At 45.0% G+C, this 144,179-nt stretch overlaps 2 protein-coding genes across 3 annotated transcripts; both read right to left on the bottom strand.

Moving 5' to 3' along the window:
- Nucleotides 1–41,121: 41,121 nt before the first annotated feature.
- LOC144688809 (cyclin-dependent kinase-like 2) lies at nucleotides 41,122–95,971 on the bottom strand. The gene is made up of 13 exons (XM_078555775.1): nucleotides 95,416–95,971; nucleotides 89,367–89,550; nucleotides 74,351–74,545; nucleotides 73,431–73,609; nucleotides 65,978–66,090; nucleotides 62,960–63,099; nucleotides 62,096–62,184; nucleotides 60,272–60,407; nucleotides 54,656–54,954; nucleotides 54,057–54,150; nucleotides 47,682–47,835; nucleotides 43,940–44,043; nucleotides 41,122–41,193 (listed from the first exon to the last, which is right to left on the bottom strand). Exons 2-13 carry the CDS (start codon nucleotides 89,544–89,546, stop codon nucleotides 41,122–41,124), a joined length of 1,755 nt encoding a protein of 584 aa, XP_078411901.1. The 5' UTR covers nucleotides 89,547–89,550; nucleotides 95,416–95,971.
- Nucleotides 95,972–120,758: 24,787 nt separating this feature from the next.
- g3bp2a (G3BP stress granule assembly factor 2a) lies at nucleotides 120,759–142,134 on the bottom strand. 2 transcript variants are annotated; one of them, XM_078566383.1, is made up of 12 exons: nucleotides 142,001–142,134; nucleotides 138,929–139,047; nucleotides 134,330–134,411; nucleotides 132,684–132,857; nucleotides 131,227–131,314; nucleotides 129,549–129,651; nucleotides 127,346–127,526; nucleotides 126,837–126,938; nucleotides 126,383–126,485; nucleotides 124,233–124,361; nucleotides 122,894–123,012; nucleotides 120,759–122,063 (listed from the first exon to the last, which is right to left on the bottom strand). In XM_078566383.1, the coding sequence occupies exons 2-12, from the start codon at nucleotides 139,021–139,023 to the stop codon at nucleotides 121,791–121,793; spliced, it is 1,449 nt and encodes a 482-aa protein (XP_078422509.1). In that variant the 5' UTR covers nucleotides 139,024–139,047; nucleotides 142,001–142,134; the 3' UTR covers nucleotides 120,759–121,790. The 2 variants fall into 2 exon arrangements, with proteins under 2 accessions (XP_078422509.1, XP_078422580.1); XM_078566454.1 differs by lacking the exon at nucleotides 126,837–126,938.
- Between the last annotated feature and the right edge of the window lie 2,045 nt (nucleotides 142,135–144,179).

Genomic DNA, 144,179 nt, shown 5'->3' with positions numbered 1-144,179 from the left:
GGTTCTACGATGAGAGAGTCATATTTAAAGATTGATTAGACTGGGCACTGAAGCAATTGCCTTGTTTATTTTGATATAGAAATACTAATGTAACCCTTGTAACATTATGGTTTTTGTTTCTCTAATACTATACAGTAAATTACAAGGAATTTACAGCATGGAATCAGGCCATTTGGCTCAGCTGCTCCATGTTGGTGTTTCTGTTCCACAAGAACCTCCTTCCACCCTACTTCACCGACCGCTATCAGCATAGCCTCCAATCCTTTCACCCTCATCTATTTATGTAGCTTCCCTTTAAACGCAGAGAGCATTGGGTCACAGCTTAGAACTTGCTGTTGGTTAAGGGGTGAATATTCCCTGGTGATGCTCCTGAATGCAAGGAATACAAATCACACAACTGTACATTCCTAGTCTGCGTATCTATTAAGGATAACAGGTGGAAAATGGTGGGTGAGTAGAATTGTGCTAATTTGCAACTGGTTCAAGTGACAGAAGTGGTGACCTGAATTATTACCCCAATATTGGCAGAAAAATGGTTTCTTGATCTGTCTCTATCTGCTAATTTAATGGAGACACTAACAATGACAAATTGCATTTATATAATACCTATAACCTGGTTAAAATATCCCAAGGTGCTTCACAGGTGTGTTATCAGATAGAATTTGACAATCAGCTGCTTACAGGTGACATTAGGACAGGTAATCAAAAGCTTGGTCAAAGAGGTAGTTTTTAAGGAGCAACTTAAAGGAGGAGAGAGAGGTAGAGAGGTGGAGAGGTTTAGGAAGGGAATTCCAGAGCTCATAGCCTATGCAGCTGAAGGCACGGCCATCAATGGTGGAGCGCTGAAAACTGGGGATGCACAAGAGGCAAAAGATATTTCAAAGAGTCGATGGCCTGGAGGAAGTTACAATGATAGGGCTGGGGGACAAAGCTAAGAGGGGATTTGTAAACCAGAATGAGAATTTAGACATTGAGGTATTATTCAACCCGGGGCCAAAGTAGATCAGTGAGCACGGGGTGATGATGAATGGGGCTTGCTACAAAATGGGATAGGGACAGCAGAGTTTTGGATGAGCTAAAGTTTACGAAGGGTGCCAGGTGCAAGACTGACACACTTATACGTTAAACTAGTTAACACTGCAAGTGAAAATGCAAATAGAGGAGGGAACAATAAATGTTTGTTTGCTAATAATACCATCACTAGTTTCTAGGGTCTTACTCTTGTTTGATGAATGTAACAGGAAAGATGTTCTACTTTGCAGACGTCTCTGTAAATCCCTCAACAGCAATCGTTAATCTTCTCCTATATTGTTGATCTGTTAGGCTTAGGTAGGACGTTCAAAGCCTGTAGATCCCATTGCAAAGATGTCGTCTTCTCCTAATAGCCCTTTACTCGTTCTCTTTTTTGTGCACCGTTCACCCACAAGCCACACTCCCGTTCACCCCATCATTGGAAGTCATGCCTTACCTAAACTTCTAGGTCTGCTTCTCTCCTAAGTCCTTCCTTAAAGCCTACCTCTTTGAACAAGGTTTTGATCACCTGAATACCTCTTTTATTGGCTTGGAGTCCCGTGAAACTGCTCTCACTAAATAAAAGTGTTTTTTTTTTCAGCTGTTAATCATGAAGTCACAGCCCACCCTGGGGATAAGATCTGCTTGACCAATCCCAATCATCCAGATTGTCAGCAGGCTCGAACCAACGCACTAATGGAACAAAGTACGTAAAACTGAACAAAAGTATTGTCTGTATCCTGCTAATTGCTGAAAAATTCTGAGGTACACCAATTCAGTTTCTCCTCATCTCAGGCGAGTAACCCTCCTGACATTGCAACCCTTTAATTTTTGTAATGGAGCTTGGAAGTGGTGCAGACTGGATCGATAATTACCTGGTCATTTTATTAGTCCAAATTTGGTGTTGCCACCAAATATTCAGCTTTAGGTTATTCAGATATGTTTTATTTGACAGAATCCCGCCTCTTCTTAGCTCACTTGGGGTAAGTGTTCATCCTTTGCCTCCCTGACACTGATCTCAGTGCAAATTTCAGGAATTAAACCACTTCTGAAGTGTCCTTTGCTAAAGACTTTGCATAACATCATTCAGTCCCATAACAATGCTTTTTTCTGCAAATTAGTCCTCTTCAAGTGCTTGCCCAACTGCTTGTTGAAAGTTTCTATGGAGTCTTATTTCACCGCCCTTTCAGGCAGCGCATCCAAGATTTTAACAAACCTTCTTGTGAAGAAATTTCTCCTCATTTCCCCTTTAGTTCTTTTGCCAATCATTTTAAACCTATGACCTCTGCATACTGGCCCATTTGGCAGAAGAAACAGTTTCTCCCAATCTCCTCTGTCAACGCGCCCTCACTATTTTGAACATCCCATTTAGTGTCTTCTTAACCTTCTCTTCTCGAAGGAAAATAATTCCAGCTTCTTTCACCTTCATACTTATCCACATTCGATTGCATCTGCCACGTGTCTGCCTGTTTCACCCATCTGTCTATATCCTCCTGAATACTGTTACTATCCTATTCTCTAGTTACTACATTGCCAAGTTGAATGTTGCTGAAAAAAAGAGGCATTTTTTTTGTTGAAGCTTTCTGTCTTGCACTCATCAAGGACAATTCGCAAGAATACCAATGTCAGGGGAAACAACAAATTTATACTGTATGAGAAGAGAGTGCTGATTGGTTGGCAAGTGGACTCTGATTGGTAGAGGCATTGCCATTGAGAATGCACTAGTTGATGATGACTGACGGTTAACTGCCTAGCATTGTTTGAAATTTAAACCAGGCAGCTTGACTCTGGTTGTTCAAGGCATTGCCCTAGGGAATGAACCAATGAATGCCTATCACTTATTTTGTTTAGCTGAAACAGGCACAATGTGTGTACATGTTATTTCTGTCTGCAAAGAACAGTTCCCTGTGTATTAATGCTGGAAGCTACATGTATTAACACACAGGACCCTGTTCTTTGCAGACAGAAAGAACACGTACACACATTGCGCCTGTTTCAGCTAAACAAAATAAGTGACGACCATTCGCTGGTTCATTCCTCAGGGCAATGCCTTGACCAATCTGAGTCAAGCTGCCTGGTTTAAATTTCAAACAATGCTTGGCAGTTAATTGTCTGTCACTATCAACAGGTGCGTTCTCCATGGCAAAGCTTTTACCAGTCAGAGTCTACTTGCCAACCCATCGGCACTGTCTTCTCATACAGTATAAATGAGTTGTTTCCCCTGACATTGGTATACTTGAGAATTGTCCTGATGGGTGCAAGGTGAAAGGTTTTGACAAAAAATGTCTTTTTTTTCAGCAATATTCATGTTCTGTACTACCAAACGACATCGCCAAGTGTTGTATAATTTTCAAATATCAAAATTGCAACCCTATGCCCAAGTCCAGGTCACTTATATATAACAAGAAAAGCAATGGTCCCACTGTTAATCCCTGGGGGACCCCACTACATTCTCCTCCGCAGTCAGAAAGACATCCATTCACCACCATTCTCTAGCTCCTATCCTTCAGCCAATTTCATACCCTAGTTACCATTGTTGTCTTAATAATATTGTACTCTATTTTCTGAATAATCTGTTATGAGTTACTTTTCAGATGCCTTTTGAAAGTCCAGATATATAATATCTACTGTTCAACCTTCATCAACCCTCTCTGTTACTTATTGCACGGTTGATGTAACCCACTGATGACAGCTGACAACAGATAGGTTAAAATGTGAGAGAGTGAATAATTAATTGTCTACGTTGGTCTCATTCTCATTCTAACTTTTTTATTCCTCAGGGCTAGGAAAAGAAATCGGCTTTTACAATTCAATGCGATCAAGGCCCCATCGCTGTCCATTCGGCAGGTCGATTTACACAAGCCAAAAACAAGGAATGAACCAAGGATCTCATAATAGCAAAGGACTATCAAATTTCTATGATTCTATAATCAGACCCGAAGGTTGGGAATGGCTATTTGGCAGTGGGTATGATGTTTATAGCAATGGTCAAGGAACAAAAGGCAATGGATATGGTCAAAATAGTAACAGCCAGGGAGAAAATAGCAATGGAAATGGCCAAAATGGGAATGGTCAAGGGTCAGGTAGCAATGGAAATGGTCAAAATGGGAATGGTCAAGGGTCAAATAGCAATGGGTATAGCCAAAATAGTCAGGGGCCAAACAACAATGAGAATGAAGAAGATGAGTCCGATCAGGAATCAAACAGAAATATGAATGACGAAGATGAGGATAGTGAGGAATCAAACAACAATGGAAATGAAGAAGATGAAAATAGTCAAGGATCAAACAGCAATGGGAATAACCAAAATGGTCAGGGGTCAAACAGCAATGGGAATAACCAAAATGGTCAGGGGTCAAACAGCAATGGGAATAACCAAAATGGTCAGGGGTCAAACAGCAATGGAAATAGCCAAAATGGAAATGGCCAAGGATCAAACAACAATGGATATGATGAAGATGAGTATGGTCAAGGATCAAATGGCAATGGGAATGGCCAAAATGGTCAGGGGTCAATCAGCAATGGTAATAGCCAAAATGGTCAGGGGTCAAACAGCAATGGGAATGGCCAAAATGGTCAGGGGTCAAACAACAATGGGTATAGCCAAAATGGTCAAGGTTCAAACAGCAATGGGAATGGCCAAAATGGAAATGGTCAAGGGTCAAACAGCAATGGGAATGGTCAAAATGGTCAAGGGTCAAATGGCAATTGGTATGATCAATATGGGAATGGTCAAGGGTCAAATGGGAATGGCCAAAATGGTCAAGGGTCAAATGGAAACTGGTATGATCAATATGGGAATGGTCAAGGGTCAAATGGGAATGGCCAAAGTGGTCAAGGGTCAAATGGAAACTGGTATGATCAATATGGGAATGGTCAAGGGTCAAATGGGAATGGCCAAAATGGTCAAGGGTCAAATGGCAATGGATATGGACAAAATGGTCAAGGGTCACATGGAAACTGGTATGATCAATATTGGAATGGTCAAGGGCCAAATGGGAATGGCCAAAATGGTCAAGGGTCAAATGGGAATGGCCAAAATGGTCAAGGGTCAAATGGCAATGGATATGGACAAAATGGTCAAGGATCAAATAGCAATGGGTATGATCAATATGGAAATGGTCAATTTTCAAACAGCAATGGATATGGTCAAAATGGTCAGGGGTCAAATGGCAATGGATATGACCAAAATGGTCAAGGATCAAACAGCAATGGGTACAATCAATATGGGAATGGTCAAGATTTAAATAACAATGGGCATGGCCAAAATGGTCAAGGGTCAAATGGCAATGGGTATGGCCAAAATGGTCAAGGGTCAAACAGTAATGGATATGATCAATATGGGAATGGTCAAGGGTCAAATAGCAATGGATATGGCCAAAATGGGAATGGTCAAGGTTCAAATAGCAATGGGTATAGTCAAAATGGTCAAGAATCAAGCAACAATGGGTATGATCAGTATGGGAATGGTCAAGGTTCAAACAACAATGTGATGGATCCATATGGGCATGGCCAAAATGGTCAAGGATCAAACAGCAATAGGTATGGCCAAAATGGCCAAGGGTCAAACGGCAATGGGTACAATCAATATGGGAATGGTCAAGATTTAAATAACAATGGGCATGGCCATAATGGTCAAGATTTAAATAACAATGGGCATGGCCAAAATGGTCAAGGGTCAAATGGCAATGGGTATGGCCAAAATGGTCAAGGGTCAAACAGTAATGGATATGATCAACATGGGAATGCTCAAGGTTCAAATAGCAATGGGTATGGCCAAGATGGTCAAGAATCAAGCAACAATGGGCATGATCAGTATGGGAATGGTCAAGGTTCAAACAACAATGCGATGGATCCAAATGGCAATAACAAACTAGGTAGCCCCATGCCTGCTACAGATTCACAGAAAAGTCACAATATGAAAAGAGAAATCACTTCTGATCGAGACTATACCTCTGCCATTAAAAAGCTGTATTATCACAGGCTACATCCACACTACAGATACAGCCTTATTGGACAAAGAACTAAAAAACCATGAAATAAAATCTTATTCACCCGTTCAACCATCCCCTTCAATTAGGTTCCAGTTGTTGCATGAATATCCAGTCTGTAAATGTAAGCTCTTGGTTTCTTATTTTGCTGTCTTCAGTGCTAATTAGATTCTGAAAAGAAAAAGCCAATGCTCGAAGGCTTCTTAAGAGGATTAGAAAGTGTATGCATGTCAAAGTGGAAACAGTACTTTGGGTGAAAGCATAATTCTGTATCATTACCTTATATTGTCATTATGTAATTTTGTTTGTAAACTGTCTCTCACTCACAGGAATACCCTCTGGGCAGGTATCGGAATTCTTATTCATTGGAACAGTTAGAACTGTTTACGCAAACCTCAATACTTTTATATTTATGGGCATGCCCAAATTTGAACCAGGATTCAATCAGGGGGTTAACAGGATTAGTTTTAGTTTGATATAGCAGGGTGGGTAACCAGCCTGTCCATACTTGGATAAGTTATGCTATGCCAGTTAATTTTCACAAGCTATGGTATAGCATTCTGCAGATTGGGTCACCTGAACTAGTGTTAAACTAAATGGATCTCAGTTAACCCCAGGCAGCAGTGGAAGTCACACCGTCAACGATGAGCTTGTATTATACCTAGCTTACTTGAGGTAGCAACCAAACTAACCAAATGAGCTTGCTCTGCCTGAATGGGATATGTTTCTACCAGGTCACAGTTAGTTCAGTTCAGATAATGTGGGCACATAGCTTATATTCTGTTATCTGGCACAGGTTCCTTGGGCAAGTATATTATAAAATGTGGTACATTGGTAAAAACAAATTTAAACATTGTCCGCAATACAGTTGCATCCATTCAGTTGGCAAAGGATTGTACACATGAAGTGATATCACATGCAAATATAGATTTGCAAGTCATTCATTCTGCCAGAATGTGCAATCATCACACATTTGGTCTTAGGGTAGAAGTGTATTAGGTTTTACAAGTGGGAAAGCAAATTTTTCTGTGGTACATCTTCAATGAAAAAATGTTCAGTTTGTAAAAACACATCCAAATTATAGTTTTCAGTGTAGATGTCTCAACAATGACCAGCATTTGCTACTGAGAACTGTGCATTTAAGACACACCTTGTTACTTGTTGTCATCCTGTGGGGTTAGTTTCATTTCTGAATTTAGCTCCAAATGTTGATATGATGTGGAAAGAAAGGAAATTTAATAATGACCTCTTAAAAGTGAATTGATATATACTTGGAAAGGAAGAACAAATTACAGAGCTTGGGGAAAGAGAAGGGTGGTGAGTGTAATTTGATAGCTCTTTCAAAGAGATGGCAGGGATGAAGGGCTGAATGATGTCTTTCTTTGCTGTATGATTCTATGTTAAAATGAAAATAGGGTAGAATCTACTGCCAGGGCACATGGGTTAGAGGATGTTAAATTCTACTCAAGCAGGGATCAACTGATAAGATTTGGTTGGGGATTCTGATGCACTGTTTAATAGATATGGCATTGAGTAGCCTGATGGTCTTTCCTTACTTTTCTTTTCATGTCTTAATGTGTAATGTTATTTAATGTAAAGAGAAAATGGCTGGAAGTGTCTATTGGTTCCCTCCATGTTGTTATCTCTGACTATTCTGGATACTTTCACATTTGTTTCAATGTAATGCCAATAAAGCCTTTTGTAATCACACTTATATTTCTCTTCCAGTTTGCTATGTTATGTGAGTGATCTTTTTGAAGAATTTACATAGAATGTGCAGCTCATTCAGCCCAACTGGTAGATGCCGGTGTTTATGCTCCACTCGAGCCTCCTCCCACTCCTCTCCAACACACCCTACCAGCATATCCCTCTATTCCTTTCACTCTCTTGTGTTTATCTAGCCTCTCCTTAAATGCATCTATACTATTTCTCTCAACCATTCCGTTTTCTTGTTTCTCTCACCTCTCTCTCTGGTTAAAGACGTTTCTCCTGAATTCCCTAAGATGGGATGTGGGCATCACTGGCAAGGCCAGCATTTGTTGCCCGTCCCTAATTGCCCTTGAACTGAGTGCCTTGATAGGGCATTTCAGCGGGCAGTTAAGAGTCAACCACATTACTGTGGGTCTGGAGTCACATGTAGGCCAGACCAGGTAAGGACAGCAGATTTCCTTCCCTTTAATGAACCAGATGGGTTTTTATGATAGTTCCATGGTCACCATTTCCAAGACTAGTTTTCAATTCCAGATTTATTAATCGAATTTAAATTCCACCAGCTGCTGTGGTGGGATCTGAACCCATGTCCCCAGAGCATTAGCCTGGGTCTCTGGATTACTAGTTGATGGAATATTACCACTGCACCACCATCTTTACCCCATTATATTTGACTATCATATTTATGATCCCTTAGTTTTGGACTCCAGGCAAGTGGAAACATCTTTTGTAAATCAACCCCCTATTAAACACCTTTAAACTATAAAACTAAGTTTAAAACTTGTATAACTTGTATCTGCGTATGAAAATAGACAACTTCATCTTCTTTCTACCAGAAAACATAGGAGTCATGAGAACACTGAGAGTCCTGCTGTCCTGCTGAGATTGATCTCCGGTGGGTGGGTTCTCCATTATATTGACAGAGGCACTGGGCAATCCCAAAGTAACATCATTGCTGGTGTTCAGGCCATTAACCTGGGATTTCTCCATCTTTTCAAAATGGCAAAGTTTATGGAAGAATTCAGGACATACCTCACAGAAACTCAGCTCCAAGTGCCTACTGCTCATTTTCAAGCATCATTAGAGCTGCCAGTCAAATAAAAACCCAACTCACTCTCAGCTCTGCCTGTCACCCACCCACAAGAGCACAGTTGCAGCATTGGCCCATTAGATCAGCAGTAGAAATTCTGGCCAATTCTGCTGATCTGAAGCAGAGATGCAGAGGGAGATTATGCCATCCTGCCTGGGATTGACTAACTAGACGTTCTTTCTGTGTTTCAGATACTCAATCAATAAACTCACTGAGTCATCAGAATGAAAATTCATTCATTTTAAACTGTTTTCATTTTAAATAAACTGAAATAAACACAGATGACCTGTGATATTCTAATTGCTGAAACGTTCTGAAACAAGTCCTTCAGAACCATACTTCCTATTCATGGTCTTTACCTGGAGTGAATCCAATATTAAGTTCAGGATATCATCAACCAACTGCACATCGCTATTTCCTCCCCAGTGTCAGCAGTGACTCACCAGCATCAATCACACGACCGAATTCAATGGTCGTGGGTTCAAATTCCACTCCAAGGGCCTGTGCACACAATCCTGGCTGGCACTCCCACTGCAGTACTGAGGGAGTGCTGCATTGTCGGAGGGTCAGTACTGAGAGAGCACTACACTGTTGGAGGGTCAGTACAGAGGGTGCACTGCATTGTCTGATAGTCAGCCCCAAGATAGTGCTGAACTGTCGAAGGGTCAGTACTGAGAGAGTGCTGCACTGTCAGAGAGTCTATACTGAGGGAGCACCACGTTGTCGGACGGTCAGTACTGAGGGAGTGCTGCACTGTCAGAGAGTCTATACTGAGGGAGCACCACGCTGTCGGACGGTCAGTACTGAGGGAGTGCTGCACTGTTGGAGGAGTAGTACTGGGGGACAGCTGCACTTGGAGGAGCAGTACTGGGGTAGTGCTGCACTGTTACAGAGTCAGTGCTCAGGGAGTGCTGCACTGTCACAGGGTCAGTACTGAGGGAGTGCTGCACTGTCAGAGGGTCAGTACTGAGGGAGTGCTGCACTGTCAGATGGTCAGTACTGAGGGAGTGCTGCACTGTCAGAGGGTCAGTGCTGAGGGAGTGCTGCACTGTCAGAGGGTCAGTACTGAGGGAGTGCTGCACTGTCAGAGGGTCAGTACTGAGGGAGTGCCGCACTGTCAGAGGGTCAGTACTGAGGGAGTGCTGCACTGTCAGAGGGTCAGTACTGAGGGAGTGCTGCACCGTCAGAGGATCAGTACTGAGGGAGTGCTGCACTGTCCAAGGGTCAGTACTGAGGGAGTGCTGCACTGTCAGAGGGTCAGTACTGAGGGAGTGCTGCACTGTCAGAGGGTCAGTACTGAGGGAGTGCTGCACTGTCAGAGGGTCAGTACTGAGGGAGTGCCGCACTGTCGGAGGGTCAGCGCTGAGGGAGCGCCGCACTGTCAGAGGGTCAGTGCTGAGGGAGTGCTGCACTGTCAGAGGGTCAGTGCTGAGGGAGTGCTACACTGTCAGAGGGTCAGTACTGAGGGATGCTGCACGGTCGAAGGGTCAGTACTGAGGGAGTGCTGCACTGTCAGAGGGTCAGTACTGAGGGAGTGCCGCACTGTCGGAGGGTCAGTACTGAGGGAGTGCTGCACTGTCAGAGGGTCAGTACTGAGGGAGTGCTGCACTGTCAGAGGGTCAGTGCTGAGGGAGTGCTGCACTGTCAGAGGGTTAGTGCTGAGGGAGTGCTGCATTGTTAGAGGGTCGTGCTGAGGGAGCACTGCACTGTCAGGGGGTCAGTACTGAGGGAGTGCTGCACTGTCAGAGGGTCAGTACTGAGGGAGTGCTGCACTGTCAGAGGGTCAGTACTGAGGGAGTGCTGCACTGTCAGAGGGTCAGTACTGAGGGAGTGCTGCACTGTCAGAGGGTCAGGGCTGAGGGAGCGCTGCACTGTCAGAGGGTCAGTACTGGCCTCCTCCAATCATTGCCTCTTCCAGCATATTCTTCAATTCCCTTCTTCCTCATATGTTTATCTAGCTTTCCCTTAAACGCATTGATACTATTCACTTAAACTTCTGGGATTAACACCCGTTCAATAAATCTTCAACATTTTAATTCACTGGATTGCTGTATACCTCAGAACAATGCAGAGATGACTGTAGTACTAAATCGAAACAGTTATTTACTGGGCTTTAAAATATCTCAGAACATACCGGAGTTTCAACAAACATGGCCTTTGCAAAGAGCTCCAGATCCTTTCTGGAGCTTTCACAGATTTCTTAATTCTCTAGCTCCACCTACAGGCTTAAGCAGTCAAGCAAGTGTAACTCTTTCAAGTTATCAACAGACCTCATGTAACTCTTTCGAGTACATTCACAGTTCTTGGTTTCCGGGAGTGGGACATGAACCCACAACCTTCTGATTCAAAGGCGAGGGTGCTATGAACTGAGCCACAGCTGACACCTCTCAAGCAAGTGTACAAGGATCAGTTGCCAGATGAGCATAATGAAACACAGATGAAACAAACCATTGAACGTTAATCGTAGATGTTAACTGCAATTAGTTGACAGCTCTAAAAAAATGTAAAGTTTCTTAAAAGAAATAAGATTACAGAAGATTAAACTATTCAGTCTAGAAACACAACAGTTACGAGAATGCTTGAATATGAAAAACTCCTGAAGCACTGCTGTTAGGTAGGTTCGAGCAGAGTGGGTGTTCTGTGTAGGTTAAGTACATTCAGCTGACATTATCACTTGTTACCCAGAGGTCTTGGGCTGAATTCTGGTCCCACAGATGAAAGGAGAAAGTGTCAACATGTTCTGCTGTACTCACGGTAACGTGAGACCTACAGGGCTTGCGCTGGCGCCATTGTTACCACAAGTCACTGTGCGTGTGTCTAATGGGCTGCACTCCACAGATGAATGGAGCATTCTTAGTTTGTACTTGTTAATCTGGCAGGAAATAAAATGGGATCCTCCAGATCAGACCATGGGGCCACTTCAGAGATGAGGTGCTGGGTAATGGACTCAAGTCTGTCCTCCCAGTCAGGGAAATGAGGTGAGTGCACAAAATGACGAACCCTTTAAAGGGTTTAGAAGATGAGAGAAAGACAATGGGCCCAGATACCTACACCACATGGGCTGCAGCGGTTCAACAAGGCAACTGGCACCACCTTCTCAAGGGCAATTGGGGATGGACAATAACTGTTGGCCTTGCCTGTGGTACCCACACCCCAAAAAAGAATTAAAAAAAAACACAAATCTAGAAAAGTAGATTGAAATGAGTACAACAACAACTTGCATTTATATAGCACCTATAGTGTTGTAAATACATTCTAATCCCCTTCGTAGGAGTGTTAGGGGACAAAGGAGTGACTGAAAAGAGGAGAGAGAGAGGCAGAGAGGCAGGAGAGTTTAGGGAGGAAATTCCAAGAGTTTAGGGCCCAAGCAACTGAAGGGCATGACCGCGCCATGGCTGAGCGGCGCAGATCAGAGATTGGCAAAAGGCCAGAAGTGGAGTGGTGCAGAGGTCACAGGAAGGTTATAGAGCTGTAGGAAATTTCAGAGATAGGGAGGGACAAAGCATCAGAGGGATTTGAAAACAAGGATGAGAATTTTAAACTCGAGGCGTTTCTGCAGCCGGAGCCAGTGTAAATCAGCCAGCACGGGGATGATGATGGGCGAGTGGGGATTAGTGCGAATGGGGGTACAAACAGCAGAGTTTTGAATGAACTGAAGTTCAAGGAGAGTGGAAGGCCAATAGCTGGCCTCTTCCAGGAAAACATTGGGAGAGCGAGAAAGGCTGGAAAAAGAGTATTTGCGAAATCAGGTTTTATAAACAGAACATAGAGAACAAAAGCAAAGATAATACTAAACAAGTCATTGCTCAGGCTGGAGTTAAAATTTGCATCCAATTTTGAGCACGTGAAAGATGTTAAATCTTTATGAGCGAGGTGAGAGAGATTTGCTATGACGATACCAGGTGAACAGCTTTAGTTATCAGGAAGGATTATTGAAACCAGGGTCTCTTTTTACAGAATAGAGGTCATGAGGAGATCTGCTAGAAATGGTCTAAACTATAATGGGTTTTGATAAGTGGTACATTTGATAAGAACTCAGTGAGGTTATAATGCAAGATCAGCTCCAATAGATTAGGATAATTATTTTACACAGTGAAATGTTAGGACATTGAATACGTTACCAAACAGAATTGCGCAGACAGAATTCTGTCTGTCAGTGTCAGTGTTCAAAACGAAATGGATAAATATTCAAAAAAAAAGAACGGAAATGGGTAGGTGACTGGCACAGGCTGGGTAAGGAGCTAGCACAGACATGATGGGTTCAATAGCCTCCTTCCAGCTGTAAAGTCCCATAGTCCTTCCGGGATGACAGTCTATCCCAGGGAGGTGGCCACAGAGAGTGTTTGTCAGGAAATCGCATGTCTCAAACCCATCGTTTTCAATCTTTTCAAATTAATGGATGGAAAATCATGGGTTCATTGTGTGTCACACCTTACTATGTTCACCTGCTCGGAGAAGACTTGCTATTTCTTTTTTGACTAATACTGAGAAAGTAACATTTATTACACATCCCTAAGTTTCCGTGAGCGAATTAAAAGTCACATTCTCCTGGGCCAATATTTATCTCTCAACCAGCGTAGCCAATACAGATCGTCTGGTCATTTATCTCTCCGGGGTTTGTGGGATCTTGCTGTGTGCAGATTGGCTGCCATTACAACAGTGACTGCACTTCAAAAAGTGCTTCATTGGCTATGAAGCGCTTCTGGGACATTCTGAGGTTGTGAAGGGTGTTACGGAAAACGCAAGCGCAAAATGCAAGATAGGGGGTTGATGACTAGCACGGACATGATGGACCGAAGGGCCTCTTTCTGTGCCTCAAAAATTGATGACTCAATGACTCTAAGTCTTGCTTTTCACGTGCAAATCAGACCAGGTTCATGTCCCGGAAGAAAATGAGCAAACAAATTGAGTTAAATGAAAATCCATCTACTTTTATAATGTTACATACGAACTAGGGACAGGAGTAGGTCTTTCACCCTCTTGAGCCTGATCCACCATTCAGTGAGACCATGGCTGACCTTCCACCTCAACTCCACCTTCACACCATATCCCCATATGTCATAATTTTCTGAGACCAAAAGTCTATCGGTTTCAGTCTTGAATATACTCAACAACTGAGCATGCACGGCTCTCTGGGGTAGAGAATTCCAAAGATTCGTAATCCCCTGAATGGAGAAATTTCTCTTCATATCAGTCCTTCAAGTCATTATTTTCTTGTGGCATATTACAAATAAACAGGTTTATTTAATTCAATTTCACAAATTGCTGTAATGGTAAAATGAACTCAGCCTCTGGGCTATTGGCTTAGACCCATAACATGGCCACTGTCTCCACAATCTTCTAGAAGCAGCGCTAATGATTAAACTTGAATCAAGCCAACTTCATGGGTTGTAGACATGGAACGACGCAGTACCTTCCAGCACCAGTAAGCTGTGCCAAAGAGCCACGGGACATTCATTTGCCTGTTCAGCCCTGCACACTGTGTCAGGTTTAACTTACAGATGCAGCAGGTCCAGAAGTGATTGGTGACCAGGCGAGGGAGTAAACACACGATGGAAAACTCTCCTGAGATGCAACCAAATGTCAGTAAACTGCCCACCTGTCCACACAGCTAGGTGTCAATTGATGTGATCTCTTTATTTGAAACAGATATAGGATATATTGAGCAAACATCTGTCAAACTCCAGCAGCCAACCCACCCCGGGAAGTGACTTGACTTGACAAGCCACTTAGCTCATCTTTCTTTGACTCCATGAATTGTTATTCTTACTAACAGCCCAGTGTGAAGAATTTTTTTTTTATCAAGTATATTCTTAAAATCCATGACAATAATGCCGTCCAAACGTCAGATCTTTTTTTTTCAGGTATCTCCTCAAAGAAACACAGGAGCGGTGACCATTATTGTTGTAGCCATGGTGAAGCTGTGGTACAGTATGATCATTAGGGAGCCCTTGATCCAGTGTTTGGGAGCCGCCTTGTTGCTCGGGACGATATTGGAACAGATTGCAGCCTTGTTGAATGTCATTGCACTGACTGTTCAGCCACACTGTGAATGTTGACAGGTTGATGATTAACACAAACGGTTCTCCAACTTTCTTGTTGGCGTTATTGGTTGCCAACATGTTTCAGGATGGCTCCTTACACTGTGCTAGAAGCCCCAGGTGATTAGTTTGTTTGGATTGTGTGAGGTTTCGTTAACACAATCCTGGAGTTGGTGAAAGAACATGAAATCCTTGCAGGAGTTTATTCCCGTTAATGGAAACAACAGCAAACAGCGAGGGCCTGAATTTTAACCTTACTGAACAGATAGCTGAGCAGTTAAATTCTTTACAACCTTCCTGCTCCCACCAGGAACCTACCAATCACCATTTTAACTACAGCTCAAAAACGGGCAGGTACCAAATTAATATGAGCAAGTCACTGTCCACTGATGTGACCCCAAAGTGATACAGAATATGGAATTGGTCTCAGGAAACTGACTGGCTAGGACCTCTACAAGGATGTACATCAAAGCAAAAGATTATAGAGATGTTTGTGCTGCAGAATTTATTGAATTTTCAAGGCTACCACATTAAAATTCTTATTTCCTAGCTTCACTAACCCTGACTAAACACCCTTTATTCGAGTATTGATGAAAAAAAGACACATGTCGAAACTTTTTGTCTTGCACTCATCAAGACAATTCGCAAGATTACCTTATGTAAAGGGAACAACAATTTATACTGCATGAGAAGAGAGTGCTGATTGATTGGCAATTGGACTCTGATTAATTAGCAATACACAAGTTCTGTGCTACCAAATGACTATTTGTACGTCCTTTATTTGTTGTGGGGCTCCGTGTGGTTACACACTCTGGTTGGAGGGACAACTGCAGGAAAGCAGCAGCAACAGGTGTTGTTAGTCTACAGTAGGGAGGCATGGATTCATAGATTGCTTACAGCACAGAAGAAGGCCATTCAGCCCATTGTGACCATGCTGGCTTTCTACCAGAGCATCAATTGTGCCAATAATGGCCCCCCTGAATCCATTTCAGAAATCCCTGAGTTTGGAGAGTAGAGCTCTCGTCGGTATTCAAACTTGAACCAGGTTCTGTCCGTCCTTTAAAAAAAACCAATTATTTCTACCCCAGCTCCCCCACTCCCAACCCCATCCCACCACCCCCTTCACCCACTCTGAACCAAAAATTCTTGGGGGTTAAGATTCTCCTCAATGCGTGGCAGGGCCAGGAGGCAGTCAGTGCGAGAGTGATTCAGCGTCTACCTGGACCTGCTTTTAACTTGCCATACTTTGAAGGGTCAGCAGTGGCTGAACTTCAGAATAGGCCAGGAACCAGTTGATATAAAATTCCTCTCGTTAACTTTCTTAATCTATTCTGAAAAGCGAACGAAAAGCTCTCTAAGCATTAACAGTCCTTGTTACTGCCCTTCATTATACAGAAACAGAGGAGAACAGGATGAGGCCATTCAGCCCCTCGAGCCTGTTCCGCTGCCATTCAATGATGTCATGGCTGATCTGTGACCTAACTCCATAAACCTGCCTTTTCCCCATAATCCTTTACTACTCTTGGTTAACAAAAACCAATCAATCTTAGATTTAAAATCTCCAATTCATTCAGCACCAATTGCTATTTACGGAAGAGAGTTCCAAACTGCTACCAGCCTTTGTGTATTTGGGTGTTTCCTGGGGCTTGATTTTCCCTCTGTCGGGCAGGCATGGTGGGTGGGCCCAGGAGTGGCCGTGAATCGGACCACCCCCTACGATTGGAGCCCAACCACGAATTCACGCTGTCCGGCCAGTTAACGGGCAGCCGGCATGAAAGGGGCGGTGAAACGCTCAGCGCTGCCGGGGTTGGGGTGGGGGTGGGAGGAGCGGGAGCGTGGAAGTCCGTGCGTGCGTGGGGGGAGCGGGCGATGACAGCTCCCTGAGGGCACAGAGCTGCCTTAGGGAGCTGAAGAGTTGGACACTGACCAATAAAGATTTTAAAGATGAAATAAACACGTCCCCACCTGTGACTCAGTCACATGAAGAGGGACGTGTTTGAAATGATGGCAACATTTTTTTTACTGGTTTTATATTTGCCGTTGGAAACCTCACCCTCCCCCTCCCCCCCTCCCTCCCCCCAGCTCAAACCAAACGGCTGAGCCGCCAGCGAAAGATACAATTTCATTACTTGCTGAAGGGCCTTAACAGGCCTCTTCATCGTGTGTGGGTGCGCCACCAACTCTCACATTCCCCCCGCCGACCGAAATATCGCGGGAGTGCGCGATGACGTCAGGACGCTCGCCCGACATCAACTTGTGAGATTTTACGCCCGATCGGGTCGGGCGCCCACCCGCCCAACGAACATAAAACCCTGCCCCTAATTTCACTCCTGAAAAGTCTGACTCTAATTTTTTTAGACTGTTTCCCTGGTTCTAGACTCCCCAACCAGTGGAAATAGTTTCCCACTATCAATGAAGAGTGCAGGAGGGCATTCCAGGAGCAGCATCAGGCATATCTAAAAATTAGATGTCAACCTGGTGAAGCTATAACACAGGACTACTTGCGTGCCAAACAACATCAGCAGCAAGTGATAGACAGGGCTAAGCGATCCCACAACCAACGGATCCGATCTAAGCCCTGCAGTCCTGCCACATCCATCGTGAATGGTGGTGGATAATTAAACAACTCACTGGAGGAGGAGGGTCCACAAATATCCTCATCCTCAATGATGGGGGAGCCCAGCACATCAGTGCAAAAGATAAGGCTGAAGCATTTGCTATAATCTTCAGCTAGAAGTGCCAAGTGGATGATCCATCTCGGGCTCCTCCGGAGGTCCCCAGCATCACAGATGCCAGTCTTCAGACAATTCAATTCACTCCACGTGATATCAAGAAATGGCTGAAGGCACTGGACACTGCAAAGTCTATGGGCCCTGACAATATTCCGGCAATAGTACTGAAGACTTGTGCTCCAGAACTTGTCGCATCCCTAGCCAAGCTGTTCCAGTACAGCTACAGCACTGGCATCTACCCGGCTATGTGGAAAATTGCCCAGGTATGTCCTGTACAATAAAAACAGGACAAATCCAACCTGGCCAATTACTGCCCCATCAGTCTACTCCCGATCATCAAAGTGATGGAAGGGGTCATCAACAGTGCTATCAAGTGGCACTTGCTTAGCAATAACCTGCTCACTGACGCCCACTATGGGTTCCACCAAGGCCACTCAGCTCCTGACCTCATTACAGCCTTGGTTCAAACATGGACAAAAGAGCTGAACTCCCGAGGTGAGGTGAGAGTGACTGCCCTTGACATCAAGGCAGCATTTGACCGAGTGAGGCATCAAGGAGCCCTAGCAAAACTGGAGTCAATGGAAATCAGGAGGAAAACTCTCTGATGGTTGGAGTCATACCTAGCACAAAGGAAGATGGTTGTGGTTGTTGGAGGTCAGTCATCTCAGCTCCAGGACATCACTGCAGGAGTTCCTCAGGGTAGTGTCCTAGGCCCAACTATCATCAGCTGCTTCATCAATGACCTTCCTTCCATCATAAGGTCAGAAGTGGGGTTGTTCGCTGATGATTGCACAATGCTCAGCACCATTCGCAACTCCTCAGATACTGAAGCAGTCCATGTCCAAATGCAGCAAGACCTGGACAATATCCAGGTTTGGGCTGACAAGTGGCAAGTAACATTCGCACCACCCAAGTGTCAGGCAATGACCATCTCCAACAAGAGAGAATCTAACCATCGCTCCTTGACGTTCAATGGCATAACCATCATTGAATCCCCCACTATCAACATTCTGGGGTTACCATTGGCCAGAAACTGAACTGGACTAGCCATATAAATACTGTGGCTACAAGAGCAGGTCAGAGGCTGGGAATTGTGTGACGAGTAACTCACCTCCTGACTCCCCAAAGCCTGTCCACCATCTACAAGGCACAAGTCAGCAATGTAATGGAATACTCCCACTTGTCTGGATGAGCGCAGCTCCCACAACACTCAAGAAGCTTGACACCATCCAGGACAAAGCAGCCCACTTGATTGGCACCACATCCACAAACATTCACTCCCTCTACCACTAACACACAGTAGCAGCAGTATGTACCATCTACAAGATGCACTGCAGAAATTCACCAAGGCCCCCTAGACAGCACCTTCCAAACCCACGACCTCTACCACCTAGAAGGACAAGGGCAGCAGATAGATGGGAACACCACCACTTGGAAGTTCCCCTCCAAGCCACTCACCATCCTGACTTAGAAATATATCGCCGTTCCTTCACTGTCGCTGGGTCAAAATCATGGAACTCCCTTCCTAACAGCACTGTGGGTGTACCTACAGCACATGGACTGCAGCAGTCCAGGAAGGCAGCTCACCACCACCTTTTCAAGGGCAACTAGGAATGGGCAATAAATGCTGGCCCAGCCAGTGAAGCCCACATCCATGAATGAATTTTTAAAAAAATCTACCCTCTCAGTTCCCAATTATTCACTAAAGGACAGTCAAACCATTCTGCAAATCTCCAGATCATTCTAACTGTGCAGATTAACCAGTGCATCTCTCACTCCCTTTCCCACACCATTGGTGGACATGTCTTCAGCTACCTGGGTTCTAAGCTCTGGAATTCTCTCTCTAAACTTCTTTGCCTCTCTACCTCTTCCTACTCTTTTAAGATCCTTCATAAAATCCACCTCTCTGACCCAAGCTCTTGGTCACCCAACATCTCCACCATTAGCTTGGTGCCCAATTTTTGTCTGATTTTACTTCTTTGAAGGCCATGAGGGTGTTTTTCACCATTAAAGGCGTGATTTTCAATGCAATTTGTTGCTCCAGGCAAATGCTGAGCTAAAGACCCAGTCAAAACACACCCAGAATAATACTGCTGCCGAGACACTTTTAACTTACTAACCACATGCTTAATGAGATCTAACGTGCACCCGTTGGGTAATTCTCCCTGATGACTCATATATTCCTACTGCTTCAGGATGTGATTGGCAGACGCTTTACTAACATACTGTCGCTGAGTACGTAATCAACGTTAACATCTTAATTTCAATTTGTGATAATATTCCCCAGCTTATCCTTCTCAATGTGTAATTATGCAGCATTGGGGCAATATAACTAACTGACAGAGACACATGACTTTTGGTCTTAGCTACCAACAGTGTATCCAAATCTCTTCCTGTCCTTATATCTGTTGAGGTCACTGCTGAATCACTATTGCCTCTTTTACACTTTGACTGCAAACACCCTCTCCACTCAAAGCACCAAATGTTTTCCTGAATTTGGAACTCTTTATTATTGCATAGAGTTACCTTGAATTTACAGCACAAAGAGGCCATTCAATCCAACTGGTCTGTGCTGGTGTTTCTACTCCACACAGATCTCCTCACACACCCTCTTCATCTCACCTTATCAGTATACCATTATATCCCTTTCTCTCATGTTCATCTGTCTTTCCCTTAAATGTATCTATATTCTTCACTTCAACTACTCCTCATGGTAGCGAGTTCCACATTCTCAGCACTCTCTGGGGGACGAAGACTCTCCTGAATTCCCTATTAGATTTATTAGTGACTCTATATATTAAATGACTCCAAGTTCTGGACCCCCTACAAATTTTTTAAAATTCTTTTTTGGGATGTGAGTGTTACTGGCTGGGTCAGCATTTATTGCCATCCCTAGTAGCCCTTGAGAAGGTGGTGGTGAGCTGCCTTCTTGAACCGCTGCAGTCCCTGTGGTGTAGGTACACCCACAGTGCTGTTAGGGAGGGAGTTCCAGGATTTTGGCCAAGCGACAGTGAAGGAACAGCCGATATATTTCCAAGTCAGGATGGTGAGTGGCTTGGAGGGGAACTTCCAGGTGGTGGTGTTCCCATGAGTCTAGAACAGAGATGAGGAGAAACTTCTTTAGCCAGAGAGTGGTGAATCTATGGAATTCATTGCCACAGAAGGCTGTGGAGGCCAGATCATTGAGTGTATTTAAGACCGAGATAGATAGGTTCTTGATTGGTAAGGGGATCAAAGGTTACAGGGAGAAGGCGGGAGAATGTGGTTGAGAAACTTATCAGTCATGATTGAATGGCGGAGCAGACTCGATGGTCCGAATGGCCTAATTTCTGCTCCTATGTCTTATGGTCTTATTCCAAGCAGAAACATTTTGCCACATTTACTCTATTGAACCTATTGATAATGTTCCTCTAACAAAAGACCTCCATCAGGCCAACCCTTATATTTTCTGGAGTATGGAGCTTTAGCCTATCTAGATTTCCTGATAGTTATAACCTCTCAGTTCTGGAATCATCAGAAAAGACAAGGCTTTTCTGAATCTCTATGCTTTTTATTGGTAACTTCTCCCATGGAGTGAGTGCACATGTCTATGGAGTTTTAGCTCCTGATTGGCAACAATTTTAGTAGGTTCCTGTGTACCTAATCATTTACAACGTCTCTCCAGTGTCAGGCATACTAGTTTAGTCTGTGTTCGCTGACCTACACTGGTTCCCAGTCCACCAATGTCTCAATTTTAACATTCTCATCCTTGTTTTCAAATCCATCCCTGGCTTCACCCCTCCCTATCTCTGTAACCTCCTCCAGCCCCACAACCCTCCAAGATCTCTGTGTCTTCAAAATCTGGCCTCTTGCATATCCCCGATTTTAATCGCTCCACCAATGGCAGCCGTGCCTTCAGTTGCCTGGGCCCCAAGCTTTGGAATTCGCTGCCTAAACCTCTCCGCTTCTCTACCTCTCTCTCCCCCTATAAGTCATTCATTAAAACCTACCTCTCTGATCAAAAATGTAATGTGAGATAGAACCAATTTGTACCCCTAAGGGCAAGAGCTCTACTTGCTAGAAAAAAAATCAAAAATAGTACATCCTGTATGGAAAATGGGAGTGATACAAAGAACAGAAAAGGATGATGGGCAGGACAGAAAATTCGGAGAAACAGCCACACGTCCATTAACTCTGGGCGTGAATTTCCAGTCACCGGAAAATCCTAGCCAATGTCTGACAGGTTGTGGCCGTAACCATTCACCGTATTTATTAATGACTTAGGTGATAGTATAAAAAGCCATCCTTTCTAAGTTTCCCAATGGCATTAAGATAGAGAGCATTGTAAGCGGTGTAGATAGAAGCATAATGTTATATAAAGACATTAATAGATTAAGTAAATGGACAAAACTGGAGCAAATGGATTTCAACTTTGGCTAATGTGAAGGCATCTACTTTGGACCTTCACAGGATAGAACAGGGCACTTTGTAAATAGTGAAAAGCTAGAAACGGTGAAGGTGCAAAGAGACTTGGGGGTCTAGGTACTTTTTTAAAATTGTAGGAGACCATTGACTATGGGACAAACTGCAGAAGGAACTTTGACCCCAGAACAAAAAGGCATTGCTAAACCATTTAACATTATCAAATTCTGATATTTGTACTTTATCAGCCATTATTGTGGCCCTATTATAATAAAGAATCGATTCTATCTAAATACCATGGCCAGGGCATAAGTTGTTGAATTACTGAACTAATTAGATCACAGGGACTTGTAGCCACAATGGGACAAGGTCACCTACCAACTGATTAGATCAGCTCGGTCACTCGAAACCCTGCCTGCATGAAGAAAGGAACCCTGCAGCAAAGAAAGGTATAAAAACCAGTCAGCTTTAAGCCAAAGGTGGAGAAAGACAGGAAAGAGAGAGAATGGGAGAAGAAAGGAAGGAGAAAGAAGACAGCTGTTCTGCAGACAGAGGCAGGAAGAGGAGTTTGGCTAGCCAATGGCTCCACAGAACCCACTTCACTAACGGAAGGCCGACCAGACGGGTGATAGTGAGCACACCTGAACACTATAAAAAAAAATGTCTACTGTAGTTTTACTCAATAAAGGACACTGAGAACGGGGTTTACAACCCAATTCTGGCATTGGCGTCTCATCTTGTAATTCTAGTGTTCAGGAACTAAAAAGGGGGGAATTGAACAGTCACACACCAGGTCCGTGTTACACAGGGAGGGGGCGGGAATTCTCCTCTCAGAATTCTCCTCTCTGATGTTCCTCTTCCCTGGATCGCCACACGTATTCATGCTTTCTTCCACACACTCTCTCTTAAATGCTCAGCTGTGCCAACAGGACACCACTACTTCACATGCCCCTAATAGAGAGCTACAGACCTTTGGCTGTCTCCCTGAATCTCCTGACTTCTCACAAGTCTATTTTGCTTTAAGTCTGCTTCCTGCAGCATTCTCCCTGCAAGTTTGGAGCCTTCCTCTCTTCTCCTCACTTTCACTTCCACTGAACAGGACCTTTTCCAGATTCCTGTCTTTGCCCTTTGACTTAACTTAAAAGGGTTTCTTGTGCCTTTCTCTTTTTGCTTTGGTACCTGCTCCCTGCAGTTCCCTCTCCCAGTAGACTGCTGACAACTTGGTATCTCCCTTGAGATCCAGAACTCACTTGACATTCACTGTTACTTTAACTTTAGAGCAACTCATCTAAGATTTCTAGACTTATTCTCCTCAGCAGTCTGCTGGTATGTCAGTTAGAGAGACTTAAACTTCTCCATTCACTTTAGAGCAGAATGACCAACTGAACTCAAACTGTTTTCGGTTCCTTTGTATAGATGGGGGCTTCTCGCTCTCTGGACCCCTGTTGCTAGGCAACAGCACAGCTTTTTTCTACCTTGTCTTAACTGTCTTCCAAGTCGTAAACATCATTAAAATGCAGGCATCTTTTTAAAGTGAAACTGAAACTCAAGTTCTCTCTTTCTTAACACACAAATACAGAGGCCTGAATTGGTGGGCAGACTTGATCAGCAGACCTGCGACCAGCTGGGAAACAGGCCACTGCCCGCAATCGGCCCCCCAGCCGCGATTTCACGTTGGCCGATTAAGGGCCGCCCAGTGTGAAATGCGTCTTCCCGATGGTCGGGATGGGGGTGGCTGGGGCGGGGTCCTGTCAGCCTCCAGGTCCAATGGCGACCCGGGGGCCAGTTTAAAAATGGCACAGGCAACTTCAGAGAAGATCATACCTTCTGCGCTATGATCGCTGAAGTTACGGCATCAAGTGCGGCTGGAGACACCAGGCAGGAGGGCACTCAGCACACCCCCTCCCCCAGTTTTCAGATGAGTGCCTCGCGGTCCCCCTGGAGGGGGTGGCTGTCAGGAGGGACACCCTTGTCCCCAGGGATGGAAGGAGGAGGTCCCCACACCTGAGAAAAAGAGTTTGGGAGGAGGTGGTAGCCGAGGTCAGCAGCCGCGACGTTGTGCAGCTCACACGGCTGCAGTGCCTCAAAAAGTTTAATGACCCTGCTGCACTCGGCAAGGGGGAGAATGGTGTTAGAATGGATCAGTGTGGAGAGTGTTAAGGTCTGGCCCTCCCCCTGTGGGGCTCAGGGGTGTTAGAGTCTGAGTGCCAACTGTCAATGACACCGGAGCTGGCCAAGGGGGTGAGCCCTGGCTACTTGGACTGAGTGCCATGCGGCTCAAGGGCCATGACTCAGACGTGCCCTGGGAGGTGTTCCTCAGGTGGGGTTGGCCAGGCTGCAATGGTGCTGCAAGTAGAGAGCGGATCAATCAATGCTCCTGTGTCCTCTCAGGAGAAGACGGTCCATAACAACACTGAAAGGTCGGGGACAGGTGGAGGCCCCGAAACATCCTAATCCTATCCAGATTTGAGCGGGCAGCCTCGGAGCTGGAGAGGCACCACGCACCTCGGACAACCGGCCGGGGAGAGGCTGGGGTGTCAGGTGAAGGGACGAGTGCAGTGCACAGAGCTGAGAGTTTTCAATGGTGCAAACATTCTCGTGTAGTCTCATCATTGATGGGAGCCTCAAACCTGGAGTCCCCATTGATCATTGAAAGACGAGGGCACCATGATGCAGGTCTCCACGGTCTCAGCAGGGTGCCTGACATGCACAGCGACAGTGTGACGACTTAAACTAATGACATGTTGTTGTCTCCCTTAAACTCGCCAGCTCACACCCAATCGCAGGACCCCGAAGACCCACCCCTGACGCCAGAGGAACACCTGGTTCCAGATGCACCTGCGTCATACCCGCTGTCTGAACCAGGCACCAGCGCAGGTACCAGCATCTCGGTGGGCATTAGATCCTCGGCTAGAATGTCAGAGCACAGCGGTGAGGGCACTTCACACTCGCTTGAGGTGCAGGCAGAGACAGAGAGTGCCCAGGTCACTGGCAGTCGGAGGGCTGCTGGAGACCAGGACGATGCTGATTCGAAGGCAGATGATGAGCCTCTGGAGTCGTCCATTATGCAGCAGATGCTGGATGTCCAGCGGGATGTGTGGGAGGGTCTGGTGGAGATCCATGAGGGTATGTGTGCCATGGTCTCTGTTGTGGAGGAGTCCATGTGGAGTGTGACACTACGTTGACCCTCATGGCCGAGCGCACTGTCTCCTCCATTGAGAGAGCGGCGACTCTCATGGAGAGGCAGCTCCAGGGTCAGAATCAGGGGTTCCTGGGGTTGCGCTCGGACCTGCAGCCCTCACACAGGCCAGTGTGGGAGATGGACGAGGAATCCAGTATCCCAGCTCGGTGCCCGTCCATCAATGGTGAGCAGGGAGGTCCAGTGTGACCTCACGCTGGCACACGAGCTGCCTATTGTCTCTGCGGGCTCCTCTCAGGGCGCTCTGGAGGACAGCAGCAGCTCCTCTGCCCCTCTGCAAGTGATCGTGGCATCTGATGAGGCTGTGGTGACTGGGGAGATGCCAGGCGTGGCACTGACCACTCCCTCCCAGGCGGGGCCAGCGCAGGCTCCACTGGCCAGAGGACGATCGCCAAGGTCATAGCGGCCAACAGGACAGCAGAGTCAGCAGCTGCCTCCAATGCCGCTGCCAGTGAGGGTGGGCACCAAGACATGGCACTCCAACCATAGGTTTAAGGCACCACAAGCACAAGAGGGACTGGTCACGGGCGATCTTCTGTTGTGCAATGTTTTGTTTATGTTTTCTGGTCTGGGAATGAAGACCAGAGAAGGTGATGTTAATTTGTTTGGATTGTCAAAGTGAGATCAATTTTGTTTTGTTGTAATGGCCTGAGTATGCTTGTATTTTATTGGTGCAGGGTACGCCAGTGTGTAATGCTGGGCGTGGGTGGCTCTAAACTTTATTGCACAGGCACTGAGTGGACTTTGGGGTCAAAGGAAAGGGTCATTTCAGACATCCCGGGATGGAGGCAGCAGCCCCGGCCTGAGGTGGAAGGGGATCTTTAGCAGCCCAGCTGAAGGAGCTTTAGATTAACGTGTCCCTGGTGTCCCTGCCTCCCTGCAGGTTACTGAGGTCTCCCTCCATGCCCTCAGCATTCTCCTCACCGTGCTCCTCTCCTGACTCACTACTGGATTCATCCTCTGTGGCCTGTGGAGCTGCCTCAAGATCGTCTTCCTCCAGTGGGTGCCCCCTTCGCCAGTGCCAGATTGTGGAGAATGCAGCATGTAAACCACTATCAGTAACACCCGCTCTGGGGGGTATTGTAGTGCTCCCCCTGAACGGTCCAGGCATCGGAAGGGCATCTTCAGGAGACCCATGGTCCTCTCTATCACTGCCCTTGTGGAGCCATGGCTCCTATTATAACGCTGCTCTGCCTCTGTTTTTGGATGGCGGAGAAGCGTCATAAGCCACCTCTTCAACTGATAGCCCTGGTCACCCAGCAGCCACCCATCCAGCCGGGCTGGAGCACTGAAGAGCCCCGGCACCTGGGAGTGTCTGAGGATGTAGGCGTTGTGGGAGCTGCCTGGGTACCTTGCACAGACTTGTAGAATCAGCATCCTGTGATCACACACTATCTGCACGTTCATGGAGTGGAAGCCCTTCCTGTTGACGAAGGCACCGGGCTCACCAGCTGGCACCTTGATGGCCACATGTGTACAGTCTATAGCACCCTGGATACAGGGGAACCCAGCAATCACTGGCTCGCTCAGTCTGGCTGGCCTTGTCCGTATGGAAATGAATAGAAGTCAATATCCGTCTAAACAGAGCTTCTGTCACCAGCCTGACCCGACTGTGGACAGCTGATTGGGAGACTCCAAACAGATTCCCCACTAACCCCTGGAAAGAGCCGGAAGCAGAGAAGTTGAGGGTCACTGTGACCTTCAGAGTCACTGTCATGGGGTGTCCACCCACACAGTCAGAGCTGATCTCAGGGCCAATCATCTGACAAATGGAGGTCACAGTCTCCCTGGAGAGGCGGAGCCTCCTTCGGCATTGCACCTCAGACATGCTGAGGCAGCTGCATCGCCGCCTGTAAACCCTGGCAGCAGGATAGTGGCATCTTCCACCTTGGACTACCTGCTGACCCTGTGCCCCTTGTGCCTGCGCTTCTCCCCCCACAGGTCCCTCCCCTGGAAGCTGCACAGGGACACCCGGCCTCCTCTCCCTTCTGCCCCTCTCTTCCCCCTCAGAGGAGGTACCTCCAGTGGAGACCACAATCCTCATTCCCAGGGTAAGGGAAGGTTGTCTGATACCTGGAAGGGTCCACACGGTCAAAATCCTCCGGGGTCCTTGGAGACACAATGGGTCCTGAAATGAAGCTGGGAGACGCTGAGAATGAAGCCCAGAACAGAGATGAAGCTGTAAAGTTCAAATAAGCAACCAGCAGCAAACTATCTCCTAAACTCCTCACACTGGCAATGCTGCTGATCTTTTTTATCCTGCCCTTGGATGAGGTTTTGTAGAATGTGGGCTGCCCGCCTGCCCGTTTTGCCCGTGCGACGAGTGCAAAATTGTACGGGCAACGTAAAAATCGGCTTCAATTGGGTTTTTAATGGTGTTAAGTGGCCTCTTAATTGATGGTGGGCGCGGCTCCGACTCCTGAGCGCGTCCACCGGCCTGAAGATTGCGCGCGTGCGGGATGATGTCGGGACGCTCACCCGACATCTTCTCGCGTTACTTTACGCCCGATCGGGTCGGGTACGCGCCCACTGGCGAGGTGTAAAATTCTGCCCAGAAATACAAATTAAACTTAAACTTAAAGCTACATCTCATCCCGAACACCCATAAATACAAATATAACTTTCCTAACAAATGATATATAGGTCTTAGAGGAAGTACAGAATAGATTTACCAGGATGATACCTGGACTCCTATAGTTAGATTACAAGAAGAGATTACACAAATCAGGGCTGTAATCCCTGGAATTAAGAGGAACAGATAAGGTAGATGTGGGTTTACCTGCACCAGATGGACTGCAGCAGCTCACCACCACCTTCTCAAGGGATGGGCAATAAATGCTGGTCCAGCCAGCGACACCCACATCCCATGAATGAATGAAAAAAAGAAACTATCTCCATTGGCTGGGGAATCTCAGATGAGGGACAATGGTTTAAAAGTTAGAGCCAGAGTGAAATTAGAAAACATTTCTACACACAAAGGGTGGTAAAAGTTTGGAACTCTGTCCCGCTGGGTCAATTGCTAATTTTAAATCTGAGATTGATAGGTTATTATTATACAGTTATTAAGGCACGTGGGTTGAAAGCAGTTATATGGAGTTAGGTCACAGAGCAGCCACAGTCTCGTTGGATAGCAGGACAGACCGAAGGGCTGAACGACCTCCTCTTTTTCTTACATTCTGATGTTTGTAAGCTTTTGATCACCCGCACTGATGCCTTTACATGGCTCGGTGTCAAATTCTGTTTGATAAAGCTCATGTGAGGCACCTCAGGACATTTTACTGCATTAAAGGCACTATATAAATACAAGTTGTTGTTGTTACATCTCACCGTCTGTTTCTCTGCCTAAGTCTGGTCTAGTACCAGCTCTGAAAATACATTATACACTGTTCCATTAACAGTCTAATGTGGAATTTAGCATAACTCCAACTATTCCTTAAACAAGTCATTAACAGACTAAAGAATACCAGGCCTGGCCTGGTATGTTATTATATTAACACGCCATTAGCTATTTCAGTGATTTCCCAAGAGGGAGCTGACCTGAGGGAGTTCCTAATCAGAATGAAAATTTCCCGGGGTCCATTTGAACCTTCTCTGGTGGTGTATGTGCTGAACGAGATGTATAATAGGTGGCCAATTCAATACAGAGTCAGAGAGCTGTCATGGCGCAGAAGGAGGCCATTCAGCCCATCGAATTCATGCCAGCAGAGCAATCCAGTCAGTCCCATTCTGCGGCTCTCTCCCTGTAGCCCTGCGAGTGTAATTCCCCTCAGTGTCTATTCAATATTAGCCGCTTTACACCAACAATTATGTCAACATTAACTCCATTTTGTGTTAAAATGTTAATCTATATTTAAAACATGTCGACATCTAATAACCAGAACCATCCCTCCCCCCCTCCCCATTCTCCTTTAATTATCCATTAAAGTGGGAAAAATCGGCAGAAACAGAGCATTCACTAAAATTGTATGGGGCACTGTTAAGCTTGTTATTTTCACAAACTAAGTTTTGCACAACAATATTCTTCTGCTTTGAACGTCAAAAGAAACCTTCACCCAAGGGCAAAATACCCGGAGTATACCACAAAAATCCAAAATATTCGGTGCACTATTGTTAACCTCCATCACCAGATTTGACTCCAATATTGAATGTCTATTGTGCCTTTCTCTGACATCTAATGGTGTGGCAACTGAGTCTAGACTGTTATAGGAGGTAATTGTTAAGCTTAACTTAAACCTGCAGTGGTTCATACATCACAGCAGTTTTGCAATCATTCTTACACATGTCGACATGGATTGTATTTATCCAAACTTAAGTGACACGGTTCAATACATGTGCCAGATCTTCGGAAGAATTATGTATAAATATGTGAAAAACTGTAGATTTTGTGAGTTGGGCGGTTGGTCACCTTACAACAACGTGCATTTATATAGCACCTTTCATGTAGTAAAGAATCCCAAAGTGCTTCACGGGACAAAACTTGACACTGTCCAGATAAAGAGACTTAAACATCCAAAAGCTGGGTCAAAGATGTAGGGTTCAAGGAGAGTCCTAAATGAGGAGAGAGATGTTGAGAGGTTCAGGGAGGAAATTTGAGAGTGATGTTGGGGTGAAGGAATAAGAGATGGCCAAGAGAATTAGAGGAGAACAGAGACCTCAAAGGGTTGTGGGGCTGGAGGAGATTACAGAGATAGGGATCGGGCAAGACTATGGAGGGTTTTGAAAACAAGGATGAGAGTTTAAAATTGAGATGTTGTTGGATCCAGTACTTACATCATTTCTCCAAAAATTCTAGTGCATTCCTCCACTCTACCATCAGGAAAATTCATCAAAAATCTTAGCAAAAAAGGCAATTTGAAATCTTATCAACAAAACTCAGCAGTCCAACTCAAACTCCAAATAAAAATAAAGAAACAATCAGGTGTCATTGGAGACTCAGGAGTGGCAACTCTTGCCTCTGAATCTTGACGATTGTGGGTTCAACTCCCACACCAGAGAACTGAGCACAAAATCTCGGCACTACTGAGGGAGTGCTGCACTGACTAAGGCTCCATCTTTCATACGGATGTTAAGCCAAGGCCCTGGCATTATTTTAAAGAACAGCAGTGGAGTTCTCCTCAGTGTCCTAGGGTCAATATTTTTCCCTCCTATATTCCTATGTTCCTGGTCATTATCACATTGCTGGCTGTGGGAGTTTACTGTGAGCAAATTGACTCCCATGTTTTCTCCATTACAACAGTGGCTGTACTTTTTAAAAGTATTTCACTGCCTGTAAAGTGCTTTGAGATATCCTGCAGTTGTTAGACGTGCTATAGAAATACAATTACAGAGAAATCATAAGGGAAGTTAAAATATTTTTCCACAGTGAGTTGTTGTGATCTGGAAGGCGCTGCCTTGAAAGGGCAGTGGAAGCAGATTCAACAGGAACTTTCAAAAGGGGAATTGGATAAATGCTTGAAGGGGAAATATTAACATGGCTATGGGGAAAGAGGAAGGGGGGGAATGGGACTAATTGGATTTTTCTTCCAAAGAACCGGCACAGGTATGAATGATGGGCTGAATGGCCTCCTTCTGCACTGTATGATGATTCTAGGAGTTGTAGCGGCCGTGTCTAAGTAGAAGAGAGCAGTGTTATTAAGATGAATGACAAAGACAAGAATAATGGACTGGTCGTTATTGCAGAAAGTGTCAGGGAGGTCAACGCACCAGGGGTACAGTCCCAAAGGATGTTACCAGTGACTTTGATTAGGCAGTTTGGATACCATGAGAAGACTGGAAACAAAATTCAATGGACTTGACAAAGTAGATTCCAGGTGAGGTAGATGCAGTGTCAATTATATGTTCCACAGGCCTCAGAAGGAAAAGGTTAGAGAAAGCATGTCAGATAGAGAAATTCGATGGGTCAAAGCTGGAGATGAGGACATACCTGAGAATAAAGGGGGGTTGACAACATTGATAAACATGGTGAACAGGAAGGTTAATCTGGAGTTGGGTAAGAAAGGGATCACTGGGAGAAGTGGTTGTCTCCAGAGAGGAAATGAATCTGATGAAGAAAGTATAAAGTGAAGGGGAGGAGAGTGTAATGAAGGATGGTAATGAGCAAATGGAAGCCTTTGAATTCGGGAAGAAGAAGAGGAGGGGCGATTGTGATTTTGTGTCAGAATTGAGGCTGGAGATTACGAGGAAGGGAGATGGGAGGAGGAGATTAATGGTGGGGGGCAGCTAAACTTCCCAGGGTAAACAAGAGGACAAACTGACTATAGACACGGAAAAGTTAAATAGTCTGAAGATAGTCCATCCCTTCAACGCAAATACTGGGAGAAAAATTCTGAAGGCAAATGGATTGGACATTTTTTTTTTAATTTCTTCACGGGATATGGGCTTCGCTGGCTGGGCCAGCATTTATTGCCCATCCCTAACTGCCCTTGAGGAGGTGGAGGTGAGCTGCCTTCTTGAACTGCTGCAGTCCATGTGGTGTAGGTATACCCACAGTGCTGTTAGGGAGGGAGTTCCAGGATTTTGACCCAGCGACAATGAAGGACCGGTGATATATTTCCAAGTCAGGATGGTGAGTGACTTGGAGGGGAACTTCAAGATGGTGGTATTCCCATCCACCTGCTGCCCTTGTTCTTCTAGATAGTAGTGGTTGTGGGTTTGGAAAGTGCTGTCTAAGGAGCCTGGGTGAGTTCCTGCAGTGCATCTTGTAGATGGTACACACTGCTGCTACTGTGCATTGGTGGTGGAGGGAGTGAATGTTTGTGGATGGGGTGCCAATCAAGCGGGCTGCTTTTTCCTGGATGGTGTCAAGCTTCTTGAGTGTTGTTGGGGCTGCACTCATCCAGGCAAGCGGAGAGTATTCCATCACACTCCTGACTTGTGCCTTGTAGATAATGGACAGGCTTTGGAGAGTAAGGAGGTGAGTTACTCACCACAGAATTCCCAGCCTCTGACCTGCTCTTGTAGCCACAATATTCATATGGTTAGTTCAGTTCAGTTTCTGGTCAATGGTAACCCCCAGGATATTAATAGTGGGAGATTCAGTGATGGTAATGCTATTGAACATCAAGGGGTGATGGTTGGATTCTCTCTTGTTGGAGATGGTCTTTGCCTTGCACTTGTGTGGCACGAATGTTGCTTGCCACTTGTCAGCCCAAGCCTGGATATTGTCCAGATCTTGCTGCATTTGGACATGGACTGCTTCAGTACCTGAGGAGTTGTGAATGGTGCTGAACATTGTGCAATCATCAGCGAACATCCCCACTTCTGACCTTATGATGGAAGGAAGGTCATTGATGAAGCAGCTGAAGATGGTTGGGCCTAGGACACTACCCTGAGGAACTCCTGCGGTGATGTCCTAGAGCTGAAATGACTGACCTCCAACAACCACAACCATCTTCCTTTGTGCTAGGTATGACTCCAACCAGCGGAGAGTTTTCCCCCTGACTCCCATTGACTCCAGTATTGCTAGGGCTCCTTGATGCCGCACTCGGTCAAATGCTGTTTTGATGTCAAGGGCAGTCACTCTCACCCCACCTCTCGAGTCTTTTGTCCATGTTTGGACCCTAGTTGAGGTGGAGAGTTGCAGTTTATTTAATAGCAATCTTCAACGTTAGAACCATCCGAATGTTCACCTCTGGTAAGCCTTCACTTGCTGACTAATCCAGTGTATCCTTTCTTAATTATCCGGAACATTTTTCAATTCATTTCCAAGGCCTCTCCAGCCGAGTTCTTTTCCCAGCTATCCAGTACATGCATGTCCAAGTCTGCTATGCTTCAGGGCCATTCAGCCCGACAAGCCTGTTCCAACATTCAGTTAGATCATGGCTGATCTGTAACTTAACTCCATTGACCCATTTTGGTCCCCTAACCCTTAAAACCCTTAACCAACAAGAATCTGTCAATCTTCGTTTTAACATTTTCAATTGATCCCCAGCCTTTTTGTGGGAGAGAGTTTGAGATTTCCAATCCTCCTTGTGTAAGGAAGCGTTTCCTGAAATCACCTGTGAACAGCCCGGCTCTAATTTTAATGCTATTTTCCCTTAATCCAGACTCCTCGCTCTGCGTTTCGTGGGATCTTGCTGTGCGCAATTTGGCAACTGTGTTTCCCACCCTTGCAAAACGCCCTTCATTGGTGAAAAGCATTAGGATGTGCTGAGGTGGTGAAAGGCGCTATAGAAATGCAAAGTCTTTCTTCAATGCACCATCTCTTCCACCACAATCAAAACATTCAAATTCAGTTTCAATGTTGGGTGGAGTTTTGGGAAACTGAGACCATTTTAAAGCCCGGCACAAAGCCTTGTTGTTAACCTCCAGATATGTTAGCTTTGAACTGAATTCCACTCTCAGTTTCATTTGTCTTCTCTTTAACATGAAACGTGCTTTACTGTAGTCAAAAGGGAATTGGATCGCTACCGGAAAAGAGAGAGTGTGTAAGGTTACGGGGATAAGGCAGGAGAGTGGGGCTAGGGAGAATGCTCTTACAGAGAGACAGTGCAGACCGGATGGGCTGCATTCCCTCCTCCTGCACTGTCGAGATTCTGTGATTCTGTTTTGCTGACAATCACCAACCCTAGCGACACAACTGAAAAACAAAGACCAGTGAGTTATATCGATGCAGTTCTCCGTCTCTGATGTTATGACAGCTCCATTCAGTTTTCAACCGTCTGTTTCAAAACTGACTCGACAGTGATCATTGTGAAATTATAGAAAGTTGTTTGACATCAGGAAATTTTGCTCCTGCAGACAGGAATGATTTTATGTGCATACAATAATGAAAAATACTATTCTTACTCTAGGTGCTCTTTAACTAGCCACCCACTCATCACTTACTCACACATGTACTCATTATCTTTTTGCTTAGGTGCTTTGATTGCAAGATGCTGCAGCAATCTAAGTTTAACAAGCTGATCCACCAGGCTGGTAGCTTTTTGTGCTGCTCCCTTGTAACCTTAATATACACTCTTATTAAAAGATAAAATTGGAGAGCATTGAAGGTTTAGCACAAGATAACTTCCCAAATATAACACAAAGAGTCTCTAGGCTATGGGTTCAGGACAAAATCTAGCAAAGGCTGACGCCGTCGGTGGCAATAATGAGGGAGTGCTGTACTGTCATATTCGAGATGTCAAACCAAGGCCCCATCTGCCCTGTGCAAGTGAAGATTAAAGGTTCCAGGTCACTATTTGAAGAAGATCATTCTGCTCTCAGTCAACATCTTCAAGGACAGATTGAACTGATCATTCCTCTCAGTGTGGGATCGTGCTGCTTATAAATTAACCCACCCACCCACTACACTTATTGGCCGTGATGTTATTTGGGGTACTTTAGGACACAATATGGTCCAATCATTACAGTTGCTTTGGGTGCTCACTTGACGTGTGGGAAAATGATAACTTTAGGATTATTTCTGCCCTCACCTTATCAATTGCTTTCTTGATCCACCATTGGTGAAAGTGACAAGTTAAACATTAAGGGGCTCCTTTTGTTCTAGCCCAGGAACAAGGCTTTGCAGAGTTAGATATTGAGAACAAAGTGGACACATCCCTCATTTTGCTAAAGGATATTTCTGAGAGGAAACAGACTTAAGAAGAAATAAAAACAAAAAATGTTGGGAATATTCCACAGATCTGACAGCATCGGCAGAGAGAGAGAGAGAAGCAAAGTAAATAGTTCAAATCGATGACCTTTCAACAGAACCGGGAGATGATAAATGATAGGATCACGGGCTGGGATTTTCTGGCCCTGGTTTGGTGGGACCCATCGTGGGGGGTGTGACGGCCCAGCTGAAGGGGGACCAGGTGATCCTGGCAGTGGGCGGGGCCACAAAATCCCACCCCTAGAATCATTCAGCACAGAAGGAGGCCTTTCAGCCCATCATGCCTCAGCTAGCTCTTTGAAAGAGCTATCGAATTAATCCCACTCCCCCTGTTCATTCCCCATAACCCTGCAAATTTCTCTTCATTAAGTATTTATCCAATTTCCTTTTGAAAGCTAATATTGGAACTGCTTTCACAGTCCTATCAGATGAACGGTTATTAAACAAGAACAGAGCAACAAAGACAGTGTCAACCCTATCAAATCGTTAATCTTTTGAAAACTTCACTCAGGGACTGAACGAGTGGATATCTGGGTGACACCATGCACTCAGCTGAAGTGCTCAGTACTTTTTTATTCATTCACGGGATGTGGGTGTCACTGGCTGGGCCAGCATTTATTGCCCATCCCTAGTTGCCCTTGAGAAGGTGGTGGTGAGCTGCCTTCTTGAACCGCTGCAGTCCATGTGGTGTAGGTACATCCACAGTGCTGTTAGGAAGGGAGTTCCAGGATTTGACCCAGCGACAATGAATGAACGGCAAGATATTTCCAAGTCAGGATGGTGAGTGACTTGGAGGGGAACTTCCAGGCGGTGGTTTTCCCATGTGCCTTTGTCCTTCTAGATGGTAGTGGTTGTGAGTTTGGAAGGTGCAGTCTAGGGAGCCTTGATGAATTCCTGCAGTACATCTTGTAGATGGTACACACTGCTGCTACTGTACATCAGTGGTGGAGGGACTGAATGTTTGTGGATGGGGTGCCAATCAAGCCAGTTGCTTTGTCCTGGATGGTGTCGAGCATCTTGAGTGTTGTTGGAGCTGCACTTATCCAGGCAAGTGGAGAATATTCCATCACACTCCTGACTTATGCCTTGTAGATAGTGGACAAGCTTTGGGGAGTCAGGAGGTGAGTTACTCTCTGCAGAATTCCTAGCCTCTGACCTGCTCTTGCAGCCACAGTATTTATATGGCTAGTCCAGTTCAGCTTCTGGTCAACCCCCAGGATGTTGATACTGAGGGATTCAGCGATGGTAATGCCATTGAACATCAAGGGGCAATGATTAAATTCTCTCTTATTGGAGATGGTCATTGCCTGGCACTTGTGTGACGCGAATGTTATTTGTGAACGTTACTTGCCACTTGTCAGCCCAAGCCTTGATATTGTCCAGGTCTTGCTGCATTTGGACATGGACTGCTTCAGCATCTGAGATGGCGCGAATGGAGCTGAACATTGTGCAATCATCAGCAAACATCCCCACTTCTGACCTACTAATGGAAGGGAGGTCAATGATGAAACAGTTGAAGATGGTTGGGCCGAGGACACTACCCTGAGGAACTCCTGCAGTGATGTCCTGGAAATAAACTGATATTGAACAATTTGCCAATCGATTGTCATATCCAAGTCTGAATGTCATGGAACACATTCGTTTGTCAGGATCCACTTACTCAACAGAGGAAATTCTGTGCCCTGAAACTCTTCTGGGAGAAACAGGCTATGTAAAAGCCAATACAGAGCTGTCGACCTCCCTCCAGTAAAAGTGAGACAGCCAGAAAGCTGTGGGAATTGATTTGCTTCCTATCTCTAATCCCCTCAAATGTGACTTGAATTACTTAATTGGTAAGGTCTCTGTGTGTTTTCCTCACTAGACCCTACTTATCCTCCTAACTCTCTCTACTCCTCCAATTCCAGCCTCTTGCCAGCTACCTGGGACCTAAGCTCTGAAATTCTCTCCCTAAATCTCTCCACCTCTCTCTCTTCCTTTAAGACTCTCTTTAAATCCACCTCTTTGACCAAGCTTTAGGTCCTAACATCTCCTTACATGGCTCAGTGTCAAAACTTTCCTGTGAAGCAGCTTGGGATGTATTTACTACATTAAAGGAGCTATATAAATGCAAGTGGTTGTAATCCTATAATGACATAATTATAGAATTCTTTACAATGCTCTGATTTCAACTCTCCAAGCAATACAGTAGTTTGCAGATAATTACAAGCATTATTATTCTGGCCGTGACGTTGGTGGGAAAGGTACAATGTTTGGAGTTTAAAGTTCACTTGCAATGGAATTGTTGCCTCTTTTTAAAATTCCCTCAGACACTCTTCCTGGTCAGTCGGTGCAGGATTGAAACTTATTTTCAGGGGTTTTAGTCCCTTGTGGAATGAATTGCAGTGAATATTTCATCAGTGTCACCAGCCTTCAACTGACATCCCTGGTTGCAGGAGACCAGGGAAACTCACCTCAGAGGAGGCGATGGCAAACCGAGATCTCGTCAGCGTCATCAACTCATATTTAAAAAATAATTTAAAGCAAACACAATTCAAACTCAGATTAACTCAATCACAGCCTGGTACACCTGTAAATATAACTTCAGCTAAAGTATAATTGACTGAGAGGAGGCTGTGTTGATTAAGGTGAATTACTGTAATAAGATGTAATTATCTCTTTCCCCACAGTAATACAATCATTATGATTGTGATCTCGCAACAGTGATCCTATTAGATAAATATCTGGCTTCACGTTTCTTCACCACTAATGTGATGTTTGCTGTTGTAATGATTTCAATCCCTGCTAAAAGCCAAGTATTATGTGTAAGTGGTGCTGCAGCAACAATGGGGTCACTTTTAACACCCTCTCTCCCAAAGACAATGGGGGAAGAGAGTTTTAGATTAGGGATGAGTTACATGCCTGAGGCCACACTCTTTCTATCCAGCAATGTCTTAATTTAACCAGCTTTAAAGTAGGCCCAGGTCCCGCTATCTGAGAGGGGGAGGGGGCAAGGGAGGGTGCGATGGAGGAGGAAATGGTGGGACACGTGAGGGCGGGAAAGCGAGGGTTGGCGAGTGGCCGGGAGTGGGAGCAAGGGAGTGTCAATAGAGGGGCAAACAAGAGGGCAAGTGAGGTGTGAGCAAAGGCCAAGCAAGGGGCGAACAAGGGGGTGAATGAAGAGCAAGTGAAGGGAGATCAAGGTCCGAGCGAGTGGGATGAGGGAGAGGCTCCTTTAAAGGTTTTAATGATTTAAGCAAAGAGAGGTGGTGGCTGCCCTCCAGTTTCAAACCAGGCAGAGAACAGGTTGAGCTAAGTCGAGTTTTGGATCATTTGGAGGACTGAGAAGGGACCAACCCTCAGCCCTCTCGTGCGACCCCATGACCCCCTGTGCTGACCTCCAACCCCATCTCTTTGGGAATCTCTTTCCCAATCCCCCCCAAGCCCAGCACTTCACTGGGACCCATAGCCCAAGCACCTCTATTCCCATCTCAAGTCCAGCTCCCTCTTGCAGGCATTAACATCAATCCTGCTTTAGCCTCCCACACTTAATACCCTCAATCCCCACTTTTATCATTGACAACAACCTGTATTTATGTTGCGTATTTAACATTGCAAAATGTCCCAAGGTGCTTCAGAAGAAATTAACAAAAAAATTAACACAGAGTCACGTAAGGAGATATTAGGCCAGGTGATCCAAAGCTTGGTCAAAGAGGTGGGGTTTCAGGAGGAGGAAGAGTTGGAGAGGTTTAGGGAGCGATTTCCAGAGCTTGGGGCCCAGGCATCTGCACAGACGCCAATGGTGAAGTGATTAAAATTCGCTTTGTGCAATTGGCAGAGATCTCCGAGGGTTTCAAGACTTGGAGGAGGTTACAGAGATGGAGAGAGGTGAGTCAGACACTAGACAAGGTGTTCAAGATCCCTCCTTACACTGACCATTTACTCATCGCATTGAGAATTGTTATGAAACCCAAACTTTGTTTGGAGGTTGGGAACTCCAAGTCCCAGGAACGTAGGACTTGCTGCGTATGCGCAGGCTGGGAGTGGGCTGCGCATGCGCAGGCTGGGAGTGGGCTGCGTATGCGCAGGCTGGGAGCGGGCTGCACACGCGCAGGCTGGGAGTGGGCTGCGTATGCGCAGGCTGGGAGCGGGCTGCACACGCGCAGGCTGGGAGTGGGCTGCGTATGCGCAGGCTGGGAGTGGGCTGCGCGCGCGCAGGCTGGGAGTGGGCTGCGTATGCGCAGGCTGGGAGTGGGCTGCGCGCGCACAGGCTGGGAGCGGGCTGCGTATGCGCAGTTCAGCATCTTCACGTTCTTCGGGCCCAGGACAGGCCCCTCAGCGCCGATGCCGGGAGGCAAAAGGAGAAGGGCATGAAAACCTGGGTCAGGTGACCGGGTGCGGAGCGCCGTAGTGAGCAAGTGTCCCAGAGAGAGGGACAAGGGAGAGGGGACAGGGAGAGGTCCCAGTTAAGTTCAGTTAAAAGGAAGGAGCAGAGAATCAGGGCCCGATTAGAGAATGGGCTGCGGGGAACCGATTGTAAGTGAAGTGGGCTCGAGAGAAGCCTGAGGATCTGAGGAGGCAGCCGAAGGTTGGCAGCCCCATGCTGCAGGCTGTTGGAACAAAGCTGCCTCTTTGGAGCAGTGGGTGTTCTGCTCGGCGCAGCCAAAGAGCTGAAACTGTGCTTGAACTGGAGTTGGAGTTTACCCAGGAATCCTGCGGAATGGGACTTCAGAGGACGAGATTGAAACCCTGTGAAGTGAGCTGTCGGTTGAAGGTGGAACAATTTTTGGAGAGAACTCGAAGATGAAAATTGGAAGCCCTCATGAGACAGATGGAGTTTGAGTGAGATTGATTGAGTCACAGTGTGACTAACATCTGGGTGGGTTGTTGAGAAATCCATGGACTCTGTCTTGGTCACATGTCATTTATTGTGCAGTGCGGTGTGTCTGACCACAATTTGTCTGTTACTTCACATGTACCTCGTATTAACCCTGAATGCTACAGTGTAAGATCGATATTGTAAATTGTTTTATCTGTCTGGCCTTGTTTAGTAAAGTTTATTTTTGTTTGATAAAAACCTGTTGAATCTTGTAGCTTTATTCACTGAGCAAGTGTCTTAAAACTCAAACTTTGTCTACTTTAAACAAAACATTATTGGTCCCGAACTGGATCTCACCAACAAATTGGGGGTTTGGTCAGGGATCATAACAAGAATGAAAACACTTGACTGTGTGTGTGTGTGTGTGTGTGTGTGTGAAACATTTTATTCAACTTTTCATGGAGACAGTAAATTGACCGATCGCTGCACGGTTGCTTAATGAAGCCATTGCCACGGTGTTGTCTGGCTCGAGGAGCTGAATGGCCTCTTCCTGTTTCTATATACTTCCTCTGTCACACCTATCTGTCATGCCTGGGTATTACTGCAGACTGTAACTGACCCTGAGGTATGAGTGCTGACCATTACATTGACCATGTTCCCTCTGCCAATCTAGAGCTCCCAGCTCTTCCTCTGTAGATAGTGCCGCAAATAAGCTAATGTTTGAATCTTTTACATAACCGTTGTTTTTTGAAATAAGTTCATGTGCTAAAGCTGCTTTGTCACTTCCTTCGAGCGGGTATCTCTCTGCCACCTCCGAGTCAAATTTGTGTCATGTTGCAGTCCAGAGATTGGAACACAAAAGCCCAGACTAGGACTAAAGTGTAGTACTGAGGGAGTGTGGCACTGTCAGAGGTGACACCTTCCCGATAGGATGTTAGATCAAAGCCCCCTGTCTGATCTCTCAGCCGGATGTAAAAGATCCCACGGCCATTATTTTGAAGAAGGGCAGGGCTGGTGTCGCTGGCGTCCTGACCAACATTTGTCCCTCAACAAACACCATAAAAACATATTAGCTGCTCACTATCACGTTGTTGCTTGTGGGATCTTGCTCTGCACAAATTGGTCGCTGCGTTTCCTCCATTACAACAGTGACGACACTTTAAAGCACTTCACTGGCTGTAAAGCGCTTTGGGACGGCCTGAGGTTGTGAAAGGGGCTCTATAGAAATGCAGGGCCTTTCTTTTTTCTCCTTTGTTTCTTCACTAACACTCTCTGTGCTCGTCCCCTCCACAATAAGATAGGTACAGGGCTGGTTGGTTGAGTATCGGTCCGACATGGCTGATATATTGTAGTGGGGGGGGTTCAGTGCGGTGATGCAGGGTGACAATGTTCTGCTTATCGCTGGTTTCCAGCCCCGGCTTGTGATCTGTGCACAGTTAGCTTGTGTGGTTCCGTTGGGTAAGAGCAGGAGAGGAACACCAAAACACTGAATGTTTGATGCCCCGAGGTGAATCCATGGAAGGGCAGGAATGGCAGGATCCATGTCCAGGTGGGAGCCTTCAGTCCCATGGAAACTGTTTAACTGGAGGGAAGCTATTCTCGGTGCCCTCCTGCAAGGAACCAAATGAGCTCTAGAGAGGAATGAAGAGTCAAGAGGCATCAGTCTTTATTTTGAGTAAGTTCAGGTACTAACGCTCCTCTCTCGTTCCCTTCACCCAGAAGCAGCCGCATTAACCCACAGTGGCTGCTGCTGGTGACCTGCTCAGACCAACCCCAAACTCCAAGCTCTCACCAGCACCAATCAAAACAGCCGGCAAGTAAACTACTGCCGTCACCCACCTCTCTCAGTCTGAGGAGACGAGGGTTTTCATTTCTCAATATGGAAGGAAGCAGACGATGAGGTGAAAGGACTGGGTGGGGATGGAGCACTCACCCAGACAGTCTGTATTCAGGCAGCTGACTGAAATCCTACAACGTGTAGGATTCTATCAAATATCTTTCACAATCTCAGGGTTTCCTAAAGTGCTTCATAGCCAATTATATACTTTTTTGAAATGTAGCCACTGTAGGAAATGCAGCAGCCAATTTGCGCAGAGCAAGATCCCATAAAGAGCAGTGTGATAATGACCGGAGAACCTGGGAGTTTTTTTTCAATGATGTTGGTTGAGGGTTAAATTTTGACCAGAACACTGGGGAGAACTCTCTGCTTTTTACAAAACAAGTGCCAAGGGATCCTTTACATCCAGCTGACAGGGCAGGCAAGGTCTCAACTTAGAGTCTCTTCTGAAAGACAGCCTGCTCGGCAGTGCGGCACTCCCTCAGTACTGCACCCAAGTGTCAGCCTAGATTTTGTGTTCAAGTCTCTGGAGTGAGACTTGAACTCACAACCTCCGAAGTCAGATGACGCACAGTACAGAATGAAAACTACAATTGTTCTCAAAAATACAGGAACCAAAGACTGGTGGAAATATCAGCCAAGATTCCAGCTCCTAGTCCCTCGTCAAAATGTGTGGATACGGATGTGGATTGGATTGGATTGAATCTAATTGAATTCTTCCCATGTTACTGCAGCATTTCCGACATTACAGCTGTGTCCACACTGTGAAAGTACTCCATTGGCTGGAAAGCACTTTGGGACCTCGGAGGTTGTGAACGGTGCTATAGAAATGCAACTTCATTTGCTTCCTCTTTTTAAAAATTCAATGCGTATCCCAGTGTCCTCCACGTGCTGCAACAATATCTCCACAGTCGACAAGTAGTTAATTACGCGTCCGGAATATAATCTCCCTCCTCCCAAGTGCTTTATATCAGATATCTCACACTGTGAATTTAACTGTACACACCATAGACTTCGCTGCCTCACCCACTTTTCAAATCAATTCTTGGCAATGTGCGTTTTTGAAATAATAGTCCAAAATCGCTTTGTGAAGGTCTGTTTTAAATGATTAATTAAATCACTCTATCATTAATGGGCTAATGAAGCTGTTCACTCACAATAAGCCCCTCTTGTGTGACTGACCAAGGTTAGCTCATTCCCTAATATATGTAAACATATTTGTACAGCTATATCTGATTCATCCTGTCCTTGTATGACTGTGTGTGTCTGGATGAGGACACAGGTGTGCATGTGAGTATAATTATGAAAGTGTTTTTGTGAGAGTGTTGTCTGTTGTTAATTGTATATTAATTGTAATTAATTATATGTGGGTGGTGGATATTATCTGGGGATTCACTTGTGTACCTTTAAATAGACACAGACTTAAACTGTGGTTGTTGGGCGCGGAGGTCTAAGCTTGCAATGTGTCACTCTGTAAATAAATGGGAAAGTGTGTAAAGATTGGCTTCAGTTTTATCATTCACGCATTGTCTTTCTGAAACAGATATCCGTATCTATTTGTCTGTGTGGGTGTAGGGAGAGAAATAGATTGTGCATGTAACGGGTTTGCATGTGTAAGTCCGGGTCAGGTATGTGTCAACATGCGAGGGAGTGTGTGTGTGCACATGGGGGTGTGTGTGAACACACAGTGGGTGTGTATACGAGCAAGGGGTATATGTGAACACGTGAGGGCATGTGTGTGTACATGGAAGGTGTGTGCATGTGGGGGGCTGCACACATGGGGATATGCAGGAGGGGGATTCACATGGAGGGTTGGATGCATGCACAGGGATGGTGTACACACAGGGTTGGTGCATGTGGGAGTGTGGACACATAGGTCTGTGTGTGTGTGTGTGTGTGTGTGTGTGTACATGTGTGTGTGTGTGCGTGTATGTGTGTGTGTGCATGTGTATGTACATGGGGGTGTAAGGAGGTGTACTTGGGTGAATGTGCATATGTATGTGTAGGTGTGTGTACACACTGAGGCATGTGTGTAAATACGTGGAGAGTGTGTACACGGGTGTGTGTGTGTGTGTGTGTACACACTGAGGTGCGTGTGTGTATACGTGGAGAGTGTGTACACGTGTGTGTGTGTGTGTATGTGAGGTGTTTTGTGTGCAGGGGGTGTGTGTACACACTGAGGCGTGTGTGTGTACACACTGAGGCGTATGTGTGTACACGTGGAGAGTGTGTACACGGGTGTGTGTATGTGTGTACGCGAGGTGTTTTGTGTGCAGGGGGTGTGTGTACACACTGAGGCGTGTGTGTGTACACGTGGAGAGTGTGTACACGGGTGTGTGTGTGTGTGTGTGTACGCGAGGTGTGTTGTGTGCAGGGGGGGGTGTGTGTATACGTGGAGAGTGTGTACACGTGTGTGTGTGTGTGTGTGTGTGTACGCGAGGTGTTTTGTGTGCAGGGGGGTGTGTGTGCACACTAGCAGGGGTGTATAGGGGGAGCTGCACGCCCAGTGGGGTGGGGGTATCAGTCTCTGTGATGTTTACCTGTGACAGGCCGGGCTGCTGCTGAATTAACTCCAGGGCTGCCAGGGTGGGAATTTTTGATTCCGAGATTTTCCTGCTTTCCTTCCCGATCTTTGAATGCTTGGCTGGAAAAGATCAAATCCCACAGTTTTACCCAGCACAGGACACGTATCCGACAGCAATAACATCACTGAAGCTTTGAGTTGATGTGAAAGTTTGAAGACAGTAAATAGATTCTGCACAAATCCACAATTCATGGAAACACAGAAACACCAAAGCTGCTGCTCACAGTTTGGTTTCTTTGCTTCCCACCTCACTAACAGGCTCTCCTTCTCTGAAGATTCATTGCTCTGAATTAAGGTTTCACATAGGATAGAATTACACAGGATATACAGCAGAGAAACAGGCCATTTGGCCCAACCAGTCCATACTGGTGTTTATGTTCCACTCGAACCTCCTCCCATCTTTCCTCATCTGAATCCACCATCCTAACCCTCTACTCCCTTCTCCCTCATATCCTTGTCCAGCTTCCCCTTAACTGTATCTACACTATTCACTTCAACCACTCCCTGTGGTAGCGAGTTCCACATTCTCACCGCTCTCTTTGGTAAAGAAGTTTCTACTGAATTCCCGATTGAATTTCTCAGTGACTATCTTATATTGACGGCCTCTAGTTCTGCTCTTCCCCACAAGAGGAAACATTCTCTCTGTATCCACTCGATCAAAACCTTTCAGAATTTTCAAGACCTCGATTAGGTCACACCACCCCCCCCAGCCGCCTTTCTTCAAAAGAAAAGATGTTGGTAAAGAGAGATCACTCCTCCAGCTCAGACATCACTGGGAAAAAGCTAAAGTGCCCATTGTGGTAAAGTGCATCACTGAGGGAGTGCTGCACTGTCAGAGGGTCACCACTGAGGGAGTGCTATACTGTTGGAGGATCAGTACTGAGGGAGCGCTGCACTGTCAGACGGTCAGTCCTGAGGGAGAGTTGCATTGTTGGAGGGTCAGTACTGAGGGAGTGCTGCACTGTCAGAGGGTCAGTACTGAGGGAGAGTTGCATTGTTGGAGGGTCAGTACTGAGGGAGTGCTGCACTGTCAGAGGGTCAGTCCTGGCGGAGAGTTGCATTGTTGGAGGGTCAGTACTGAGGGAGTGCTGCACTGTCAAAGGGTCGGTACTGAGGGAGAGTTGCACTGTCAGAGGGTCAGTACTGAGGGAGAGTTGCATTGTTGGAGGGTCAGTACTGAGGGAGTGCTGCACTGTCAGAGGGTCAGTACTGAGGGAGAGTTGCATTGTTGGAGGGTCAGTACTGAGGGAGTGCTGCACTGTCAGAGGGTCAGTCCTGAGGGAGAGTTGCATTATTGGATGGTCAGTACTGAGGGAGAGTTGCACTGTCAGAGGGTCAGTCCTGAGAGAGAGTTGCATTGTTGGAGGGTCAGTACTGAGGGAGTGCTGCACTGTCAGAGGGTCAGTCCTGAGGGAGAGTTGCATTGTTGGAGGGTCAGTACTGAGGGAGTGCTGCACTGTCAGAGGGTCAGTACTGAGGGAGAGTTGCATTGTTGGAGGGTCAGTACTGAGGGAGAGTTGCATTGTTGGAGGGTCAGTACTGAGGGAGCGCTGCACTGTCAAAGGGTCAGTACTGAGGGAGTGCTGCACTGTCAGAGGGTCAGTACTGAGGGAGAGTTGCATTGTTGGAGGGTCAGTACTGAGGGAGTGCTGCACTGTCAGAGGGTCAGTACTGAGGGAGAGTTGCATTGTTGGAGGGTCAGTACTGAGGGAGTGCTGCACTGTCAAAGGGTCAGTACTGAGGGAGTGCTGCACTGTCAAAGGGTCAGTACTGAGGGAGTGCTGCACTGTCAGAGGGTCAGTCCTGAGGGAGAGTTGCATTATTGGATGGTCAGTACTGAGGGAGTGCTGCACTGTCAGAGGGTCAGTCCTGAGAGAGAATTGCATTGTTGGAGGGTCAGTACTGAGGGAGTGCTGCACTGTCAGAGGGTCAGTCCTGAGAGAGAGTTGCATTGTTGGATGGTCAGTACTGAGGGAGTGCTGCACTGTCAGAGGGTCAGTACTGAGGGAGAGTTGCATTGTTGGAGGGTCAGTACTGAGGGAGTGCTGCACTGTCAAAGGGTCAGTACTGAGGGAGAGTTGCACTGTCAGAGGGTCAGTACTGAGGGAGAGTTGCATTGTTGGAGGGTCAGTACTGAGGGAGTGCTGCACTGTCAGAGGGTCAGTACTGAGGGAGAGTTGCATTGTTGGAGGGTCAGTACTGAGGGAGTGCTGCACTGTCAAAGGGTCAGTACTGAGGGAGTGCTGCACTGTCAGAGGGTCAGTACTGAGGGAGAGTTGCATTGTTGGAGGGTCAGTACTGAGGGAGTGCTGCACTGTCAAAGGGTCAGTACTGAGGGAGTGCTGCACTGTCAAAGGGTCAGTACTGAGGGAGTGCTGCACTGTCAAAGGGTCAGTACTGAGGGAGTGCTGCACTGTCAGAGGGTCAGTACTGAGGGAGAGTTGCATTGTTGGAGGGTCAGTACTGAGGGAGTGCTGCACTGTCAAAGGGTCAGTACTGAGGGAGAGTTGCACTGTCAGAGGGTCAGTACTGAGGGAGAGTTGCATTGTTGGAGGGTCAGTACTGAGGGAGAGTTGCATTGTTGGAGGGTCAGTACTGAGGGAGAGTTGCATTGTTGGAGGGTCAGTACTGAGGGAGAGTTGCATTGTTGGAGGGTCAGTACTGAGGGAGAGTTGCATTGTTGGAGGGTCAGTATTAAGGCACATGGGGCCTTAGTTTAACATCTCATCTGAAAGGCAGCATTTCTTACAGTGCAGCACTCCCTCGATACTGACCCTCCAGCAGCACTAGAGTGTCAGGCTGGGATGGGACATGTACCCAGTTCGATTGTGCTACCAACTGAGCCACAGCTGGCACACCAACAGAACTGAGGCGGGTAGATCGAGTTAAGATACAGCAGCGATGATGTAGTGAAACAGGCTCAAAGGGTTGAATACCCCCTGTTCTCCTGTTTAATCACCAACTGCTGATTGTAGAATGAGATGAGGGGGGGAAAGCTGAACCTCTGTTTCCTATAACTCTCTCACCCTCCTAGACTCACCCTCCTAGAAACCCCCAGCCTCTCTTGACCCCCCCTATGATTAAGTGACTGCATACCTCATGGGGCCTCTCTCACCACCCCCCCCCACCCCCACCCCAGACCATGGGGACTAATAGAACAAACATTCTATCAGAAAGTGACTTTGGCTACAAACTATGAAATAGTTAAACAGGCTGGGGCTCTTTTCTCTAGAAGAAACAGGGGCGTGACCTGATAGAGGCCTTTAAAATGGTGAAGGGGGTTTGTTAGGGTTGACGTAGAGAAGATGTTTCTACTTGTGGGGGAGACCAGAGCTAGGGGACCATCAATATGAAACAGTCACTATTAAAGCCAATGGGGAATTCAGGAGAAACTTCTTCACCCAGAGAGTGGGGAGAGTGTGGTTCTCAATACCACAGAGAGTGGCTGGGGTGAATAGTATAGAGGCATTTAAGGGGAAGCTGGATAGACACATGAGAGAGAAAGGAATAGAAGGAGATGCTGAGAATGAGATGGAGAGGAATGGGTGGAGCAGAAACACCAGCACGGAGCAGAAGGGCTGAATGGCCTGTTTCTGTGCTGTAAATCCTGTGCAATTCCTGATACTCCAGACAGAGAGATTATAGCACAGAGATTGAGGGGGAGTTCCAGTTGATTCACTGTTAGTCCTGGTCTCTACCTTCTGTTGTTTTGAACCCTTGGTGATGGTTCCAGATGTTCAGCTCTGGGAAATGTATATCCTCCTTCTCCGCTCTAAAAGTCTCACGTTTCTTTTTGTTCCTGATTCCCACTCTCTCCAGATAGACAGAACGTTCCGGTTTCTCAGTTTGATGCTGATAGGATGAACAACAGACAAAAGGCAAACTTGTATTTATATTGTATTTATATTGTGCTTTAAACAGACGCCTCTGTGACATTTCAAACACACACACACACAAACACACACACACACAAACACACACACACACAAACATACACACACACACACAAACACACTCACACACACACACACACACACTCACACACACACACACAAACATACACACACACACACACAAACACACTCACAAACACACACACACAAACATACACACACAAACACACTCACACACACAAACACACACACACACACTCACTGAAACATACACACACACAAACATACACACACACACACTCAAACATATACACACACAAACATACACACACACACACACACACTCACACACACACACACACAAACATACACACACACACACAAACACACTCACAAACACACACACACACAAACATACACACACAAACACACTCACACACACTCACTCAAACATACACACACACAAACATACACACACACACACACTCAAACATATACACACACAAACATACACACACACACACACACAAACACACACACACACACACACAAACACACTCACAAACACACACACACACAAACACACACACACACACACACAAACACACTCACACACACTCACTCAAACATACACACACACAAACATACACACACACACACACTCAAACATACACACACACAAACACACTCACAAACACACACACACAAACATACACACACACACACACACACTCAAACATACACACACAAACACACTCACACACACTCATTCAAACATACACACACACAAACATACAAACATACACACACACAAACATACACACATACACACACACACACACAAACACACACACACAGACACACTCTGAATTCCCGGAAAGCAAAGTAACTGTTGATATGTAGACTACAGGTAACTGACATCAGTGCATTAAGGTGCTGCCCTGTAAATGTGTTAAAAAGAGGGGGGTTTATGAAACGCTATCACTCAGTAAGTTGTTGGGAAGGACGCCAAGGCTTAGCGAGATTGCAGAGATTTAGCAGAACGTTCCCAGGGATGAGGGACTCTCCAGTTATCTGGAGAGATTGGGAGAAGCTGGGATTGTTCTCCTTCGAGCAGAGAAGGTTAAAGGGGGAGATTTAATCGAGGCGTTCAGAATCAGGATGGGTTTAGATAGAGTAAATAAGGAGAAAGTGTTTCCAGTGTCAGGAGGATCAGTTACGAGAGAGACAGATTGAAGATAATTGGTCACAGGACCGGGGTGGGGGGGGGAATGAGAGTTTTTTAGGGATTGGCAGGCGCTGGGGTTTCTCGCTGGCTCCAGCTGCCCCGGGTCATTTAGGAGAGTTACCCAGCTGGAGGCCCCTCACTCGCGATTGGCCGGGGGCTCTGTAGTCTCAGTGACGCTGGGAGCAGTGACCCCGACTGGAACTACAGGCAATCCCGGCGGGTCGGAGCAGGGGCTCATGGGGTGAGAGGGGGTGGGGAGGGTGGGGGGGTGGCAGGAGCGTGGGGGGGGTGCCGAGGTTGTGACGGTAAGGTCAGGCGGAGCGGGGGAGGGGGATGGTCAGGGTGGTGGGGGTGGGAAGGGGGGGAGGCAAGAGCGAGTAGACCTGGTTGGGGGGAGGGGAGGGGGGTGGTGCCTAATCTGAAAGGTGGCCAGTGTTGGAGGTGCCCCCACCCGACACCGAGCCTCCAGCCAGGCTGCTCTCGCCCCGTCTCTGACCTCCTCCAGCCGGCTGGGAAATGGGCCTTCATTGGCCAACAAATTGGGGACTTCAGGGTGGGCTGGGCTGGCCTTGGCCTTGCCCGTCTGCTGTAAAGTTGCGGACAGGCTGGGGGTCGGCGGGTGAGCGGTGGGAAGGCCGCCTGGGGAGTTTGACGGGTCCCTCCCACTCCGAGCCTGCGAGTCGGCCGGGGGGACACCAGCACATTCTGCCCAGCGACTGTAGTGACCGGGAAGGCGCGGCCTGAGAGGGCAGCAGAAGCAGATTCAATAGGAACTTTCAACAGGGAACGGGGTAAACACCCGGAAAGGGAAAAGTCCCGGGACCGTGAGGAAAGAGACGGGAGAATGAGACTAATTGAAAAACTGAACTGAAAGAGCCAGCACAGGCAGGATGGGCTAAATGGCCTCCTCCTGTGCTGTATGACGTCTACTTAGTTACTTCATTCAAAATAATTTGGAGTTTAGGTGCCACTTGCTGGCTGGATGAGGTACTGCATGTGCAGAAACCTCTTTCACAGAAAAGGTAAACTCTTCAGAGAAATATTCTCTTCGTCCATCGAGAACACAACACCTTTAAACACTTAACAACAATCTAGTTTCAAAAATATATTACTCAGGAAATTCTGCCAAATCCTGACAATTTAAATTTGACTCAGTGACATTAAGACTGAGTAAATGTACAGAATGGTTTGTTTACATGATGTGTGCACACTCTGAGAGCCCTCAGTGCAGACACTGACCTGCTACACTTTCAACACGCACAACGTTAATGACAAGGTAACAGTCTGTGATCGCCTCTCCCAGTCCAGAAACTGCAGAAACCCAGTAACATTCTCATCCTCCTGTTCAAACCCCTCCATGGTCTAATTCCTCCCTCTCTCTGTGACCTACGCCACAGGGACTGCAGCGGTTCAAGAAGGCAGCTCACCCCCACCTTCTCAGGGGAAATTAGGGATGGACAATAAATGCTGGCCCAGCCAGTGAAGCCCACATCCCGTGAATGAATTTTAAAAAAACCATCTCCAACTCCACGACCCTCTGAGATTTCCACACTCCTCCAATTCTGGCCTGTTGAGAATCCCAGATTTTAATCACCTAACCATTGGAAGCCACCTGCCTGGGTCTAAGATCTGGACTTCCCTCCTTAAACCTCTCAGCCTCTCTTTCTTCCTTTAAGATGCTCCTTAAAACCTGCCTCTTTGACCTAGCATTTGGTCACCTGTGTTAATATTTCCTTACGTGCCTCGCTGATTGATAACGCCTCCTAACATGTTTTGGAGCATTCTTACTATCTTAAAGGTGGTCTATAAATGCAAGTCGTTGAGGTATTTACACTAGTCCCCCTCCCCATGGCTTAGGAGCACCTGTAAGCTATAGCGCATTGACACCTGTTACTGTCAACTGCACAATGGCAGGGCTTTTGTTTACCGTGCTGCATTACTTGATGTTGCCAGTAAGTGGCATCAGAGTCCACATTATAAATTGGGGCACACTCAGAGACAACTGTGAGTTCTCTCTCTCTCTCTGGCAGTCCCTCAAAGCAAGGGAGGACATTTGCCACAGAGTGCATTCCACGGCAAGAGCCTGCATGTGGAGCCTTTGAACGTGGTGAGGCTGTTGTGCTGCAGCTACCACATGGGTTCTGGCTGACCAGGAGACTCTCCCACACCCTCCGCCTTCTGTAGGTATATTGGAAGAATATAAAGGTCGATACAGTTCTGTACAGGGATGCTACCTCTACTGCACCACGAGACACACTGTGAGTTACTGTGACACTGTCAGTCTGTACACAAAGATTTTATAAATTAGTGATCCCAGAATGGAGCTTCAAACAACCAGCAACACTCAGCAGTGTGTTCAGCTAATGGCGTGAGACTGTGAACTGGAGAGTAACGAGAATTGATTGCACACACACACACACAGATAACAACCGCAAACCTCCTTTACAGAGTGTCTTTAATGTAATAAATTATCCCAAGGCACTTCAAAGGAGCGTTATCAAAATAAATCTGAGACCGAACCATAAAAGGAGAGCGGTAGATAACCAAAGGCTTGGTCAAAGAGGTAAGATTTAAGGGAGTCAGGTGAGAAGGGTAAAGGGGCGGAGAGATTTAGGGAGGGAATTCCACAGCCTGGGATCCAGGCAGCTGAAGACAAGGCCGGTGGTGCAGCGAAGAAATGAGAATCAGAGAGATTCTCTCATATAAATGCAAGTTGTTGAGGTAGTTACACCTAAACACTAGTCCCCCTCCCCAGGGCTCAGGAGGACCTGTAAACTACAACACACTGACACCTGTTACTGTCAACTACACAATGGCAGGGCTTTTGTTTACAGCGCTGCATTACTTAATCTCTGAGGGTTGTCGGACTGGAGGAGGTTGCAGAGATAGGGAGGGTTGTAGGGGCTGGAGGAGGTTACAGAGATAGGGAGGGTTGTAGGGACTGGAGGAGGTTACAGAGATAGGGAGGGTTGTAGTGGCTGGAGGAGGTTACAGAGATAGGGAGGGTTGTAGGGGCTGGAGGAGGTTACAGAGATAGGGAGGGTTGTAGGGGCTGGAGGAGGTTACAGAGATAGGGAGGGTTGTAGGGGCTGGAGGAGGTTACAGAAATAGGGAGGGTTGTAGGGGCTGGAGGAGGTTACAGAGATAGGGAGGGTTGTAGGGGCTGGAGGAGGTTACAGAGATAGGGAGGGTTGTAGGGGCTGGAGGAGGTTACAGAGATAGGGAGGGTTGTAGGGGCTGGAGGAGGTTACAGGGATAGGGAGGGTTGTAGGGGCTGGAGGAGGTTACAGGGATAGGGAGGGTTGTAGGGGCTGGAGGAGGTAACAGGGATAGGGAGGGTTGTAGGGGCTGGAGGAGGTTACAGGGATAGGGAGGGTTGTAGGGTCTGGAGGAGGTTACAGGGATAGGGAGGGTTGTAGGGGCTGGAGGAGGTGACAGGGATAGGGAGGACTGTAAGGGCTGGAGGAGGTTACAGAGATAGGGAGCGATGTAGGGGGCTGGAGGAGGTTACAGGGATAGGGAGGGCTGTAGGGGCTGGAGGAGGTTACAGGGATAGGGAGGGTTGTAGGGACTGGAGGTGGTTACAGGGATAGGGAGGGTTGTAGGGGCTGGAGGAGGTTACAGGGATAGGGAGGGGTGGGGCCATGGGGGAATTTAGGATGAGAATTTTCAAATTGAGGCATAGTTTACCGGGTGCCTATGTGGGTCAGTGACCACAGGAGAGATGGGTGAACAGTATTTGGTGAGAGTTCGGTCGGACACAGGGAGCAGAGTTTTGGATTAAGTTACCTGGTCATTATCACATTGCTCCTTGTGGGATATTTCTGTGCACAAATTGGTTACCACGTTTCCTACATTACAACAGTGATTACACTTCAGAGAACTTCTGTAGTAATTATGGTTTTATTTAGTGTGTAATGTGCCTTTAAGAATAATATTTGTTAAGGAAGATCACATGATCTGTAGTAACCAATAAGAGAGTAACGTGGGCTAACTCCACAGTCAGTGTAGAGATAGAGTTGGAGTTGAAAGCACACGTGTAGTTGCTGCTGAATATATTGTAAATAAACTTAATGTTTCCACTTAAGAAGTGTTTGCTGTTCAACCCTATCATTAATAGTACAACTCGGCCACCCTACAACAACCTCATTGGCTGTAAAGCACTTTGCTAAATTCTAAGATTTTGAAAGGCGCTACACAAATGCAAGTCTTTCTTTACATTAGTAAGTCTATTTTAGGCCGTGCCGAATGGAGAAATTCACCATTCGCACATCATTCCCTAAAGTTTCGGAATACCAGGAATGGCCAGAGGTTTCTGTTCAGCTTTTACTGTGTGTCACATTCCTGCAGTTTGTTCTCCCAGGCTGTCTAACCTCATCCTCTTCCAGCCAGGAAGCGGTGGAGAGGGTCAGGGTAAAACCTCTCAGGCTCAGGTGAGCAGGCTGCAGGATAGTGCTTAGATTTTCCTGGACCAGTGAAACCCAGAGGCCTGGACGAATGAGCCAACAGAAGTTCGAATCCCATCACAGCAGCTGGGGAAACTTAAATCCAGTTGTTTAAACAAAATGCAAAGCTGGTATCAGTCACGCAGCCGTGAAATGACTGAATTGGTGCAAAAACCCCATCTCGTCACTTTAGGGAAGGAAAACTGCCAACCTTACCCAGTCACGTGACTCCAGACCCACTGCAATGTGGTTGACTCTTAACTGCCCTCTGAAGTGGCCAAGCAAGCCTCTCAGTTCAAGGGCAGTTAGGGATGGGCAATAATCTCTGGTCTTGCCAGCGACATTCTGAGAATGAATGAAAAATAGAAGACGCTGTAGGGGTCACTGGGGTGGGAAATGGTGAGAAGCCATCCCGGTGAATTCTCGGAATCTCCTCCCAGACCCCGGGGGGTAGGATCTGTGGATTGTGCGGTAATTGGGCCAGCGTTCGGGCTGTGTCAAACCTACCTGGCTGTTCAAATACGTGCCGAAGAGATTGGATACAGGAGGCTGGTTCAATACTCTCAGGGGATTTACACGCTTCTTCATCTTACCCTGAACCCTGAGGGGAGAAAAAGGAGAGGGTCAAATCCTGGTTTGTGATCCAGTCAATCAGTAAAAGCACCAGCTGTCCCTCAGTACTGCCACTGAAATTAGTTATCTGCTTAAGGCTGTAAACCCGGGAGTTTTAGAGGGTTGATTCTGAACGTGTGCAATGTCAGTAGGCAGCTGATCTCTCCTGGTTTGACTTCAATGGAAATAAAGCAAGGGGGAGGTGGGTGGGGTGCAGATGGAGAACAGGCTGTTAGCTCACAATCTCTCACTCTACACTGTCTCCGCCAATTTAAAATGACCCCCCCCCACCCCCCAGTGGGAGTGTTCCCAATCGAGCCAAGCTGACACCAGCTACATGGTCCATACACAACTAGTGGGCGATGCTTAGGAAATGGAAGTTAATTGGCTGTCTGTTTGGGAATGAAACTTTCCCCCTGTCCCCACTCCATCCAAATGGGGCAGAAAGTGAAACTGGTTCCGACTGGGTCACACATCAGGGCTACGGGACTCACCGGAAGCTGTGTTGGGCGGAGATCCCAATCCCAGAGCTCAAGAGGCTGGTGGGGTTTGGAGCAATAGGAGGGATGATGGTGCCAGTTGGTGACTTTGGACACTCAGAGCCGGACTTTTGTTCTTTCCCCAGTCGCTGAGACGTGACCTTACTTGACTCCAAGCCCCGGAAGGTTCCGTTGTCAACAACGTTCTCACGCAAGTCATCCAAAACTCTCTCCAACTCCACTCTTGATCCTCTTGCTTTCGATAGTTTACCATCAGATTTGCTTTCCCGGTTCCTCAAACCCACGTCTTCATCCTGTTTCCCAAGAAGGTGAGAAACATCCTTCAGTTATTCCATTCACCAATATCACTGTGTCGGAGGAAAGGAAAAACAGCACATTGATCCTCTAACATAAAAACAAAAATACCTGGAAAAACTCAGCAGGTCTGGCACCATCTGCGGAGAGGAACACAGTTAACGTTTCGAGTCCGAATGACCCTTCATCAGAACTAAGGAAAAATTGAAAAGAGGTGAAATATAAGCTGGTTTAAGGGGGGGTGGGACAGGTAGAGCTGGATAGAGGGCCAGTGATAGGTGGAGATAACCAAAAGATGTCACAGACAAAAGGACAAGGACAAAGATTGTTCCTCTAATGTTGGCCTGGCTTGTGCAGGCAGTGATGAATGATCAGTGCTCACTGTTCATTGCACTTATACTGACAAGAGTTCCTGTGTGAGCTTTTACATCACAACTAGAAATTCAGAACAGCACAGTCCCGTCCACAGGGAATCTGGGCCCTGTGTGAACAGAATAAACAACTGTGTGTCTCCTTACGCAATCAGATTGAAAAATCTTTACCAGGCTACCATTTTAATTCATTGTCCAGTCATGGATAGAAAGAAAAATAAAGACAAAGGAAGATAGAATTAAGAGGGATAAGATACAGAAAGGAAAATTTAAAAAGAGTTTTTGATTTACTTTTTATATATTTTTAAAGTCACCAACATTATTTAAAATCTGATGGCATGAGAATCCACATTTGTAAAAGTTAATTTTCAGTGCCAGAGAGGTTGTTTGGCAATAATTGAGGTCAGGGGTTCCCAGACTGTGAGTCCAATGGGGTTGGAGAGTTAGCATTTGGTGGTCACCATCCCTGAGGTAAAATGGCGACCTCTGAGGAGAGACTCTGGCAGGACAGCTCTGGACTCACTGGATACCTGCCGGCAAATAGCAAGGGGCAGACACTGAGCCCAAAGTTCTGTTTAACCTCAGAAATACTCCTAGCAGCGAGCACCCAGCAGGCCTGGGATGCTTATGCAGCGACGGTGCAGACAGAGGCCAGCAGGTATAGCTCAGTGACTGACTGCAGGAATATCGGGAGCCTGTGCAGCTGAGCTGAGATGGCAGCTTCTAACTTTACCGTGTTTCTGCTCAGGTTGTGCCGTCTCCTTACCCTCGGCTAGAGGCTGCGCTTCACAGACATCGGCAACTAGATCAAAGGTGGGGGGGCGGCGGAAGAGGGGCTGATTACAGTGTGACGGGGAGGGAGAGGGGCTGATTACAGTGTGACGGGGAGGGGAGAGGGGATGATTACAGTGTGACGGGGAGGGGAGAGGGGCTGATTACAGTGTGACAGGGAGGGGAGAGGGGCTGATTACAGTGTGACGGGGAGGGGAGAGGGGCTGATTACAGTGTGACAGGGAGGGGAGAGGGGCTGATTACAGTGTGACAGGGAGGGGAGAGGGGCTGATTACAGTGTGATGGAGAGGGGAGAGGGGCTGATTACAGTGTGACAGGGAGTGGAGAGGGGCTGATTACAGTGTGACAGGGAGGGGAGAGGGGCTGATTACAGTGTGACAGGGAGGGGAGAGGGGCTGATTACAGTGTGACAGGGAGGGGAGAGGGGCTGATTACAGTGTGACAGGGAGGGGAGAGGGGCTGATTACAGTGTGACAGGGTGGGTAGAGGAGCTGATTACAGTGTGACAGGGAGGGGAGAGGGGCTGATTACAGTGTGACAGGGAGGGGAGAGGGGCTGATTACAGTGTGACGGAGAGGGGAGAGGGGCTGATTACAGTGTGACAGGGAGGGGAGAGGGGCTGATTACAGTGTGACGGGGAGGGGAGAGGGGCTGATTACAGTGTGACAGGGAGGGGAGAGGGGCTGATTACAGTGTGACAGGGAGGGGAGAGGGGCTGATTACAGTGTGACAGGGAGGGGAGAGGGGCTGATTACAGTGTGACAGGGAGGGGAGAGGGGCTGATTACAGTGTGACAGGGAGGGGAGAGGGGCTGATTACAGTGTGACAGGGAGGGGAGAGGGGCTGATTACAGTGTGACGGGGAGGGGAGAGGGGCTGATTACAGTGTGATGGAGAGGGGAGAGGGGCTGATTACAGTGTGACAGGGAGGGGAGAGGGGCTGATTACAGTGTGACAGGGAGGGGAGAGGGGATTATTACAGTGTGACGGGGAGGGGAGAGGGGCTGATTACAGTGTGACAGGGTGGGGAGAGGGGCTGATTACAGTGTGACAGGGAGGGGAGAGGGGCTGATTACAGTGTGACAGGGAGGGGAGAGGGGCTGATTACAGTGTGACAGGGTGGGGAGAGGGGCTGATTACAGTGTGACAGGGAGGGGAGAGGGGCTGATTACAGTGTGACAGGGAGGGGAGAGGGGCTGATTACAGTGTGACGGGGAGGGGAGAGGGGCTGATTACAGTGTGACAGGGAGGGGAGAGGGGCTGATTACAGTGTGACAGGGTGGGGAGAGGGGCTGATTACAGTGTGACAGGGAGGGGAGAGGGGCTGATTACAGTGTGACAGGGAGGGGAGAGGGGCTGATTACAGTGTGACAGGGAGGGGAGAGGGGCTGATTACAGTGTGACAGGGAGGGGAGAGGGGCTGATTACAGTGTGACAGGGAGGGGAGAGGGGCTGATTACAGTGTGACAGGGAGGGGAGAGGGGCTGATTACAGTGTGACAGGGAGGGGAGAGGGGCTGATTACAGTGTGACGGAGAGGGGAGAGGGGCTGATTACAGTGTGACAGGGTGGGGAAAGGGGCTGATTACAGTGTGACGGGGAGGGGAGAGGGGCTGATTACAGTGTGACAGGGAGGGGAGAGGGGCTGATTACAGTGTGACGGGGAGGGGAGAGGGGCTGATTACTGTATTTGTGGAGTGTGGGGAGAAGGGTTAATTATTGTGTTTGTTGTGGGCGGTGAAGAGGGGCTGATTATTGTGTGTGTTGGGGTGAGGGGAGAGAGACTTCAATGTGGCTTCTGACACCAGGGAATATGGAGACCTTGGCTAAACTACCTGAGCTCATTAAAGAATAACATTTTTACAAAACGCTTTAAAACACACATTTTCATATTTATATGATGTAATATTATATGTTGATCTATAATACTTGAATTTTAATAATGATATACTGAATATTACTCTGCTGTTTTGTTTATGCTGGTATCTGGGGTCATGTTAATGTTCAGGCGTTAAAATTGGGTCATTTTGGAAAATAGTTTTAAGGCTTATCGAGCTGTTCAAAATTCACTTGCACAGGAATGCAGAGCTCCTATCTACTGCCCTGTTTAGTGGGTAACTGTGGGTAAACCCAGGAACTTGACACCCTCCGACGTGTGAATATTAAGACTTTCGATGGTCTAAGGGTAGTGAAGGCTGTGGATGTGTAGGGTAACTCAGAATTGTGGATTTCCACCTCTAACTGCACATTATTGATGTCCTGTTGGCTCCAAACTAATGGGGGTTGCTGATAGTCTCATTGTTAATCTTATTGCAAAATCCAAGCCAATGTAATCGTTCTTTTAAGTCACTAGTAAAACACTCATCAGGGGTTAGTCATCAGGAGCAAAATAACAACAACAACTTGCATTTATATAGCACCTTTACTTCACAAGAGTGATTATCAAACGCAATTTGACACTGAGCCGCATAAAGAGATATTAGGACAGGTGACCAGAAGCTTGGTCAAAGAGGCAGGTTTTAATAAGGAGAGAGAGGCAGAGGTTTAGGGAGGGAATTCCAGAGCTTGTGCCCAGGCAGTGGAAGGCACGGCTGCTAACGGAGGAGAGATTAAAATCGGGGATGCTCAAGAGGCCAGAATTGGAGGAGCGCAGAGATCTCAGAGGAGATAGGAAGGGCTGAGGCCATGGAGGGATTTGCCTTAACCTATATTATATGATGAAGCTCATAAAGCCTCCTTATATTCTCGCTTTAGTTCCAGGGGCTATTCCACAATATTAACGGGGGGAAAACCAGACCGGAATGACAACGGGGAAATGGATGGTATAAGACAAGATGGTGGAGAAAAAGGGAATCCATACAACAGGCACACAGTCCACAAGGTGGGTGGAATCACAGAATTATTACAGCACAGAAGGAGGCCATTCTGCCCAGCATGGCTGCACTATCTCTCCAAATGAGCAATTCACTAAGTGCCATTGTCCCACCCTCCCCCCTTAGCCCTGCACATTCTTCCTTTCCAGATAACAGTCTCACTCCCTTTTGAATGCTTCGATTGAACCTGCCTCCACCAGACTCTAAGGCAGTGAGTTCCAGGCCAGAACCACTCGCTGTGTGAAAAAGTTTTTTTTAATGCCACTTTCGTGTCTGGGGGTCTGGGTAATGTGAGTTGGAGTTAACCGCAGGGAACACTAAGATAATCAGGGCTAGGTTGGGACTGAGCGATTACCTGGTCACTCTCCCCCTCCACTGTTACCTCTTCCTTCACCCATTTCTCTGCTAGTGCTGTAGTCTCGGGGATCCCGTACCTCAGTCCTGCTCTGCCTCTCCCTGTTATTACAACTACTCATAACAAATGCTTCACTCCCTGCTTCTGAACTGCCATCGTACACAGACATTATAATATTATTTTACACAGATTGCAAACTCTGCAGGTTATTTTGAACTTCAAATTATTAGACTGAGCTACTCTTACATTGAATTATATAGACTGTACAGGACAGAAACAGGCCATTCGATGCTAGTGTTTATGGTCCAAAGGAGCCCTCTCCCATCCCTCTTCATCTCAACCTGTTGACTTATTCTTCATTTCCTTTCTCTTTCCTGTTTTTCTCCAGCTTCCCCTTAAATATCTCTATACTGTTCACCTCAACCATCCCCTGTGCTAAGTGAGTTCCACATTCTCACCGCTCTCTGGGGGAAGGAGTTTCTCCCGAATTCCTGGTTGGATATGTGACTGTCTCATATCGATGACTCTTATATCTCGTAATTATGCTCTATACCAGCCTCTTCCCTCTTAATTTACTTCATCTCACCCAATCAACAAAACCTCTTAATCCTTTCCCCCCCTCATGTATTTAACTTGTGGGTGGACATGAGAAGATTAACCAGGCCAAAACTCAACAGGCTCCATGCATCAAGACAAAAGAGGTGAAGATTTTGTGTTGACTACAAGTTCCTTGTGTTTGGTGTGGAGTGGTGCCCCTCACGTTATATAATCACTTGCCTTTCTCCCACAGAGAGAGATGTCTATGCTTCCTCCTGGAATATGGTTAATTGAAGGCAAGTTAAAGGAGAAGACTTGCATTTTTCTTGTGATAGGATTTGCTTGGTGTTCACACATTCCACGAAAGCGTCCATTGCTGGGAAATCTCACCTTTGTATTTGTTACCGACTTTTTCTGGTCTTCTGAAAGTTCCTCCAGATCCTTCTTGATAATTTTTGACCTCTTGGGGAGCGGGAGATTATCTTTCAAGTCTTTCTGATTGTGGACAGTAAGCTCCTGGGTAAATCTAGTTACAGGCACAAGATCAAATCAAATTATTTCTAACTGTTCTTCATAAATTATATAGAATTTACTGCACAGAAACAGGTCATTCAGGCCCAGCAGGTCCAAACCAGAGTTTATGTCCCTTCCTATTTCTGTATTCTCCTTCAGCCCCCAACACGCTCCAAGTTATCTGTTCACCTCTAATTCTGGTCTCTTATCCATCCCCGATTTTAATCGCTTCACCATTGATTGCTATGCCTTCAGCTGACAAGGCCCCAAGGTCTGGAATTCCCTCCCTACCCCTCTCTGCCCCAATTTCCTTCTTTAAGACACCCCTTAAAACCTTCCCATGTGACCTAGTTTTTGGTCTTGTCCCCTTATGCGGTTCGGTGTCACACTAATTTGCTTTATAATACTCCTGAGAAGAGGATTGGGACATTTTATTACGTTAAAGGCGCTTTATAAGTATAGTAATAGTTGTTGTTCAGGTGATGCAAGTCCCACTAGCAGGGGTGCTGACCCCTAGACAGGACCTCATACGGACTGGAAATTGAAAGCTCATTATCTGAAACTGGGCAGTGCTCCATAAACTACACCATCATCCTGTGAATATTTAATGCAAATGGAGACTAGACTCAGGGAATCAAACTTAACTCCTCATTCTCTGCATCTAAACCAAGACTGATTCTGGGGCTAAAAAGGTTAAACTACTTGGACAGGTTGGAAAGACTTGGCTCGTTGAGTATTGAAGATTAAGGGTGATATAATTGAGGTTTTTATTAAGTGAGTAGACAGTGTAGATAGAGAGAAATTAGTTCCTCTGGTCGGGGGGAGTCCAGAACAAGGGGGCAGAATCTTAAAATTCGAGCCAGGTCATTCAGGGGTGATGTCAGGAAGCACTTCCTCACACAAAGGGGAGAGGGAATTTGGAACTCTTGAGGCTAGGGTCAATTGAAAATCTCAAAACAGGTATTTGTTGGGTAAAGGTATTAGGGGTTTCAGAACCAAGATGGAAAGATGGTGTTAAGAGACAGATCAGCCATGATCTAATTGAATGATGGAACAGGTTCAACGGGCTGAATGGCCTCCTCCTGTTCCTATGTTCCAACTAATCTCCTGATCACTATGCTCAAAAATACATAGGCTGCTCATGATATTCTGATATATGAACCCAGCAGGAGGGTCCATGACAGGGATGCGCAAATGGGAAATTCATTCACGTGACCTCGTTACAAATTCAACAGTTACAATGTATCTCAGAACTGCTGGAGGATGGGGCAGGCTGCTAGACAAGTGCAGGGGCTCGTCAACTCTAGTTAAATAGATTTCATACATAAGCTGCTGCCGCCTCGCCACGGCACTGCCCCCATTGGTCACCCAACATGCCCATCATCCTTCCCACAGCCAATCAGGAAAACAGAGCAGATTCTTCATTATGTGATTAGAGGATTCTTGAGCATCACCTCAACCATCTTTTTGTTCCTCCATCTCCAGTCTTGTTTTTAAATTAAAACAGAAATGTTAAAAGGAAATTAAAATAACAAACAATATTTTCTTTAATGTCATCTATGATGTTTTTCTGCCAGGTCTTTTTTTATATATATTTCTGCAGAATCCTGGAGATTTATCTTTAATCTCTAGAGACTTCGGGCCAACCCTAGAGGGACCCCTATATAAACACAAATTCTTTTATAATTTGCATTCCTTCACCTTTCAGAAAAGCCATCAGATGTGAAATAATCGTGTTCCAGCAACTCAGCACAGGGCGGCCGTCTATCTGGGTCTATCTGCAAACATTTCTGGAAAAAAGGACAACAGTTTGCAAGAATGTCAAATGTGCAGCACTCACTTCCATCACCCATATCACTAACAATCAAATCATTTCTCATTTTAAAATAGTCTTGGACGAAACTACAAATAAAAACCTTTCACCACCTGAAACAACTATCTCAGCAAGTCAATCGAAAGAGGACATTGCTGTTCCCTTGGCATCTTATGCCACGGTTATTGGGCTGGCACACAGATCGGACATCACTGAGGAGCTGGCATCTCATCCTGTGCCCTATAGGACTTCCTCCTGCAGCCTTCAGTCTGAAGATTGGTTTTCCCTGTGACTGTCTGGAAGCGTGAGCTGACAGTGGCACAGCCAGGGCACAGGACATCTGGGACCTCAGTGAACGATGGGTCCAACCATCTATCTCCTTAACCAATGAGATTTAAAGGATTGAGATAGGAACCAAGGAATGACAGAGGAGGAAATTGGATGAATTAGAGTCGCATCAGGTCAAGGGAGAGAATAAAGAGAGAGAAAGAAAAACTGGAATGAGAGAGAGAAAAAAGACAGAAATACAAAGTGAGAAAATTTTTAAATCTTAAATTTGGCTTTTTTTTAAAAAACCTCAAACAACTATTTACTACATGTAGGAGTGAAACTCCACAGCTTAAGTTGTTCCTTTTCTCAGCTCGAGAGTTTGTTCAGCATTGCATTAACAATTATCAAGAGGTTAAAAAGATACTTGCGCTGTTAATTACCAGAATGTTCTCTGTTTTGTTCACTCTAACACAATCACATACCTTTACCAAATCTAATACCAGGACGGGGATTTCAGGATAGCGATTTTGAAGAAGTTCAATTTCTTTGATCGTGGGCAGGTGCAATCCAATAAACAACGGATTCTTGTAGAAAAGTTCCTGGTGTCTGGGTGTTAGATTACCTGGGCAGAAAAATGCAGCGTAAGGACCAAAGAAAGACTATGTCATTGAGATGCACACTGAAGTTCGTGAGGAATCAGAGATTGAAACCATGCGAATTAGAATGGACCATATGTTGAGGATTTCCAAAGAGGTCAGTAGAGGTTATTCATTTTAATAGACGGGACTCCAACATACTGATCTCTGAATTTCCAAATTCAGTCTGGGATCAAAAATTCGTAAAGATTACCCCACTTCTGTCAAAAGTTCTTCTGCAACAACGGCAGGCAGCCAGACTGAGGACTGAGAGCCTCAGTTTAACATCTCATCCGGAAACAGATTACCTGGTCCTTATTTCATTGCTGTTGGTGGGAGCTTGCTGTGCACAAATTGGTTGCCACATCTCCAAGATTACAACAGTGAATACATTTTAAAAGTGCTTCATTGGCTGTAAAGTGTTTTGGGACATCCAGAGGTTGTGAAAGGTGCTATAGGAATGTAAGATCTTTTTGTTTTAAGGAGGTCAAAAAATGATTGTAATTACCTAAGATTAGGGGCATAGGCTGATCCAAATTATTAGAAAATGCAGGTGTCAATGGTACCAGTTACTACTCTCACAGGTCATTGAGCAGTTAGTATGATGGGGCTCAGGAATAACAGAGATACGAAAATATCATATTTGCTTTGGAAATAAACAAATAACAAAGTGAAAGTGTACATCACAAACCTCCAATTCACTTTATGAAAGCTGAGTCACAATTCGGAACCAAAATTAAACGGTGCAAGCGTGTTTGGAATGTCAATATTGCAAACGCTTTCCTGTAAAGCTGACTGGATTATAAAAGTATTGGGTCTAACCGTAGGCACACTTGAATCTTTCTTACAAGGGACAGGGCTCAGCAGTTGGGATGCATTTCAAACAGCTACAACTGATCGAAACAAAAGGCCCGGAATCCATTATTTCTGCCAAATGTTGGCTGTAAATGGTTTTACTAAAATCCTGCGTTTCTGCACCCATAGCAACACATGCTGATAAAGGCTAATGTAATTTTAATACAGTCTGACAACCATTCTCTGACATTCCCTCATTGTCCAAGATCCAGCTTGCAGCTGGCAAGTCCTGAATAGCAATGCCAGCATTGCTGCTGAGAGTGAACGCTCCTCTCTGCAGCTGCGGCAAGGATCTTCTGGATGGGACAAGTGCGTAAGGATGGGAACTGAAATTTGGGCAAGAGCAGAGTCAGGCTTCGGCCCATGTGTTAAGGACACTAGCATCACCAGGACTATCCTTCAATCCTCTCCAGATCAATCCAAAGACCACACGCAAAATACTGGTCATATCTATAATCCATCCATCATGCAGCTCGTTCTCATCGTTTGGACAGTCAATGACTGAACAGAACAGCTTAGGCAGGCTAAGCATCAAATGTTGTCTCAGACTGGGGAATCTGCAGCCATTTGTACTCCTGGCACATACCCTCACTCTTCCTTGGTGTCAAGGCTTTAATCCACCTCACATTTGATTGGGTTCCTGTTGCCTTTGACTGTACCCCATTATTAACAAAAACACATGCACCAAAACTCCACTCCCTACCTCTACTTTATTGTAAGCAGAGGTGAGGAGTAATGCCCTCAACATCGAGGCAGCATTTGACCGAGTGTGGCATCAAGGAGCCCATGTAAAATTGAAGTCAATGGGAATCAGGGGGAAATCTCTCCGCTGGTTGGAATCATACCTAGCACAAAGGAAGGTGGTTGTGGTTGTTGGAGGTCAGTCATCTCAGCTCCAGGACATCACTGCAGGAGTTCCTCAGGGTAGTGTCCTCGGCCCAACCATCTTCAGCTGCTTCATCAATGACCTTCCTTCCATCATAAGGTCAGAAATTTGATGATTATTACACAATGTTCGGTATCAATCATAATTTGTGTCTGTACGCAGCATGATCTGGGGAAAATTTGGGCTTGAGCTAATAAGTGACATGTAGCATTTATGCCACACAAGTGCCAAACAATAACACATCTCCAACAAGAGAGAATCCAACCATCTGCTCTTGACACTCAATGGCATTACAATCACTGAATTACCCACTATCAACATCCTGGGGGTTACCATTGACCAGAAACTGAACTGGACTAGCCATATAAATACTGTGGCTACAAGAGCAGGTCAGAGGCTAGGAATTGTGTGACAAGTAACTCACCTCCTGACTCCCCAAAGCCTGTCCACCATCTACAAGTCACAAGTCAGGAGTGTGATGGAATACTCTCCACTTGCCTGGATGAGTGCAGCTCCAACAACACTCAAGAAGCTTGACACCATCCAGGATGAAGCAGCCCGCTTGATTGGCACCCCATCCACAAAGATTCACTCCCTCCACTACAAACGCACAGTGGCAGCAGTGTGTACCATCTACAAGATGTACTGCAGGGACTCACCAAGGCTCCTAAGACAGCACCTTCCAAACCCACAACTGCTACCATTCAGAAGGATACGGGCAGCAGACACATGGGAACACCACCACCTGGAAGTTCCCCTCCAAGCCACTCACCATCCTGACTTGGATATATAATTGCCGTTCCTTCACTGTCGCTGGGTCAAAATCCTGGATCTCCCTCCCTAACAGCACTGTTCAAGAAGGCAGCTCACCACCACCTTCTCAAGGGCAATAAGGGATGGGCAATAAACACTGGCCCAGCCAGCGACACCCACATCCTGAGGATGAATTGCAAAAAATATTAAATGTCACAATCAGAGGAAAGGGAATGTGAAGAAACTGAATTGTCTGATTGTTTTTAATGATGCTCTCCAATTCAAATCAAAAGACAGAATCAGGCAGCCCCTTATCAGTTTATCAGTTCTCTCACATGATCCATTCTTGAGAGTTAAAGTATTGGACTCACCCAAACACTTGGTGATGTGATATAACTGATCAATATCAGAATCTCCAGGAAAAAGCGGCTCTCCCGTCAGCATCTCTGTTACCAGGCAACCAACAGCCCAAACATCCACAGATCTGAAACAGACAATGGCAAAAGTACAGATCACATGCTCACTATTTACATCATCTGGAGAACAGGTTTAATTGTGAAGTCTCACGAAAGTACAATAATTCTCATAACATTATTATGATTTATTGTATAAGTAGATTAATATTGGGGTTTGGATATATCTCTGCATGTGTGTGTGTGGGATTGAATTGAATTGGGGACAGCTGGTCTGGAGGTTTTGACTCATCAAAAGAAGTTCAGTTTGAAATTAGGGCACACATCTCAAAATAAATACAAATTGCAAAACTGTTGTGATAGTGGAATCAAGTTTCCCTCTGGATTTGATCTGCCTGGCACATATCATCTGCCATGTCATAACAGAAGTGATGCATTTTGGACAGAAGAATGCGGTCAGTCTATTACGAGCTCAAAGACGACAGTGCATCTAGTGTAATGTCTTTACTGAACTGGTTGTAACATGACTCCCCCCATCCCTGCGCCTCATGGCAAAGGTCACATGACAAACCAGATAGGGCATGTAGTAATGATTGCATTTCAAAACCCAAACATCCCCCTTTTCAAAATAACAAAAGGCAAATGTGTAACTGTGAGTTACCCAAGTTACCCACTAGACCACAACTGCCCTCAAGCATTAACAAACTGTTCGTTATTCTAGTCATCAAGAAATTGAGCAAATCCAGCACAGACGTTTATAAGGCAATCCTCAAGTGGAGAAACACGCTGACTGAAGGCATGGAAAGTAGTCTAGTCCAAAGACTAATGTCACACCGCACACAAACTACTCTTCCAGTAGCAAAAAAGCTACTGAAGCCAGGAGTAGTAACAGGCGTGAGTGAAAAATATCAAGATGAAACAGCAGAAAGCCAAATTTCATTTCTGCCCATCCATTGCATACAGTCATTAAATTGTACAGGTCTCTTAATGGTATGCATGCATGGTATCAATGGCTGTTTGTCTGGGTGAGGTTCCTTCTCCAAGAAGTGTCATTCCCATGGCACTTGTTGCCGTGGTAACTGTTGTTTTTTTTTGTATTTCCAAAGCAATATTTATTGCTATAATTTCATAAACATTGTACAAGTTTGATCAAAGCACACAGTATGCCTCCAGATGATGGTCATTCTTCTGTAACCCATTTCATTCAGTGGTGCTTCACCTGATTCTAGCACAAGCCCATGTCCCTCAGTCGTGGTGTCAATGTCCTTGACTTGAAGATTCGTCTTTTACTGTCTCTTTACCTCCATATGATATCTTGTAGGACAAGGCGGCCGTGATAGCTAAACTCGGCTATAATTCCCGATAATCAATAGCATAGGGTTTCCTTAATGACCACCATTCTGCAATAGCGCGACCAGCCATTGTTTCTTCGCTGCTTCAGCAATTGTCGTTGTTGATCCATTTCCATTGTTGGGTACCGGTGGACCTCTGGGGGTGATGGTTGTTCTGTATTCTGTGCAGCTGGTGAGATCCCATCTTCCTGATCGGCCGCCGGCAGAGAAGGAACAGCTTCTCTAGTTGTGCGTATATGCCTGCGGTTACGCCGGTATATTTGGTCGTTCACTTCCACCACATATGATCGAGATAACAACTGCTCTATGCATGTGCCAAGCTGTCTTGTGGGCTGACTCCTGTTGAGAGCACTGAAGGTTTGTACCCTGCCTGGCTCTCCAATGCTCAGCTCTGGCAATGGTTTGGCAGTTTTGTCAAAATGAAATTTGGCTTTCTGCCGTTTCATCTTGATATTTTTCACTCGCGCCTGTTACTACTCCTGGCATCAGTAGCTTTTTTGCTATTGGAAGAGTAGTTTGTGTGCATGTGACATTAGCCTTTGGACTGGACTACTTTCCATGTTTTCAGTCAGTGTGTTTCTCTACTCGAGGATTGCCTTGTACACATCTGTGCTAGATTTGCTCGAGTTCTTGATTATTCCTTTGGCGATTTTTACTGTTGCCTCAGACTTTCCATCCAACTGGGGATAGTGCGGAGATAATGTATGGTGTTGAGTTTCCTAATCCTTTGTGAAGTGGCTGAATTCTTCACTTGTGAACTGAGGGCCATCGTCACTCATCGCAATGTCTGGAATACTGCACTGATTGAGGTGTGCTTTCAGGTATTCTTCTATTTCTCCTCGCATTGTTGAAGTCAGCTGGTCTAACTCCCAGTAGTCAGAGTAGTAGTCCACAGTGACAAGATAATCAGTTCCTGCGAGAGTGAAGAGGTCTACTCCCAGCTTCATCCATGGTTTGTCTGGGATGTCATGCATCATCAGCGGCTCTCTCACTTTTTAGCTTGGTATTTGTTACATGCACCGCACTGGCTGATGTGGTATTTAATTTCATTGCTCATGTTTGGCCAGTAGAGCACTCCTCTTGCCTTCCTCAGACTTGAAACAATCCCTTGATGGCTAGCATGGATGGGCTTCAGGATCTCTCCTCTCATCTCCTTAGGGATAATGACTCTATTTCTTTTGTACAAGATGTCATCTTGGGCTGTCAATTCATCTCAGTATGCCAATATGCTCTTGTGACCATAGGTGTCCTTGATGCTCTCAAGCCATCCTTTCATCACTACTTCTTGCAGCACTTGGAGAGTTTGCTTGATTTGCAATAGGTGTTTGCCTGTCAGATTCAATGTCTCCGCTGGGTCGATGCTTTTCAGATCATGTCGAGCTGCTGCTTCATATTGAACCTGGAAGATTTCACATTCTGTTGTGGCAGCCTCAACTTTCTTCCCAGGGAGTGCTGCTCTCAACAGCATGTCAGCGACATACGCCTGTTTCCCTTGCTTGTATGTCACATCCAGGTGATATCCCTGTAAACAAAGTAACATTCTTTGCAGATGTTTTGGAGCAGAGAGTTGCTTGTGGTCAGATTCCACTGTTATTTTGTCTCTCCTAGGCAGGTATTGATGAAAATGCTCACACGCAGAAACAATAGCCAGGCACTCGTTCTTGATATGAGGGTAGCGTCATTCAATTTGCATTAACGCTCTGGATGCAAATGCAACTGGTTGTCCTTGCTGCATTAGGGTTACTCCAAGACCTGTCTCACTGGCACCACACAGCAAAGGGACCTCATCATTGACTTCATAGCACTTTAGCACTGATGCTGTCATCACTAGTTGTTTGATCTTAGTGAACGCTGCTTCTTGTCCTGTTCCCCAATACCACTGCCCATCCTTGGCTGTGAACTGGTGCAGTGATTCACACTCCAATGACAAATTAGGCAAAAAGTTTCCTAAATAGTTCATGAATCCAATAAATCATCGCTGCATCACTGCCTACAGCTCTCACCTTGTCAGGATCCGGGTGAAGACTTTTTGCTGTCTGTACCTGACCTATGTACTTGGCTTCAGGCAGCTTCAGTTGCAACTTTTTCTTAGTCAGTTTCAGGTTCATCTCTCTGATTGTGATCAGCTATCGTTTCTCTCATTGTGTCTCCACATCCATAGACCAGCAGATCATCCACTGTGGCTTCCGCTCCGGGGAGATCACTGACTATCTCACGCTGTCGGCGTTGACACTCTACTGGAGCCATGTCAACATAAACTGAATGGTACAATTTTAAATGAACAGAGAGACCCAGAGGTTTAAGTACAAAAATTGTTGAAGGTTGTAGGACAAGTTGAAAAGGCTGTATAAAAAACATGTGAGATCATTGACTTTAGTAACAGAGGTGTAAAATATAAAAGCAAGGAAGTTATACAAAAGCTTTTATAAATGTTACAGCTGGAGGATTGTGTCCAATTCTGGGCTTCACACTTTAGGAAGGATGTCAAGGCCTTGGGAAGGTGCAGAGGAGGATTTACTGGAATGGTTCCAGGGATAGGGGACTTCAGTCAATGTGGAGAGACTGGAGAAGCCGGGATTGTTCTCCTTAGAGCAGAGAAGGCGAAGGGGAGGTTTAATAGAGGTGCTCAAAATGATAAAGGGTTTTGATAGAGTAAATCAGGAAGAGTGACGACACTGCAGGAAGAGCTAGTGGAAAAATACAAAGCTGGATGTGGGATTGTTCAACGAGGAATGGGATTTTTGGAAGCCCTGAGTCCTTATTCAGGGATAACCCACGGTTATGAGCGTGGGCCTGACACATACTTAGAATGGGCAGTGCAGTTCTACATAACCTTTTCACTAACTTTAGTATAGTCCCTTCCCAGTCTAGCGAGAGATGCAAATACGTTTATTCTAGGGAACCACAATAATATGCTGGCATCAGTCCAGTGATTCAGGATACTTAAAAGCAGAGAGGAACTGAAAGTTACTGTACCTGAACAATGGACAGTGAGGACATTATGCTGAAGTTGTTTTGATTATGGGAACATTCTGTGCCCTTTAATTTGATTCTAAGATGCTGCAAATCTATCGAGATGAAAGCTCTACGGTGTATATGGGCAGTCAGCTGATTTGCTTCATTTGAGCCCAAATCTCTCAGCATTGATGTGCTCAATGTTCGAGGCACTAACATGATCAGTGGGGGAGGGTGCACAACACCAGCTTTCTCCCTGGCATTTGTAACGGCCAAACTTCCACCAATTCTCCCCATTTCCAAGGCCTTAATCCTCTTGCTGCACCTCCCAGAATCTAATGGATACTCTCCTTTTTGAGACACTTGACAGCCTCCTTCAAAGCTGCCTCGCTTGTTTAAGAGATAGAGAAAACAGGACACAGCGTTAGCATCAAGCATTCCTGGAAACTACACCAGGGCGGGAATTTTCCCACTTGGTGAGTGGGGGTGGGGCCCACTCACCCAGGCGTAAAATGACGCGCGGTGACGTCAGGTTTGCATCCCAACGTCACCACGCGCCATTTAGATTTTCAGTTTGGCGGGCGCGCACACTGGAGTCGGCTGTGCACCCGCCGAACTGTCAAAGGCCTATTAAGGTCTGTTAAAAACTAATTAAAACAGTTAAATGAGCTGCCCGTCCAACCTTAAGGTTGTCGGGCGGGTGAAGGGCCCAGGCGGCCTTCGCATTTTTCATGGAACCTCATCCACGGGCGGGACGAGGTTTCAAATAATGTTTTAAAATTCAATAAAAATTATTTTAAAAATTCATTAACACGTCCCAGCTCATGTGACACTGTCACATGAGGGGACATGATTTAAAAGTTTTTTTTTTCCTTTATTTAAATTTTAAAACCTTAAACTGATCTTCCTGAGGTACCTCCGTGCCTCAGGGAGGTCTCTGCGCTCTTTCACCCGCAGGCCCTGACTCAGAGAATACCCCTCCCCACCCGCACAGGGAGCGCTCAGCGCTTCCGGGCATGCGTCACGCTGGGTGGGCCTTAATTGGCCAGCCCGCATAAAATGGCGGCGCGGACCCGATCGGGAGCGCCCACCCCCGCACATCTTCCCCGATGGGGGGAAAATTCAGCCCCAGCAAATTTAAAATTCCCTCTCTTCTAACAATGTGTTTCAACAACAACAACATTACAACACCCCTCACTATAATTAACTGATGAGTTTCAACGGTTACACTGTGTCATGTTTAATGCTCATACTCTCTGGGAGTCAGCTGTGCCTCACTTGGTAACTCTCCGAGCTCTGAGTCAGAAGGTTTTGGGTTCAAATCCCACTCCAAGAGGCTTGAGCACATAATAAAGGCCATGTTCCTCTCTGTGCCGTACTGAGGGAGTGCTGCACTGTCGAAATGCTGCCTTTCAGATGTCCAACCGAGACCTTGTCTGTTCGCCCTCTCTCAGGTGGATGGATGTAAAAAATCACTTCCCATTACTTAGAACAGAAAAGGAGGAGGCAACAATTACACTTTGCATTTATATAGCACCTATAATGAATGTACAGTGTCCCAAGATGCTTCACAAGAGCCTAACCAATCAAAATGTAACCAGGAGATTAGGACAGGTGTCCAAAGGCTTGTTGAAAGAGGTCGGTTTTAGGGAGCATCTTAAAGAGGGGAGAAAGAGGCGGAGAAGTTTAGGGAGGGTATTCCAGAGTTTAGGGCCCAGGAAGATGGCTCCCTATGGTGGAGCAATTCAAATCAGGGGTGAGGTAGAGGTGAGAATTGGAAGCCAGGTCTCAGAGGGGTGTGGGACCAGAGGAGACCACAGAGACAGGGGGAGGGGCAAGGTCATGGAGGGATTTGAAGAAGAGCAGGTGAGTTCTTCCCAGAGTCCTGGGTCAAAATTTATCCCTCAATCATCACCTGATAAACAGACTACCTGCTCATTGCTGTTTGTGGGAGCTTGCTGTGCACAAACTGACTACAGCAACGCCTACATTGCAAAAGTAGTTTATTGGCTGTAAAATGCTTTGGCATGTCCTCAGATCATGTTAGGCACTACATAAATGTAAGCTGTTGTTTAGTATTTGTTAAGAATATTTTTTTTGCTGTAAACCTGAACACAGAAACTTTACAGATTGTAAAAAGAAGAGATTTCCTCAGGTTAATGTGGGTTTGGTTTCAAACCAGGTCCTCAAAGTGTGTTCATCTGAGGAATGAGCTAATTAGTGGCTTAAATGTTGATATTAATTAAAGGATTTGATAAAGTAAATACTAGAGAAGTTATTTCCATTGGTGGTGGGGGGGTGTCCAGATCAGGGGGGAACATTTTTTTACTCTTTCATGGGATGTGGGCATCACTGGCAAGGTCAGCATTTGTTGCCCATCCCTAATTACCCTTGAACTGAGTGGCTTGCTAGGCCATTTCAAAGGGCAGTTAAGAGTCAACCACATTGCTGTGGGTCTGGGTCTGGAGTCACATGTAGGCCAGACCAGGTAAGGGCAGCAGATTTTCCTTCCCCAAAGGGCATTAGTGAACCAGATGGGTTTTTTTAAACAATCAGTGACAGTTTCATGGTTACCATCACTAAGACTAGCTTTCAATTCCAGATTTTTATTAATTGCATTTAAATTCCACCAGCTGCCATTTGAACTCATGTCCCCTGAGCATTAGCCTGGGTCTCTGGATTATAGGTCCAGTGACAGTTCCACTAAACCACCATCTCCCCCAACAATGGTAAAGTTAGCTAGGTTGTTTCAGATTGAAGCACCTCTTTATACAAATGTTGAGGAGAGTCAACTGGAGCTTGCAAGACTGATTGACAGATTTTAATTAATTAAGGGTTCAAAGACGAGCAAATGAATTTGAGATACAGATGAGTCATAATCTAATTGAAAGGCGGAATGGTCTTGAGGGTCTGAATGGCCTCCTACTATTCAATGTTTGTTCATTTGACACCTACTCTCTCCCTCCATTTGCCCTCCTTTGAATTTAATGCTGAGCAGGGGAAAGGCAGAAAGATAGAAAGTGAGAATGTTGTGTGGTTGGGTTTTGGACAGTTGCTGTTTAGGAGTGATTTCCTCACTCTGTTAGCCACTCTGAGATACTTACTTGCCGTACTTGGTATCTCCGACTAAAAGTTCAGGGGCCCGGTACCAACGAGTTGCTACATAGTCAGTGTAAACCTCCCCTGGGGCTGCAAGCGTTCGCGCAAAACCAAAATCGCACAACTTAACAACCCCAGAGTGAGACACTAATATGTTTTCTGGTTTAATATCACGGTGAATGATCTGAAAGGAAACAGATGGCAGTTTAAACATGTTGAATATGCCAGTTGCTTTTTAATCCATTCTCGCTCCCTCAAATCTCTGCCCAATACTTCCAACAATTCCTGCACGCTATTTATCTCTCTAGATATAGTTCATTCCTCACAGTTAACTGGTTAAATCAAAACACTTTCTAGTTTTAAACCTGAGTTGTTGCCACCTGTGATAACCTCAGAATATGTTAACCTCTATAAAAGTAGAATCCAGGTAGTGGTCACGGGTTTGGAAGGTGCTGTTGAAGGAGCCTTGGAGAGTTGTTGCAGTGCATCTTGTAGGTGGTACACACACTGCTGCTACCATGCAACGGTGGTGGAGGGAGTGAATGTTTGCGGATGGGGTGCCAATCAAGCGGGGCTGCTTTGTCCTGGATGGTGTCGAGCTTCTTGAGTATTGTTAGAGCTGCACTTATCCAGGCAAGTGGAAAGTATTCCATCACACTCCTGACCTGTGCCTTGTGGACAGGCTTTGGGGAGCCAGGAGGTGAATTATTTACACATTGAGACAGGGATTGTGTATTGCTTTAATTAATGAAGTGACTGACTATACTGAGTGTAATGAAGGACTGATTATTCTGAATGATTGGTGTTTTGTTTGCAAAGCTTACAAAGCTTGATCTCAATCAGTCTTTGTCTGCTGTCAGGCTATGAGCCTTATGAAGATCGAGAGAGCAGAGAGACTCTGTGTATTTCAGGACACCACACTCACATTGTGGCTGTGACAGAAAGCCATCCCTCGCAGGATCTGAATCAGATATTTTCGAACTTTGTCATACTCTAACCCATTTGGGAACTGCTCCAGATCATCCAATACCGTGTGGTCCACAAACTCAAAGACCAGGTACCAGCGTTTTTTCCTCTTGCACACTTCGAGCAGGTTGACCAGGTTCTCATGTCGAAGTTGCTGATAAAACAAGAACGGAAAAGAGATGAGTTTCTCCTGAAGGGTTTGTAGGTTTGCGGGCAAACTCTGAAATGTGTTCACAGCTACACGCAACGCAGAACAAGTGAAGAGGGCACATAAATAATAATAACAGGGAATGTTGGAAAAACTCGGCAGGTCTGGCAGCATCTGTGGAGTGGGAAACAAGAGTTAACGTTTCAAGTCTGTATCACTCTTCTTCAGAACTGAAGAGAACACATGTCCCATTAGGGACAGGGCAGCTTGTCAGTTTTAAAAAAAAGATACTGGTACATCTTAAGGGTGACTAAGGATAAATAATAACTGCCTTTCCTACATCCATAAACAAATACAAAATAAATACAAAATGCCATAAAGGTATAAAAGGTGTTATGAAAATCAAACTTATTTTGCTCGGGTAAACCAGGTCTGTAGTCACATATTTCATGTTTTTGATCTGCTAACATGAACCGAAGAATCATATAATCTCACAGCTCAGAAAGAGGCCATTCAGCCCATTGTGCCTGTAAAAGTCAACAGTGAAATCCTTTGAGACTGCATCCATGCCAAATTCATTATCCTTCCTGACCTCCCTGAGAAAATCTGGAATGGTGACCAGTCCATTGTCCCTCATTCCCTTGCCTCTGTCGTTTATCTTAATGGTGCCACTCTCTTCTGCTTCCATTCCTACAGCTGTTACAACTTCTAGGATCATACAACACAGAAGGAGACCATTCAGCCCATTGTGCCTGTACTGGTTCTTTCAAAGAGCTATCCAATTAGTCCCACTCCCCACCGCTTTTTCCCCCTTTTTTTTTCTTCTTTTTCAGTACTTATCCAATTCCCTTTAGAAAGTTTCCATTTTATTGGATATTGGGCAAAGCAAGAAGTGGTTAGTTTTGTTTTTTTACTATTAATCTTATTATAAAATGCAACATGCCATGCTATCAATGCCTCAGGAAGGTTAAGGTCTGGTTACTGGTATATGCTTCCAGGTTAACCTAATGGAACACTGAGACACAATTGTCCAGTTAAAACCAGGCCACTGTATCTCTTGGCATCACAAATTCATCAAGATCAACAAGAAAATCTCCTGCCAAATTTCCAGAGAAGACCCTAAAGTCATTGGTCAGGTATTGTGAGGAACAAGGTATAACAATAAGTTTAACTTACATTTGTATTTGTGTGTTAAGAAGGGTGGAACATGATTTCAGTTTTGTTGAGTTTTTTGTGAGCTTGGTGCCGGGAAGTCGGGAGGGCCTCCTAGCAAAAAGGTCAGGTTTTCTGGATTTGTTTGTGTACTTGCATTTTAATGAGGTTTTACGACCTTTGAAGTGAAGAGATGGTTTACAAAGAGGTTAGTAGTTTAGTGATTTTGGGAAAAAACACAAAGTAGTAAAAACTGTGCTAGTGACAGGGACCCAGTGACACACAGAAACAGAGAAAGACAGAAAAGAAGTTCAGAGTGTGTATGTCAGGGACGGAAGATGGGAGTTCTAAGCTCTTCTGATAAGAAATTCTGCAAGGCCGCTGGGGGACTGAGTTTAGGGAATTCACATTTTTGCTCTGCAGTTGAAGTAACAGTGAGTTTAGAATGCAGTTGTAGGTGTCTCAGGGAGAGATATCAGCTGGGGAAAAGCACCTAGTGAATGCTCAGAAATGGGACAGAAGAAAACTGTTTGCATCTGGGTCAGCCCAAGCAAGAAGCCATGGTGTTGAGAAAATGGTAAATCTTCACTAGGGTTTCGTGTCTGTAAGGGTATTGTGGGAATAAAAGGAATAGTGTGCGTTTGAATCACTTTCTGGTGTTTGTATTGAGATCTTTCCAATCTTTTTGTCTGGTGTAATATAGTTCATTTGTCCTTGTTAATAAATTTTTATCCTTTATGTTAAAAGTCCATCAGTAAACTCCTGTGAATTTGTTCAGTAACTTTCCTTTGCAATTTCTAAAAAAACAAAGTTAGGATCTATCAAGACAGGTTTCACTCTGGGATCTGACTTGTCCAGTATTAACATCAGCTGGGATCGTAACAATATCAGGATGAAAAGCACAAGAAGGTCTCACCTGTAATAAATTAAAACCATTATTTGAAGCAATTACAAAGAGTAAAGATTCTAACACCAACCCATCAAATATTTGGGTGTACAATAGCCTAATGGTTATGTTATGGAATTAGAAATGTAGAGGCATCTTGTGACACAGTGCTAGTGTACCTACCTCTAGGCCAGAAGCTCTGGGTTCATGTCCCACTTCAGGATTTGATGGCCAGGGAAGGTGTGTTCATAACATGGTCAAACAGATTGATTATCAGCCTGTAAATCTTTCTAATACTCCTGATGGCAGGCGGTAAGAGCGGAAGAGTTTCTGGTCAGCCACACTGCAGGAGGCAACAGCAACCACTGCAGTGCTTTGCCAAATGGAATTATGGACTAATCCAATAGAGTCCATGGTCGCCAACACCTTCTTAGGGCATGGGAGGAGGAGGAGGATTAATGACCTGACAAGTTCAAATCCCACTGTGACAGCGAAGGAATTTAAATTTAATTAAATAAAATCTGAAATAAAAAGTAATACTGCCTGATAGTCAGAAAAACCCATCTGGTTCACTAATATCCTTTAGGGATGGAAATCAAGAATTCTTACCAGTTCTGGCCTACATCTGACTCCAGACCCACAGCAATGTGGCTGACTCTTAAATTCCGTCTCAAATTGTCTATAAAGCCATTCTGTTATATAGGGGTGGACAATAATGCCAAAAACCTATAAATGAATGTTTAAAAAATGTTTCCCCTCCTCCCCATCCTTGTGTCACAGTCTGAACAAATTCCAATCAATTTTTATCCATTTCAGAGCTGGACTTAGCAGCTGAATCTTATTCACAGGCCACCCATTCCTGATTGGAAGAAAAGTATCATCTCCAAATAATTAGTGAACAGCAGCCAAAATAAAGAAGTCCTCCCAGGTTGCCCAAAGGGCTGATTGGTCACAGGGTTCCCACATGCAAGTGTATATTCATAGATAGCACATCTTAGCTCAGTGGGAGTGGACATGTATCAACACCAATCAGCTCGTTTTTACAATGATTTCCTTTATGTCACTTTAGTTCCCATCCTCTCAAAGTCCCCACACCATCTCAAGCCAGATTTTTAGGATCAATTGATCTTTGTTGCTTCAGGACAACAATAACAAAGGCTTGCATTTATATAGTGTTGTGGTAATCTGAGGTGCAATACACCTTTAAGAGGTGAGCATATTGTCCACGTGACTGTACGATCCAATTGCTGTGTAACGTGGGCTACAATGTTAATGATGGTCTAGAGTAGGGTCTGGTTGGAGAAGCACACATCATGTTTAGTGCTCTGTTGTCTGTGTAAATAAGTAACATGTGCTTCATCTCATATTGCTTTCTGCGTGTGCGGTATATTGTTATCAGCTCACCCGCCGACAGATAAGCCTGCAACTGGTTCACAAGCAAAACGACCCCACAGTAGACAAACATCTTTAAAGTTAAATATCCTAAGGTGCTTTACAGGAGCGATTATCAGACTGAATTAGATTCTGAGGGGAGACATTAGGTCAGGTAATTAAATGCTTGATCACAGAGATAAGAGTTAAAGAAATGTCTTAAATGAGGAATGAGAGCAGTGGAGAGGATTAGGGAGGGAATTCCAGAGCTGAGGGGCCACACGACTGAATGGTGGGGTGATTAAATTTGGGAATGCTCAAGAAGCCGGAATTAGAGCAGTGCAGAGATCTCAGAGGAGGTTACAGAGATAGGGAGGGTTGTAGGGGGCTGGAGGAGGGTACAGAGATAGGGAGGGGTGTAGGGGCTGGAGGAGGTTACAGAGATAGGGAGGGGTGTAGGGGCTGGAGGAGGTTACAGAGATAGGGAGGGGTGTAGATGCTGGAGGAGGTTACAGAGATAGGGAGGGGGGTAGGGGCTGGAGGAGGTTACAGAGATAGGGAGGGGTGCAAGGGCTGGAGGAGGTTACAGAGATAGGGAGGGTTGTAGGGGGCTGGAGGAGGGTACAGAGATAGGGAGGGGTGTAGGGGCTGGAGGAGGTTACAGAGATAGGGAGGGGTGTAGGGGCTGGAGGAGGTTACAGAGATAGGGAGGGTTGTAGGGGCTGGAGGAGGTTTCAGAGATAGGGAGGGTTTTGGGACTGGAGGAGGTTACAGAGATAGGGAGGGGTGTAGAGGCTGGAGGAGGTTACAGAGATAGGGAGGGGTGTAGGAGCTGGAGGAGGTTACGGAGATAGGGAGGGGTGTAGGGGCTGGAGGAGGTTACAGAGATAGGGAGGGGTTTAGAGACTGGAGGAGGTTACAGAGATAGGGAGGGGTGTAGGGGGCTGGAGGAGGGTACAGAGATAGGGAGGGGTGTAGAGGCTGGAGGAGGTTACAGAGATAGGGAGGGGTGTAGAGGCTGGAGGAGGTTACAGAGATAGGGAGGGGTGTAGGAGCTGGAGGAGGTTACGGAGATAGGGAGGGGTGTAGGGGCTGGAGGAGGTTACAGAGATAGGGAGGGGTTTAGAGACTGGAGGAGGTTACAGAGATAGGGAGGGGTGTAGGGGCTGGAGGAGGTTACAGAGATAGGGAGGGGTGCAAGGGCTGGAGGAGGTTACAGAGATAGGGAGGGTTGTAGGGGGCTGGAGGAGGGTACAGAGATAGGGAGGGGTGTAGGGGCTGGAGGAGGTTACAGAGATAGGGAGGGGTGTAGAGGCTGGAGGAGGTTACAGAGATAGGGAGGGGGGTAGGGGCTGGAGGAGGTTACAGAGATAGGGAGGGGTGCAAGGGCTGGAGGAGGTTACAGAGATAGGGAGGGTTGTAGGGGGCTGGAGGAGGGTACAGAGATAGGGAGGGGTGTAGGGGCTGGAGGAGGTTACAGAGATAGGGAGGGGTGTAGGGGCTGGAGGGGGTTACAGAGATAGGGAGGGTTGTAGGGGCTGGAGGAGGTTTCAGAGATAGGGAGGGTTTTGGGACTGGAGGAGGTTACAGAGATAGGGAGGGGTGTAGGGGCTGGAGGAGGTTACAGAGATAGGGAGGGTTGTAGGGGCTGGAGGAGGTTTCAGAGATAGGGAGGGTTTTGGGACTGGAGGAGGTTACAGAGATAGGGAGGGGTGTAGAGGCTGGAGGAGGTTACAGAGATAGGGAGGGGTGTAGAGGCTGGAGGAGGTTACAGAGATAGGGAGGGGTGTAGGGGCTGGAGGAGGTTACAGAGATAGGGAGGGGTGTAGAGGCTGGAGGAGGTTACAGAGATAGGGAGGGGTGTAGGGGCTGGAGGAGGTTACAGAGATAGGGAGGGGTGCAAGGGCTGGAGGAGGTTACAGAGATAGGGAGGGGTGTAGAGGCTGGAGGAGGTTACAGAGATAGGGAGGGGTGTAGGAGCTGGAGGAGGTTACGGAGATAGGGAGGGGTGTAGGGGCTGGAGGAGGTTACAGAGATAGGGAGGGGTGTAGAGGCTGGAGGAGGTTACAGAGATAGGGAGGGGTGTAGAGGCTGGAGGAGGTTACAGAGATAGGGAGGGGTGTAGGGGCTGGAGGAGGTTACAGAGATAGGGAGGGGTGTAGAGGCTGGAGGAGGTTACAGAGATAGGGAGGGGTGTAGGGGCTGGAGGAGGTTACAGAGATAGGGAGGGGTGCAAGGGCTGGAGGAGGTTACAGAGATAGGGAGGGTTGTAGGGGGCTGGAGGAGGGTACAGAGATAGGGAGGGGTGTAGGAGCTGGAGGAGGTTACAGAGATAGGGAGGGGTGTAGGGGCTGGAGGAGGTTTCAGAGATAGGGAGGGTTTTGGGACTGGAGGAGGTTACAGAGATAGGGAGGGGTGTAGGGGCTGGAGGAGGTTACAGAGATAGGGAGGGTTGTAGGGGCCGGAGGAGGTTTCAGAGATAGGGAGGGTTTTGGGACTGGAGGAGGTTACAGAGATAGGGAGGGGGCAAGGCCAAGAGCATTAAAAGGAGGATCTATCCAACATCCACACTACAAATTTTCAAACTTAGAATTGTGATTTCAATAGCACCTTCCTCAGGGCATCCCAAAGTGCTTTACAGTTGATTAAGTGCTTTTGAAGTGTAGTCACTGTTGTAATGGAGGAAATACCAATTTTGTGCACAGCAAGCTCCCACAAACAGCAATGTTATAATGATCAGATAGAGGTTGAACATAGGAGACTTCTTCTTGCTGCTACTTCCTGTGACTGCTACAGACTGACTAAGATGGCTGCCACCCATGACATTGCATCACTTCCTGCATGTGATGACAGAATTATTTATATAAACATATATTCAAATAATTGTACTTATTTTATGCAACATATTACTTTAACAATAGCCAATATATTATCGCGACATGGAAATCCCTCCACAGGACGAGCTACGGCTTTGCCTAATGATGCACTGACAGCATCCCCAATTGGTCCATAATTGGGCATTTAATTATTCAAGTTCACTTTCTGCCGCTGCTCAGTAATGGGCCACCTCTGGCCTTCATTGGAATTAAGGGGATAGAGCAAAACCGAAACTGTCAGCACCTTTTCCTATTTTCTCTTCTTCAATTCGATTTCACACTCTTTCTCTCAGTTGGAACCTGTGTGTCTCCTTATCTGGTTTTTCTACATGTCGTTGGTGCCAATGGGGTGAGGACATCAGGCCCCATTGACGATGGGTGTTCTGTGTATTTGTTTGTGATTCGGGTCAGAATTTGGAGCCAAGGAAAGTTGTGGGCAAATGAGCAGCCAGGAGATCTATTGCAGCCTCTGTGAGTTCAGATTAACATGACAAATTCTGAATATTATAAAGATGTATTTTTGAAAATATGAATCTAGAAGCCAAATAATTTTTTATTCCTGACAACAGTTAAGGATTACATGCACCACGTAGAGTGGTTGAGGTGAATAGTATAGACGCATTTCAGGGAAGCTGGATAAACATGAGGGGATTAAGGAATTAAAGGATGGGGTGAAAGAGTGAGATGAAGAGGGGTGGAAGGAGGCTGAAGTGGAGCATCAACACCAGCATGGACCAGTTGGGCCAAATGACCTGTTTGTTGAAAATAAATCTACGTCAAAGTCTCCCAAATACTGAATTAAAATACTCGTCAGTGCCATTCAAACAAAGCAAACGAGCTGAAGCAGACCTGAAATCCCTTATTTAGTAAGTAACTGAAGGTACAGACACTAAAGCTAAGCAACAAGCAATCTGCATGCCAAAACATGTTCAGGCTTGTTCAGATGACCAGGAAAGCTTTAAACAAAGATTAAACATCTTCAACAACACATTAACTACATGTTCATTAAAACTACCGCAGAATGTTGTTACATAACAACTGATGGAATGGATTCAACTGGACCATAATAATTATTAACAGAATAAAAGACAAATTAATTCTATCTGGCTATCCATCAATTAACATTTTCAATTTTGCAAATATGAAATCTTCAGAATGATAGAATCACATTGTACAGGAGGAGGCCATTTGGTTTAATGTGCCTGTGCCAGCTCTTTGATAAAGTTATCCATTCAACTGACTATACAGATAATTTACTAATGAGAACAGTATTGAGTGAGATTAATATTCACTTAAATCTAGATTCATCTCAATGTGTGTTTCTGCTGCAATGGTAATATTATCTCTCTAATGCTATGAAGCATAAGTGTTAAGAATGTTAGTACAAATTCTGTAACACTGAGCTCATGACAGAGAGTCTCACTCTCTGAATTGGCCCTCGTTAACTCACCAATCAGTAAAGCTTCTTAATAGAGGTGCAGGCTTGTTGAATCTGCCCTATATTGTCAACATTCAGTCTGCAACTAGGAAGATAGGAAGAGGAGGAGGCCATTTAGGTCCTTGAGCCTGTTCTGCTATTCAATATGATCATGGCAGGTTTGCGATGTTACTCTATATACCCACCCTTGCCCAATATCCCTTAATACCTTTGATGAACAAAAATCTATCAATCACAGATTTTAAAGTAATAATTGCATTAGCATCAACTACTGTTTGCAGAAGAGAGTCCCAAACTTCCGTCCACCTTTGTGTATAAATGTGTTTTCCAATTTCACTCCTGAAAGATCTAGCCCTAATGTAGAGACCATGCCCCTTAGTCCTAGACTCCGTGACAGCTGAAATAATTTCTCTCCACCTACTTATCTTGAAAGCTTCCATGAGGCTGTCCTCATACTAGTGAAATCTGTTTTAATTTTAATCAAACAGGAACGGTTTGACAGAGTTGGAACCACTGCCCCTATCAATGTCACATTCTAACTCCAGGAGGAGACAGACAGGAAAGCCAGGAAAAAGATCCAAGTTGCCATTTTCAGATGGATATGCTACATGTTCAGGAATCTGTCAACCTCCCCCCTATAGTTAGAGCAGGAGGTTGTGACCAGCCAATGGATTCTGTGCTACACATCCAATATAACTCAATGATGATGAAACAGCTTCAGGGCTATGTTCTCTCTTCATTGATGGGCGGTTAATTTTATAACTTGGGCTCCAACACAGCCTCATTTACCAGTATCTGAAATTCAACATAAAATTATATTCCTAAACCTTCGAATTTGCTTTCTCTCTGAGAAACTGAGATGAGGAGAATTTTTTTCTCTCAGATGGTCATTACTCTGTGGAATTCTCTTCCCCAGAAAGCACTGGAGACTGGGTCATTGAATAGATTCAAGGCTGAGTTAGACAGATTTTTCATCGACAGCGGAGTCAAGGGTTATGAGCACAGGAAAAAAAGTGCAGTCAAGTCAGGTCAGCCATGATCTTATTGAATGGGAAAGGAGGATTGATGGACTGAATAGCCTACTCCTGCTCCTATTTCTTTTTTTTATTCATTCACCGGATGTGGGTGTCGCTGGCTGGGCCAGCATTTATTGCCCATCCCTAATTGCCCTTGAGAAGGTGGTGGTGAGCTGCCTTCTTGAACCACTGCAGCCCATGTGGTGTAGGTACACCCACAGTGCTGTTAGGGAGGGAGTTCCTATTTCTTATGTTCTTATGTTCTCTCTCTACCATTTAAATATCTCAAGACCTGCTCATTCAGTCTCTGGTCTCCTAAATTCTCTTTGACAATATACACTGTAACCGCTCCATTCTCAAATCCTTGGGACTAAGTTATTTCTGGATTTTGGAATTTTCAGGATTATAGAACGACATTAGAATTCCTAATCACTAGTGTGTGAACTGGAAAAAACTGTAGATATGAATATTTACCTGAAATATAAAACAACGATTAAACATTATGAAGCAGCAATAAAAATTATTTTGTTTTTCCGAATACTGTTCTTAAGTAAGATCATCTCGATCTGAAACTTAACTCTGTTTCTCTCTCCGCAGGTGCTGCCAGACCTGCTGAGTATTTGCAGCATTTTTTGTTTTGATTTCAGGCTTTCTTCAACATCTTCCAAAGAGAAGAATAACAGCAGTATCATGGGAACACCATCACCGCCAAGTTCCCCTCCAAGATAAGAAAATGAAAAAGCATTTCTACAGCATCTTTCATAACCTTAGGGTGTCACATAGCACTGCATAGCCAATGAAGTGCTTCTTGAAGTGTAGCCACTGTTGAAATGTAGGAAACACAGCAACCAATTTACACACAGCAAGATCCCACAAACAGCAAAGTGATAATGACCACACAAACTGCTTTTGTGATCTTTATTGAGGGTTATATATTGACCAGGGCACCAGGGATAACACCCCTTCTCTTCCTCAATATAGTGACCATAGGATCTTCTCCATCTACCTGAGAGAGCAGACAGGGCTTTGGTTTAACACCTCATCCGCAAGACTGAACCTCGACTACGCCGCTCTCCCTCAGTACGACGTTGAGAGTATTAGCCTGGCTTGTGTTTTTTTTTGTAAAAATATACTTTATTCATAAAAAATCTTCAATCACATTCAAAACCATTTCAAAAACAACATTACAAGGGTACAATCCAGGTTAAACTTTTACAAAATGTATCACCAGGTGCATCAGTACAAACAATATTACAATCATTTACAGCCTTTCATTTTGATCTGTACAGCCCGAGGGGCTCTAAACAGTTCCCAGTCTCTCGGTGCGCTGTGGTAGAAAGGTCTTAGACAGCGACCCTTCCCCATTGCGCCTTTGCGGCAGCTGCCCCAAGCTTTAGTGCGTCCCTCAGCACGTAGTCCTGGACTTTGGATTGTGCCAGTCCGCAACAATCGGTCGGGGACAACTCTTTGTGCTGGAAGACCAACAAGTTTCGGGCAGACCAAAGCGCGTCTTTCACCGAGTTGATGATCCTCCAGCTGCAGTTGATGTTTGTCTCGGTGTGTGTCCCTGGGAACAGCCCGTAGAGCACAGAGTCCTGTGTCACAGAACTGCTTGGGATGAACCTCGACAGCAACCACTGCATCTCTCTCCAGACCTTCTTTGCAAAGGCACAATCTACAAGGAGGTGAACAACGGTCTCTTCCCCACCGCAGCCACCTCGAGGGCAACGTGCAGAGGGGGTGAGCCTCCTGGCGTGTAGGAAGGATCTGACAGGGAGGGCCTTTCTCACCACCAGCCAAGCTACGTCTTGGTGCTTGTTGGAAAGTTCTGGCGATGAGGCATTCTGCCAAATGACTTTGACAGTCTGCTCGGGGAACCATCCCACAGGGTCCACCCTCTCCTTTTCCCTCAGGGCCTCTAGGACGTTACGTGTTGACCACTGCCTGATGGACTTGTGGTCAAAGGTGTTTTTCTGCATAAATTTTTCCACCAGGGACAGGTGGTACGGCACGGTCCAACTACTTGGAGCGTTCCGCGGCAGCGTGGCCAGACCCATCCTTCGCAACACCGGGGACAGGTAGAACCTCAGCACGTAGTGACACTTGGTGTTTGCGTACTGAGGGTCTACGCACCGCTTGATGCAGCCACACACAAAGGTGTCCATCAGTATGAGGGCGATGTTGGGCACGTTTTTTCCCCCTTTATCTAGAGGCTTGTACATCGCGTCCCTGTGGACACGATCCATTTTCGACCTCCAGATAAAGCGGAAGATGGCTCGAGTGATCGCCATCGCGCAGGAGTCTGGAATGGGCCAGACCTGCGCCACGTACAGCAACAGCGAGAGTACCTCACACCTGATGACCAGGTTCTTACCCGCAATGGAGAGGGAGCGTCGCTCCCACATGCCCAGTTTCCTTTTCACCATAACCACTCGCTCCTTCCAGTTTCTAACGCATGCCCCGGTCCCTCCGAACCATATCCCCAGCACCTTCAGGCCGTCAGCCCTGACAGTGAAGGGGACAAAGGATCGGTCAGCCCAGTTCCCAAAGAACATGGCCTCGCTCTTCCCACGATTTACCTTGGCTCCCGAGGCCAGTTCGAACTGGTCGCAGATGTGCATCAGTCTGCGCACCGACAGCGGATCCGAGCAGAAGACGGCGACGTCGTCCATGTACAGGGAGGCTTTTACCTGAGTGCCTCCACTGCCTGGGATCGTCACTCCTCTTATGCCCGGATCCTTCCTGATGGACTCGGCAAAGGGTTCTATGCAACACACGAAAAGGACAGGCGAGAGAGGACAGCCCTGCCTGACTCCAGATTTAATCGGAAAGCTATCTGTTTCCCACCCATTGATTGAGACTGCGCTACTGATGTTAGTGTAGAGCAGTTGGATCCAATTTCGAATTCCCTCCCCAAACCCCATTTTGGAGAGCACATCCACCATGTAGGTGTGCGATATTCTGTCAAAGGCCTTCTCCTGATCCAAGCTGATGAGGCAGGTATCCACACCCCTGTCCTGTACATAGGCAATCGTATCCCTGAGCAGCGCCAGGCTGTCAGAGATCTTCCTGCCTGGCACAGAGCAGGTCTGGTCAGGGTGAATCACCAATTCCAGAGCGGATTTGACCCGATTGGCGATGACCTTGGACAGAATCTTATAGTCCATATTCAACAGTGAAATGGGTCGCCAATTTCTAATTTCCTCCCTTTCCCCCTTGTGCTTGTAGATGAGGGTGATGATGCCTTTCCTCATGGATTCTGATATACTACCGGCCAGGAGCATACTCTCGTACATTAGCCTGGCTTGTGTGCTCAGGCCCTGGAACGGGACGTGAATACACTGACTTGGGGAGATCGCTACCCACTGAGCCATGGCTGACACTAGTCACATGTTAGTCTGACTTAAAAATGGATGGGCAATAAATGTGACATCTCCAGCATTGCCCATCTTCCCAAGAACAAGCAAAAGAACTTGGAACAGATTCCATGAAGATTCTGGGTCACACTTTTATGTCAACATTTAACTTGTTATTGTAAACAGTTAGAATGAAAATCTCATATGTAAACAGTTGCCTATAGCATGATTGCAGGCATTGGTCAGTCAGTGACACTGTGGACTGGGTTTCTGATCCATTTCACTCAGCTATGTCACATCTTTTGTTTCAAAAGCTTATATTCATCAACTGACCAATTTACCAGCTTAACCTTCAGGGTATGAACATGGCTAACAAAATATATTGTCACCTTCGTAGGGGGCTAAAGAAATACTTGACAGTTCAGACTTTTGGCTTGACTTGACACCAGAAAAGAGCACAACAGTATAATGTTCCATATCATCTTTGTATGTCCTGCTTATGTCTGTCAGTGATACTGGCAGCAGTAACTATAGAACAATAGGCACTCTTTTCCAATGCTTAGAAACAGAGACATACCAGCTGCTCCTCTCTAAACGTGCATAACCTTTTCACCAACAAGTGCAACTGGGAGCTTTGGCTACACATCTCGGAAAAGAATTGCTTAAATATCACTGTCAGGTGAATATTATATAAATATCTTCTTTAACTGCTGCCCAGCTGTGGGTATCTGAATCATTTATACTTCAAAAATACCCACCACATGGTCAGATAAATAATCCTTTATGTCAGCCATTGTGAAAACTTGCCTGCATGTCATAACCAGGCTTAGCCGACTTCACCCACAGCAATAAGAAAACACCTCTCCCTTCTTAAAGAAAACCCCTGCTTCATTGATATGAAGTTGACATTGTAGAAGAGAGTTTAACATCTGATAAACCTGCTCTACTCCTGGATAAGATGACTGGGTGAGAACTCTTTGCTCCAATTAGACCACCACCTCAACTGCAATTAGTTTACAGCCTTGTAATCTCTTTTTCATGTTAATTATTGATATTTCTAATTCTAATAAGATTTTTGTAATTATATACTGCATCCTCACATCCTTAAGAAATTCCATCTAATTTTGAATTGCAGTGACTATTTTAACACGGGCAAAAGCAGCAGGTAACTCACTCACAGAATGTCCCACAGACAATAAGTGAACGTGTGGCCAGTAAGTTCACTGGTCAAGGGAATAATGTTGTCTGAGGGACTGGGATAACGTGACTTTTTCTCAAATATCCACCACAGCAGAGAGGTGTGGTCTCAGTTCAACATCCCATCTGACACACAATAATGCAACACTTCCTCAGCACATACTGACCCTCCATCAGTGCTCCCTCAGTACTGACCCTCTGACAGTGCAGCACTCCCTCAGTACTGACCCTTTGACAGTGCAGCACTCCCTCAGTACTGACCCTTTGACAGTGCAGCATTCCCTCAGTACTGACACTCTTACAGTGCAGCACTCCCTCAGTACTGACCCTTTGACAGTGCAGCATTCCCTCAGTACTGACCCTCTTACAGTGCAGCACTCCCTCAGTACTGACCCTCTGGCAGTGCAGCACACCCTCAGTACTGACTCTCTGACAGTGTGGCGTTCCCTCAGCACTGACCCTCTGACGGTGCAGCACTCCCTCAGTACTGACCCTCCAATAGTGCAGCCCTCCCTCAGCACTGACCCTCCGACAGTGCAGCACTCCCTCAGTACTGACCCTCTGACAGCGCAGCACTCCCTCAGTACTGACTCTCTGACAGTGCAGCACTCCCTCAGTACTGACTCTCTGACAGTGCAGCACTCCCTCAGTACTGACCCTCTGACAGTGCAGCACTCCCTCGGTACTGACCCTCTGACAGTGCAGCACTCCCTCAGTACTGACACTCTGGCAGTGCAGCACTCCCTCAGTACTGACAGTGTGGCGTTACCTCAGTACTGCCCCTCAGCAGTGTAGCACTCCCTCAGTACCGACCCTCCATCAGTGCAGCACTTCCTAAGTACTTCCCTCCGTCAGTGCAGCATTCCCTCAGTACTGACCCTCCGACAGTGCAGCACATTTTAATAACTAGCAATCAAATAGAAAATTTAAGGGGAAGCTGGATAAACACAAGGATGAAAGGAATAGAAGGATATTCTGATAGAAGGATATGCAGGATATGTGCATAAACACCGGGGCGGACCTGTTGAGCTGAATCATCTGTTTCTGCACAAAGTACTTTGTAATTCTCTGCACTGTGACCTGTTCCAATTCCATGTCTCCTTATGTTCCTAAAAAGGAAATAAAGATCTATTTTTTTTAATCCATGATGATTTAATGCCAACTATTACTCTCAATTTCTTCCTAATCTTGTATTGGCTTCTGCTTCCTGGCAGTTTAATGAAGATTATTCTTCAGTCTTTCCTTAAATCTTAGCCAATTATGGGAGAGTCGGTTTATTAACACTTATGGAGAAGCTAAGGGTGCAGTGAGGGGCAGAGCGAGGTAAACCAGCCAGCAGGTTCTGGCAATTTGCAACTCATGTTGTGTCCCTCAATCCCCCATTACTTGTCATTGTTTCAGACTATGGAGTAAGTGGTTCCAGACCCTGTATCTGTTCTGAGGCTCATTCTGCCTTTGTACATCCCAGCAAAGTTGACCTTCATTGCTCTCAGATACCTGTTGGTTATAATCAGATACCTTGTGAGGTAGCTTACCTTCAATAATCTGATTTCCCTCATGGCAATTTTTTTCACCATTTTATCATCATCGTCCTCCAGGAATTTCTTGATGGCAACAATTCTTCCATTTTCTTTGTTCCTGCATTTTATTACTATTCCATAGCTCCCTTCTCCCACCAGCCCCAGGTGCTCATACTTGTCCATATCTGCTAACATCAACCTGCGGACAAACAGTAACACAAAATGTGACTTTTTAAATGTGCTCTAGCTTTTCCTATAATACCATAAAATGCAAACCAAACATTGTGCTTCATTTCTCCAGGGTGAGAATTGGAAAGCAGAGATTTAAACTTTTATAGCACCATGTTACAGAAAGAATCACTGGGCAAAAAAATTTTTTCAAAGATGATACCCAGAACTGAGGGGTTATAACTATCAGGGATGACTGAACAAACCGGGGCTCTTTCCTCTGGAAAAGAGAAGACTGAGGAATGACCTGATAGAGGTCTTTAAAATTCTGGAAATGTTTATTAGTGTAGAGAAGATGTTTGAGGCAGAAACAGAGACAGAACCTAGGGGCCATCAATAAAAGTCAGTCACTAATAAATCCATTCGGGGATTCAGGAGAAACTTCTTTACCCAGAGAGCGAGGAGAATGTGGAACTCACTGCCTCAGGGAATGGTTGAGGTGAATATAGATACATCTAGAAAAAAAGACTTGCATTTCTAAAGCACCTTTCATGAGCACTGATGGCTCAAGTGATTTACAGCCAATGATGTAATCTTGAAGTGTAGTAACTGTTGCAATGTATTCAATTCATCATCACCTCGAATGTGTCATCTCAGCCTTCGGCCAACTGAGGAAAAGAGTGTCTGAGAAGCAGGATTGCAAACCTGAGACTAAGGTCAGGATTTACTGGGCAGCAGTGATTCCCATGTTATGCTGCAGAGACTTGGACAGCCTACAGCAGGCACCTAAAGCACTGGAGAATTACAACCAGTGATACCTTCGCAAGGTCCTCAAAATCCAGTGGCAAGAAAGTCAGGTCAATAGCAGCGTCCTCCCCAGGTCAATATGAACATCATTGAGGTGCTGATCACTCAAAACCAGCTCTGCTGGGTGAGGCACCAGACTCCTGAAGCAACTGCTCCACTCGGAACTCAGGCCCGGCAGGAGACTCCCAGGAGGACAGCGGAAACACTTGAGCGATGTCCTCAAAGCATCCCTGAAGAGGTCAAACATCCCCACAGACTCATGGGAGACCCTGGCTTGTGACCGACCAAAATGCAGAAGGTTCATTCAGGAATAAGTCACCAAACACACAGAGAGAGACTTTGTCAGGTGAGGTGAAGTTGAGGTGTTGGAGGAAGTGCACAAACCTGCAAATAACCCATTTACCCAGCCCTCTAAGCACCACTTTCCCCACTTGTGGCAGAGTCTGCAGATTGTGTATTGGAGTTATCAGCCATTTCAGGTATCATTGAACCGGAGTGAAAGCCAATATCCTCGATCTGAGGGACTGCCTAATGAGAAAAGAAAATGTAGCAGGCAATTTGTGCACAACACGATCCCACAAATCAGCAATGATCAGATAGTCCTTTTATTTATTTATTCATTCACAAGATATGAGCAGGTTGTGGCCAGCATTTATTGCCCATCCCTAATTGCCCTTGAGAAGGTGGTGGTGAGCTGCCTTCTTGAACCGCTGCAGTCCATGTGGTGTAGGTACACCCACAGTGCTGTTAGGAAGGGAGTTCCAGGATTTTGACCCAGCGACAGTGAAGGAACGGTGATATATTTCCAAGTCAGGATGGTGAGTGGCTTGGAGGGGAACTTCCGGGTGGTGGTGTTCCCATCTATCTGCTGCCCTCGTCCTTCTAGATGGCAGAGGTCATGGGTTTGGAAGATGCTGTTGAAGGAATGTGATGTTGATTGAGGGATAAATATTGGCCAGGATGCCAAGTAGAGCTCTCCAGCTCTTCTTCAAGATGACATCATGGGATCTTTTACATCTGCCTGAGAGGGCAAATGAGGTTTTGGTTTACATCTCAGCCAAACGACAGCACCCCCAAAAGTGCAGCACTCCCTCGGTGCTGAAGCAGGACTAGAACCTGGAGCTTGTCAACTCCCAGGCAAGAGTTCTACCCACTGAACCATGATCAACACACAGGGGAAGCTGGATACACACATGAGGAAGAAAGGAAGAGCAGAATATGCTGATAGGGTGAGGTGACATAAGGTGGTAGGGAGCTCGTGTGGAGCTAAACACTAATTGGATTAAATGGTCTGTTTCTGTGTGGTAAATTCTGTGTAATTACTATAGTAATAGAAGAATATTGTATCGTTCAGAGGCATTAGATGCCAAGGTGAGCAGCAGTATTATTTACCACATGTGCTACTCTTATAATTAGCAGAAAATTCAAATATGTTTGTATAAGATATTTGTTTAATTCAAACTCTGCTAAAAGAGCAAAGTATGTCTCATTTTTACACCTTGCATTTATACAAAGACTTTAACATGCTAAATCATCCCAAGGCACTCTACAGGAGTATTGATTGGATAAAAATTTGACACTGCGCTACAGGAGATGTTTGGACAGGTGGCCAAAAGCTTGGTCAAAGAGGTTGGTTTTAAGGAACGTCTTAAAGAAAAAGAGGGAGAAAGTGAGATAGAGGGGTATAGGGAGATCGTTCCAGAGCTTTAGGCTCCGGGCAGCTGGAGACAGAACTATCAATGGTGGAGTGATTAAAATCAGGAATGTTCGAGAAGTCGGAGTTGGTGGAGTGCAGAGACCTGAGTGCCATTGAGCTGAGGGAGATCACAGAGGTAGGGAGGGGGTGAGGCCACGGAGGGATTTGAACTCAAGGATGAGGATTGGAAATTTGGAAATTAGTGATCTTAGAGATTTGAGACATTTCAAAGAAAAACAACTTTAGAATTTAGCTTCAAATTTGGAAGAATCTACAATTTGCCACTTTGTTACAATGAATTTAAAAAGTTCCTCCTTTAAAGAATGCCACAGTACCAGTCTGTACTGTCCCAATGACCATGATGTCTGTTGTGAATCATGTTCCAATCAGTCATTGGATCAAACAGTCCCTGCACAATAGAAACCTGAGCTTTGTTGTAAAGAGTTTGATGGAATTACAGACATCAACACCTTGAAGCTCAAAGGCCAGTCACACATTGTGAGCACCTTTCTTGCAGCTCAGTACAAGAGGTTATTTTGTTGTTGAAAAGCGAGGTTTCTGCTTTTAGTGATGCACAAACATTTAACACCCATACCCTGGATGATTCCCAAAGGCACCGCTCGATCTCAACTCTTTGCAGTGGGAGTGACAACAACATTGAGCTAAGGCTGATGATTATGTTTGTCAGTGGGATGTCTGACATTGAGGAGGAATGAATTAATTGTTTAGAACAGATCAGTAGAAGTGATGTTGAGCTCCCACGTTAACAATTAGCCACACGTAGATTGCTTCTGACAATCAGTTGAAGTTCAGCATTTTCCTACTCAGCCAACTAACACTAACAGGACAGTGTGAACAGCCTATACATCCCTGTTAGCACATAGTCCAGGCTGATACTCAGTAACGAGGGAGTGCAGCATTGTCAGAGGAGTATTTCTCACATGAAATATAAACAAATGCCCAGTCTGCCCTCTCAGGTGACATAAAAGATCCCAGGGCCACTACTTTGAAGAGTTGCAGGAGAGTTATCCTTGGTGTCCTGGTCAATATTTATCCCTTAACCAGCATCACTTAAAACAGATAATCTAGTCATTATCATATTTCTGTGTTTTGGGAGCTTACTGTGCACAGATTGTTGTTTCCTACATTATGCCAGTGACTACGCTTCTAAAATACTTCATTGTCTGTGAAGCGAGTTGGACATCCTGAGGTTGTGAAAGGTGCTATAGGAATGCAGGTTTTTCTTTCTTTCTAGATGTGGTTCCTGTCCAAAGAGTTTGATGCCTTAAACTCATTGGTAAACAATGAGATTAGAATTTTGTAACTAAATCAATAATCCAGCTAGACTGGACAAATTCCAGTTTTCCCTCATCAAACAGGTCATAACACGTTGTCTGAGAAGATTCATTCATTAGAGATTGAAGCCCTGGAAATGTAGGAAGTACCAGAGCCTTATCACCGAATTATACTTCCTGTCCCATATCGAGATCAAGCACAGCGTGTGCCGGGGGAGCGTGTACCGGGGGAGTGTGTGCCGGGGGAGGGTGTGACAGGGGAGGGTGTGTCGGGGAGGGTGTGCCGGGGGAGCGGGTGACGGGGAAGGGTGTGACAGGAGAGTGTGTGACAGGGGAGTGTGTGCCGGTGACAGAGTGACTGGTCATTTGTGTGATTGGTGGAATCTGTGATTGGTGGAGTGTGGGGATAAAGGTTTGATCCAATTGCGGTACTTTAAAAGCTAAAAGGTTCAAATAGGGCTTGAATGGTCTCCTCCAGTCCCTGTGTTCGTAACATACAACAGTCTAATTGTTCTAGGGGCAGAGGAGCAGGAGGAGATCAGTTATCCCCTCAAACTCTCTTCACCTTTCAAAGAGATCTTGTCTGACCTGTGGCCTAATTCCACATACCCACCTTTGTCCCATATCCATAGGATATATATTCTATTTAGCACTTATAGTTGGTCAGTTCATTGCAGCAGCTGTCTGCGTTTATTACACTGGTCAGATTAATTACAATTTCTCTTGTATATGATACCCTAACCCACTCTGTTTATTCCCAGTAGATCATCTGCTTTTAGCAATAACAATCTCTTGATGCTGAAACACTCGACAAATGTTTCCATCACTCTCAGTTTTAATATTGTGAGAATATCTTCTGGTTTCAGTTGGTTCAAAGTGTAAGATAGTCAGGGGGTCTTCAGATTGTAATCTAAGCATTCCACTCCAGGGCAGTGACGAGGGAGTGCTGCTTTTCTGAGTGTGCTGTCCCTTGGGTAAACCGAGGTCCCCGTCTGCCTGTGCAGGTTGAGGTTAAGGGATTCCATGGCACTATTTGTAAAAGCACAGGAGAGTTCATCCATTATCCAGGATAACATTTATCCCCCAACCCTCACCAGCAAAACATGGTTAATTTGTCATTGATTGATTTGCTGTTTGTGGGTTCTTGCTATACACAAAACAGTTCCTGTGGTTTGCCTAAGTATCGACACTGACTGAAGTTCAGTTTAAATAATTCGCTGTAAAGCACTTTGGGGCATCCCAAGGATGTGGAAGTTGCTATATAAATGCAAGTTCTTCTTATTAGTTATCAGGCATGCAGTAAATTGGTGTGTTTACTTGTATAAAGGCACTACTCCGGAATATAACAAAGTGCAGGACTGAAAGCCTCTGCAGTCCATCTGGCCAGTGTCCAAACCGAAAGCTTCTCAATTGCTCAAGCCTTCAAATTATAGAATGATACAGCACAGAAGGAGGCCATTCAGCCCAATGAGCCTGTGCTGGCTCTTTGGAATTCTATTCAATTAGTCTCACTCCTCTCTTTCTCCACAGCTCTGATCTCATTTTCTTCCCTTTTCGAGTATTTATCCAATTCCCTTTTGAAAGTTCCGATTGAATCTGCTTCCTCCACCCTTTCAGGCAGCGCCTTCCAGATCACAACAACTCGCTGAGTAAAAAAATTCTCCTCGTCTCACCCTCTGGTTCTGTTGTCAATTACCTTCAATCTGTGGCCTCCAGTTACCCATCCTTCAGTTTCTCCTTAATTTCTCTATCAAAACCCATCATTTTGAATGCTCATTGCTCATTCTCCCCTAACTTTTACCTTCATTAACTTCCTTTTTGCACAGTCTGTTCTACTCGCCACTGCGTGACAGCGATTCAGCTTATACTTCTGCATCGTCCCTCATCTTAAACCTTCCTCCTGTTGCCTGTTTCTGGAACCACTGACAGTTCATAACATTTCACTCAATGACACAAAGAGCTCAAATTTATTCATCACTGATTTTGGAAATGTAAAAGAGCAAAATTCCAGGAAAATACAAAGCTTGGAAAATTCAATTTTTTAAACCAAGATTTTAAAATTCAGTAGATTCCGATAACAGAAAAACTGCCAACGCACCTATTCCAATGTCACATTGTCCTGATGGTAAATTCCGTAAACAGGTAAATTCCTGAAGACTGGATTCATTCTGCTCGGTTTTATTCTCCAATTAGCAAACTATACATTAAACTATTGCTAGTACCATTCACAGTGATTTTAACCGTCCCTCCTAACATCTCCATGCAGTTTAATTCTGCAGAACAATTCTCGCGACAGTCATCTTCCTTTCTGTGACTTTGGACCATTGTATTTTAGATTGACTCCATTAGAGCGAGTTACTGTACCTCCACAAGTCCCGTTAAACTCAGCTCTTCCATCAGCCCAGCACATCCACAGTCAATGCACACTGTTAATCTTCTAAAGAACACACCGCCTTGTCATTTCAGGCCCCCCTCCACCATTCTGTGTGAAGCAAACATTGGCTGCTGTTTATCACTCTGTGTGGAGTCAGTCAGATCACCTGAGTCCTGTTACAGTAACCCTCTGCTGACAGTGAATGAGTTCCATGACATGGGGTAGCGCTTCACAGAGTGTGAGGAGGGCAGAACAAAGACTGCAGACATCTGGCTGTCTGCTTGGCCAGGAGCCAGACCTTTACACAGAGCACAATGGAAAAGGAGCCCATGTGATTAGAGGTTACTAACAGCAACAAGTGACTCTCTCCACAACATGTAGCACCAGCGTCAGCTCCGAGCTGCAGAATCAGCCACTCGGATGATTCCATTCCCCACCACCCTCCCAAACCCCCAATAAAATTTAGAGTTACGATGGGGGAAAAAAGTTTACCAAGTTTACAGGATTGACTGTTCCATTTCCCTCATAAACTTTTTTGCTGGAGATGAGATGAAAAAAAATATTTGTTTGCAAGCAAGTTACTGAGTTACTGATGGGGACAGACAAAAATATAGTAGGTTTGAGAAATTTCCTGTAAAAAACATTGGAAATACTCAGCAAGTGAGTCAGCATCTGTGCAGAGCAGAAGGCTACTTGACCCAGTGCCCTCATCACACACAGTGCGGCACAACTAGACACCATTTGAAAATTGGACATAAACACAAATGCTGAAGTGAAAAGTGAATTGCACATGTTTTCAAATTAAGCTCTATCCAGTAGCTATAGATTCAAACTTTTTATATTTTAATCTTCTAATTATGCAAATGTCACGAAAGATGTCTGCTGTTCATCCCAGTTCCGATGAAAGGTCATTGACCTGAAACATTACCCCACAAATGCTGAGTATTTTCAACATTTCCCTTTTGATTTCAGTTTTCCAGCCTCTGCAGTAATTGAACTTTGTAAAGTTATCAATATTTAGTTACCTTGCGGTTCAAATCTGTGTTAATTGAGAACTGAAAGCTTTAAAAAATCAACAATAATCTCAATTGGCACCACCTTTGTGCTTTAATAGCCCTCTTGGATTCTTTCCAATTTATCCAAAGCTGTGCTGGATTTTATTTGGATTGATTAAGAGTTAACACATTACACTATTGAGCAGCAGTTTACAAGATACAGTCAACAATTATATCACCTCCCATCTTCCTTCGGTAGAAGCCACATTACACCTTGTCCCATTTTCCTTCTGCAGTTTATTCATGTTCTGATTTACTTAATTCTTTCATGGGATGTGGGCATCTCTGGCAATGCCAGCATTGGCTTCCCATCCCTAACTGCCCTCGAACTGAGTGGCCAGTTGATTTCAGAGGGCAGTTAAGAGTCAACCACATTGCTGTGAGTCTGGAGTTGCATTTAGGTCAGACTGGGTAATGACAGCAGATTACCATCCTGAAAGGACAATGGTGAATCGGATGGGTTTTTACAACAAGGAATGGTAGCTTCATGATCACCAGCCTTCAATTTGAGAATTATTAATTAATTGGATTTAAACCCCACCAGCTGCCATGGTGGGATTTGAACCTATATCCCCAGAGCATTAGCCTGGGCCTCGGGATTACTAGCCCAGTGATAGCACCCTCCAGGTACTCGCTTTTGAAGGGTTCGGAGTAGAATCTGTCCAATCAAGTTTTCTCCCATATTCCTCTCAACCTACATAATCTTATTGACGATACAGACAGTGCTTGGACCCCTCTTACATCTGCCTCCAGTCTCATCACAAGCTTCCGTTTGTGGTGTTCAATGGTTTAATTGATCTGTGTTTGATAATATTAGTTTGTTCATTGATCTATGATCGCTGTGCTTAATTAATTAAGCCTGCTAGTGGAGCTAGAGAGCTAAGTAATTGACACCTTACAGAGATTCTTGAATCTGGGTTGAGAGCACATATGTAGAAATTCTGTGATTACTGAGTTACTGTATTTTAAAGTACTGTAAATAAACCTGTTGTAGTCCTAGAACTAGTGCCATCTCTGCATTTTTATGAGATAAATCAGATATATAAGATATACAGCAAACTGGTAAATACATAACGCTGTGTCTGGGTTAATGACCCATCCTGCAGACCTCGAAACTAATGGCCTTATTGGCTGCAATCAAGTGTCAAAAATTGTCCCTGTTACAATTTTAATTAGAGGAATGAATGTAACTGAGACCTTTCAAAACTGAGAGATTAAACGTCTAACAAGGCCCAATATTATAGACCGACAAAAGCTTTTGTAGATTGGATAAGATAGTAACAGTTAGATGGGGAAGGCCTATTATCAGCAGTAACAGTTTAAGGTAAATCCACTCTTATATGTCAGCTGCAATTTTTAAATTCCTTCAAAATAGATTCTCCAAATACTCTTTAAATCCATTTTTCCTCACACTGTCAAAATCCCTACAACAGCCCAGATGTGAGCAGATTGATGGAATGCAGTTTTAACCATTTTAAACAAATGTTTATTTGAAGTTGCCTCCAAAGGGATAATGGTTAGTCAGTGTCATTTACACAAAACCTTAGAACTGAAATCCTGACTAAGTATTACTGGATGTGCCGTCTTTCAAATGAGATAAGCAAACGTCTGTCCCTTCAGGTGGATGTAAAAGATCCAGAACATTATTTCAAAAGAGAGCAGGGAAGTTCTCCCCAGTGTCCCAGGCCTATAGTTATACCTCAATCAACAAAATAAACTTATATTGGCCTGTATATCAACAGCACTCGAATAAATCTGGTCATCATTCTCATTGCTGTTTGTAAGAGCTTGCTATGCATAATTTGGCTGTTGTGTTTCCTCCATTACAGCAATGTTTCGTTGATTGTAAATTTGTTTTCCCTATTCTTTCATGGGATGTGGGCGTCGCTGCCAAGGCCAGCATTTGTTGCCCATCCCTAATTGCTCTTGAACTGAACGGCTTGCTAGGCCATTTCTGTAGGATAAGGGTGTTTGGCAGAGTAAAGGTTAATGTGGGACTGGAGAACAGTACAACCCACAATGTGATGTAGAAAGTCACATGATTGTAGGCTGTCTGGGGAGAAGATTCTGGAAGGAGACTTCACCCATGCTGGACTGTACTTTGAAATATGTACAGAGTTATGGGTTACCAATAAATGGTTCATCCAAGTCTCCAGACCTCTCCATGAAACACCAAACAAGGTAACAACATGGTGGCAGTGAAGGATGGACCCCGAAATCCCAAAGAAACTGGAGAAGGAACCCAGATTCTCAAAGCATTAAGAACTAAAGAAACTGAAGCCTGACCTGAGAAAAGTGAAACAAAAACAGAAAATGCTGGAAAAACTCAGTAGGTCTGACAGCATCTGCGGAGAGAAAAAGAGAGTTAATGTTTCGAATCCATATGACTCTTCTTCAGAGCTAAAGAGAAGTAAAAATGTGGTGAAATATATACTGTTTAAGGGCGGGCGGAGCAGGTGAAGCTGGATAGAGGGTCAGTGATAGGTGGAGGCAAAGGAGAGATTGCCAGAGATGTCATAAGCAAAAGGACAAAGGGGTGTTAATGGTGGTGGTGCTGGCTAAAGGAGGTGCTGATGGTGGCGTTAAGGCCAGAAAGTAGAATGTGATAATAGCAGGACAAGGGTAAGCACTCTGGAAAGAACAACATGAACAAGTGACAAATGGTCCTCGTGGAGGTGAGGAAAGGGGATGGTGGTGGCAAAAAAGATTGAAAATAGGATAAAAGGTGGGGATAAAGCAATGAATAAAAATGAAAATAAATAAAAATAAGTGGATAAAAAATAAAAGTGAATATTGAAAAAAGGGGATAAAAAAAAGGGTGAAGATGGAGGAGAGAGTTCATGGTCTGAAGTTGTTGAACTCGATGTTAAGTCCGGAAGGCTATAAAGTGCCTAGTCGGAAGATGAGGTGCTGTTCCTCCAGTTTGCGTTGAGCTTCACTGGAACAATGCAGCAGGCCAAGGACGGACATGTGGGAATGAGAGCAGGGTGGAGTGTTGAAATGGCAAGCGACAGGGAGGTCTGGGTCATGCTTGTGGACAGACTGCACCTAAGTTGAAGACACGGTGGGGGAATCACTAAAAAGAAATTGAAGGCACAGTTGGAAAGTTCCCAAATAAAAAGCTTCATTACAGATGTGGAGGCTGATGGACTCCGGTAGGGCATGTGGAGGTCCATTGCCAGACCTGATCAAACACAGAGTCAAGGAACGTGGCTAGGTCAAAAAAGCTGAGAATTTTTTAAAAAATGAATAAAAGCTAAAGGGCAGCAAAAGAAACCACTGTGCCAAGAGGCTTAAAAATAGAGCTTTTTGAAAATGCTGACATGTTACCCAAACTGCAGCAGCAGGTGGTAGTGCAGAGTGAGGAGCTGGCTGTAAATGAAGGAAAGCTATCTGAGGTAACCCAAAAGAAACAAAACCTGCAAAAAGGAAAGGAAACAATTCCACAGGAAAATGTTTGTATCAAAGCTGGGTTGAAGGAGCTCAACCAGAAGTATAGCCAAGTACAACAGCAGGCAGAAAAGATACTCAACGAAGTTACTGGCCTGAAAGACTCCTTGGAGAACCAATACGTAGCACTGAAAAAACACGAGATGCTGAAAAAGATGTTGAATACTACTTCAGTAAAAGCAGCATTGGAGCTATCAGTAGCAACAAAACAATGCACTGAAGCACAGCATGGTCAACAAGAAAAAAAACAGTTGAAAGAACAGTTGATTGTCTTTCAAGATCAAATGCAAAGTGAGTACATGACCCTTTAGCAGGATGAAGAAATGAAGACTGCCTTGAACAGCAGAATGGAAGAACAGCAAAAAAAGCTCGAGGAGACTCTGTTGAATTACAAGAAAACTCAAGATGAAGCAATTGCGCTTCGCAAAAAAAAGGAAATCCCGATGAGGGACCTTTTCAGGCTACAAGAATCCCTCAGGTCAAAGTTGGTCCCTCTGGAAAATTACAAAGAGAAGGAAAATGAATTTAACGTCATTATGAACGAACTGAAGAACCAAAATGGAAAATGCTGGAAAAACTCAGCAGGTCTAACAGCATCTGTGGAGAGAAAAAAGCTGAAGAACCGGTTGGCAGAGGAGACGAGGAAATGTTCAATATTCCAGGAGGAAGTCAAGAAGTTCAAGAAAGGAACTGAAGACCTGAAGAACCAGCTGAATGGAAAAGAGGGGGCACTGAAAGGAAAAGTCGTAGAATTTTCCAAGCTGTGAGTGGATAATGAAACCATGAGTAGCAGGATTACAGAACTGAAACAAGTTAGGACTTCACCGGAGACAGGCCTGGCCAGCAGAGAAACCAAAATGAAGGACAAGGACAAAGCTCTGCTGCAGACAGAGAAGAAAAAGACAGATGTAAGATCAAAAAAAAGTAAATCCAATGCTAAAGCTCAAGGAACTAGAAGAAAAAGCACTGGATGCCTCAAACATACTGAGAACCATTGAGCTGTTGAGAAATGAAATGGCTGAAATTGTGAACCAAGTGGGAACAAAGGTTCCATTTTAGAAACATCAACGTCCAGGAAGAACATGGCGGACCCCACGGGAAAAGGAAAATCTGAGTCCACTCAAGGAATGAACAGAGTGAACATTCCCTTTGGAAGGATCAGGACAAACCCATGGTGTCTGAACAAAGCAGTCGGGTTGTTGATAAAGAGAAACGTAACTTGAAGGAATTCAAAAAGCGAATCAAATGGAGACAACCAGGAACATGGAGTACTCCAATCTCAACACCAAACCCACAAAGTCAACCCAAAGCAACTGAGACTACCATTGCCCCAACGTACCAGAACGAGATCTGGAAGAATTGTCAAGCCTCCAGGTCATCCGCATTTTTGAAGTCAGAGATTTGGGCGGGGGGGTGAAGAAGGGGTTGAAGGGTTGCAAGTAAAGTAAAGATTGTATTGTAAATATATTTGGGTAAGGGCTTGGGGAAAGGTGTAGGATAACTGTGTTCGGCAGAGTAAGGGTTAATGTGCAACTAGATAACAGTGTGATGTAGAGAGTCATATAATAGTAGACTGTTTGTGTAGTAGAATCTGGAAGGAAACAGTGCCAATGCATGGCAGTACCATAGTCATGGGTTAGCGATGAACAGTTTATGTTTAACCGTACAAGCTCCAGGCCACTATGTGAAACACCAAACAATCTTTACAACAATTTCAGAGCACAGTTAAGAGTCAACCACATTGCTGTGGGTCTGGAGTCACGTGTAGGCCAGATTCCTTCCCTAAAGGACATTAGTGAACCAGATGGGTTTTTACAACATATTCCACATTTCTTTTTATTATTAGTTAAATTTAAATAAATATTTTTTCCAAATCTGGAATATAAAGCTAGCTAAATGGTTTGGGTCATCCTCGGTTTACGAAGGGAGAGTTGTAGAAATGAAAGTCTGTCATTGGTAGAGTGGGAAATATGGGAATAATTTACTTTTAAGTAAAATCCCAACCCCTCTCCCCATTTCATTTTCAAACTCTGGAAAATCCAATGGCAATGTTTGCAAAAAATAAAGTCGGTTAATCTCCTAACATCAGGAAACATTCTGCCTATTGCCTGGGAAAAGGTTGCATCTCCTTTTGAAGAAAAGAAACTTTCTCACAAGACAAAAGCTTCGGAAAGTTACGTAAAGAAAAAAAATGAAAAAGTTCTTAAAACTTTGCCAGCGGCTTGGTTATTCCAAATGCCTTTAGGTACGAATAAAAATTCTAGAAGCTGTGACAACCTGGAACAAATGACACAGGACATCTGGGCGGTGGGGATAGAGTAGCCAGCCTTCCAGGATCGCTCTGGAGTCTTCAAGAATTAAGATGAATCTCCAGCTGCCACGAAAACTCCTGAGAAAAAGAACAGGGGCATTTAGAAAAAGGAAGGGCTGAAGAAGAGTCTGAAGAAGAGTCCTACGGACTTGAAACGCTAACTCTGTTTCTCTCTCCACAGATGCAGCCAGACCTGCTGAGTTTTTCCAGCATTTTCTGTTTTTATGACACAGAACATACCCTTCCTCAAGGTCAGAGCCAACCATGAGAATCAGAAAATAACAGCAGAGGCACTGGGAATAGAGAAGTTTTATTATCGCACAACAAATATTGTTGAGTTAAATGAAGCACTGATTTAGTTTGATGCTCCGAGTCCCACAGGCAAAGTTTATGCCTCTCGTGCTCTCTCGGGTTGACCCATGTTTTATCAGTCGCAAGACCCTCTCCCCATGACTAACCTTCCCGCCAGTGACTCTCTGACACCCAAGCCCTGCTCTCGCCCGCTGCCATTTCCTGAGGGGTTGCCAACCTCGACTGGAACTATAGCTGAAATTTCATCATACGACCTACAACCTCACGATGCAATCTTAGAATCTTCTCCAGCCCCTCGACACCAGCCAGAAGGAAAAGGCAGTAAAACTTGGGGAAATGACTGGTCCTGGGCCGAACTGGTCTCATAATCCCTTAAATGGAGCTTCAGTTCAGACCAGTACCAATCATCTCCAAGTTTTACTGGGTTTTCCTTCTCTCTAATATTCTTATAACTATTAAACTAAATGGTAAAGAATTTTTTTTTTAAATGAAATACATTTTTTAATGCCCCTGATCTTTTTTTCAGGAGTTTTTGGGGCAGCTGTATCCTGGATATCCATCTTAATTCTTGCCAGAGCAGTCCTGGAGGGTTGGCAACACTATCCCACTGCCCCCCCCGCCCTCCCCACCCCAAGCCCTGCACCCCCTCCCAAATAATCAGCCTCTGCCTGCTCTAGATTAAAATTGCTGCTTTAGACTTAAATGTTATAAAAGATTTTAAACCTCACAGAAGGGCGTAGTCACAAAGCACCATCTGCTGTTGGAGAATGGAATAACGGCAAGAAACTACAAGAGGGAGGTAAAATAATCGTGCTAATTTTCACCATGTGGTAATTTCAGTCTGTAAATTCGAATATTCATTTAGTTTTCTCCCCTACTGATTCAGTTCCACAGCCAGCTGTACACATGTCCACCGCCGTCAACAACCTGCATTTATAGCGGTGTCTCCAATGTAGTAAAACATTCCAAGGTGTTTCACGGGAGCTTAAGTTTGACACCGAGCCACTAAAGGAGATATTAGGACAGGTGATCAGAAGCTTGGTCAAAGAGGTAGGTTTGAAGGTGTAGGTTAAATGGGGAGAGAGAGGTGGAGAGGTAGGGAGGTTTAGGGAGGGATTCCAGAGTTTAGGGTTTAGTCAGTTGAAGGTAAGGTTGCCAGGATAGAACAATTAAAATCGGGGATGTGCAAGAGACCAGAATTGGAAGAGCGCAAGAGATCTTGGAGGGCTGTAGGGCTGGAGAAGGTTACAGAGATAGGGAGGAGCGAGACTATGGAGGGATCTGAATACAATCCCAGCTCTTACTCCAAGAGGGTTTATATTTCTTGTAATATTGAGATGGAAGAATTCTTAGCCTTCTCCTACTAGCATTTGCTTAATTTCCAGGTGAACTGTACACTAATGTGTAACATGTTGGACTGACACCTTCAAGCTCAAAATCCGATCGAAGTGAGGTGGAAGGGTTCTGGAAAAAATATGAATGTTCAAAACCGAGGGGCAGGGAAAGGTGAACCGTCCGATCACTCCTACCCCACACTGTCATGATACATCATGATCAAACACCCCAAATTCACCAGCAATCCCAGGATGAAACAAATAAAAGATAAAAACATGGAAAATTAGGTAAAAAAATTGGGATCATTCCTTCTCCCACTCCAGGTGCAGTGCAGATCAACCCGAATGATATCGGGGCAAAAAGGGTTAAGTTTTGATGACATAATCTTGGCTTGTATTCCCTCAGGTAAAGAAGTTAAGGGGTGATCTAATCAAGGTGTTTAAGATCATTAAAGGAGTCAATAGGGTCGATAGAGAGAAACTATTTCGACTGATTGGAGAGAGGGGGCAAAACCTTAAACTCAGAGCTAACCGTTCAGGGGTGATGTCAGGAAACACTTCTTCACACAAAGGGGAGTGGAAATCTGGAACTCTGTCCCTCAGAAAACTGGAGGTCAAAACCGGAATTGATAGATTTTTGTTAGGCAATGATAGTAAAGCAGTCCAAAACCTCTCCACTTATCTCTGCTCCCTTTAAGACACTTCTTAAACCTACATGGATCAATTTTTTAAATCATTTTTTTCAATTTTTAAAAAATTCTTTCATGGGATGTAGGCTTTGCTAGCTGGGCCAGCATTTATTGCCCATCCCTAATTGCCCTAGAGAAGGTGGTGATGAGTTGCCTTCTTGAACCGCTGTAGTCCATGTGCTGTAGGGACACACACAGTGTTGTTAGGAGAGAGTTCCAGGATTTTGGCCCGGAACGGCCGATATATTTCCAAGTCAGGATGGTGAGTGATTTGGAGGGGAACTTCCAGGCCGTGGTGTTCCCATCTATCTGCTGCCCTTGTCCTTCTGGATGGTAGAGGTCATGGGTTTGGAAGGTGCTGTCTAATGAAGGTGAATTCCTGCAGTGCATCTTGTAGATGGTACACACTGCTGCTACTATGCGTCGGTGGTGGGGAGAGTGAATGTTTGTGGATGTGGTGCCAACCAAGCGGGCTGCTTTGTCCTGGACTGTGTCAATCTTCTTGAGTGTTATGGGAGCTGCACTCATCCAGGCAAGTAGCAAGTATTCCATCGCACTCCTGACGTGTGCCTTATAGATGGTGGACAGGCTTTGAGGGGTCAGGAGGCGAGTTACTCGCTGCAGGATTCCTAGCCTCTGACCTGCTCTTCTGGCCACAGTATTTATACGGCTAGTCCAGTTCAGTTTCTGGTCAATGGTAACACTCAGGATGTTGATAGTGGGGGATTCAGTGATGGTAATGCCATTGAATGTCAAGGGGCAATGGTTAGATTCTCTCTTGTTGGAGATGGTCATTGCCTGACACTTGTGTGGCGTGAATGTTACTTGCCACTTGTCAGCCCAAGCCTGGATATTGTCCAGGTCTTGCTGCATTTGGACATGGACTGCTTCAGTATCTGAGGAGTCATGAATGCTGAACATCTTGGAATCATCAGTGAACATCCCCACTTCTGACCTTATGATGGAAGGTCATTGATGAAGAGATGGTTGGGCCGAGGACACTACCCTGAGGAACTCCTGCAGTGATGTCCTGGAGCTGAGTTGACTGACCTCCAACAACCACAACTATCTTCCTTTGTGCTAGGTATGACTCCAACCAGTGGAGTTTTCCCCCTGACTCCCATTGACACCAGTTTTGCTAGGGCTCCTTGATGCCACACTCGGTCAAATGCTGCTTTTATGTCAAGGGCAGTCACTCTCACCTCACCTTGGGAGTTCAGTCTTTTGTCCATGTTTGAACCAAGGCTGCAATGAGGTCAGGAGCTAAGTGGCCCTGGTGGAACCCAAACTGATAAGCAGGTTATTGCTAAGCAAATGCCGCTTGATAACACTGCTGATGACCCCTTCCATTAGTTTTCTGGTGATCAAGAGTAGACTGATGGGCGGTAATCGGCCGGGTTGGATTTGACCTGCTTTTTGTGTACAGGACATACCTGGGCAATTTCCCACGTAGCTGGGTAGATGCCAGTGTTGTAGCTGTACTGGAACAGCTTGGCTAGGGGCACGGCAAGTTCTGGAGCAAAAGTCTTCAGTACTATTACCGGAACATTGTCTGGGCCCATAGCCTTTGCAGTATCCAGTGCCTTCAGCCGTTTCTTGATATCACGTGGAGTGAATTGAATTATTGAAGACTGACATCTGGGATGCTGGGGACCTCCGGAGGAGGCTGAGATGGATCATCCGCTTGCCACTTCTGGCTGAAGGCAGGAGCAAATGCTTCAGCCTTAACTTTTGTACTGATCTGCTGAGCTCCTCCATCATTGGGGATGGGGATATTTATGGAGTCTCCTCTGCTAATTCATTCACAGGATATGCGTGTCCCTGATTAGGCCAGCATTTGTTGCCCATCCCTAATTGCCCTTGAGAAGGTGGTGGTGAGCTGCCTTCTTGAACCGCTGCAGAGTCCAGGTGGTGTAGGTACACACACAGTGCTGTTAGGGAGGGAGTTCCAGGATTTTGACCCAGTGACAGTAAAGGAACGGCGATATATTTCCAAGTCAGGACGGTGAGTGGTTTGGAGGGGAACCTCCAGGTGGTGATGTTCCCATCTATCTGCTGCCCTTGTCCTTCTAGGTGGTAGAGGTCACGGGTTTGGAAGGTGCTGTCAAATGAGGCTTGGTGCATCTTGTAGGTTTATACACACTGAGTGTTTAAGGTGGTGAATGGGGTGCCAATCACGCCAGCTGCTTTGTCCTGGATGGTATCAAGTTTCGTGAATGTTGTTGGAGCTGCACTTATCCAGGCAAGTGGAGAGTATTCTATCACACTCTTATCTTGTGCTTTGAAAATGGTGGACAGGCTTTGTAGAGACAAAAGGTGAGTTACTCCCCACAGAATTCCCAGCCTCTGACCTACGCTTGTAGCCAGTGTTTGTATGACTGGTCCAGTTCAATTTCTGATCAATAGTAACCCCCAGGATGTTGATAGTGGGAGAATCTGACAGTGGGAGAATCTGACAGTGGCAATGGTCCCTCATGGCCACTCCCTCTTGACTGTACATTACTGCGCCAGCACCTCTGGTGGGACAGGAGATACCCAGAGAGAGTGATTGAGGAGTCTGGGATGTTGGCTGAAAGGTATGATTCTGAAGGTATGTCAGTGTAAGCCTCTTGTTATAGCAGTCTGTGGGACAACTCTCCCAATTTGGACACCAGTCTCTGTATGTTATTGAGGAGGACTTTGCAGAGTTGACTCTCCCTTTGACATGTCCAAATCAGACAGCTAGGCTGATAGCAGGTGATCAATGCACTTTTATTCTTATTGCACAACTGATTGGCTTATGGGGCCATTTCAGAGCGATATGTCTAGAGCCACACATAGGCACAACCTAGTAACGATGACAGGTTGCTTTCCCTAAAGGACACTAGTCCCAGCTAGGTTTTTTTTTTACAACAATCTGGTCGCCAGTAATGATACTTAGCTTTTTATTCCAGTTTTATTTAATTAACTGAACTTAATTCCTCTATCGCTGTTCTGAATTGCTGGTCCAGTAACATAACAACTACGTTAGTGTTTTAACCTCTCAGGCAGCTCAGTGATGAACTTTGTTTGATAATGATCTGTGAAGCAACCCAAATTGTGTAAAGGCACTATATAAATGTAAGCTGGGGTTAGCAAATACAAAGAAATTTCCCATATTGAAAGGAGAATGCATATAGATAGCAACCAAATACAGAACTTACCCTAAACAAAAACAGAATTACCTGGAAAAACTCAGCAGGTCTGGCAGCATCGGCGGAACTTACCCTGCTCAGTAGGGAAATGTATATAACCATGTGATTCCTTCAACAGAAGGGTCCAAGTTTCAGACTCCTTGGGCTGTCCAGGCCTGTGTCAGAGAAGCTGAAAAAGTTTAGATCCATCATGTCCCAATTCATTTTCAGATCCCTCAGGTTGGTGACATGAGCACATTTTGTTCTGTGTTAAGATTTAGCAAGAAAGAGTTTACTTTCATCAAATTCCCAGGGCATTCTCTAGCACTTGGTTTGTGAAGTATAATAAATTACTGTTCTACAGTCAAACTAAAAATTCCTTAAACAGCAACTAAGATGAATGAGCCACTGATCTATTTTGCTGATGGTTATGGGAGAATTCACTGCCCTTCGTCCACCCACAGCTCAGGAGCTGTTATGTCCAGACAGACAGAAACTCAGTTTAACAACTCAGCTGGAAGACACCATTAGAAAAAGCTGGAAAAATTCAGCAGGTCTAACAGCATCTGTGGGGAGAAAGAGCCCAATACAGACTCAAAACATTAACTCTGTTTTTCTCACCACAGATGCTGTTAGACCTGCTGAGTTTTTCCAGCTTTTTCTGGTTTTGTTTCAGATTCCCAGCATCCGCAGTTGTTTGCTTTTATGGAAGACGCCACCTCTGGACAATTCACCACTCTCTCACTGCTGTGATGAAACTTCAGCCTGGACTGTGCGCACAAACTCAGGACTGGAACTTGAACCTATAATTTCCTGGCTTAGCTACAACTGAGTCAAAAAAGATCTTGCATTTCTACACATCCTACATAACCACAGGATGTGCCAAAGTACTTTCCAGCCAATTAAGTATTTTGCAAAGTGTGGTCACAGTTTGTCGAATAGGAAACACCGCTGTCAATTGGCACAATTGAAACAACGAGGTATAAGCAGATAATTCATTTTAGGGGTAGACTGAGGGATAAATTTTGGCCAGGACACTGGGGAGAACTCCCCTGCTCCTCTTCCAATACTGCCATGGGTTCCTTTATATCCACCTGAGAGCACACGCCAAGCTTTAACATCTCATCCCAAAGAAAGCACTTCTAACAGTGCAGCACTCCCTCAGTCATCCTAGATTACATGCTCAAATCCCTTGAATGGGGCTCAAACTCAATCTTCGGACTCAGAAACGAGCGCGCTATGCACTGAGCCCCGGGAGATAGCAAGCTGAAATGGCTTCTAGCGAAGTGACAATAAAAATGACCCCTTGCGACCCTTCATCTTACAAAGTTCAAATTTTAAATACAAGTACAAAGGGACTGAATGGCCTGGGCTTTCAAACCTGGAGGACCAAGTCCCAAGGTGTGTGCAGGCTTGTCCTCACATGTGGGATAATTACCACCTCATGCTCAAAATCTAATTGCGCAATGATCCTTTCTGTACTTCCCCGTTTGATTGAATAGCCCAATAAATAATCTCTACGTTCTGAAAGAGGGCTGCAGGATTTGAGTTAGCTTTCTTCAATTCAGTTCTGGTCTCCATACTATAAAAAGGACTTGAAGGCAGTGGAGAAGGTGTAAAGAGGATTTACAAGAATGATGCCAGAACTGAGAGGTTTTAACCATCAGAGACAAAAAAAATAAAATCGAACAGACAGGGGCTCTTTTCTCTAGAAAGGAAAAGCCTGAGGGGTGTCCTGATAGAGATTTTCAAAATGATGGAGAGTTCGATAGGGTCGACATAAAGTAGACATTTTCACTTGTGGAGAGTCTAGAACGCGGGGCCATCAATATAAGACAGACACCAAAATCCAACTTGGAATTCAGGAGAAACTTCTTTACCCAGAATAAAAACAGAAAATAATGGAAATACTCAGCTGGTCTGGCAGCATCTGTGGAGGGAAACAGAATTAGCATTTCAGGTCAAGGTCAAGAACTGGGAGTCGTTGAGGCGAATAGCATTGATACATTTGAGGGGAAGCTAGATAAACACGAGGGACAAAGGAATACAATATGCTGATAGGAAGAGATGATGGGGTGAATGGCCTCTTTTTTGTGCTGCAATGACCATTGGCTGGATCTGATCCTCCCCAGCTGGTGGGTTTGAAGGTGGGGGACAAGAAAATCCAGCAGGTGGTCTTCTGGCCACCTGCCCCTGACCTGTCTGAAATTTTATGGGGAGGCATCTGGCAGCCCACCCGCCCTTGGGGCTCTCGAGCATCCTGCTCATGCTGGTATTTTACCCACGGTTATAGCGGGGGGGAGGCGGAATGCCCACGCCATGTAGGAAGCCCAGCAGCTTTAACTGTGGGGGTTGGTGTCGGGTAAAGAGAAGGGCCTCCACTGCAGGTCCCGGGGGCGCATTAGAGACGCACCTCAAAAATCAACAACCCCCAACCCTCAAACTGGGCACTTGAACCTGGCCCTCTGCCCCCTTAGCGAAATCCCTGACCCTGACCTTACCTGGCCTGTCCAGCTTGGCAGAGCTGCCTGTAGTCCCTGTAGCGGACACCACTCCTGTCTGCTAGCCATCCGATTGGCTGGCAGCTCTTGAATGCTGGACTTCCTCCCAAGGTACATGTGGAAGTCTTGCCTTAAAACAATTAATGCTGCTCCCAGTGTTAAATTACTGCGGGGCAGCCATTGGGAACATGGACGGGCTTCCTTCCCAACTATTTAGCCATGGGGGGCGGGTCCCACAGCATCTTGTAAAATCTACTCCTGAAGCTCTACGAAGTAAAGTGGCAGGGGGAGCATAAAGACTGGCATAGGCGAGTTGGGCTGAATGGCCTTTGCTGTGCCTAAATTCCATTTAATTGAAAAGGATGCTGCGTTGTAATCATAGTGGGAAATGGCTTATAAATGATTATTGTTCTGTACACTTGCTAAAAAATCAGATGGTTCTTGCTTTCCTGAGTAACCATAATAACTACAGAGCTTTCTGAGAGTCTGGAAAGTACAGCATAGTTACTCTATCATTACTGAGTTGCTAGGCTACAGTTCCTAGTGAAGATAAACAGCAATCAGTTAAAAACTGGAAAATATAACCAATGTGCTGGTTGTTAGCCTGTTTGACTGACTCAGTAAACCTCTCAATAATACATTCTGGGCTCAATTCTGGCAACAAAATTCAGAGTTAAAAATATTTTCTCTGTCAGCTATCCATAAAATGTTTGAGAGTCTAGGAAATACTTAACTAGAAACAAAGATGAAGGAACATTTTAAATTAGAGAATAACAAATATAAGCAAACACCAAGCGGTTTTGGAGGAGGCAAATTGAGTGTCAGCTTGACTCATCTGGTTGTACACACACCTCGGAATCAGGTCCCTGATTCAAGCCTCACTCAAGGACTTAAAACACAATCTAGGCAGATGCTTCAGTTCAGTAGGAGATGTTAAAGGTCCAATGTTACAATATTTTTATGGCTAGTCCAGTTCAGTTTCCGGTCAATGGGAACCCCCAAGATGTTGATAGTGGGGGATCCAGTGATCAAGGGAAGATGGTTGGATTCTCTCTTGTTGGAGATGGTCATTGCCTGACACTTGTGTGGCATGAATGTTACTTGCCACTTGTCAGCCCAAACCTGGATATGGTCCAGGTCTTGCTGCATTTGGACATGGACTGCTTCAGTATCTGAGTCGTCGCGAATGGTGCTGAACATTGTGCGATCATCAGTGAACATCCCCACTTCTGACCTGATGATGGAAGGAGGTCATTGATGAAGTAGCTGAAGATGGTTGGGTCGAGGACACTACCCTGAGGAACTCCTGCAGTGATGTCCTTGAGCTGAGGTGATTGACCTCCAACAATCACAACCATCTTCCTTTGTGCTAGGTATGACTCCAACCAGCGGAGAGTTTTCCCTCTGATTTCCATTGACTCCAGTTTTGCTAGGGCTCCTTGATGCCACACACTGTTAAATGCGGCCTTGATGTCAAGGGCAGTCACTCTGATCTCACCTCGGGAGTTCAACTCTTTTGTCCATGTTTGAACCAAGGCTGTAATGAGGTCAGGAGCTGAGTGGCCCTGGCAGAACCCAAACTGGGCATCAGTGAGCAGGTTATTGCTAAGGAAGTGCTGCTTGATAGCACTGTTGACGACCCCTTCCATTACTTTACTGATTGCAATTAGTATTCATTGTAATTAGTATCCTCAACTCTCTGGTGCTTTTAACTAATTGTGCGTATGCTTTGTGTTGACATTGAAGTATCAAAATCGAAGAAACTGATATCGATAATAATGCCCCACAATGAAGTATCTTTGTTCTTTAAATAACAGGCATCTCTAATACACCAAGCCAAGTTGGGATAGTCCTGAGCAAGTCACATGCTCACACAACTAATTTTTCTGTCAACATTGGGCAGAGCCACACAATACAGCATCTAGGATCTTACAGCACAGAAAGAGGCCATTAAGGTTCTACACTGTCTCTTTGAAAGCTGTACAATTAGTTCCATGCCTCAGATTTTCTCCGTAACCCCATAAATGAGTTCTCTTCAAGCACTGAGGGTGGTAAGGGTGCAGAACTTCAATGGCCATCACCAAGAGTGGCTCAGTAGCACCAATAATGACGGAGGTGGCTGAGTCCTAAAGGACATAGCTGCTAGACTGGTTTCTGCGGCAGATGGTGAGGGAGTCAACAAGAGGGAAAAACATACTTGACCTCATCCTCACCAACCTGCCTGCCGCAGATGTCCATGACAGTATCGGTAGGTCTGACCACTGCACAGTCCTTGTGGAGACGAATTCCCATCTTCACATTGAGGATACCCTCAATTGTGTGCGTGGCACCACCGTGCTAAATGGGACAAATTTCAAACAGAACTAGCAACTCAAAACAGGGCATCCATGAGGCGTTGTGGGCTATCAGCAGCAGCAATGCATACAGCCAATCTGTAACTTCATGGTCCCACATATCACCCACTCTACCATTACCATCAAAACAGGGGATCAACCCTGGTTCAATGAAGTGTACAGGAGGGCATGCCAGGATGCCAGCAGCATCAGGCATACCCTAAAAATGAGGTGTCAACTTGGTGAAGCTACAACACAGGATACTTGCATGCCAAACAGCAGAAGCAGCAAGTGATAGACAGAGCTAAGCGATCCCACAACCAACAGATCTGCAGTCCTGCCACATCCAGTCATGAATGGTGGTGGACAATTAAACAACTCACTGGAGGAGGAGGCTCCACAAATATCCCCAGCCTCAATGATGGAGGAGCCCAGCACATCAGTGCAAAAGATAAGGCTGAAGCATTTGTTCCAATCTTCGGCCAGAAGTGCGGAGTGGATGATACATCTCGGCCTCCTCCAGAGGTCCCCAGCATCCCAAATGTCAGTCTTCAATAATTCGATTCACTTCACGTGATAACAAGAAACGGCTGAAGGCACTGCATACTACAAAGGCTGTGGGCCTTGGCAATGTTCCGGCAATAGTGCTGAAGACTTGTGCCCCAGAACTTGCTGCGCCCCAAACTGTTCCAGTACAGCTACAACACTGGCACCTACCCAGTTGTACAGAAAAAGCAGGACAAATCCAACCCAATCAATTACCACCCCATCAGTCCACTCTCAATCATCAGTAAGGTAATGGAAGGAGTCATCAACAGTGCTATCAAGTGACACTTGCTTAGCAATAACCTGCTCACTGACACGCAGTTTGGGCTCCACCAGGGTCACTGAGCTCCTGACCTCATTACAGCCTTGATTTAAACATGGACAAAAGAGCTGAACTCCAGGGGCGAGGTGAGAGCAACCGCCCTTGACATCAAGACATCATTTGACCGAGTGTGGCATCAAGGAGCCCTAGCAAAACTGGAGTCAACGGGAATCAGAGGAAAACTCTCCACTGGTCGGAGTCATACCTAGTAAAGAAGAAGATGGTTGTGGCTATTGGAGGTCATTCATCTCGGTCCCAGGACATCATTGCATAGTGTCCTAGGCCCAACCATCTTCAGCTGCTTCAATGATCTTCCCATCATCAGGTGGTCAGAAGTGAGGATGTTCACTGATGACTGCACAATACACCATTCGTGACTCCTCAGATACTGAAGCAGTCCATGTCCAAATGCAGCATGACCTAGACAACCTTCAGGCTTGGGCTGATAAGTGGCAAATAATATGCCACAGAAATGCCAGGCAATGACCATCTTCAACAAGAGAATCCAACCATCTCCTTGCCAGTCAATGGCATTACCATCACTGAATCCCCCACTATCAACATCCTGTGGATTACCATTGACCCAAAACTGTACTGAAGCTCCCATATAAATACTGCAGCTACAAGAGCAGGGCAGGGGCTGGGAATTCTGCAGCAAATAACTCACTTCCTGACTCCCAAAAGTCTGTCCACCATCTACAAGGCACAAGTCAGGTGTGTGATGTAATACTCTCAGCTTGCCTGGATGAGTGCAGCTCCCACAACACTAAGCAGCCCACTCGACTGGCTCCCCATCCACCACCTTAAACATTCACTACCTCCACCACTGATGTACAGTGGCAGCAGTATGTAGCATTTACAAGGTGCACAGCACCAACTCTCCTAGGCTCCTTTGACAGCATCTTCCAAACTTGTGACCTCTCCCACTTAGAAGAACAAGGGCAGCAGATACATGGGAACACCACCACCTGCAAGTTCCTCTCCAAGCCGCCCACCATCCTGACTTGGAAATATATCGCTGTTCCTTCACTCCCACTGGGCCCAAATCCTTAAGCACTCTTCCTTCCACCACATGGACTCCATCGGTTCAAGAAGGCAGTTCACTGCCACCTTCTCAAGGGCAATTAGGGATGAGCAATAAATGCTGGCCTAACCAGCAAAGACCACATCCCATGAATAAATAAAATGTTCAACTGTCTTTTGAAAGTTCCTGTGGAATCTGATTCCACCCACTCCCATTCCAGATCCTAACAACTGTGTGTGTGTGTGTGTGTGTGTGTGTGGTGGTGGGGGGTGGGGTGTGGAATCCTCATTTCCCCTCTTTTGCCAATTATTTCAAATCTATGACCTCTGATTATTGGCCCACTTGCTAGGGGAACAACCTATTTACTCCAAACAAACTCCTCAGTTTTGGGTACATTACATTTCTCCTTAACCTTCCTTGTATCTATCTAAAGGTAACAACCCAGGTTCTCTAATCTCTTCACATATTTGAACTCCCTCATCCCTGACACCAGCCTGATAAATCTCCTTGGCACCCTCTGCAGGGTGGTGTCGACATCCTCCCTAAAGAGAGGTGCCCAGAATTGGACACAATGCAAAAGTCTCTTTAGCATGACTGCTTTTGTGTTCAATGTCCCTATTTACAAAGCCAAAGATCCAATAAGCTTTCTCAACCATCTTATCAACTTGGTTTGGCATTTTCAAAGATTTGTGAGTATCCATCCCAGGTTCCCTTTCTTATATCTGCTCAAAATAGTACCATTCACATTATACTGCCTCCTGCTGTTGGTCTTGTGACAAACTTGCAGCATTGCACGAACTCAGCCACCCATTCAATAAAATCCCAAAACAACCCCAAAAATTCACTTGAACAATCTGAAATGAGGATTGCAAAGAAGTAGGTGTCAAAGATATTTATCACTGGAATAAAGGTTACTCTACATAACAGATTGTCTAGCTTTCTTCAGTCAGGTAAATACTTATCTCTCACAGCACTGGGGCCAAAGTAATACAGAATCTAATTTGCTGAGGAGCTCCAATGCCCTGCTCCCAAAATCTTCCAAAAATGCAGTCCTTGGACAAATAAATGTTTGATAAACATGAGGATTCCACAGAGCTGCCTTACAACATCGTTCACTGAACCCTTACTAAAGAACGCCCAAAACATGGCCCTCGTACAAGTTTCTTTCTAGAATAAGAGATTACAACTCATTGCAGGTCATCTGCCAAGAATATTTGTTTTATTATAAAGCACAAATAACGTCCTTGAATTCACAAACTCCCGAGTCTGCTGAACGCAAACAGAACGGAAGATTTTTGATTCCTTTTTAAAACGTGGCCGGTTAGAGCCATGGAGAAGTAGATTCATTTGTAAAGCATTCTTGGACTGAAAGATTCAATTTTACCTGCAGAGTTTGCACATGTAATGAACACAGTTCAACTTGTGGAAAAAAATTGCTTTTAAAAAGGTTAAAAGTTATACTTTAGTAGCTTCAGGAACTGGGCACGAGGGTCAAGAATGTCATACTCAGGGTTGAAGCATCCAAGCTGGAGAAATATTTAGTTCGGGAGTAGCAATCTTATCTATTCCTAACGACGACTGCACAAAATCATAGATGGAAGGGAATGGAGCAAATCTCACTTGGCACAAAATTTCCTCAGCTACAAATCAAGGTTCTGTGTTTCGGTGTTAATGTTTTGAGTCTATATGACCCTTCCTCAGAGCTCTGAAGGGTCATACGGACTCGAAACGTTAACTTTGTTTCTCTTTCCACGGATGCTGTCAGACCTGCTAAATTTTTCCAGGGTTTTTTGTTTTTATTTCAGATTCCCAGCATCCGCAGTATTTTGCTTTTATTGTGTGGTTTTGGTGGCATGAGTACCCAAATAGGCTGGAGGAACAACTTGCATTCATATAGTTCCTTTAACATAGGAAAACATTGCGAGGTTTCACAGGCGCCACTAACAAAATTCAACACTGAGCCATGCAAAGAGCTATTTAGGACAGGTAATGAAAAGCTTGGTCAGAGGTAAATGAGTGAGAAAGGAAGAAGGAGAGGCTTAGAATGAGGGTTCCAGACTGTTAAGTGCCTCCCCAAAGCTCCATTGCAGGAATCAAGGCTGCAGCTTTCTGAAAGGAGATTGCTTTGGGAACTTTAATAACTTCCACTCAGCGGGAAAACAGGTTAATCAGCTTTGTGACAGATGCAAATGTTTGAGTATGGAATGATGGCTACAACACAAGTGCAGCCAGGATCTGAGACTTAGGGCAGTAATCAAATAGTCTAGAAAATATTAACATGCAGAAAACTTTCCATCTTATTACTGTACTTAAGAAACGAGAGTTTAAAAAAAAGGTCTCAATTCATGGTCTTAAAAGAGAATATTAAGAATAAATTTGGAGAGGTATTGTGTGGAGGCATAGGAACCAGGTGGAGGCCATCCAGCCTCTCAAGGCTCTTCTGCTAATCAATTAGATTAACCTACGAAATTTGTCTGTGCATGGGGGCAACTGGATGATGGTTGCCAATTCCAAACTTATTAGTCTGTAGCAGCTTTATATGTGAATTATGCTCAATATTGGCCAGCTGCTCTCCATATACTTCATTAATTTTACCAAGTACAGAATTCATCAAGAACTGTTATCTTTTATCATAAGCAGTGCAATAAAGAAAGGAATGTTAAAAGAAGAATTTGAGATAACTTTTTACACACAAAACGCTGGACGATTAACCTTTTTGAAGTACAAGAGGGAGCAAAAAATGTTCAAGGTAAAAAAAAACGAAATTCTTAAGTGATAAATACATATGCAACATTTATGAAACCAGGCATTTTCTTTTTTTTAAATTCAACCATAACACAAGAAAAACTTGACTGGCAAGTCAGCATTTAAGTTCTGCAACTGGAGTGTCAAGTCTATATCAAAGAGTAAACAAATATGCTTCTAATTTAACAAAAACAAAAATACCTGGAAAAACTCAGCAGGTCTGACAGCATCTGCGGAGAGGGATACAGTTGACGTTTCGAGTCCGTGTGACTCTTCATCAGAACTAAGACATATAGAAATGAGATGAAATATAAGCTGGTAGAAGGGTGGGGGGGGGGTGGGACAGGAGAGCTCGATAGGGGGCCAGTGATAGGTGGAGGCCAAGAAGAGACTGCCAAAAATGTCATAGACAAAAGGACAAAGGGGTGTTGACGGTGATATTATCTAAAGGATGTGCTAATGGGGACATTAAGGGAAGCAAGCTAGTGGCAGATGGCCCTAGTGGGGGTGGGGGGGGGAGGGATCGAAATGGGCTAAAAGGTGGAGATAGAACAATAGATCGAAATAATTTTAAAAATAGGAGGGAAAAGAAAAAAATATAGTTGTAAAAAATTATAAAAAATGCTTCTACATTAATCCTCTTGCATAATCATATATTTTGCAAAATCAAGAGAAGCCTTTCAGATGATATATCCACAAAAAATCTATAGCCCTCACCCCGCCAATCACTGCATTCAACTCCCTCTTAAAAGATTCCATGTTTTTCCTCCACTATCCTAGCCAGACAATCAATCAATATCCTGAGACAGCGAGAGTTGAGACGGCAAACACATACTGGAAATGATGCCATAGCCTTTTTGGAAATAGTTCAAATGCTGACTCATGAATATTATTTGTGTGTTAAGGATATAATATCAGCATTTTACTGTAAATATCTACACAGATTTGGCTGTCACGCAAAGAAACATTTAAGTTACGGCTTGGCTTAGTGTCAAACGAGACAGGAGCTCAAACCCCATTCTAGGTCTTAAGACCGTACGTCTAAATGGACGCCAGCACAGTACTGGTAGAGTGCTGCACTGTTGGAGGTGCCATCTTTTGGATGTGACATCAAACCAAGACCCCCACCTGACTATTCCCCCGGACATAAAAGCTCTTGCTGCCTTTCTCAGAGTAGGGAGTTGTCCTGGTGCCCTAGCCTGAACTGTAGGGGAGTCAAGAGGTTATGGGGAACAGGTAGGAAAAGAGAAGTTGAGGCAAAGATCAAATCAGCTGTGATCCTATTGAATGGTGGAGCAGGTCCAAGGGGCTAAATGGCCATTTCCTGCTCTTATTTATGTTCTTATGGCCCAAACATTCAACCACCATTATTCAGCAGTTTGTGGGGTTTTGATGATCGTATTGAACATGTCACCTACAAGGAGGGGGTAAAAAAAAAAAAGGGATTACTGTACAAAAAGCACTTCATTGGCTGCTGGGACATCTTAAGGACATGAAAGGTGCAAATTCTAAAACCATGACACAGGAATTACAAAATTGAAGACCAATTTGAATGCTTCAGACATCAGTAGTTTATTGTATGTTTAGTCCAACACATTCAAAAAATGAAAATCAAAAATGAAGATTTGCCACCTGCAACACGTGTAACTACTATGCTCTAACAGCATAAGATGGCCAAACAGATCAGCTTTTAAAGATGGAAAACCATTATCTACAATACCCACAGAAGCCAAGGTGGTAAAGTCCATCCCATTGGCAAAAATGGAATGATATTGATCCAGTACAGTAACATATACCAGCATCTAGTGTCACCCAGTAATAACACTCTTAGCGGAAGAAGTTTACTAACTTTGCTTTAGGGGTATTATTGACTATTCTAGGGAATGAGGAAACAGGACTAGAGCACACAATTAAATTCAGTGAAAAAATCACCAGTAAGTCACCACATTCTGATGTTACCAGATTCTTGTTTTTTTTTGTTTTATTTTGTTTGTTTGATCAATACTTAAAGACAGTGAGAAGCAAGCCAGATTGAAAAGATGGCTCATCTGCTTTTCTCAAGTTAATTAAACTTGTATGCAAGCACTTTCTGGGATTAGTATTTAGTCCCAGAAGTGGTTTGAAGTGAAACTGAAGTTCAATGCTGGTGAGGTGTAGCAATTAGCACAGCAGAAATCTGTAAAACTCTGGTAAACTGCTTGGCAATGAACTTGTGCAAATGATACTGAAACCAAGTTCTGCGTCCAGGGCGAAGGTTTCAAGTAAGATCTGAGGTGGGAGGGGTGGGGAGAGGGAGGGAGGGAGGGGGGGAGGCGGGCAGGTGGAGAAAAGAGACAGTAACCCTTCCTTGCCCGATGGAAACTTCAAGTACAATATTTCCAGGCCACATTAATAAATCTGAAATAGTCATCAGTCGGGAAAAAAGTTCAAACAAGATTGAAAACACAAAAACCACTAATGTATCCCAGAATTTGAGAAATAGTGCAAGACTACCATCAAAACAAGGAAGACGTCAGAAATTTTCAAACAAAAATCAAAACCAACAGACACATTTATCCTTTCCGTCAACACCTAGAAACAAGTAAACTTTACCGTGTGTCTGCCAGTTTTGCTGAACAGTCAACAAGGGACAGCCTCAAGCTGTGCATGTAAACAAATCACTGCGCTACTGATAAATGTGCATTGCTGCTAGAAGCTGTGACTTAATGACATCCCTCATTACAACCAGCAGCTTTCACCTGTACCAAGCTTACATGGGTTATTTTGACACATCTTATGCTCCTTCTTCTTCAGCTGTCATTTAGGTGAAACCAAATGTTGGCACAAATGGAGCACAAAAAGCTGCTGATTCTGGATTGAAAGCTGCAGTATCCTTTAAGTTGGCCAAACTGTTGTTCCTTTAATTTTTTTTTTCTCCAGAAAGGACACGCAGAAATCGGTTTTAACCTACGCGTAATGTAGCTTTCCCTTAAGGTTATGCTTTATATAGACTAGATCAAAATCATATAGATGAGCACACATCTTTAAATAACCGTTATATGCATGACCATACTCTTTGCATATTTTCCATGAAAGTAACAGTAATGGGTTTTGATTTTAAATACCTAATTTCCAATGTAAAACACAAACATGCAGAAACAACCACCAGGTTGTAGGAATGGTACAAAAAAAAACAAATAGCTCGGAACAGGTGAATGGACATTGTGCAATTTTCTTCTTTCTTCAATCCTTTTATCCTCCCCCATCCCCACCCCCAAGCAAGGATGCTGCAGCTTTTCACATCTTTGCATCTCGTCAACACACTAGTGATTCCGTAAGGTTTTACAGCTGTTTGGCTTTGTACAACACAGCAGTTAGTACAATCCGTAGAAGAGTTGCCAGTGAGACTGGAATGACGTATCAATAGAAGGCACCATCATGCTCTTTACACGTTGAAAGAACTAAAACAGTAAAGTTTAGCTATGATTTTTCGCTGCACATTCATAACTGCACAGATCGAGGGCAAGAAAATTGGTGTCGAGCAGCGAGGCATCCCTGTATTGCAGTGGGGTAGATAGAAAAACTAGCGGACGTGCCACCAAACTCGAGTTCAGGGCTGTTAATGAGTTCACAATTGCTTTTGTATTTCAATTTTTAGTTCGAGAAAAAAAAAATCCATCTCCATCTGAAACTGTTTCAAACATTGTCCATTAAGGTTTACAGATGTGGGTAAACATGTCGGTCACAGCAAGTATAAGATTCAAAGCCCACATCTGGTCAGTCATCCTTCCCTGTCAGTGGACAGTGGTTGGATTTTCACCCGTCTCCTCCTGCAGTTGCCATGGCGAATGACGCTTTAAAGAGTACCCATTAGTGCATTATGATGAGTGCATGAACGCAAGTTCTTGAGCCTAGTATTTCTAAAAAGAAAAATATCAAGGCAAGCTTCTCCAATTGCACCAATTTGTTTTCCTCATTAGAATTGGGCAGAAACTTGACACATTTATAAAATAAAGCAGCCAAGTTGCACCAAAAACCCGAGGTTGTGTTTTTGTTTCTAAATGGGTGAATCTTCAGACCTTTATAATGAGTTCCAATTAAATCAAAGCCTTTTGTTTTGTTTTTTTCCAAGTCCTTATACAATGGTTTTTTTTTTGCTTAAATCCTGTTCCAAAAATAGGGAAAATGATCACTTTGATGTAACTGGTAAAAAGAAGGCTTGTTTTCACAAAGAGATGAAAAACAGGCTGTGTCACATTCCAAAGCCAAAATTAACAATAACGCAAAAAAGAGAGAGAAAACGAAGAGTATGGTGTCACCGGCGAGATATCAGGGGGTGGTGGTGCTTAGCGACGGGGTCCAGCAAACCGACCTTCACTGGGCAGTCCACCTCTCCCAGGTCCGGGACCCAGCTTCTGTGCCATGCCACCTCTGGGCGGGGGTCCCCGGGAGTCGCGGTCCCGCATCATCCCACCACCAATCATGCTCCGCGGGCCAGAGCCCCTGTCGCTGCGGCGGTTGTCCCTGCGATCATCTCCACCTCGGCGCTCCCCTTCACGAACGGCTCGCGTTTTCTTCTCTTCCACATTTAAGCGGACCTCGCCTCGGAACATGACCGGCTGTGGACACAGATTTCAGTTTTTTTAGCAGACAGCTGGATGGGAATTCCACTCAAGTTCTTAAAAAGAAATGTTCTCTGATGATGGCATTGTTTCAGATAAGTGTCAGCTCAGTGGGTCCCACCTCAAGGGTCAGAAGGACACTGGCCCAATTCCCCGCTCCAGGCTTGAGCCCATAAACCAGACTGAAACACCCAATGCAGTACTAAGGGAGCACTGCACTGTCAGAGGTACCATCTTTCAGGTGAGATGTTAAATTGAGGCCATGCCTGCTCTCGTAGGTAAATGCAAAAGACTCTACAACAGAGGAAGGGAAGTGGAGTCTTCCCCAAGTCTCCTGGGGTCATTATTTATCCTTCAACCAACACCACACTGGCCAGATTGTCGTGTGTGTTTATAATTACATAACTTTGTGGGGTCTCACTGTGCACAAAGTGGCTGTCCTGTTTCCTACATTTTAACAGCAACCCCATTTCAAAAGTGCTTCAATGGCGATAAAGCACATTTGGGGCGTCCTGAGGCTGTGGTATAAATGCAAGACTTTCTTCTTATTCTGATTATATGAGCCCTGTAGTAAAGAGCAGTCCCCTTTCTGAACTGAAGCCCAAATGGCTGCTCTTTTCAGCAGGCATGATTGGTTGAGAAGCCCCATCCAATTTACAATTATTGCAGTTTGTGGGATCTTGCTGTGTACAGTACAGATGCCACATTTGCTACATTACAACAGCAACTACACCTCAAAGGTATTTCAGTGGCTCTAAAGCAAGCTGGGATGTCCTGAGATTGCGAAAGGCACTACAGAAATTCAAATTCGTTTGCTTAGTCATTACCTTGGCACTCAAGATTCTCTGGACAGGATCTGGATCATCAAACACCACAAATCCAAAGTTGGGCAGCTTTCCCCCACTGCTCTTTGTATTAATACGGAGCTCAACCACATTGCCAAAACCTAGGCAGTGCAAAAACAGAAACAAGATTTCAACTTCCAAACGCAGCAACAAGGCTAACGATAAAAGACACTTTAGTGGGCTTGAGAAGCAGACATTAATGTCTAAATGCAACAGGTTGATACTGCTGAAAAAAAATGACATTTTTGTTTTAAGTTTTTTTGTCTTATACTCATCAGGATGTTTCACAAGAATACAACTCCAAGGGAGACAACAAATTTAAACTGTATGAGAAGGGAGTGCTGATTGGTTGGCAGGTAGACTCTGATTGGTAGAGATAATGCCATGGAGACTGCATTTGAAATGAAACGACTCAGACGGGGATTACGTGTGTCATGGATGGCCAAGCGGACAAACAAGCGAGTGCTCAAGAGGGCTGGTGCTAAGAGGAACTGCTCGAGGCAGGGATATCAAGGAAGCTCTCATATTTCAGACGTGTGATCTGAACAGGAGGGGAATGTTAGGAAAAAGAGGTAATGAGAGGTAAAACACCTGGAAAACATGCACAAGGAAGACCCCCCAAGGTGGCACGGATGGATAATATCAGAATGTGGACGGGCCTCTCTATGGGACAGGCAACGAGGGCAGCAGAGAATAGAAATCAATAGAGAAAGATTGTTCATAGTGCTGCCAACCCTCAGAAGGAGGACGGATGAAAGACGAGGAAAGATTGTGCAACAACTGAATCACAGACAGAGAAAGCATATGAACTCAGCAGGCTGTGGACAAGCTAACCTAGTTGAATATTCTCTTCCCCTGTGTACGAGTGAGCCTATTAATCACGAAGGACTTGAAACATCAACTGTTTTTCTCTCCACAGATGCTGTCAGACCTGCTGAGTTTTTCCAGCATTTTCTGTTTTTCTTTCAGCCTATAAATCACCTTGCTTTCAATCTGTCTGACAGACAATCATAAACATGACATGGTCAGGTTGATTGGTCTCGGTTTCCTTCCCTTTTCCACCCCAAATGAATAAATAACATGTTAGTAGGTCTCACTTTGATTTGGAAGTAATCTGTGGGATTTCAGGGAGCTCAGGAGCTAGGAATTTGATACACATAAGGTCACGTACAACAAAGGAGCCCAGATGTGTGCAGATGTGAAGCTGCAGCAAACTGCTCCTCAATTAAAGGTTGACAGATTGAGATTTCCAGGTTAATATATGGTAAGTTAACCTATCCATGCTCGGTATGGTCTATAGTTACCCCTGGTCACTACTCACTCATGAAGAAGTCTTTTAGTTCATTTTCATCTATGTCATGGGGCAAGTTGCCAACAAAGAGCTGGTGACTATCTGGGTAACGGATGATTCTCCGGTTCTCAACCTCATTCGATTCAATATCTCCTCGACCTGCAACACAAAATATTCTAGATTTTGACACTGATTTTAAAATTCATTTTGCATTTTAAATTTGTCATCCCATCATCCATATCAGTACAAACAGATAACCAATACTTACTTTAAAAAAGCATTTAAAAAGGCAATGCAACATTTTGGTGCTTATGAGTTATCACTCTGGCAGTTGTAGCTGAAGCTTCTCTTCGCACACTCTACTGATACCTCAGGAGTCCCATCCTCTCCCCCATCTATATACTGCAGCTTGGCAATGCCAGCCACTAACACAAGTTCGGCTTCCAGAGGTATGCCAATGAAGATCATCTCTAACATTCTATCAACTCTTGTAGCCTGCTCCTCCCCCGCCAAACAACCTCCATACTGGCATACTAATTGTCTGACATCCAGTCTTGGGTGAGTCATTAAGATTCTTCAACTAAATCTAAAGCTTTCCTTTCATCCCTTGCTGCTAACTCGATGGTGAGCACTGGCCACTCCCTCTCACTCTGCAATCCTCTTATTCTGTTTTGACACTAAGCTAGGTTCCTGACTCCAGATTTCCTCCATCACCCATTACACTGCCCCTCCAACCTTACTCCACTTGGTGCCTCGATCCTCACCGAGGCTGTCTCACCTCCAGGCTGCAGCACTCCAATCCTCTCTTGACTGGCCTTGAATCCTCCACCCTCTGTTAACTTCTGCTCACACCAAAGCTGATGCCATATCATACCATATAGCAATTTCCACTAGCCCATCACCTGACTGTGTTCACTTACACTTTAGGACCTCAACATCACATCTATAATTTTGGTTTTGGTCTAAATTTTTACTTGCTGAGACGTACAATGTTAGCATTGCAAAGTTAACATTTATTATTTCAATCCTCCAGTTTCAGTATCCTCAGGACTACACAGAGCCCTACGTAAGAGGCTTTGGCACAGTGATATTGTCACTGGACTAGTACTGCAGAGACACTGGGTAATGTTCTGGGGTCCTGGGTTTGAATCCCACCACAGCAGATGGTGAAATTTGAATTCAATAATAATCTGGAATTAAAAGTCTGATGGCGACCATGAAATCATTGCCGATTGTCATAAAAATCCAGCTGGTTCACTAATGTCCTTCAACCTACTGTCCTTACCTGGTCTGGCCTACATGTGACCCACAGCAATGTGGTTGACTCTTAAAATGCCCTCAGGACAAGGGCAATTAGGGCAAATGCTGGCATTGCCAGCGATGCCCACATCCCATGAACGAATAAAACAGTTTTGCCCCACCAAAGAACACCCTTTACAGCATCAGTGTTGACACTATCCTGTGGACACTCTCTCCCAAGCAAGATTGCCAACTTAATGCCAAAATCAGATGCTTTTATGCTGCCTAGGTACTGCACTGAGATTGTGAAATTCGTGTCACATGCAGCTAGGAGACAGAGGGGACTTGCATCATATCTGCTGAGTCTGAACCTAAGCCCAAACAAAAAAGGTGGCTAACTCATCTACCCAGTCCCCATCAGATGTCTGCTTTACTTCCCATTTTACAAATACAGCCCTAATATTACTTACGTTGAATTTACAGCACAGAAACAGGGCATCTGGCCCACAAGGTCCTTGTTGGTGTTTCTGCTCCACACAAGCCAACTGGCATCCTATTTCAGCTAATCCTGTCGTAATCGTCTATCCCTTTCTCCCACATGCATTTATCCTGCTTCCTCTTAAACGTATCCATTCTAATTGTCTCAGTCACTCCCTATGGTAGCAAGTTCCACATTCTCGCTACTCCCTGGGTAAAGAATTTCCAACTGGGTTTATTAGTAACTGTCTTCTATTGATGACCTCTAGTGTTGTTCTCCTCCACAAGTGGAAACATCTGTGTCTATCCTATCAAATCCTTTCCAAGGAAAAACAGACCTAGCCTGTTCAATCTTTGCTGATAGGTTGCAACTATCAGTTCTGGTAATCCTTATGAATCCCATACTTGGGAATCTTTCCCACTTTCACTCCTTAAAATGTTTTCAGTAAATCTGTGCCGCTCACCTGTTCTAGGTCCTCGGGACACTAACCCCAGCCTCTCCCGGGGCCGCTGGTCACGAGGCCTTGGGGGCTGCGTGAGGGCTTCCGTTTTGGCTTCAGCTCTTGGCTGGAATTAAAAGTGGGGGGGGAAGAAGAAAATAGTGAAGCCGCTACATTGGCTCAATGCAACAAGTAACGAATAAAGAGCGCACACGTTCCACACACAATGGCTCGTATTAACAACAGCTACCTGCCTATAACAAAAAGCAGTCTCCCTCTCGTAATCACACTGACATTACTTTATCAAGGGTATGCACTAACAGTAACTAACGCAAACATCTATGCTAGCAGTTCTTGTTTTTTTTTTAAATTGTTACCTAATCCAAATTGAAAAACAGACAGAATATGTAAGCTTTTCTTTTGAAGAAAAGCAATTTGAATTAATTTTTATAGATAGGCGAGTCCATTCACAGATTACCTGTGAGGCTGGTGCTTTAACAACATGGGGAGGAATTCCAGAGGAAGAAACTGTACCACTAGGAGGCAGATTTTTACTTGTCACTGAGGCCCAGGAGAAAGCCTGCAGAGAATGCAACACATACCTATGCTACTATCAAGAAATAAAGCATTCCCTCAAATATAAAAATTTCCTGAGCCTTTAAATAGGGTAAGATTGCAGTCTTGACACCTTATTGGTGCTAATTGTACAGGGCAATCGCATTTAACATGTCTACTTCATAGGTGTTACGGTCAAATTAACTTACCATTTAGTTTTAACCTTTAGTAACTATGATTTAATATTAATAAGAGAGTTAGTTTACCAATCCATACAATTTACATCATTTTGCAGTCCTGTCTATATACAAAGTAGTTTAACTTGGAAAGCACATTGGTTTTTAAATTAGACACTGACTTACAAGGACAATGTTTAAAAAGTTACACCTCCCACTAAGAATAACCTACACAATGAGGATGATTGGTATTAACCTTGGGAGCTTCCTGCGCTTGAGAAACTGGTTCGACTGGGGCAGGCGACGGAGCCTTCTCCTCCGACTCTTCTACGTTCTTCTCTGCCAGCTCGGGTTCAGGTTTTGTCTCCTCAGTTTTTGATTCAGGTTCAGGCTCAGCTTCTGCAGCTGGCTCTTCCAGGGTTTCCTCCACACCATTACTTTAAAATAAAAACACAATAGTTTAAAATTGAGACATATGTGTAGGCAACATGCCAAAAATCTGTTTAAGAAAGCCAAAATACCTTTAGAAGCCCCATACACAAAAATACTCAGCAAAGATCGGTGCACTTTGTAAATGATAATAAATTAGCATGAAGACTGCAAACCCGACACACTTGATCATAAGAACATAAGAATTAGGAGCAGGAGGAGGCCATTCTGCCCCTTGAGCCTGCTCCGTCATTCAATAAGGTCATGGCTGATCTGATTGTGGTCTCAACTCCACTTTCCTGCCTGCCCCCGATAACCCTCGACTCCCTTGTCAATCAAATATCTGCCTAACTCAGCCTTGAATATATTCAATGACCCAGCCTCCACTGCTCTCTGGGAAAGAGAATTCCAAATGTGAATGACCATCAGAGAAGTTGTGAACAAAGTGTGATGCAAAGAAAATGGAACCACGATGCAACAAAGCTACATTTTTCATAGCAACTCGGCTGGTGGGATTAAGTAATGTTAACCCACAAAACTTTCTACAAACAGCATTTGAAGCAACAATGCTACTGCCTATTTAAGTGATTTTACTTATAAAAAAAACCTGGGTTCAGCAACAACCACCAAAATGACCTACATTCCCATTACATGTTCAGCATGACCATTAGTACTAAGTCTTGGGTGCAAATTACAAACCAAAACCATCAGCCTGTTCCCTGTCCCCACTTGCCTGGATGAGTGCAGCTCCAACACAAGCAGCTGGATACTATCCAGGAAAAAGCAGCCCGCTTGATCAGCACCTCTTCCACCATCTTGAACATTCACTCCCTCCGCCACCTGCACTCCACTCCTGCAGTGTGTAGCATCTACAAGATGCACTGCAGCAACTAGCCAATGCTCCTTATAACAGCACTTTCCAAACCCATGATCTCGACCAGCCAGAAGAACAAGGGCAGTGTGCGATTGTGAACACTATCACCTGTAAGCTCCCCTACCAAGTCACTCACCATCCTGACTTGGAAAAATATCGCCATTCCTTCACTGTCACTGTGTCAAAATCCTGGAACTCCCTCCCTAACAGCACTGTGGGTGTACCTACACCACACGGACTGCAGCAGTTCAAGGAGGCAGCTCACCACCACCTTCTCAAGGGCAATTAGGGATGGGTAATAAATACTGGCCTTACCAGCCACGTGCACATGCCCGGAATGAATATAAAAGGCTATAGCATGGCAAAATACAGAAATGCTGTACATTAGACTGATTCAGCAGGCCAGAAACTTCTAAGGAAGTGATAGGTTTTCACCGCCCCACATGGTTTGGCATTTGGAGCATTAGTGTTAACACTGACCACCAATGCCATTCAAAGACTCCTGCAAAAATTATCCTAAGAATATAAGGAACAGGAGTAGAGCCATAGAGCTCGTCGAGCCTGCTCTGCCATTCAATGTGATCAAGGCTGATCCTCTCCCTCAACTCCACTTTCCTGCCTCCCCCCCATTTCCCTTGATTCCCTCAGAGACCAAAAATCTGTCTATTTCAGCCTTAACGATATTCTGTTGTGGAGCATCCATCTGGGTAGAGCATTCCAGAGATTCACAAGCCTCAGGGCAAAAAAACAATTCTCATCTCAGTCCTAAATGATCGACCTCTTATCCTGAAAACGTGTCCCAAATCCTGTTGCACGATACCTTTGGGTTGCTACAAAAAGGATGGCAGGTGAGACAGACAATAAACACCTGAAAAGAATTGGAATGATTCCAGTAGTAAGTAAATGATCTCATTTTTATGAGTTTGTTTCAGGTCAGTGACCTTTCATCAGGACTGATGGAAGATTACTGACCCGAAACGTTAACCCTGTTTCTCGCTCCACAGCTGCTGCTGGGCCTGAGCATTCCTAGCAATTTTCTGCTTTTATTTCAGATTCCCGGCACCCACGGTATTTTACTTTTCTATCTAATTTTCATTGTTGTCTTCAGCTGTAGTCACTGTTCTTGTACAATGAATTTGTGAGATTTGGTACTTACCTGGCAGCGTGAGCATCATAGTACGTATTACTGGTATTTTCCTGCACAGGTTCAGGGGACAGTTGACGTTCTTCTGGTTCTTCCTCCACTTCCTCTTCAGATTCTGAAACAGCAAACTGACTCAATGAGCAGATCAACTAACTCAGGCATTCATTTCAAGATTAACAAAACTTCTAAATGGTTATGCTTTGAACAGATGCCAACTTCCCAACAAGTTAAGCGGTGTAGTGCAAATAACCTTCGGGAGTTACAGGGCTCCTGATGTGAAATAATAAATTTAGACAGGCTAGATTCCTCGTCCAGAGCAAACATCTCCCACTCGAGCAGCACTGGAAAGTACTTTGTGGTTCCACTCCTGTTTAACTGAGTCACTCAGTGCAGAGGAATAGGACCACAACCGCTAGACAGAGAGAGACTCGGTGCCGCACGGTGTTGGGGTGGATGTAGAGAGGAAAGACCCAAGATGCTGAGAGTCAAGGCGAAAGCATAGAGACATACGAGCGGAAAGGAGGGGAGCAAGTACATAGTAAAGGCAATGTTTAATTATGCATAGATGGGATATGGGGGAAATGCAAGATAGGTCACACTGAAAATGTGGATGCAAAAGGGAGGGAATATGCCTGGGCCTGGGACAAGTGATGAGAGGCGCCCCAGACAGAGAACAGTGACCACGCAAGACAGCACACAGGCAGAGAGCTTGGGGGAGCAGCTCTTCAGTTCAAAGATTGAGAAATACAAAAAACACAAGAGTCAAACTTTCTCTACTTCATCCCACCCAGTGTTGGATTTCAGAAGTGGGAAAAGTTTAATTTTCACCTTTCAGAACCCAAGACAGCGCTGATTTTAATTTGTGAAGAGCGACTGGGTGACTGGTAATGACCCAACCCCACTATGTGACCCAGCGCACCAGCTGCCTGCCGCTGTGAGCTGTGGTCACTAAACAGGAAGTTCTGTTATAGCTCGTCATGGGTGGGATGGTAGGAAGCTGAGAGATTATTCCCGCTCCTCCCCATGAGAAGGAAGTTATTGAGCCATGGGTGGTACCCAGCAGTTCCTGGAAGAGCCGCTGAGGCTCACTTACAGCTGCACAGATGCATTACATACGTGCGAAACGCATGCTCTGTCCTATATAGTTTGGGAATTTAGCTGGCAGAGGAGTGAGGGGGTGCTCTTCTGTACGTCACAGGACTTCAATCAGCATATTACAAGATGCCTCGTGTCTGAAAAAGGAGAACTCTCAGGCCCGCCCATCTCATAACGCTACTCAAACTCTTTCGAGTTATCAACAGTCACAGATTGCAACTCTTTCAAGTACAATCACAGTTCTTGGTTTCCGGGAGTGGGACATGAACCCACAACCCTCTGGTTCAAAGGCGAGGGTGCGATGAACTGAGCCACAGCTGACACCAAGCTATAACACTACTCAAGGTGGAGCCAAATAAACAGGGCTGTAATTGATCCATTGTCAATTTTCAGCTCACACTCGGTTTGCACTCAGCGAGGTGAGTTAAACCAGCCCCAAATGTTTCTAAAAAATGAGTCAAGAAAAGCCTGCAACTGACACTCTGGGTTGGAATGCAATAAAATTGACATCAAAAAGCCGGTAGCAATACAAACAACAAATATTTCGACCCTCAGATTAATCTGTGTTGGGCAATGTGCCTCCTTAATTTATTACCTTCTTCCAATTCTGCGTCCGAATCGAACACTTCATCCTGGTAGCGGAATATATCGTTATGGACGTAGAATTTGTTTGGAACAGAACCCTGTTTATTTTTAAAAACAACAACAGGATCAAGTTAACCTCCGTGAATATAGCAATAACCCTGTCTTTAGTGGTCTTAGCCATTGAGTAATTATAGTAAAGTCCATCACACATCTGTACAAATCACTCTCAATGCATTTCCAACTTAACCCTTATTAAACAGTCCTCTCAACAAACTTGAATAATGCAATATAGTTTTACCAAATTCCATTCCGAAAGGGAAGCCTTCAAATGGTGCAAGAAAATTACAATCAGGACTTCAGCATTCAAAAAAAAAACTGAGTAGATCGATTTTTAAAAATTGCATGGGAATAACCTAGTTATTAAAGTGAACACTGCAAGGCTTCAACATATCTGGAGCAGGAGAGTCGTTGTTATTGTTGGACTAGGGGATAAGCCCCAGTATATGTTCCTTCCTCTCTCCCTCAGTTAGTTCATTTATATCTTGTCAACTAAGAATCAGGACCATTGTGTATAGTCATTACATATTCATAGTTTGAACCTTAAACTCCCTGCAGGTTCAGTGAAATAACAGCTATCCAGGCCTCTGACTGTTTTAAGTTTTAGCCAAATCCAGTGACGCTGTAATAGCAAGAAAAATACACATGTCATTACTGTGATGCTACTTCCGTTCTCTGTGTCTTCTGCTGCGCTGTCTCATTTCCCCCCCTGCCTTTTAAATGTTTATAATGTACTCTTTTCCAAGGAAAACCAGGCATCATAAGCCTCTGCCTATAATTGCCTCTGGTTGTACATTTGGGAGAGAGAAGAAAACTTTTCTGTCTCCAGCTAAAATTAATCAAAGGCTTAGAGGCCAACAACCCTTGAAATCTAACTACCTAGTAAGCCTCCCCATTGTGCAGGTTGCAGGAACTGCCCAACATTACAACGTTGACTGCATTTTTAAAGTATTTTGTTGGCTGTATAGTGCTTTGGGACATGTTGATGTCATGTGTTATGTAAATGTAAGTTGTTCTCTTTTGCTTTTACATGGAAACGTACATACTACCATGTTAATAAAATGCCAGGTCCTCATTGAATGCAATAATTGAATGGTTAGCATATGTTTTTTGGAATTCTCTACCTCAGAAAGCTGTGGGTGCTTATATTCGAGAGAGAGAGAGAGAGAGAGAGAGATGAATAGATTTTTGGACAGTAAAGGGGAAAAAAGGATATGGAGACAGTGCAGAAGGTGGAGTTGAGGTAGAAGATTAGCCACGATTCTGTTGAATGACGGAGCAGGCTCGAAAGACTGCACAGCCTACTCCAGCTCTGAATTCTTCTGTATTCGAGCACAGTGAATTCAGCATCAATTCGCACTGCCTTGCAACATCAACTCTAAGGACAAATAATTGTTATTATCAACTTACCTCTGGTGCCAAGACAAAAGTCTGCATGAACTTCCTCATTGGCCGACCACTGTTTGACAACTCTCCCATCACCTGTACCACCACCCCATCACTTAGTGTAGCATGTGCATCCACATGGCGAATCTTTGTATGGCAATCACTAAACTGAAGGGACATGACCTTTTTGTGGATTTCCTACAAAAAGATTGAAGAACAATTTAGAACTGACACCATATTTTACAAGCATTTGGAAATCTGACTGTTGCTTTGTTCTAAATTATGATTCAAATTTTTTTTTTATATATTTAAGCAGACTTAAAATTAACAATTCTTAAGCAAATTTTTTAAAACTCCATCGCACCATTAACAGAAATAGGAATGTTAATAAGGATTTTTAGGGGAAAATAATACACTGGTCAGCTGGGTGGTGTAGCAGGTTTATATACTACCTTCCCATCAAAAGTCTTCATTCAGATTCAGCCCAGATTAGGGATGAAATTTATAGTTAGAAGAGATCTCTCTTCATCAGCTGCATTCCACCGTATCAACATCCTACTCTCAGGCCACTGAGAGCATTCAGACCCCACACGAATAACCTGGGATCAAGGAGCTAGTTCCCCATATTTGCATTGAGACGACTTGCTCTCCATAATGCACAGCGAAGCTCAGTGTGTACAACAATCAAGTGTAAAAGTTAAATGGCGGGGTTGGCTAAGACATGGAAGTCAGGAAGGAAAAGATGCACAAACAAGTGACGTATATTAAGTTGGTTGTTTTTGGGTAGTACCAACCTTCATACCAATCTAACTTAGAATAATGGGCACTACTATCCCATGGGCCAGGGAACAATGAAATACTGGCAAAATCAAGATGGTTCAGGTATGAAGTCCTCCACCCCCAAATTCCTGCTCTTCCTACTATGAAAGGTTAAGGGTCTGGAATGCTCTGCCTGAAAGTATGTCAGAGGCAGATTCAGCTGAAGCATTCAAAAGGGAATTAAACTGTTATCTAAAATGGAAAAGTGTGCAGGGTTAAGGGCAGAAGGTGGGGGAATGGCACTAAGTGAATTGCTCATTCGGAGAGCTGGTGCAGACACAATGGGTCAAATGGCCTCCTGCATTGTAAAATTCTGTGATTGCGGGTGATTCTATACAAGAACTTGGGCGTGCAGAAAAAGCTCTCTGTGAAATTAAGGATATAAATGCAAGGTGAAAGAAGAGCAACACTTGGCCCTAGCCTCCTTGGACTAGGGGAAGAGGGTGGAAGTTGGCTTGTATTCCTGTGCTGACCACTGACAACAATTGCTATTGTAAGATTGAGGGTGGATGGACAGAAAATTGGGCTGCAGGAGAGAAATGGAGCAAGAGTAGCAAAATTTGAGAAGGGTATGGATCTAACATATACACGGGGAGGGGAGTGAAGAATGTGGCTGTTTTGTTTATTTGATATCTTGGATAGTACATCTCGAGCATGTGGGGGAAAGAGTTGCTGTGTATAGATAAAAATCTGACCTGTGCACAAATACAATACTATATCTGTGTACAGTATTATACAAATCATAGAAAAGCCATCCCAATGTTACAACCTTCCAAACAACATAACATTACACTTTGATATTAATACCAAAATACCTTGCTTGCAAGAAACAAAGCATCATGAATACTTACAGCTTGGCCATAAACCGCTTCAGCAGGCTTTCCATTGCCATCCAATCCACCATGAACATAAGATGAGGTCCTACCATAAAACCTGGAGACACAAGTATCCCAAGCAAAACTAACCATTAATAAGTAATCCTGGAAAGATTTATTCTGAATGCTTATCAGCAGCTCTAGACATTGCAACACCAAGAGGAAGTATTCATACTGTAAATGTGCTTCTTGGCAATCTTGGATTGTAATACATTCAGACACCTCTAAATGATAAGTTAGTACATCAACAGACTGAGAACAGGTGTTAAGTCTACAAACAAAAGTTGCACAGAATTCATTGGAGCTCGCTGCCCAAGAGGGGAAATCGATCAATGATTTCAAAAGGAAATTGGATGAGTGCTTAAGGAGAATAAGCCTGTTGGGCAAGGGGGAAAGGGCAGGGGAATGGGGCTGACTGGATTTTTCTACAAAGAGCCAGCATGGACTCAACAGACTGAATGGGCATTACGATTGTATAACATTAGAAGACCCAGCAACAAATACCATTCAAACTCTCAGAAGCCTCTGTGAAAACTAACATACACAAATGAGACGAGAAAAATTGAAGAACATGCTGGAAATACACTCAAAAATCATACTTGTGGACCAAAGGCAACATTTTTGCGGGGGTGGTGGGCTGGGGGGGGGGGGGGGCTGTGAAACTGAAGCATTCCAATCAATTTTGTTACAGTTGTGAGGTTTATATGATTTTGCTTTAGAATTATATCTGTTGGTTTATAAGTGAGTTCTATTTGTGGACTGTATCTTTAAATTTCAGGTAAATAAAAGAGGTCATGTGACCTGTGATGGAGTCTACAGTAAATCTGTGTGCTTTAATTGCTAAAGATTAAAGACAGAATCAGATTATTTGATTGAGATGGAGATACCGGGTGTTTACATTTAGGACCTGCTGCTATTGTCTCCAAGTCCACAATGAGGCGACCCCAAGTCTCCTTAGACCCAGAAAGGTGTTATCGCTATCAAGTTGTAAACGGTTACCTATCTCTTTGTTTCCAAGAGGAAAGGCTGTTGCGATCAGTGATAGCAGATTAGTATTTCTAGTTGGATACAAAGCTAACGCGTTTCCCGTTGCCATGGAGAAAGGGACAGAGGAAGACATTTTGAGATCAGGTTACAGGCTTCACTAAGAACTCCCAACTGCATATTGTGTGGTGGACTACTACTACAGGGTCAACATTTCCTCTGCTTAAGGTGCAGGCCTGGCTAACATCTATCTTTTACTCTCCTCCTCTTAGGTTTCTCGCAGAACACACAAGACCAAAACCGCAACTGCCCTCTCTGTGATATTTCTTCATAAGAAAGTGCGCACAGGAAAGCGACATGGAATCTGGTGCTTCATTAGGAGCGACGAGACTTGGGAGGCAAGATGGGATTCCAGTTCCCAGAACTAACCTCCACCTAGTGAGCTTTGCATTTTGATTTTAATTAAATCGCAGTCAAATGGATGTTATGTAAAGTTGGAACTATTGCCAGGCAAATCCACTAATTTCCAAACTCTTGGCAGCACCTCAATTCTGCTCAGTCAGGAACAATGAGTTTTACGGTTGATTTCTGTGCAATAGTGCAATCCCAAAACAAATCCTCATAGATGAACAGAACAGAAGTCCCTCGTGAATTGAATGTGTGTGGCCTCAATTATACTTGCAGCCATTTGCTGAATTTTTGCAAGTCAAATTCATTATCCATGCGCCAGCTTTTTGATAAACTAACCTGACACAATGACCAGTGTGGAAACAGAAAAGGGGAAAAGGAACGAGTCACTGGTCTACTCGAAGTTTGTACAAACAAGGGCCTGATCAACAAAAAGCACCACATCAGAAAGAGCCTGGGTTTACAATGGGTGTCATACTGGTATCAGGTCACTTTTAATGGTGATTGGGAGCCAGATTCTTGGACAAATTCAACCTCCTTCTACTACTAAAACTAGCTATTAAGAAAAGGGCAGGTAGCATTGCTGAACTACATTCAGTAATATTCTATTACAAATTTCAGGCCAAATTATAAGATTTAATACTTCCTCCATTAACTAATGAAGACAGCACTCTGTCACATTAGTGAAATTATAAGTACAGTGCTTTCAAACACAATGTTTGCAACGTCATTCTACCTTTAGTAAAACAAATAGAACACTCCCATTCTCAACCTCCAACTCAACAAAATGATAGCTGAGAATAGAATCAACTCAAACTATGGCTATCTGCTCAATTACAACACTTACGTAACATGTCTAAAACTACCAACAGGAGATGTTGGCGTCAGATGCTAGTAACAGTGCAATTGAGAAGATGGGACCAAGCAGATGACACAGGGACATAGTAATGGCATTAAAACATTCTTCAACAGCGTTTTTCTTACTAGACTGCAGATTTTCTCTTTGTGCTTAGGGCCTATATCATCTAGTCTGAACAGGCAAGGCATTTGCATAAACCTCACAGGACTGTCTGCAATGTGCTGTTGTTCAAACTTACGCAACAAGTTGTGATCATCGGGAACGCACAGAATGAATGGGTGGTAGATGCAGGTTCAAAAATAACTTTCAAAAGAGGGATTTGATAAAAACTCGAAAATGAAAAAAATTGCAAGGTTACGGGGGAAGAGCAGGGAGAGTAGGAATAACTGCAAATCTCTTTTGAAGGGCTGGCACAGGAATGGTGGGATGAATGGTCTCCTTCTGCATTGCATTTTTCTATGATTCTATTGGGATTTGTTAACTTTAGTAATGGTAAAGAGCTGTGTCACTTGTGTAAAACGTCAACATCTATATGAATGATTTCACTTATCCTCTTAAACTGCCCAGTTTAACAGTATTAATATGCTCAGGTCTAAGCAGCTGCTAATCATATACACTGGAAAAGTGACATAAGGAGGACAGCAACAGCAAACTTCACTTAATGAGGGCTGGGCGATGCCAGTCTCTGTGAACAGCAGCTTTTCCATGAGTAAAATCTCTCGAGCCTGGAAAGCATCTGGGCGGCCACTGGTTTAAACACAAAACAGTGACCACAGCTCTCAGTAGAATCATATAAGACGTGGTAATTCAGCCCATTGTGCCTGTGCTGGCTATCTGACAGAGTTATCCAATTAAATTTAGATTCTGGATAAGCAGTTACAATACAGATCCAAATTATCATTAGTCCCAATTCAAGATTTTCCTGCTTGGGTACCACTTGATTACCTATTCATGCCAGAGATGCCACTTTTTAATAACATGTTGTACAATGTCATCAGGCAAGGTTAATCCTCAAAGGGAGTAACAAACAGCAACAAGCAGCCCAATCAAAGTTCTTATGATTTTCTCTCAACCAAACTTGGAGGAAATGTGCACAGTTTTGGTCTCCATAAAGTAAAAGGATTAGGGACATGAAAGCAGGTACAAAAAAACTGACTTACAAGGATGAAACCAGAACTGAGTTTGGGGAGGCGGTCACAGCGGTATTGTCACTGGACTAGTAATCCAGAGACCCAGGGTAGTGCCCTGGGGGCCTGAGTTCGAATCCCGGCACGGCAGATGGTGAAATTTGAATTCAATAAAAATTAAAAGTCTAATGATGACCATGGAACCATTGTCAATTGTTGTAAAAACCCATCTAGCTCACTAATGTCCTTTAGGGAAGGAAATCTGCCATCCTTACCCGGTCTGGCCTACATGTGGCCTCCAGGCTCACAGCAGCGTGGTTGACTTTTAAATGCCCTTTGAACAAGGACAATGAGAGATGGGCAAAAAATGCTGGCCTAGCCAGCAATACCCATGAACAAATTTTAAAAATCTTGTCAGAAAAGAATAGGTTGAGATCTTTAAGATAATGAAAAAAATTGATAGGGTAGAGATAGAGAAAATGTTTCTGCTGATGACATCATAAATTTAAGATAGTAATTAATAAATAAAGCAAATTCAGGAGAAACTTCTTTACACAGGGTGCTGAGAAAGCAAAACTTGCTACCACACTAGTAGTTGTAGTTGTAGGAAGTAGTTGAGGCAAATATCATAGATCCATTTAAAAGGGAAGCTAGGTAAGCACATTTGGGAAAAACAAATTGAAGGATTTTTGGATGGGATGAGATGAGACTGGGTAGGAGGAGGCTCCTGTGGAGCATAAATGGGGGTGTACATCAATTGGGGATCAAAAGGCCTTTCTCTGTGCTGGCAAACCCAATGTAAATGCAAATAGGAAACACTTCAACTTCTGGATAAATATAAGGTTTCAGAAGAATAATTACCTACTTTAAAAATCACGGGTTGCATTATATATATTTATCAAATATTTTATATATCCAATAAAATTGAATTTAGCAATTAAGAACACAGCAATGCCGACAAGCACACTCATTGGGTATGGTGATCAAGGTCAGTATGACAAGCAGCAAGTTACTGACAGCATTTAAGTACCTATTCTACCTAATGTGTGGTGTTTTACTGTCAATGCTGGAGCTGAAAACAATTACTTGGGCCAGGGAGGAGCTCAGTTCCATGGACATTTTGGCATTCTGTTTTATACAGAAGCCTTTTGCAGTAATTCCAGTCAGAATGGTGGTTAAACTGTAAAAAGTAATTACCTGTGCAAGAAGTCTGGTGCCTTGTTCAGCAAAGTGTAGTACTGCCTCACAAACTCCCGCCCTACAAGCAGGGGACTTGGCTTCTCCATCACCATTTCTTTGGTACACAATGTTGCTTTCTGAAGAAGGGAGTAAAAAAGTGTTAATTACTTACTTCCTTAGATAAAGGCTAGTAACAAATGAGCAAGAATAATCACCACTACATTCTCCCACCCTCACCTGAAGCCCAATCCAGAAATACATTAGGGGGTAAAGAAAACAACAGCACCCTGTGTGAGCACTGTACAATGCTCCAATTTGTAACACTAACTTTAAAAGGCAAACACACATGTAGCAAATCATGCTCTTTTCAGCAACAATGCAACTGTCTCGCAAAGCAAGTCTGAATTTGATACTTTTTAAATCAAAAATGATGTCATCTGAATTAATTAACAATTTGGTAATACAGTGATACACAAATTTGAATCAGGCAACTTTGAGTGCTCTGAGGTAAGTACTCCACTCGCTGGAATTTAGCAACAATTTTTCTCAAACTTTACTCCAACATCTGTCCATGACCTCAATCAGATACCATCTTTGACAACACGGCAATAAGCACTATCAAAATGAAATGGTACAAGGGGAAAGCAGATTACATCAACTGAACTACAGAGCAGGACATCAGTTTGGAATGTACCCGCAGATGTGAAGTACACACATAAAAGTATCAGTGTTTTAACTCCTGACCAAGAGAGAAGTAACCTCTACACATTAAGGGGTTGTGTAATTATCATTTCACTTGTCACGTTGGTGACACCCTCATATTAAAGGCACAACTTACAATACAGACCCCAGAAATGAGTTGGCAGAATTGGGCGCCAGCAAAATTTTGTCAACTCATTTTGGTCTTACTTTCAAATAAGTTGTGACGTTTAACCTATTTTAATCTTTGTTTTGTGTGGGGATTGGAGTTGGGTTGATGACTCCATTACTTCAACAAATAAATTATAAGCTAGGGCTAATTTATGAAAATAAATCATTTCAGAGATTGATTTTCTTTTGCTGTGGACTGAATTCCCAACCATATAAAAAAATACAGACCCAAGTCTCCGCGAAGCTACACAGGATACCAAATAAATACTGTTACTACTGAGGAAGAAGTGATTTCCCCACCATTAGCCGGAATTGCAACATCAGCCTCGAGGATGTAAACAATTCGCATCGGCATACGGTAGTGAAACATCTAAATGCCCTACAAAGGAGCGTAATCAAACAAAAATATGGTCAAAAATAGATTTTGATACTGGATATACTGACTGAGAAAATCAAGTGCTGTATGTTTCATACCAGCTCCCCGCAACTTTTAATTTAAAAATTAAAAGGGGCTTAGGCAGCAGAACATGGCCATTCAGTCCTGTGCTTGCTCTTTGAAAGAGGTAGCCAATTAATTACATTCCCCTATTCTTTTCCCATAGTTCCAGCATTTTTATTCCTTTATCTGTATCTCTCAAATTCTCTTTTGAATGTTAATACTGAATTTGCTTCCACTGTTCTTTCTGATCATTCCAATCTTAACTCACTGCATAAAAACTATTCAACTCTTCTCACCTTTTTACTGATTCTTTCGCTGATTATCTTAAATTTTTGTCTTGTGTGCACTTTCCAAACAGTCTCTCTTTGCTTACTCTAGCAAACCCCTCACAGCTTAAAACACCTCAATTAAGATTCCCATTAAACTTTGCTGCTCTAAGAACAACCCCAACTTCTCCAGTAATAAAAACAGAAAGTGCTGGAAATACTCAGCAGGTCTGGCAGCATCTGTGGAAAGAGAAGCAGAGTTAATGTTTTGAGTTGAACACGGCTCTTCCTCAGGACTGGCTTCTCTCGGTAACTGAAGTCCCTCAACTCTCTATAATCCTGCAAAACACGACTGACTTAACATCGAACCTACAGCACCGAAACAGGCCATTCAGCCCGAGCATGCTCCAAACAAGCCTCTTCCCACACAAAAACAGAATTACCTGGAAAAACTCAGCAAGTCTGGCAGCATCGGCGGAGAAGAAATCAGTTAACGTTTCGAGCCTTCATGGCCCTTCGGCAGAACTGGAGCATAGTTAGAAGAAAGGAGAAATATAAACTGGTTTAAGGTGGGGGGGGGGGGGGGGGGGGTGGGGAGAGAGACATTGAGGGTGTGATGATTGTGGAGATGAGCAGTTAATCAAAAGATGTCACAGACAAAAGGGTCAAAGAGGTGTTGAAGGTGGTGGTCTTTGTCTGAGAAAAGTGCTAATTAAGGATGGAAGACAGGATATTCAAAGTACAGCTCTAGTGGGGGTGGGGTGGCAAGACTAGAGGTTTTAGTTTTAGATTTAAAAATAATGGAAATAGGTGGGGAAAGAAGAATCTATATAAATTATTGGAAAAAAAAGCGGGTGGGGGGGAAAAGAAACGGGGTGGGGATGGGGGGGAGGGGGAGTTTAAGATCTAAAGTTGTTGAATTCAATATTCAGCCCAGAGGGCTGTAAAGTGCCTAGTCGGAAGATGAGTGCCTCTTCCCACCCCCTCTTCACCTCATCTTCTATTCCTTTCTCTTTCCTGTTGTTTATCCGGCTTCCCCTTAAATTGATCGATGCTGTTCACCTCCACCGCTCCCTGTGGGAGTGAGTTCCACATTCTCACCGCTCTCAGGGTAAAGGAGTTTCTCCTGAATTCCCCATTGGATTGATCCTTACATTTATAGCCCCATGTTCTGGTCTCTGGGACATTTTCTCTGATCTTTCACAGTCTGAAAGAAGCCCCATCAAACTCCCAGCCCCTGTGGCCGCTCCTGCCGCTGTAGGTAACTGTTTGATGGTGTTTCTATCAATGGAGGTTTATATAATCCCAGACACGGGGGGAGGCTGTAATCTCCCTCTCAGGCCCCGGGACAATGGCGCCTCCGCCCTCACACCCCTGGGCCGGGGGACCAATCACTGGGGGCCGAGGCTCCACTGGCTGAGAGGCCGGCTCTGCTCTGCCCTGCCCTGGGGCCCCAGCGGCCTCTCTCTCTCTCCCCCCCCCACAACCCCTCTCCTCTCCCCGCTCCCCCAGTACCTGCGGGATCCGAGGGAGAAGCGGCGGCTCCGGGAGTCTGCCCTTGCCGTGTGCGTCAGCCGGAAGGGTCCGGGCGGCGCGGTGTCTCCCTCTATCCGGTCCCCCCGGCCTCGGGGGTGTCTCCCTCTATCCGGTCCCCCCGCCCGGCCCCGCGGTGTCTCCCTCTATCCGGTCCCCCCGGCCTCGGGGGTGTCTCCCTCTATCCGGTCCCCCCGCCCGGCCCCGCGGTGTCTCCCTCTATCCGGTCCCCCCGGCCTCGGTGGTGTCTCCCTCTATCCGGTCCCCCCGGCCTCGGAGGTGTCACCCTCTATCCGGTCCCCCCTGGCCTCGTGGGTGTCTCCCTTAATCCGGTCCCCCCGCCCGGCCCCGCGGTGTCTCCCTCTATCCGGTCCCCCCGGCCACGGGAGTGTCTCCCTCTATCCGGTCCCCCCCGCCCGGCCCCGCGGTGTCTCCCTCTATCCGGTCCCCCCCGCCCGGCCCCGCGGTGTCCGCCTCTATCCGGTCCGGGCGGACATGGTGCCGCTCGCCCCTGCAGTGCAGGCCAGGGAACCCCGCTCTGCAGACCTCGCTCTTCCATTGGCCAGTTGCCAAGAGCGGCCATTAACGTCACGGCAGCCAGGAATGCGGCTGCGTGACGCAATGACGGGGACCCGTTAGGCCCCGCCTACCCTGAGGACGACAAGAACTGCATTTCCATAGCGCCTTCCTCACAGCTCAAGGGGGATAAGTCTCTGTAGATGGTAAATGGCAGCCATTGGTGCACAGCAAGATCCCACAAACAGCACTATGATAATGACCCAACCTGTTTCAGTGATGCTGGGTAAGATGAGGTGCTGAGTCCACCAGGGGCCGTAGGCATCTCCATATTGGAGCAGGAGTAGGCCATTCGGCCCCTCGAGCCTGCTCCGCCATTCAATTAGTCCATGGCTGCTCTTTTACCTCAACACCATTTTCCCGCACCATCCCCATATCCCTTGATGTTTTTTTTTATTTCTAGTAATCTATTGATCTCTGTCTTGAACGTGCTCAATGCCTGAGCCTCCACAGCCCTCTGCGTGAGAGCATTCCAAAGATTCACCACCCTCTGAGTGAAGAAATTCCTCCTCATCTCAGTCCCATGGCCTGCTCCTTATTCTGAGACTGTGTTCCCTGGTTCTAGAACCTCCCCCCCCACCTCCCCCAGCCAGGGGAAACATCCTCCCTGCATCTACCCTGTCGAGCCCTGTAAGAATTTTGCATGTTTCAATGAGATTACCTCTCATTCTTCTAAAGTCTAGGGAATATAGGCCCAGTCTCCTCAATCTCTCCATATAGGATGATCTACCATCCCAGGAATCAGTCTGATTCGGGTGACAAAACTTCATTGCACTCCCTCTATGGCAAGTATATCCTTCCTTAGATGAGGAGACCAAAACTGTACACAATACTCCAGGTGTAGTCTCACCACAGAGAGGCAAGTGGTTGAATGGCATAAGGGACATCATTTCACATCAAGCATGGTGAGGATGCAGGTCCTCCACGAACTACCACAGCCAGTACAGGGATTGAACCCACACTATTGGTATCATTCTACATCATACTCTTAACTGTCTAGCCAACCCGGCTAAACAATCCCCACAGCATTGAACAGGACACTGGGGAGAACCCCTCTTCAAAATTGTGTTATGGAATCTTTTACGTCCACCTGAAACGGCAAACAGGGCCTCAGTTTAATATCTCATCTGGAAGACAGCCCCCTCCAACAGTGTAGTACCCCCTCAGCACTACAACTGGGATTGTCAACCTGAATTTTTGTGCAAAAGTCCTGGAATGGGACTTGAATCCACAACCTTCTGACTCGGTTCGGTGCTCAGGGTCAATTTCTGAGTGACTTCCAAGAATTATGGGTGGGTCAAAATATGCAGGAGTAATCAGAGGAACTTCCAGGAACACTGATGTTAGGAAGCTCTGGGAACATTGGGGCAGTACTGGGATCAGAGACCATTGGGAGAGGGTCATTGTGATCCCATTACAAGAATAAATGGTGGTCATAATGAATAATTTTGGCCCATTTGGCTTATGGTTCCATAAATACCTAGAATCTCCTCATCAAGCATCTTAACTACCTCTTGTTTTACGCCAGAATTTTTTGCTTCCACTCTGGGTGACAGACAGCTACAGAGAGAGAGTTTTGTCTGAA

Source organism: Cetorhinus maximus, chromosome 1 (assembly GCF_964194155.1).
Source record: "Cetorhinus maximus chromosome 1, sCetMax3.hap1.1, whole genome shotgun sequence".
Lineage (NCBI taxonomy): Eukaryota > Metazoa > Chordata > Chondrichthyes > Lamniformes > Cetorhinidae > Cetorhinus > Cetorhinus maximus.
This window is presented reverse-complemented; position numbering and strand designations above follow the sequence as displayed.

Coding starts and splice junctions, on each gene's coding strand:
- g3bp2a (XM_078566383.1), bottom strand. CDS start 139,023: ATGGTGATGGAGAAGCCAAGTCCCCTGCTTGTAGGGCGGGAGTTTGTG. Junction 131,315..132,683: donor CTTTTGTCTTGGCACCAGAG/GTAAGTTGATAA, acceptor AAAAATAAACAG/GGTTCTGTTCCAAACAAATT. Junction 124,362..126,382: donor GTCCCGAGGACCTAGAACAG/GTGAGCGGCACA, acceptor TTTGTGTTGCAG/GTCGAGGAGATATTGAATCG.
- LOC144688809 (XM_078555775.1), bottom strand. CDS start 89,546: ATGTTAGCAGATATGGACAAGTATGAGCACCTGGGGCTGGTGGGAGAA. Junction 74,546..89,366: donor GGGAAATCAGATTATTGAAG/GTAAGCTACCTC, acceptor TTGTTTTATCAG/CAACTTCGACATGAGAACCT. Junction 44,044..47,681: donor AGGGTTCAAAACAACAGAAG/GTAGAGACCAGG, acceptor GATCTTTTCCAG/CCAAGCATTCAAAGATCGGG.